The sequence below is a fragment of the Leguminivora glycinivorella genome, chromosome 1 (assembly GCF_023078275.1).
Source record: "Leguminivora glycinivorella isolate SPB_JAAS2020 chromosome 1, LegGlyc_1.1, whole genome shotgun sequence".
NCBI classification, from domain to species: domain Eukaryota; kingdom Metazoa; phylum Arthropoda; class Insecta; order Lepidoptera; family Tortricidae; genus Leguminivora; species Leguminivora glycinivorella.
In genome coordinates this window covers 32273958-32399289 of record NC_062971.1, presented here as the reverse complement: position 1 = coordinate 32399289, position 125332 = coordinate 32273958, and the positions used below count along the sequence as shown (strand labels likewise).

At 37.4% G+C, this 125332-nt stretch overlaps 7 protein-coding genes across 8 annotated transcripts in view; 5 read left to right on the top strand and 2 right to left on the bottom strand.

Annotated features, from left to right (window-relative positions):
- Positions 1-24536: 24536 nt before the first annotated feature.
- LOC125228231 lies at positions 24537-26526 on the top strand. Its single transcript, XM_048132726.1, has 3 exons — positions 24537-24598; positions 24754-25528; positions 25842-26526. Exons 1-3 carry the CDS (start codon positions 24579-24581, stop codon positions 25938-25940), a joined length of 894 nt encoding a protein of 297 aa, XP_047988683.1. The 5' UTR covers positions 24537-24578; the 3' UTR covers positions 25941-26526.
- An 8128-nt stretch (positions 26527-34654) lies between these two features.
- On the top strand, positions 34655-49867 carry LOC125229196 (synaptic vesicle 2-related protein). The gene is made up of 14 exons (XM_048133991.1): positions 34655-35002; positions 35433-35592; positions 36066-36162; positions 37316-37440; positions 38380-38443; positions 39970-40095; positions 41479-41550; positions 43798-43937; positions 44365-44525; positions 45333-45441; positions 47207-47291; positions 47966-48055; positions 49010-49148; positions 49832-49867. Exons 1-13 carry the CDS (start codon positions 34882-34884, stop codon positions 49145-49147), a joined length of 1488 nt encoding a protein of 495 aa, XP_047989948.1. The 5' UTR covers positions 34655-34881; the 3' UTR covers position 49148; positions 49832-49867.
- A 5958-nt stretch (positions 49868-55825) lies between these two features.
- Positions 55826-58536, bottom strand: LOC125228497 (lysine-specific demethylase lid-like). The gene has a single exon (XM_048133071.1). The coding sequence runs from the start codon at positions 58136-58138 to the stop codon at positions 55952-55954; it is 2187 nt and encodes a 728-aa protein (XP_047989028.1). The 5' UTR covers positions 58139-58536; the 3' UTR covers positions 55826-55951.
- Positions 58537-58817: 281 nt separating this feature from the next.
- LOC125228253 (39S ribosomal protein L38, mitochondrial) lies at positions 58818-62808 on the top strand. The gene is made up of 5 exons (XM_048132753.1): positions 58818-59123; positions 59198-59763; positions 60936-61097; positions 62066-62240; positions 62669-62808. The coding sequence occupies exons 1-5, from the start codon at positions 58942-58944 to the stop codon at positions 62766-62768; spliced, it is 1185 nt and encodes a 394-aa protein (XP_047988710.1). The 5' UTR covers positions 58818-58941; the 3' UTR covers positions 62769-62808.
- A 2569-nt stretch (positions 62809-65377) lies between these two features.
- On the bottom strand, positions 65378-74584 carry LOC125230472 (hsc70-interacting protein-like). Of its 2 annotated transcripts, none has more exons than XM_048135618.1 (9): positions 74497-74584; positions 74130-74357; positions 73663-73751; positions 73326-73537; positions 70590-70699; positions 69312-69471; positions 67298-67498; positions 66775-66910; positions 65378-66011 (listed from the first exon to the last, which is right to left on the bottom strand). In XM_048135618.1, the coding sequence occupies exons 2-9, from the start codon at positions 74315-74317 to the stop codon at positions 65950-65952; spliced, it is 1158 nt and encodes a 385-aa protein (XP_047991575.1). In that variant the 5' UTR covers positions 74318-74357; positions 74497-74584; the 3' UTR covers positions 65378-65949. The 2 variants fall into 2 exon arrangements, with proteins under 2 accessions (XP_047991575.1, XP_047991584.1); XM_048135627.1 differs by lacking the exon at positions 74497-74584 and adding an exon at positions 74447-74469.
- Positions 74585-79886: 5302 nt separating this feature from the next.
- Positions 79887-82400, top strand: LOC125233449 (putative uncharacterized protein DDB_G0288537). Its single transcript, XM_048139482.1, has 3 exons — positions 79887-80015; positions 80899-81026; positions 81708-82400. Exons 1-3 carry the CDS (start codon positions 79967-79969, stop codon positions 82203-82205), a joined length of 675 nt encoding a protein of 224 aa, XP_047995439.1. The 5' UTR covers positions 79887-79966; the 3' UTR covers positions 82206-82400.
- Positions 82401-106403: 24003 nt separating this feature from the next.
- LOC125234681 overlaps positions 106404-125332 on the top strand; it is a 140875-nt gene continuing 121946 nt past the window's right edge. The window contains exon 1 of the mRNA XM_048141065.1: positions 106404-106639. The gene's annotated coding sequence lies outside the window, so the exon portion shown is untranslated. The remainder of the gene's footprint in view (positions 106640-125332) is intronic.

Sequence of the window (125332 nt, the reverse complement as noted above, 5' to 3'; positions counted from 1 at the left end):
GAGAACGCAAGTTGTGCTAAGCCTCCAGGTTGCATATCAGCAAAGAATTGATGCCCGTCTACCGGAACCTGAACACATGTTAAAGAGCACTTCGTACTCTCATGGGGCATTGCCGTCTCAAGTGGTTAGATGAGAACTCGTTTTTCCTTTAGTATTTTTTTTTCGCAGACTTGCCTATGCCGAATGAAATTTGTATAATATAATACATATATAATATAATTATCTAGGACGGGCGGGTGATCTAGTGGTGAAGACGTTAGCCGTAAGCTGAAGACCCGGGTTCGATTCCCGGCTCGGCCACCAGTGGGCCTTGTCGCTTTTTCTCTCGTATATGATATCTATTTCAATTTATAGTATGATCATAGTTAATTATTTATTATTAAAACCTCACCGTTCCACATAACCTGAACAAACTATTTTCATACCATTATTTGCAGAAGCTTCTGCTTAATGCAACATTCATTTAAACCATTTCCAGTAACTAAAGTTATTTTACAGTTTGTAACTAAACATCCTCTCACCTTACTTATTTACTTACTTACTTGACTAACCAACAGTATAGTTAACCCCCCTTTAAATATACCCCGTAAATTTGGCCTTGTGATCGTCTAGCGTGAATAAGTAGAACCCTTCGATGTGATCCGCAATAACACAGATCCTTTAATGAGTATCAGCTGTATTTTTGACTAATATTTAAATTTTTACTTATTTATATTTTAAAGAAGAATAAAGGTTATTGTAGCATAATAATATAGTGTTATAGAAGAGTATTTTATCAGATTTAGGCCTAGAAAGTTATATGTGAGAAAGTTAATGACGTAATGAAGAAATTTTTAGAATAAAAGTTAGTGAGTGAAACATACATGAAATAAATATTAAAAAATATTTTGGTAATCATCCGCTACGCCTTATTAGTGGTCCCGGCTTGGGCAAGGGCTTGCGATGCGGTATGGGACCCCTGACCTGATCAAACCACTTTATCAGGATCCTAAGCAAGTAAGCCTGAAGGGCTATCTATCTACAAACTAACCCCCTTTTTGTTTTGTTTCTTGTCCCTAGCTAAACCCCCCGTTCCCCAATACTGCTAATAGACCATAACTTCTCGATCTTTCTAATGTTTTATCGAAACACCGAGCAGTTGCTAACTTTTATAAGAAATAAGTAAGTCAAACTTTTCTAAGCTTTAGACTTTCCATCAGTGGACGGCGCTCGCATGCCACTGGGCCCTATAACAAACAAATCCTTTTATTCCAAAGACAGTTTGTTTCCCTAGCCAATTTGATAGAATTTACCTTGAAAAACTAGTTAGCAACACTAAGTGTCCCGCAGCCACACCGAAAGATCAGAAATTGCTACCACAATTATTAATTTCACTCAAATAAATTAAGTAATAAGAGATTTTATAAATTACCAGTTTTACCACATATTTTAAGATAGTAAACACCACATTTAAAGTCCATTTAACCCATATAAATAGTAGTAGTTAAATTATTTCTCCACAATACACGTTGACCAATTATATTCCAAGACCAATCATAAAAGAACTCTACTTTCATAGAAATAGTGTGTGACTTTACCCTAGTCCTATCGTTTTCCTACTCTAGCATATCTGAAACACAGACCATCACTTACCATAGATCTAATGTTCAGAATATGCACAAGTGTATCCCTACCATAAGCTGTACAGTTCAGCCAGCGAAGCTGAGATAGGCAACCTATAGGCTTGAGTTCTGATCCCCCCCTCTGCTTTTGCCCGCGGGCTAGGGTAGCAGAGAGTAGATCGCCCTATCCGTGTATATATCCAGTATTCTAGGACACACCAGTACCAGCCACATGAGAGACCCAGCTGCGATCAACTTTACTTAGATGTGGATCGATCACAACCGAAATCCCCAGCGACCAACGCCAGCATGAACCAGAGCACCGAGTAAATAAATATAAATATATATAGGACCCCAGCCTCAAATACTGCCGACTTCAGTGAGCAAGGATTACTCCTAATGTCTTTCGTCAATCGTGAAAGTCCTCACTTCCATCTAACAGTTGGACTCTTTGAGACCGGTGAGAAAATACGCTTTTGTAAGTAAATAAAAGCGCCCAAGCCCTCCACTTGGAACAAAAAGACCCCTAAACGCCTTATGTTTAACAGCCGCAAGGTATAAAGCGCTTAGCCGGACAACAGTCTGTCACAAACAATGATCTGGCTTATAACTTTCACTAAATAACCCCATGGAAAATTACTAAATTCAATTTTACTGACCAACTAAATAAACGAATGAAGTTTCCTTTACGTGCTATAATCTAAGCTTAGTTTTGCAAGAATTACTCCCTACAAAACCAAACACAGACTTATCTCCAAGCACCAGCCATACATCGACCCAGTCTTTGTATTGCTTGACGGCACTCATGAAACAAAGCACAGAAAACTTCACTATACACATCAATTTAAATGTAACACTACACTATAAATAGAACACTAAATTAACCCCACAACTGACAGTAAAGCAATTCCACCACAGGTCTAAATTCAACTGTACGACGATATTGTCCCCGCACAATCAAACAAAGACACAATTTCAAAGTTTACAATCACTTAGAATAATTTCCAAGTAAAAACAAACAGAGAAATAATAGCAGAACAACTTCACTCACCAGTATAACACACGAAAGCCAGAGACACTGTTAGTCTTGTGGATATTGTAAGAATGACGCGCGTCGGCTCGCTCCGACCCTTTTATAGTATCTAATAGAGACACAACAGAGACTGGGGACATAATGGAGACTGGAGACATACTGGAGACTTAACAGAGACATAACAGAGACATACTGGAGACTGGAGACATAATGGAGACATAACAGAGACACAATGGAGACATAACAGAGACATAATGGAGACATAGCGGAGACATAATAGAGACACACTGGAGACTGGCGACATACTGGAGACACAATGGAGACACAATGGAGACATAATGGAGACATATTGGAGACACAATGGAGACACAATGGAGACATAACAGAGACATTATGGAGACTGGAGACATAATGGAGACTGGAGACCTAATGGAGACATAATGGAACAGAGACATACTGGAGACATAACAATGGGGACTGGAGACATACTGGAGACACAATGGAGAGACATAATGGAGACATAACAGAGACATATGGAGACTGGGGACTGGAGACATACTGGAGACACAACAGAGACATAATGGAGACATAACAGAGACATACTGGGGACTGGAGACATACCGGAGACACAACAGAGACATAATGGAGACTGGAGACCTACTGGGGACATAATGGAGACTGGTTTGTTTACTAAGCCGTACACCCTATACATTTAACGTCCATGTTCTCTCAGCAAATAATCGTTTACCTATCAGTAGTAACATCTGCATGCTTGCACGTGTTTTAGAGAGAGACAGAGCTATTGATATTGTTACCTATGTAGTCCAATAGTGGAGTGTTTCGTAAATATTTTTACGTAAATATTATTTTGTGAAAGATTGTTTAAATCAATTTAGTAAGTAACTTCGCAATGAAAGATCACATTTGTTCCTAATTGTTACATTGAATGATATATTCAGGAAGTATAATAATCAATATTAGTGATTATTACCTCTCTGACTTGTAATTAGAACCAAGACGCAATATCGGAACGTCATTCGTTTGTCAGATCAGATTGTCAATGTCAACAATCCATCCATGTGAATATAGTTTGTAAATAAGCTTTTTCCAATAAGTTGTGCATCAAATAATAGTGAATTTTATGAGTGATGACGTAACTAAACATGTGATAAAGCTTCGCAGATATTATTTGTTAAAATATTCAATGAAATCCCGAAGGAAATATGCACCAAAAAGTTGGTCAAGGAAAAGTTGATTCGCCGTAAGTTTTATATGTAATAACGAGTCCATTTCCTCGTCATAGATGCTTGTTCTGTTACAATTGTTTGCAGCTGCAACAAGCTGTAGTCAAGTGGCCAGAATCCGGTAAACTATGTTAATACAATTATATTAAGGGGACTATCTACGACCATCGGTAGTGCAGTTAACGGGTGACTCCGTTATCAAGTCTATATCGATACTGTCATGCATCGAACTATTTTGATATCACGACAGCCCAGCAATCAATAATGCGTGTGCAATCAGGTCAGAAGTGGGTCATCGAATCGCGGTGTCTAACTAGAAGCCAATTCAGAAACCGATATCGATGTCGAATGTTTCGCATCCATCTCGCTCGGTTTAGGCGCAACAGGAGTTTCAGTTGCTACAACATTGATATGACCACTTTAAAATTGGTACTTAATATAGGAAAAAAATGTGTGAAAAGGTTGGATCATACAGGTCTTACATATTTCGGTAAAATCTAAGAATCGGTTTTATAGATTTAATAGCGGAAAAGGCTATTAATGCGTTATAATTTTTATTTTAAAAATAACTACCGCGGTAATCGTGTCACTACATAGTATAAAATAAAATGACATGGCTTTCTGATCTGCCTGTGACTGTGTGTCTGTGTGTGACATTACGAGTTTTTTAAACTACGGAATTTTTTAAATAATAATAATAATAAGCGTAGGGATGTGACGACCCCATCGCCCATTGGTTTTACCAGTGCAATCAGTTAACGCAGGGCAGCTTGTGGCGAGCTGTTGGGGAACAGCGACCCCACGTACCCCGAGTGCTCCTGAGGAGTTCTGTTACCCGTAAGGCGGGTGGGTGGGACAGTACTCTCTACCTCTGGCTTGCCTTGGCTGGCCGTCCAGAGTGGAGTCGTTAGGGCTACATGCCCCAGGGGTGGAAGTGAAAATTTGCATAAGACGCGAGTTGGTGCAGTGGCTTCACAGCCACTGGGCAGAAAGCGGTGTACACCTCTCGACACCCTTGAGTTCTCACACCGGTGTTGCCCTTGAGCCTTTTTTTTTTTATACTACGTCGGTGGCAAACAAGTATACGGCCCGCCTGATGTAAAGCGGTCACCGTAACCTATGGACGCCTGCAACTCAAACAGTGTCACATGCGCGTTGCCACCCCATTAGAAACTTGTACATTCCCTTTTGCTGTGTTAAGTACACAGCAAAAAGGAGTGTACAAGTTCCAAGGAGGGTTCGGGTTGCCGACGACTCAAAGGACAATAAACGGAACAAGTTAGTTCCGTAAGTCCTCCCGTCATCAGCACACCGCACCCTCGTTGAGCTCTGGCAGCTTTGATCTTGGATGTCGCTTTTTGTGGGGGCCCATCTTGTGGGGACGAGTCACCGTCTGCCGGAAATAAAATTGGATACCGTTTTATTAGGCAGGCGTCCGGTTTTTTATCCATAGCCCAGTATTTAGTCCATCACTTTCATCAAAATAGACCAGTTCATTTTAGATTACATTAACTCTCAAATAGTCCTTACACCCTGGCGGGTATTGCCTCTGCGTGTGTCCCATGATACGGGCAAGGGCAACATCCGCTCGGTGTAACCCTTATATTTCATTAAAGTGTCGAAAGGGCCTCTACGTGTTGGCTTCGGCCCCGCGCACGCCTCCCAAAGGTCCGGAATACCATTGTTCCGTGATGGGAAAGACATACAAATAATAATAATAAATTAGAGCTTTACTTGACGACCGGTCTGGCTCAGTCGGTAGTGACCCTGCCTGCTAAGCCGCGGTCCTGGGTTCGAATCCCGGTAAGGACATTTATTTGTGTGATGAGCACAGATATTTGTTCCTGAGTCATGGATGTTTTCTATGTATATAAGTATGTATTTATCTATTTAAGTATGTAATTCGTCGCTTAGCACCCATAGTACAAGCTTTGCTTAGTTTGGTGCTAAGTTGATATGTGTAAGGTGTCCCCAATATTTATTTATTTACTTTATTCATAACTGTCACATTGAAATACAATACTTAATGATTAAAAATTTTATTTCCATTTCATTTAATGTCTTCACTTTCATGTCACTCTAAATTAGTATAATGATTTACTTTTCTGAATATGCCTTTTGAGGTTGTGTCAGGTGCCTGAACTGTGTCAGGGCGATAGAATCTAGGTCGCTGACTTCCTAGACTTGCATTCGTTAAGTGAAAAATGAAGCCTTTCCTCCAAAAGATAAATATATTAGATTTAGATACCTATATAGAAAGAAACATCTTAACACTTTAAGTTCTCGCGCTTTGTACACATATTTAAAGTCACACACAGGTCGAACGCGATTAATTAACATTATTTAAAAAAAAATAATGTTAATTAATCGCGTTCGACCTGTGTGTGACTTTAAATAAGAAACATCTTTCTTGACTAATACAATTTTAACCAGGACAGCATGTCAACGGACCATGGTTATAAGACTTATAAGAAATAAATTTTATTGGACATTCTAACCCACATTTCATAAATTACACGATAAGCTCAAGAAGGCTTATATGTACCATCAAAGACATAGAATACACCAAAGACAAACATTTGTGCTCCTCACACACCTTGTGCTCATCACGTTTCTTTGCCTCATATCTCATAAAAAACCGGCCAAGAGCGTGTCGGGCCACGCTCAGTGTAGGGTTCCGTAGTTTTTCGTATTTTTCTCAAAAACTACTGAACCTATCAAGTTCAAAACAATTTTCCTAGAAATTCTTTATAAAGTTCTACTTTTGTGATTTTTTTCATATTTTTTAATCATATGGTTCAAAAGTTAGAGGGGGGGGGACGCACTTTTTTTTTCCTTTAGGAGCGATTATTTCCGAAAATATTAATATTATCAAAAAACGATCTTAGTAAACCCTTATTCATTTTTAAAGACCTATCCAACAATATATCACACGTTGGGGTTGGAATGAAAAAAAATATCAGCCCCCACTTTACATGTAGTGGGGGTACCCTAATAAAACATTTTTTTCCATTTTTTATTTTTGCACTTTGTTGGCGTGATTGATATACATATTTGTGCCAAATTTCAGCTTTCTAGTGCTTACGGTTACTGAGATTATCCGCGGACGGACGGACGGACGGACGGACGGACGGACGGACGGACAGACAGACATGGCGAAACTATAAGGGTTCCTAGTTGACTACGGAACCCTAAAAAGACAAAATCAGAATACACCTATTAGTTAAAATAAAAGATTTATCTATTACTAGCTTTTGCCCGCGGCTTCGCTCGCGTTAAATCGAAAATTGCGGAGTGCTCCATACAAACTTTCTCCTTCCATTTTAGGGAAGTGAGAAATTAGAAAGCAACAAAAATTAGCCTATGTCACTCTCCATCTCTTCAACTATCTCCATTTAAAAAATCAAAAATCACGCCAATTCGTAGCTCCGTTTTGCCGTGAAAGACGGACAAACAAACAGAGACACACTGTCCCATTTATAATATTAAATGTATAGTATGGATTTACATACACCGGCAGCTTTCCCCCAGAATCCTAACGACGTCGCGTGGGCGCTTACAAGAACACAGATTTTTAGGATTTACTTTTCGCGAAAGCACATCAAAGAGCGTTTTATTAGGCGTGCTTCAAAGATTTCAAAAGTAAGGAAAAAACAATTCGTATAATATCAACTGAACATTGTCGTTTAAAGAGCCTTAGTGGATCGCTACAATGCGATTGGTTGACATATAAAATTGGTCGTATAGACTGCACGCTGCTTGCTTGTCTCACATTCTTGCACTGACTATAAGCAAAGAGGATCGAGTATTAAAGAGAGTTACTGTCAAAGTAAAATGTGTAATCACAGTGCATAGACTGCCATCTCTCGACAGAGGCTTAAAACTTTTGAACCTCAGTTTTGACAATTTGGGCCATATTCTTAGCTTGATATGTTTTAAAATGTCAAATATTTATATTAGCGCCATCTAGCCGAGCGTACCCCAAAGGTGTATCGCCATCTAGCTCACCGTACCTTTTTCTGTATGGTTTTGGGATACGTTTTTTTCTTAGACTTTATCGGTCTATACGAAGTTATATAGGTCTTTGCTATAAGTAACACTGCTGCCCTGGCACCATTTTTGGTGTCTGTATGCCACGTTCTAACGAAATAATATATGAGACAATGGCGTCCTTCATTTTCTAAATTATTTTCCAGTTTCAAAGAAATGGGAGCTACATCTTTTGAAAATACATTTTATCAGATTTTATCCTCTATATTGCTAGCTGTGCTAAACAGTAATAGGTAGGGAAGTATAATTGTATTTGTATTTAATAAATACTACTGCAAGCTGTTTATTTACTGCAGAATAAGCAAGTTACAATTTTATCAAAATATTTTCAACAATTTTAGGGCCAGTTGCATCAACCACATTTGACAGACACATCATCGTCACGCAGCAGACATCTATGGAACTTCCCATACAATAAAATTTAACGAACGCTTTAACGGTGACAGAGGGTTTGATGCAACCGGCCCTAAATGTGAAAATATAAAAGTCGTCGAGCAGACTCAGAGCAGTATGTAAATTATGCTTATTAAGTTATTGTGTAGGTACGTAGTAAGTATTAGATACTTTATATCACATATAAATTGTCTTACTTTATATTTCCCTTTCAAGAGTATTCTACTTACGCCCAGACGAAGTCCTGAATAAAATAAAATCGGGAATAAAATCAGCTGCGTACTAATGGGTTCTGTGTAACGCCTACGCGAGAAACGAAATGTTATTCCGATACAATACATGTTACTTACAGACAGACTATTTCCGAGTGAAAAAACCTAACCAAGTTACCTACCTATTATAATATACTAGCTTTTGCCAGCGGCTTCGCTCGCGTTAGAAAGAGACAAAAAGTAGCCTATGTCACTTTTATTCCTTCAACTATCTCCACTTAAGAAATCACGACAATTCGTCGCTCCGTTTTGCCGTGAAGGACGGACACACACTTTCCCATTTATAATATTATATAGTATGGAAGTATGGATTGTTTAGCTTGAATCAAATTAGGTACTTACTAAATTGTAATAACCGATCGTTCATTAATAGATGTTAGCTCAAATAGCAACAAGTGGGCGAAAACCTGATTGAAATACTTATTTTGAGTTATATACATACGAGTATGTACCTACTAATTAAATTGGTATTAAATGTAACTAATGTACACTCTAGCAGACCGCCTGTTGCCTACATAATTAAAGTTATGTGCTTAATTTTTGATTCATCTCGTTATATTGGTGAGAAATAAAGAATATTTGTATTGTATTGTAATATGTACATTCGTCATCAAATATGTGGAAGCGGCTGGGGTGTTCAAAAATACACACTCAACTACTTGATAGCAGAAGAGTTATACCAATGTTAAAATGATAATACATATTATACGTATACGTTTTTATTTATTTAATTTCACCTTGGTACTTTTTAGAGTTCCGTAGTCAACTAGGAACCCTTATAGTTTCGCCATGTCTGTCTGTCCGTCCGTCCGTCCGTCCGTCCGTCCGTCCGTCCGTCCGTCCGTCCGTCCGTCCGTCCGTCCGTCCGTCCGTCCGCGGATAATCTCAGTAACCGTTAGCACTAGAAACCTGAAATTTGGTACCAATATGTAGATGAATCACGCCGACAAAGTGCAAAAATAAAAAATGGAAAAAAATGTTTTATTAGGGTACCCCCCCTACATGTAAAGTGGGAGATGATTTTTTTTTTCATTCCAACCCTAACGTGTGATATATTGTTGGATAGGTATTTAAAAACCGGCCAAGAGCGTGTCGGGCCACGCTCAGTGTAGGGTTCCGTAGTTTTCCGTATTTTTCTCAAAAACTACTGAACCTATCAAGTTCAAAACAATTTTTCTAGAAAGTCTTTATAAAGTTCTACTTTTTTGATTTTTTTCATATTTTTTAAACATATGGTTCTAAAGTTAGAGGGGGGGGGGCGCACTTTTTTTTCCTTTAGGAGCGATTATTTCCGAAAATATCAATATAATCAAAAACCGGCCAAGAGCGTGTCGGGCCACGCTCAGTGTAGGGTTCCGTAGTTTTCCGTATTTTTCTCAAAAACTACTGAACCTATCAAGTTCAAAACAATTTTCCTTGAAAGTCTTTATAAATATCTACTTTTGTGATTTTTTTCATATTTTTTAAACATATGGTTCAAAAGTTAGAGGGGGGGGGACGCACTTTTTTTTCCTTTAGGAGCGATTATTTCCGAAAATATTAATATTATCAAAAAACGATCTGAGTAAACCCTTATTCATTTTTAAATACCTATCCAACAATATATCACACGTTGGTGTTGGAATTAAAAAAAATATCAGCCCCCACTTTACATGTAGGGGGGGTACCCTAATAAAACATTTTTTTCCATTTTTTATTTTTGCACTTTGTTGGCGTGATTGATATACATATTGGTACCAAATTTCAACTTTCTAGTGCTAACGGTTACTGAGATTATCCGCGGACGGACGGACGGACGGACGGACGGACGGACGGACGGACGGACGGACGGACGGACGGACGGACGGACGGACGGACGGACGGACAGACAGACATGGCGAAACTATAAGGGTTCCTAGTTGACTACGGAACCCTAAAAATGAATAAGGGTTTGCTAAGATAGTTTTTTGATAATATTTATATTTTCGGAAATAATCGCTCCTAAAGGAAAAAAAAGTGCGTCCCCCCCCTCTAACTTTTGAACCATATGTTTAAAAAATATGAAAAAAATCACAAAAGTAGAACTTTATAAAGACTTTCTAGGAAAATTGTTTTGAACTTGATAGGTTCAGTAATTTTTGAGAAAAATACGGAAAACTACGGAACCCTACACTGAGCGTGGCCCGACACGCTCTTGGCCGGTTTTTGTTACTCGTAAGTCTCATAACATCCCATCAATAAGATGTTCTGACACGACACCTACGAGGCCCGTTTTTCTCCCGTGCGACCCCTGACGCGATCATATTAATTTGAACTACTGAACTGGTTTCAGCAAATTGGGTGTCATATTTACCTACGCATGGGACAATAATCTGATAGTGAATGATTTAACATTATACCCTAGCTGATATTTCAGAGCGTACCATGATACTTGTGTTGTAGATATTATAAAAGAGATCATAATTTATACTCATATTTTGAGAAAGAGAATCAAATCAAGAGTGAATTATATTACTCTTTCAATCTGTATTTGTGTACCAATAAATGTTTATTATTCTTGTTCTATTACTGCCGAGGTAAGAACTATTTTAGGCCCCGTTTTGTTTGTTGGCTATTTGAGTCAATTTTTATATCCGTAAAAGTACAAATTCATATCAAAACGTAGATATTTAATAACAGTCACGAAAAAGAAGAAGATTCATTTATAATATTTTTTATTAAAATATGATGATACAAAAAATCCGTACTTCTTCTGACCTTATTTTGCTTCTTTTACCCGACTTGGTAATTCAATTTACCAATTCGTACCATTAAGTATTTAAATAGCTTGACAAGAGAGAGTCCCCTGACGTTTCGTGGAGGAAGTCTGCCCAATGTTAAAAATAAAAACATGTTTACGACATTTTACCGTCTTCGGCGTATCCTATCAGCTTATTTTGCCTGGAAAAGACGGTGGGAAGTAGATTACGACAAACCTCTCAAGTAATATAATTATACAGTAACAATATAAGTGGTACATAACAGGATAAATACTATAGGTAGGTAATTAACATTTTAGTTACTATTTTCCTATACATAAGTACCAATGTTCTTCTCTTCTCTGTTCAAGATCAAGTTGCGCAGACATCTTTTAGAAAAGTCTCTTAATCAAGCGTCGTAATAGTTATAGGGCAGGTATATAATATGTATATATGTATAGTATATGTAAGTATATTTATGTAAATTTGTAAGTAGGTATACTCGTATTATGTAGTTTTATTTTTGTAAACGTTTGTATGATGTGATATGTATGTAACCATTTAGGTTTATTAAGTAGATAAGTATTCAATTTCTCGTCTTGTTATATTTCTTGCACCTATTAGCTCTTATTGATCTCTGTTTGGCCCAAAGGTTAGCTGGTAGAGAATGCCTTTTGGTATTAAGTTCGCCTTTTGTACATTTTTTTACTGTGCAATAAAGTTTAAATAAATAAATAAGTAAATGTTCTGTAAATCTGTAGTTCGATATTTCTACATGTGCATTTTCTAAAAACAAATTTAAAATTTTCATACATAACCAATTCTAAAATGATTACAGACTAGAATCCGCGAAGCACTATAGACGGTGCAGGTCGGGACTCGGGGTTCGTACAGACCAAAAAGGAAATGACGGGATTACCTGTACTGGTAAAATGGTAGGAAAACGCCAACGACAGTGTCGAGTGGAAAAAACGAGGGGAGGTCTTTGCCCAGCAGTGGGACGTGAGTGGGACACTAAAAAACCAATCCTATCATATTTCATTTCATTTATTCAGTGACATAATAAACTTACAGTAATATCACCAAGTCGTTTACATGCTAAATTAAATTCATGTACTTTATAATTTCTTATATGACTCAACAAGTAGGGTTGGCAACGCTCATATTGCACCTGAGTGTGCGTAGCCGAATGCGCAAACGCTCATAAAACGCTCACGATAATAACTCTTTCGTAGCTATCTATCTCTATCGCTCTTGCGTATTGACTCGACAGACCCAGACTACCTTTCTGCGGCGTTTCGGTGGCGTTTCGCGTCGCAGAAATGCCATTCGGCTACGGGGCCAGGGGGTTACCATGAAGTACTAAAGCCGTTCAGTTTAGGTTGAGAGAGAGAGACGAATCTATATAACTGGTATAGCTTTGTCACTTTCTCTCGACCTGAACTGAATGGCATTAGTACTTCATGGTAACCCCCCTGGAGTTGCAGGCATCCAAAGGCTACTTTTTCCGTGGCGTTTAAGCCGTCAAGTAAACTCATCTCAAACTTCAAAATTAATGATTAAGGCATTCATTCAGTCATTATCGGTAAAGTGATCGTCAATGAGCGCCTTTATAAAGTTTGCTGCTTTATGCGGACACCTAATTTTAAATCAGCATCAAAACTATTATAGTAGGTAAGTACTACTTGATTGCACGGAATATGGCCACCGCACACACACATGTCATCACTGATTTTGTATGTTGCCTTCCGTGATTTTTCTCTCGGAAGACTAGCGCTGGAAGTCGCCAGCAAAATGCTGAGGTGAGGCCATTTCGTGGCACTTTATTATTTTATGTCAGTGTAAAGTTGTTTATTGTCTCAACACTACTATATTCAACTATTTGTACTAGGTACTATGTGTGTGTTGCGATTATAAGTGGTTAATGCTACACAAATGAGAAATTAAAGCACGTTTTTCATACGATCGTATTATGACATACAATGTAGCAATGTCTTAAATACTTTTTTCTACTCGTCGTCTTTAATCTGTCAATTAGGACACCACAGACCTTGCCACAGACTAAACTATACGTGCTGACTTTTCAGTGTTGGATAGTCTTTGACGCTTAGTCAAATATAATATTTCATTACACTTCACTTTAGTTAACTGAAAAAATTTCAAAAATAGAACTTCATACAAGTTCTATACTAATTTGCGATACCTGGCAAATTTTTCTGCATCTGAAACACATTTTTTTTTCATGTATCGCGTTATCGACTAATCAGAGACGGTTATTACAAACAATTGGTTGCCAGGTAATTCGATGTTGATACAACGGTGAACGACGCTATTAACATTAATTTTAACTTGAATGATGATATTTTTCGTCCATTGATGATGAAGATAACTCATAGAAAAAGTATTGTATACAATAGTGATATAATTAATATACCGTACTATTAGGCCACTCAGCAAGCTTCGTGGCCTAAACATGGTACTCGACTGAAAAGCTTTGTATTATATCACGATTGTATAAAATACTAATTTATTTTACCGCACATTGTAGGTATTTTACGTTTCACAGCTTTTCATTTAATATTCTTAATTTTGCTTAGTAATTAATTTAATCACTTTAATCCATAGAGCTCCTTCGTCGCATCACTAATCAGTAAGGTCAAAACTCTGAAATAATACAAGGTCACCATGATCAACGGATTTAATACTCAATTACTCATACCCTTGTTCATCACAGTGAAATTATTCCAGACAAGGTCACTAACAATTCACTTCATCAGAGTATGCGCGGGCAAAGTCCCTTGTAATGTAATTTATTAATTTCATCCTTGGACGAGACCTTAGGCGAGCCTCATCCTGAACACAGACAAATAAGTACCTACGCATAGAGAGCTCACTTCATCCAGAATTCTTAAGGTTCTTGTGTATCATCATCATCAGGCCTTTGCGTCTATTGCAGACAATTTACGCATTGCTATTTAGACAACGAGTTTGATGACTGTGGAGTCTGTGGAGGCCGATTCGCGAGCGGCACGACCTGCCACATTTCTGACAGAGAAAACTCATGCCACCTGAGGTTCCAGTCTCGGTTTGCTTTCTGCGACACCTAAAACATCAAACCAGGCTTCGTCGTATAGCCTTCTCCCCTCCACAACACGCTTTCGCCATTCATCTCGATCGTCAGCTAAGGTTTCCCAGGCTTGATGATCAATTTTGAATGCTGACATGTCTCGCTTAACACAGTCTTTAAAGCGTAGCATCGGTCTTCTAATGTATTCTTATGACCTGAGTATTCGCTATGTCAAGACTGATACATCACATGGCTTCACAAAATAAAAACAAAGAAACGAATTATTTATATCGCATATGTTGAATTAATAACACATCTAGACGTTTCTGATGAATTTGCAACTAGTTTGACGGTATATATGTCGATGATGAAAAAAATAAGCGTTTTGGAAAATGTATTGAGGGAACATTTTATACTTTTATACTATATATATATATATCTGTGTCCTGGACATCGAAACGATTTAAAACCAGTGTAACTTGGTCAAGCATTCCTGGATACTGTAGCGGGTCAGGAGCTCATAATACATATTGGTGATCACAAATATCTGAAGCAAAGGTGATTGTAGCGAAAAAAATACACAGCTTTGTCCGCAAAATAATATCTTGGATGAAACTTTTCCGCCCGCGGTAATTTTGAATCTTATGCCCTTGAAATAAAAGCGAAACTTGTTGACGCATTTTTGAAGATGTGCGTATACGAAAGTGAAGAGATTTAAGGGATATTTTAACGAACGTTAAAAGCCATTGTTTTTATATAATTTAAGATGGCCCAGAGGTTTTAACTAAGTACCGAATTTATAATGAGGTAAGTAAATACGGAGATAAAGAAACAAGAAAACTTTTATACCTACTCTTTTTATACTAAGATAAACTTAAATATTATGGTACTGTCATCTCAGACACATTAAACTTTTATTTTACTTTATTTCTAAGGGCCAAGGGTTTAAGGGCATCCATACTAATATTATAAATGGGAAAGTGTGTGTGTCTGTTTGTTTGTCCGTCTTTCACGGCAAGACGGAGCGACGAATTGACGTGATTTTTAAGTGGAGATAGTTGAAGTGATGGAGAGTGACATAGGCTACTTTTTGTCTCTTTCTAACGCGAGCGAAGCCGCGAGCAAAAGCTAGTTTATAATAAATAAGAGTAGGTAAGTAATTTTTGAGAAAGATTTAGGTATAGAATATGTTAAGATTTTTTTTTAATTTGCTAACCAAATAGGATGAAAATCACGCTGGATAAGAGCTTTAATCGAAAACGCTACCAAAGCCGTCTGAAAAATAACAATACTAATTGTATGGTGACATTGTCTCTTTATAGGTCTACAAAAATCGGCTCATTTTAATGATTTACTCTCCATGCAAAGCAATAACACAATAATTACCTACAATATCGAGTGTATATTCCTAAAAATTCATGGCCAGTGGCTGGGTGGCAACACATAGAACGTAGTTCACGGTAGAACCGCTGAGTGTACTACACGGTAAAATTTCTTTCACAAAGTGTCTCAAAGACGACACTTTGTAACATAATACGTAAGTAATGGAGAAAGGGTCTTGGGAATGTTGGGCTGACAGTTTAGGAACTATGCTAAATTACTGATGAAGTCACTTCTCGTAGCTATGTGTTTAAGTCTAAACAATAACCTAAGAGTTGTATTTCCCTCGTTTCGTGAAAAAAACTTCAAGCGTTATTTGCAGCTGCAGAACAAAAAAAATATAGGTACCTGCTTAGTTATATATTTGAAGAGAAATATTGAAAAGTCACAGCTAAGACATTACATAACTAACCCGGGCCCGATACTCGGTATCTGAAATCTCAAGCCACAGCGCTCCATGGGGTAGTATTGGGGGGAGGTGCAGGGTGCAATTCGGCAGGCGAACGCATCAGGTTGAGGAAGCAAACATCGGGGCAACGACCGACTGGCGCCGATGGGACGACTTTTGGAAAATACCGGTAACATAGACCGTTTCATGAAAGCTGGCACGAGAATGAAGTTTGGTTGTATGAGTGACACCTGTATCGATATACTGTCGTAACTGTTTATTCATTCACTCATTCGCTCCATTCGTGCCAGCTCTTGTGAATTAACCTGTACGAGTTTAAGACTATGGTGAACTAAACTAACCACAAAATTAAATTTTTGATAAAACCCCCGACTGCGACATAATAGTAGACCGATTTTCGTGAAACATGGCTAAGAACACTCCCGACTAACTCAGCTTTCAGACAAAAAAAAACGAAATCTAAATCGGTTCATCCGTTCGGGAGCTACGATGCCACAAACAAACAGACACACACAGACAGACAAACACGTTAAACTTATAACACCCCGTCGTTTTTGCGTCGGGGGTTAAAAATCGCGTTAAGTACTCATAAATAAAAAAACGGAAACAGATTATATAGCACATACTGAATTTACAACAATCCCAATGTTTCGAACTGTGGTCAATGGGAGACAGGAAAAATTACAAAGTGCAAAAACTATTTACATAAAAAAACAGCGCGTGGGGTCCCTCCGCGCGGAATATTATTACGCGCTGAGTGAGTTGGCATTCAACGCAACGTAACACTGAATGAGTGTTACGCGCTGTCATTTGGAAGTCGCATTTTAAATAGAAGTTTCACTTCAATAATGAAATAATATGGATTTTTAAGGTTGGTGGTGATTAAATTCATTGTTTCAACCAGTTTTTCTTGTAAGTAGTTGTTGTACATTTTAATTTTTCTCAGGCACCCGTTGACCATAACGACGAACGCTGTAAAGGGTACGAAACAGCGGGATGTATTGTAAATATAATCGCGATATACCTAATCCGTTTCTATGATTTAATTTATGATGAAAAAAGTTGATGTAATCGATTTAGTCCTTGTTCAAAATGTGTCCAGTGGACACATAATGGTAGCACTCTATTTAATAACGATAAACATTGAAAATATTAGTTGAAAATACCCTCAATCAAGATTACATGGGACCTTACTCAGTGAAAATAATACTATTTATTATCTTTAGGTGATGTTATCAAAATCAAGAAAATTACTTTGTTAATCTGCGAAAATATATATACGTCATACTTAGTTGCGTATTTTTACTTGCAATTTATGTTACCACCCTCCCACCGCAAAAACGACTGACTATCAATATAGTATTTTATACAACTGGCGTTTAAGTGAGGTCAAAAAAGACTAGTGGCGTGAGTAACAATTTGAGGCGAAGCCGAAAATTGTTAATAAAGACGCCACGAGTATTTTTTAACTCAGTTAAACACCGTTGCATACAATACTTTTTCTACGACCATGCACTTACTTTTTAATAGTTTTCTAGAATAACTTTCGTGAAATTCGCACTATTTCCTGTATTTTGACGCGTCGGCCTCCCCTCTGTTCCTGCCTCACCCTGTTACTCGCACTTCCCCGCGCCGCCGCCGCCGCCAGCCCCAGGCGCCCCGCGCACCCACGCTATATCACTTAAAGGCTTCCTAACAATGCTTTAAGAGCTATATCATATGCGTGGGTGCGCGGGGCGCCGGGCGGGGACGGGCATCTTTTATGTAGGGTTTTAACGATCTATGCAAGACACTGTAAATGACGAATAACAACACGGGAGTAGAAAAATTTGTATAACTCTTGTACATCATACACAGACACTTAATTAGGGGAAGCCTACAGCGTTTTACTTTTTGACTGTAATAAGGAATTATTGAACAAGTAGCTTTTGCCCGTGGCTTCGCTCGCGTTAAATTCGAAAATAGCGGAATGTTCAATACAAACGTACCCCCTATTTTAGGGAAGTGGGGGTTAGAAAGAGACAAAAAGTAGCGTCGTATCCGTCAGGATGGCGTAAATATCTTTTGTTATTGATTTGACCGATATAGCGTGTGATTTAAATTTTATTATTGGTTTAATGAGGTACAGTTAACTGATAAATGTTACAGAACATAGTTCCCACAGGTTGGGGCGATACACGGCTATGCGCGCCAAGCTGACGTCAGAACGGCGTGTCTATGTAACTATCAATTTAATGCTTAATTGCTTGAGGTACAGTTTTTTTCGCCATATATACAGTTTAGGTAAGATACAGCGGGGCAAATCTCGACTGGGGTGCAATTTTAACTAATCCATTTTTTCTATTATTATCTTTTGATGTTGAGTTCTACATGTGTCCACTGAACACGCCTACCATATAGTGGACACTCTATTAAATAATGCAATCATTGTGAAACATTGGAAAAATGGACCAGTTATATTTGCCCCCAGTCGAGATTTGCCCCGCTGTACCTACAGTTATTTGGTGCAAATTTTGTGACTATTCAGACATCTCTCACGCCATCCCGACGGACACGCCTATGTCACTCTCCATCCCTTCAACTATCACCACCATTGCAGTGAAAGACGGACAAGCAAACAGACACACACACTTTCCCATTTATAATATTAAGTATGGATGATATTCAATATAAAATCAAGTTGAATATAAATAGATTGTAATGTGATATTTTCACCAGCGCCATTTCGAATTCATATTATTTAAAGTACGTCAAGCTACGAACTATGATCTTTACCGCTGCCTACGTCGTAGCCAATAAGACGGATTTCCCGATATAGGAAATGCGTCGTAGAACTTCTACGAAGTGTCTACGGTGTGTGCTATATAGTGATTCGCGCTGATTGAAATATACTTATCTTCTATCAAACACGTTATCCATACTAATATTATAAATGGGAAAGTGTGTGTCTGTTTGTCCGTCTTTCACGGCAAAACGGATCGACAAATTGACGTGATATTTTAAGCGGATTTGAAGTGATGGAGAGTGACATAGGCTAATTTTGTCTCTTTCTAACGCGAGCGAAGCCGCGGGCAAGAGCTAGTACTAAATAAATATTTTTTAGAAAATAAAATTCATATACAAGTTTAGTCAAATGTTCAATTAGGTAAGTACAAAAGTAGGTAAGTACCTATTTTATGTAGTTACACTACTACTCTATAAATAGGAACATCATACATTATACATTTTTTTTCGTAGCTGGAGCTGTTACTTTTTAATACGACATCTATTTCTGTTCATATATACATACATACATACAATCACGCCTGTATCCCATGAAGGGGTAGGCAGAGCACATGAAACAACTCAAGTTTAAGTGCCACTCTTGGCAAATAAGGGGTTGAAAGAAAACGAAACTGTGACATTGCAGTGACAGGTTGTCAGCCTCTGGCCTACGCCACAATTTAACCCATATCCCACAGGCGCCTTCTACGACACCCACGGGAAGAGAAGGGGTGGTGAAATTCTTTACCCGTCACCACACGGGTGGGTGGATTCATATATATGTATATATTTAATACTTATATTAATGTGCACGAAAAACACAACTGAATGGATATATATTTCTGTTCAAATATTGCTAGTTAACTTTAGAGCGGTGCTAATAAAAGCACATACTCATACTAAAGTTATTCAAAGAGCGTTTGACTCTCTCCGAGTAGAATTTTATTAATACATAAGTCACACCCTTTTATATTTACCTATTTTTAGACTGTGGTTTAGATACCTTTGTGACGGCCTACAAAGCCTTCGAAACAAATATATCATCTAAATCGATTTTATCAATTAATTTTCAATCGAAAGGAAAATACACGGTTCGTCGGGTAAGATGTACGGGGTTATTATGTAGAAGCACTTGATTAAGACTGCTATAATTTGGTCTTTGTATATGCGTTAGTTATTACAAACCTCGGGTTCAAATAATATTGCCAACCTGCCAAGGCTTTGTTAATCGTTGACTAGAAAAACTGACGGTGGAAATTGTTTGCGACGCCCACTGGTCGCCGCAGGCATAAGCGCAATTAAAATATTACAGACATTTATTTTGTCTTTATACAGTCTTTGTATATAGTATGTATGTATGAGTCAAAGCGCGCTACAGGTTATATGTGGTTTTCCATCACGGGATGCTTCAGGTGCAATGCAATAAGCAAAATGTCTTGAAGAACACCAGGGTGCCTAGAGATTCAAGAGGCCACGTAGTCAACGTGCCAGCCGTTTACTCCCGTATCCAACGAAATGCAACTATCCCAGCACCGATGGCATGTTCTCGCGATAAACGATAAAACACCAGGCCGTCCCTATCGCACTTACAAATAGTGCAAAACGGACGGCCTGATGTATTATCGCTTATCGCGCGACCATGCTTGCCTGCCTGGAGTGTTACTAACATATAAAAGCGAAAGATAGACACAAAGTTTTGTTATTGTAGCGGAAACAATCATCGACCTGTCTAGGCCGATCGAGGCATGTTGGATAAAATAAATGGCATATACTCTGTCTGCAATACAACAAGAAGTATTACTAAATCTGCACAACCAGGAACATGAAACTATATTACAAGATCACTAAATTATTGTAAAGAGTCTCAAAATATTCAGAAACTACATAAGGTCAGTGTGGGGAAGACCGTCTACCCGGAAAGACCGTCTACTGACTATAACTTTTGTGTTTATATATCTACGCCTCTCACACCTCCGGAGGTATACCAGTTTTTCATCCTTAATCCATTGGTCTTCAATACATATCCTTAGGACGAACACTAGTTAACAATAAACTTGATTCGTGTTTCGAACTCGAATATCGAGTTCAACATGGTTCCGCAAAAAATTTTAATAAAATAGAAGCAGTCGGAATATTTGTATATCATGTATGTAACGTAGTCATTTAATAACCGTTCCTTCTGCCTAGTACTATTAATCTACTCAAAACGCGCTCAATTTCTAGTTTTATGTTCTGAAATATGTAACTTAGAAATTGTGCCTACTCAGAAAGTCCGGCATAAAAGAGAAAGGCAAGACCGGCATATTTATGATAAACAAGGAGTTACCAACCTTTTTTAGGCTTTATTGGAAATAAGTCGAGTGTACACAATATCAATATTTAAGTACGTTTTTGGCTTATGATAGTTGTACCGTTTTTGATTTTATTTTCGAAATACAGTTTTGATAATGATTCGTATGGTCTTACTAAAATCATTCGAAAGTATTAAGTAAAAAAATAAATATGTGACATGGTTGTGAAGAATGATAAGAGGTGAACAGAAGTAAGCCTACACTGCATTATTCATCATCATGTAGATTGTGCAACATGCGACGACAAATATTTCAAAAGAGAGTAGGGTTTCAAGTTGGTCATTATTTTTATGATCAGCATTACCCAACAGGGACCGTATGGGTACCTTTTAAAACGGTTTTGACCGACTATTTTACGGCAACCCGACCGTTAATTGACATTGCTGACTGTCACTTTGACACAAAAGTGGTCATGGGTGTGGTCAAATACGTTTTCAGGGGTGCTGATTCCAAAATTAATAACCAATCTGGAATCTGACATTGCTGACTGTCACTTGACACAAAAGTCGTCATGGGTGTCGTCAAATAGGTTTTTGGGGGTGCTGACTTCAAAATTAATGACTAATTGAAAATCTGACATTGCTGAATGTCACTTTGACATAAAAGTTGTCATGGGCGTCATCAATAGATTTTCGGGGGTGCTGATTCGATTAATTTTTTATCAGACTAATTAATCGTTTAAAAAAATTAATCGTCAAAATTAGTCGACGATTAGTTTATTCTCGATAAACGTTAATCGAAGATCTTCGATTACAACTAATTAATCGTCCTTTTCAATCGATTAAAACTAATTAATCGTCTTATTTTAATCGTTAGTCGATTACTTTTTGTCCAACTCTGGTAGTGACTATAGCAAAACCAAGCATTGCTAAGAAATGTTACCTATATCCTATTACTCAGTGTTAATAATCCATATGTTTTTTTTAAATATAAACATATAGTTAAAAATCGAAATAAGATGTCATATATTAAAGAAAAAATGACGAGCACCACCAGTGGTGAAGGCCGGATTCGAACCGGCGTCTTTTAGCAATCCGGGCCAAACGCCATCACCCCTAGGTGATGCTAAAAGACGCCGGTTCGAATCCGGCCTTCACCACTGGTGGTGCTCGTCATTTTTTCTTTAATATATGACATCTTATTTCGATTTTTAATTTATATATAGTAGTGTGACTACATAAAAAACACAAATCAGAATATTTGTTAAAATAATTTGATTTGTTCCCATAGTTGCGTATAGATGGCAGCACCAGTCTCTCTAGCTATATCGCAAACCTGTAAAGGTTTCGTATAGGAGGTGCAAGCACCTACTGCTTGCCCTTAGAGTTGGTCAAAGACGCCTAGTCTTACAAAGATGACATATAGAAGAGAAATTTCGACGGCTTCCGCTGTGGCGAGGTGGCCTAGGGGTGATGGCGTTTGGCCCGGATTGCTAAAAGACGTTCGAATCCGGCCTTCACCACTGGTGGTGCTCGTCATTTTTTCTTTAATATATGACATCTTATTTCGATTTTTAATTTATATATAGTAGTGTGACTACATAAAAAACACAAATCAGAATATTTGTTAAAATAATTTGATTTGTTCCCATAGTTGCGTATAAACATATAGATTTTTCCTTTTTTATTGTGGAACGTACCACTTTATAAATCGCAAATTATAAATGCAGACATCAATCGCAATGAAAAAATCAACAGTGATCGACTCTGGCCAACGTGAGACTCGAACCCACATCCTTGGATTGCCGGTCCAATGCGTTACCAATTGCGCCAGCCGACCATCCGTCCATGACTGCGAATTTAACCATTGCGACTGTGATGCACGACTACGTCACCGTGACGTAGTCATGCATCACCAGCGACATCTACATTTCAAGGTTTACAACCCTAGCCAACCCTGAGGACTTGCATCGGTGTTGATTTTTTCATTGCGATTGATGTCTGCATTTATAATTTGCGATATATCCTATTACCTTTTCTTAATAACAAAGTTTCAAAAACAGATAAGTAGTTGGATTTATATGAGCCTGTAATATTGTGACTAAATTGGATTTGCAGGTGTTCGTTGCAAAAACAGTATTATGCAATATCTGGACCTGAAAAGAAAAGGTTATGAACCCCATCTACGGGACATATGCCGGTAAGTCTGAAAAGTAGTAATTGTGTACACTGTTCAATGATATCCAATAAATATAAGTATTAAATAAGATCGAAATATGGTGGCACAAAACTATGCATACAGAATATCACAGCAAACCATGAGACCATGACCCTCATCAATGAAGTTGTAGGTACCAGTCAGTTTAGGAGTGAGTCACTATACTGGCAGTTACCCAACTAGGATGTTACCCCTGTCTGTACTATATCAAATAATACTAGAAATTACTTTGGTGAACTTTGGCATTTAGTCATTTGAATTTCGTTTGAACGCCCATCTCATTACTCTGAAAGATAAATAAGTAAGTGCTGAACGGACAGGCTATACGCTTTATTACCAATAAGTCTAGAAAGATCTTTTAAAAATACTTTACCGGCTATGTTTAACACTACTACATGTTTAAAAGACATAAGACGTATGCTTTTGTGTTGTTTTTTTATACCTGTAAAATTAGAAACTAAGACTTAAGCATACTATACTTAATAACTCATTTAAATCTAAAAAAGGTATATTTAGTTTTCTCATTTATTTATTTAAAATAAGAATGAGACATCTAATCGCTACCTACACTTCTTTTATATACTGCTACCCCGCAGATCAGACCACCGCCTACCTGAAGCTTATCAATCAGACTCAGTAAGAGTAAAACACACCAAGAGACAATTACTTATCAGATCAGAGGTATGTCTTCATGCGGCGACTCGTACCAGTACGTCTTTCACGCAATTGCGGTACCTTCAGTTGAACAAGTCACATCCCGTCCCACGTCCAACGTAGCGAGCCGCCACATGAACATTAAACAATGGAACCCATAACTACGACATCTAATTTGGCATAGCACTAGCCTATGCCAATATTGTAGTGAATGTGTCTGCTGAGAAAAAAAAACAGTGTCACAATATAGCGAGATGAATAATAATCTGCGGGCGCGATCGATAGCCGAGTGGAGTTGGGGAGACGGGGGCGACACGACCCCGGGGAGGCACGGGCACGTACAGGGAAGGGGCAGGGCGGAGGTTCATTGAGAGTGTGGGCGGCGCGCGTGGGCGCGATGCTTATAAAGCCCCCCGGAGCTCCCGCCTCGCATAGTCGTGCCCTACTCGCGAACCAACTAACAACGAACAGTGATACAAAGTGCACCATGCAGATCCCGAGCATAAGGTGGGTGGATATCCGATTAATTTATAAAACACATCAATTAACCATTTTCCCAAAAAATAACATTAAGTGTAATATTAAAAATCTTCATGATAATTTTTCCAGTTCGTGTTAAGTTATCAATAAGTGCTTACTTGAATATTTTATTTTCTTTATAGATTATGGGCATTCGTGGTTGCTTGTTTTACCGTGCAATGTGGAGCCTATCCGGGATGGCCTATGTACCCTCAACCATCCCACGAATATCAAGACGATGATTACTATTACGCACCGAAAGTACAATATTATTACGACAATCCTACAGTAAATGCGCCCGAAGTATATGGGCAAGTTCCCTATCCGTACTTTTATGACCAATACGGTCACTTCACAAACGAAGCTCCGAAAAGGCAAGAAGAGAGGTTTGCCGCTCTTCCAATCGGACAAGAAACGTGGTTCGAAAGTGATGCCTCTCCACACTGGCGCCCCAACGACGTGGATGATGTGAGCGCGGCCTTCCTGGACAACTTGATCCTCACACAAATGGCCCAAGACGCCCAAAGGCGGCGCGAAAATGCCCGAGCGGCCTTCCCAACAGTCGACTACGAAGAGCGAGATGTCGAAGATGAAGATGTTCGAGAACTCAAGGCTTTGGCGGGCAAACCGCTCTACCATGTTCCGAAAACAGTTCCTAAAATCGAAGAAGAAGAAGACGACTATCCCAACGACGAAGGATTCATCAACTGGGACGGCGGCAACAAGAGAAGCGTTACTACTGCCGCGCCAGTAACGACCACCACGACGGCGAAAGTTGGACAGGCGGAGATAATGGTGCCCCGGCCGGCGAACTCATACAAACACCAGAGTGATGAAAATAAAAGGGCGTCGGCATTCTACGGCAGACTTGCTAAACTGCTGCAGAAAGAAAAGGAGTCAATACACACACAATCTGAGGTGAGTGTGACTGATCATATGTCTTTTTTTTAGTGTTTTAGCTTTAGAATCGGAATGATGTCACTTGTTTTCCAAGTTGGTGAAACGGTAAACCCCCGAGTCTAAAAATAGCCGGCCTGGCCGGGGGTGGCGGGTGACACGGCCCGAGCCCGGAGGCCGGGTCATTCGCGCAACTCTCAGAACGGCAAAGACCTATGCGACGCTAGGCAACACCGTCTTAGGGCCACCTTAAGAAAAATAGGTTTTTAGATGATTATTTGCAGGTTTGGAACTAGTTTAAACAAAGAAGTAAGGCATGTTATTTTGCCCACAGGACTCGGCAAAGTCGCGAAAAATCAACAAGCGTTTCGTGGCGGGAGACTCCGACCTGGTGCTGGAGCTGCGAGGCCTCAAGCACCGCATACCAACTTAAAGAGATTCTCCTGACTATCGCCAACAATTATGAGACTGAGTAATTTGTAGCTTAATAGGTATCTATTGCAACGACCTGGACGGACAGTCCCGGGCCTACGATCAAAACGACAAAAAAAACTTAGAGTTTGGTCATATCCATTACTTAAAGGCATCTTATTGGAATATTATAACTAGTAAACATGTCCTGTTGTCCACTTCTGGCGAAATATCAAAGTCCTATGTATCATCTTCTGAGTAGTCAAATAATTTTTCGATTGTTTACTACGATGGTATATAGCTAACTAAATAACGTGTAATATGGGTGTTAATAATCGTACAAAATGTGACTATAATCTCCATTAAATTGTCGATGATGTAATTATACGCTAAAGGATGTCGACGACACGTTGCTCCTTCGAGTGGCAGCTATTCAATTCGCACAAGAGTGCATTTGTAAATACCTGTACTGATTATATTTAAGACTTATTATTATTTAGATAGAAATACAATATACGTTATGAATGATGTTTGTAGAATATTTGCGCTATTAAATCTGGAGCTATACGTGGGTTCTGGAAAAAAGAGAGACATAGTACATTAATAAATTGAATAGTTACTTCCTGAGCTCTTTTAGAGGGAATTAAAACAATTGCTATGGTATTTTATATAGATCTCTATAAGAAATCTTGTCTTGGTTTGTCATATTGAACAGTTTTTAAATCTGTCATTTCTTGGCCTAATGTTGAAGATAGAATAAGTAGATTCTTTATACTTTTACACGAGTGCTAATTCATTCAACTTACAATGTCTAGACAATACCACTAAATATTTTGCAAAGCAAAAACATTAACACATAGTTCGTATCTATCTGTGTAAGAATGTTCTCTGAAGAGGGGAGGATGAGTGATATCGTTAGCTTTACAGCTTTACATTACTAGGTCTCTAAGACCTTTTATTGAATCAGTAGAGTATAATATTGCGTCCTCGTTTCTATTCGAGCAAATTAGCTTTTTTACTAAAATTACTTCTTTGTCATTCTTGAGAGACTCGAAAACCTTTGGTTTTTCTGTACGCTCCTACTTTCGTACAGTATGTGGACGTAGGTATCTCTGTAAACTAAAACATATCTGTTTATATATTTACTTTCCAGTATTAAAGGATGATCATTTGATTTCAAGGATCGTTAGTCTATGTATCTATGTCTATGTCTAGTCTATGTATATATGTATCTATGTAAATAGTTCAGGAATATTACAAGCATAATCGTCTTAAAGAATTGTTTTTGGTTCCGTTTAATATCTCAAAATAAGTATAAATCTGTACTATCTTAACCCTTTTCATGATGTCCTTTTTTTTAATTTCTAAAAACATTTTTTACATGTAATAAAATGTATTCAAAACTAACGGCATATACTAACGATCCTTTGTGACTCCAAACATAGGTAAGGTCAACCGAGTCAATTGTATCCGCGGGGCGAATGTGTGTTACTCAAAAGACGTGCAACTGGAAGATATCGGTAGTTGTATGCATATCTTGCTTATTCCAAATATATATTAGGATAAACTACAACTTACCAAGAGACTCTAAGTATAGGTACCTGTGTTGTCTTTTAAATGAAGTAAAACGCATTTGACCCGCAATTTGTCCTACAATTATCTCGATTGATAAATTCTAACAAGTAAGTAGCGATCTGTAAAGTATTACAATAAACATGTGCAAAATGTAAATAGTTAGGCATTTACTGAATAAAATCTTAATGTTACTAGCCGTTACAGTATAACTAAATGTTTGACTAGGTTCTTTTGAGGTCTTAATTTATTTATTGTTTCAAGCATGGTATTTTATAAGAACAGTTTTAATCATAGTGCCTAGACAATGTTACAATTTCAATAAACTGTCCAGTGGTAAAATAATATATATATATGCTGTTTGAGAACGTCCTGTTGAATGTAAATAAGGACTAGAAGAAAAAAATGCCTATCAATTTATATTTTATAGAAACATACTTTGGTAACATAGAAAGTTTTATTTTAATTATTACATATAGTAGAAATAACATAAAATGTACCTATGGACGGAAGTTCTAAACTTAGAGAGCTATTTAAAGACGTTGTGTAAAAAACTGGGAATTAAAATCATTACATGAATTATAAACTGAAATTTGGTTTTAAATTAATTGCCCCTTTTTACCTTTCAAAGCCTTAAACCAAGCTTTTTGATACACCAAACACATCGGTGGTAAACAAGCATACGGGTCACCTGATAGGAAGCACTAGGCCTCTCCGCTCCGTGGCCTATCTCACAAGTCACAATAACACACAGCTGAGTGCGCAGTTGCGCACTGCGAATGCGAGGTAAGCGCACGCGTGACACGAACCCTAAAGCTCACCAAAGGAGAGTTTGTATTCGAAATATGAATAAGTATTCGAAATTATATGAATTGCCCTGTCCTTACTTTTTGGAACCTTTGAATATCACAAAACAAATTGGAAATGTTGACCTGTTGCTCTGTTGCCTGCACCTCCACTAATAAATTGAAGACCGAAGGTTGTAGTAGCAGAGCTTATATATTTTTTCATAACACCCACATTTGATAATTTCTAATAGAGGATGCTTTAAAGCTACACCATTTTTACGTATTTCAATTGAGAAATAAACTTTTAAATAAGCTCAACGAGGGTTGCGAAGTGTCAGTATCTCGTTAATATCGCGATTGGTGACATATTTCGGGTCATATGGAGATCCATCAAGGCAATGCACGGAGTCTAGCCACTGTGCACCGCAAGCACTCATACAAAACAGTCGTTTATATTCAGATCATTCATACATCTGTATATCTAAAAATTTGACTTAAATATTTGCCCACTTGCCCAGTAACACAGGTCACTCTGATTTGACTTTACAAGGAAGCCATGAAAATAAACAACAATAACAAAGTCACTCTAATATTAGTACCTACCTACCACTGATTATAAGGAACCTCGCACGTCTGAAGTGGAAAGTTTGAAAATCCCAGCTTAACAACAACTAACAGTAACTATTTATAACAACACTTAAATAGATATTCGGACCGCCATCAACCGTCTTAAGTGCATTTTCACATTATCCGATCCCATATCGGATGTCGGACCGATATCCCATACATTACAGCCATTACAGGCGCTATATTGGATTTTTTTCCATTGAAATCCTTCCGACATCCGATATCGGAACGGATAATGTGAAAACGGACTAAGAGGTGAAGATGGAAATTTTGTCGCGTAGGGCGATGGCGGAAGTGGCTTAGTGGATTAATCTCAGTAATCTTCTGAGCGCTCCCTGTTATACCTACACATATACAATACCTATCAGTATCAATTATATCGCGTTCGATCCGTACGTGTGGAAATGTCAAAACGCTAGAATTAAAAGTGTCATCATCATCATCATCAAATATAAAAATGAACAGCCAGGCGACATCTTTACGAATGTGATGCTCTCCAGCAACCCCACTTTGCGTTTTGGTTTTTTTTTATTATACGAGGATTGAGTACACAATTTGTACTTACTTGAAATAATTTGTACCCCTTTAGTTTAGGAGCAAAAGCCAAATGAAGTTGGTGTTGCTGGAGAGGATCCGCCCAGCAACCCCCTACTCAATTTCCACATTCCCCTTGCGCTATGACATGGGGTTCTTCAAGAAGCAGGTATTTAGGGTTCTTAAAGGTCGGCAACGCATAGGTGACTCCCCTGATGTTGCTTATGTCCATGGGCGGCGATGACTGCTTACCATCAGGCGGCTCGTCTGCTCGTTTGCTGCCTATTTCATAAAAAAAAATATGTAGGCGAACCTCTCGACATTGAATATTTTTCTGATAGTGGTTCTTAGTAAACCCCTTAATTATCCCAACTCACAAAAGTATAGACCGGTACGATAGTACTCGTTCTGTTCCATTTCCTGGTTAGGTACACTTACACGAACAAATATCTGAACACTGAACAAGGCTCTAATATTACATATGATATGCATAAAAACGTGTGAAAATGTTGAACATAATGGCTTTGGGCATGGTACAGTATTGAATGTTAAATAATACATAGAAATTACTACCTTTTGCCCGCGCAGAATCTATTAAATAGGTGCCTGAATTGTCCAGGTGTCGCCGTCGACGGATACGTCTGGGAGGACATCATCATCTATGTGGAATTAGTAATTTGATAGAGCCTGTTAAATAATGAAAGGCAGTTCTACTTTTATTGTATTTTGAAGTCTAAGGTCTAGGCTATAAGATCGTGCGACTTTTAATCCGGAGGTCACGGATTGAAACTCCGGCTCTCACCACTGGGTTTTTCGAAACTTGTGTGCGAAATGTCAATTGATAATAGGTAATTTAATTCGTCGCTTTTCGGTGAAGATAGAATTATACGTGTTATCTTACAATTGTAATAAAAAAATACCAGTTAGGTACTTAACTAAAGAAAACTCAGTATTTTCCTAAGGCCATTTTCTACTCACTCACAAAATGTGTGTTGGTCTTCGTCTTAGCCCATCTTTGTCTGAACTGTAAGTATCTATAAATTATATAATCTACATATAAATTAAAATGTAAATTTGCTCGCCCGTTGAACAAGTGTATTTTCAACCTGTATCCACAAACAAGTAGAAAACACGTTGTTTTCACAAACGAGGCAAATAATACGGATGTGAATACAGGAACGGCTACGTGGCCTACGCAAGCCCGTGTAACCTTTGGCATTTAGTGCCGCCGCAAGTGCCGCACTGGGGATGAAACGCGAACTAGATAAGTAAGTACTTGGTTTTAGCTTGTGAACATATTAATTTTAAAGTGGAACAAAATAAGTCATTTGGACTTTGGCCATGATATATGCTCCAATCAAAGTGAGTCATGAGCGATTATCAAGGTCGTGCAAAATAATCAAAATCAAAAAAAATTTGGTACTTTGCTAATCTGGTAACAATCACCTATGGGCAAGGCAGCCGGGATAGCTGTTAGTTTACTTCCATTCACATTTACACTCCACATAATATTTTGTTCTAACAAAGTAAAAATGTAAAATATAAATTCGCGATGTCCTCAAGTGACACTGACATTCAAATCATAGAGTACCTACCTAACGATTATAGCCAGTTAAAAAGTATGTCACTAGAAAAAGACGTAACATTAAAATGTTCTATAGGACGACACAAACGATACACATTCGCGACTGCAATTTTTAAATTTGCTGCTTTTATTTCTGGTGACTGAGATGATTTGACAGACTTTACCTTTTTTTTTCTTAGCCCATTTCAGTGTCCCGCTGCTGGGATAAGGCCTCTGCCCTGGCTCTCCATGATCTCCGTTTCCTCCGGCCTGTTCGTCAGGAAGGCGTCAAGATCGTTTCGCCATCTTTGCCTGGGTGGCTCACGCTTCTTTGTTGGTATCCACTCGGTGGCCTTTTGGTGCCTATGTTAGCCCACCTATCCGGGTGCATGCGATAGACGTGAACGGCCCAGTCCCATTTAAGCCTGGCGGTTTTTTTGCACATCAGCAATGCGAGTTTTGAAGCGCAGCGAAGTGTTACGGAAATACGGATTCGGTCGACTTTACCTAATGATTTTAATTATTGGTAGTGGCGACTAAAACATAAGAAAATAAGTTCAAGGTACTTAAGTGATTTACTGAAATAATGACGTAAATTAAAAAGAGTATTAATTACGAGAGTATTAAAAGTGGCAACATCGTAGTGTCGTCTCGTTTGCTCACACTTATTAATTTGAAAGAGACAGCACTACGATGTAGCCGCTTTCTATTTTCTATTTTTTTTGTCAAAGTTTTTTGCCAGATTGTGGGTGAAGGCCATTATATTTTGGTAGCACAAATACATAGATATTCATATTTCCTTAGTCTATGGCCTGACCTACGTGTTTTTTTTTTCAAAACGTCAAACGTCAAGTCGTCAACGTCAAATCTGTCGTAACTCGTTTGAATTTACATTAACATATTACACAATAAAAATTACACGTCAAAAAAAAAAACTAAACCTAACTTAACCTAGATATCAAGTAACACATAAAGTACACAAAGCAAAACACCAATCTATTCTTAACTAATCTATTCTTAACTTACTTAACTAACTATCAGTCAAAACCCCCCCCCCCCCGCGTCATCCCCGGTGCAAAGGTGCCCAACACGCTCGCAGCATTGCCACGCTGAATCGCGATGGACAACCTCTGCACCAGGAATGACCCGGAGCGGGGATCTAGGCCCCTATCCCTCAAACGGTTCCCAACCTCTTTAAAAAACTCAATTGCCTCTGCACACCAACAGCCTGTCGTTTCCACCGCCAGAGGCACAAACAAGTAACCCTCCAACCCCGCATACTTCTCTCGCTTCCTCAGAGCCGCCACCTCAGCATCAGCCCCAGCTGTCCTTACGGTACGGCCAATATGCGACGCAGCAAAAGTGCTTACGCACGTAGCGTCCCACAGCAGGCACTTTCCTTTCTGCCACGGAACGAGCGTCAAACCGTCAGGCCTCTTACCATCTGACCGGCTAAGGCCCGGAGGCTCGAGCATGCATGGGACATTTGCTGAGACAAGCGCCCTCCGGACCAGATCGTTTAGAGCGTGATGACGTGGAAATCTCCCTGCACATCGACCACAACTCAAAGCGTGGAGGCCGTCGCTCTCCACCATTGAACCGCAGATGCATAAGTGAGGAATACACACATCGCAGCCTAGGCGAAAAGCCACCGCCACCCGCATCGAGTCGTTATCGAGGAGGGTGCCCAAATGCGGAGATGGAAGTGCATGCAACCACGCCCCCGATTCTGGACCCCGCCAGAAGCCGCGCTCTATTAGCCCCCACTGCATTCTCAACCAGACCATCGGAAATCCTCTTTACCCCGACATCGTCCCATAACCGCTGTACGTCCAGCTTCTCTGGTTGAGGCGCGCCCGGATTGAGAGCCGACCATGCCGCCAAAGCGTCAGCGGCGTAAGGTATGGATATCCTGTTACCATAGGAAGGTAAAATTCGAGTAACAAGATCCATGACCCCATCCGCCGACGCCAAGAATGCCGGAAGACTCACATCCCGCGCGCGCCGCACCCCTAACCCGCCACTGCGTATGGGCAAAGATGCCAGATCCCACTGTTCGGGATTGAGCGCAACGTTAAGCAAAGCCTCAACAGACTCTTTTAAAGCACAGTCGAAAGAATCCATTTGCAAAGGGCAAAGCCATGTTGGTACCGTCCGCAAAAAGTACATAAGCTTAGGACAAGCAAAACAGACCCGCAACAGCCCAAGGGCAACATGCGCCGACAATTTCCCGAGTCTCTCCTTAGCCATTAAGAGAAGCTGTCTTCTGTCCTCGAAGGCCTCTGGGATAGCTGCTGCAAAAATAGGCGAGCCCAAAAGGTTAAAATTTCGATCAGACAACTCCTTAAGACCGGGAAGTACCTCACAAAAGGTCGGAAAGGAAGTACGGGCACTGGCGCCACAAGGGTAGAACTCGCACTTACTTGAGTTAACCTCAAGCCCCAATTCTCGAAGGCGAGGAAGAAGAGCGATCAGGTCTCGTTCCACATCCTCTGGTTTACCTCCGATGGTGCCATCATCGAGATACCAGATATTCAAGGGGGACTGAATTTCAGAAATCGCCTTATGTATCCCGAGACTAAAAACCAGAGGACCAAGAGGATCCCCCTGCTGTGCGCCGACCTGGGACGAAATCAAGGAGTTGCCCTAAAAGAGAAAAATTTTGAATTTTGTAAGTTAAGTAAATAATACAATTATTGAAATTTCGGGCAAACCAATAAGAAAGTGTGAAATTAGTGGTGTTAGATATTTGAAAATATCAACTTGTGGCTTGTTTTTACCTAGCTTTGCACTGGATATATGCAGGTCGGTAACTATTAGTAGGTATTTTATTCTATTTTCGTTTCGAGTTGCTAACAATTACTCATTTAATCAATTTAAAGTAGTACTAATCATGTACAGTCTATGATTTAAGCGAAAACATTCTGTAAATAAGTTTTGCGTAAACAAACAAATAACCTAAAATACGAGTACCAATAGAGTGTGACCAACTTATCGATAATCTCTTTATTTCAGATGACGATTATGGGTAATTTTAACAGATAACGAAGAATCGTCATATTTATCCATCTCCTGTATGAAGATAATGTTGGGCAAAGGTTTTCAAGGCTTTTTGCAGTAAATATTAACTTTCCCTGGTAAACATGCAAGGAACACGAAGATTAAATGAAGCAACAAATAGGTACTGGCTTATAACAAAACTCTTAATTAGGAGGCAGTGCCAAATATGAACGTCAGGCACAGTAAATCATAGGAATTTTCTGGGTGAAGGTTGTCTTTCGACACATTTCCAAACTTTTTACTGCTGTCCTTAGAAGCTGGCTGGAGTAAAATGCAAGCTAAAAAAGAAGTGTTTTTTATTTTTTATTTAACCATATTTGTATATGGCATCTTTCCAGTTTTTGACCTAAAACGGCCAGCGTCATTTGAATGGGTAAGAATTAAGAAATAAACGATATACATGATTTCATTCATATTAAGTGAAGTAACTATATTTCGCAATGTTAAATTAATATAAAACTATATCATTAAATAATATAGTTTTATTTAGCTGATTTCCTGATTCCATTTCGGAACACATTTGGCATCAAGGAACTGTCATTTTGACGTTGACGTCAAACTGTCATCGCCACAAACTTTCGCATCCAGCGAAGTTGGTGAATAAACTCGAAAGTTTATTTCAATTTTAACTATCAGTAATATTTCAAAATGTAATAAATTGAGAGTTAATTCCGAAAATGATACATTTCGAGTAATAATATTACGTATACTGTACGATTTGTAGCTGCGTAGCTGTAGAATAAAACAACCGCTCTTTCTCCCGTTATTCCAAAGTGTCCACGTAGATTTTAACTGTTTGTGTTTATTGAATGTGAAAGATGCGTCGTGCTAAAGGGTATCAGGATTTGGATGACAATGCGGTGGGGCCGCGGCCCGGCCCGCTGCCAATGCCTGCGCCCCAGGAAATCGAAATGGCATCGGTGACGGTTGTCCCCGACGGTATGCGGTATTTTGTTATTATTTATTGTTTTACAACGTCAGACGCTGTCTGGAATGTGTGCAACGATTGTGCCGCTGTACAGGAAAATGAAATTCATAAAATGTGTTGTACAAAGTAGGTAATATACCCATAAAAATTCATGAACAACATAATGAAGTAAATTTACTAGCTTCGGCTAATTGGACGACATATAAGTATGTATGTAATTGTGCTAGCCACAGCTTGCAATGAAAGAAATGACGATTCTACTAGGGTTTAGTTTTTTCTGTAAATAAAACATGCTTTCTCTCTGAAAATATATTTACTCATCACTCCCTCCATCACATTGGCCATATGCAGGGTTGTCAGAGGCAGTTATTCTGAAAAAAAAATCACAAAATATGTAAACAAAGTTTAAAGTTAGAAATAAAAGCATGTCTTTATTTCCAGATACATTTACTGTGACACAGGCTGTGAACGCTCTGGGCTTCGGCTGGTTCCAAGTCAAGCTGTCTCTGTGCACTGGTTTATGCTGGATGGCGGACTCAATGGAGATGACCATCCTGAGCATACTCTCGCCCGCCCTGCACTGCGAATGGAATATTAGCAAGTATGTGTCTTATCATTGGCCTTCAAGCCTATAACAGACTATTCAAGCAGTGTCAGGTGGGACGACTATGTTTTTCGTGACTGTGTAAGCCAATACGGGAGCGGCCAACATGACCATAACTTTTGCAGGTGTAGTTGGCCCGTGGAGAACAAGTATCATGCTGATAATGCTTGGCATGCTTACTTGCTAGTGCCCTAAACCAAGTGTTGTCATGGATTTATGTGAATGGATGTATGTGTCTACATCGTAAATAAAGAAAGTATCGACAAAAAATTTTTTCATGTTTTACAATTTTTGCATTCTTAAATAGACTGGTCATATTTGCCTTGCATGTTCAGTAAATATATATGAAGCTCAAGTTGCTAGTGAAAAGCATGAAAAAATTCAATCAGTCGCAGTTGCTCCTCTGTAGCTTATAGTTTTTAAGTAAACATTATCAAAGCCCATTCATGATGATTTGTTTGTTTTATCAGATACCAACAAGCCTTGACAACCACAGTGGTGTTCCTAGGCATGATGCTGAGTTCTACATTCTGGGGAAACATCAGCGACCGCTACGGACGAAAGACGGTAAGCATTATTCCTTGAAATGTGTGATAGGAAGGAGGGGTATCAGACATGTCGGGCGATTTGTCATCAAGACGCCAATCGCAAGTTCTTGAGCCCACATTATTTATAATTTATTCAGAGCCGGCATAGGTCAACTTACGTTGGCCACTTACGCGTCAGTAGAGGGACAGTCATACTTCTGTCCCTTTTCATCTGGCGCGACTGCCCGCCGTCCTTGAAACGGCCAATCACAGCGCGCTTAACACATTCCCCGCCCGCTCCTCGCACCCCAAACACTGGTGACTCGTATCGCGAACAAAATATACAAGATTGCTACTCTATAGGAGGTTCTCTGTGGCCCACATACATTTGCTGTTGTGCAATACACATCGTTTCCATATCTGTGTACATGCGACAACTGTATGCTTAATGAGCTAACAACTGCCCACTGTAGGTCAGTTGTATGACCTACAGTGAACTCTTTTAAAAACAGACTCGACAAATATTTATTGAATGGACCAAACACAAGTGCATCAGGAGTATTAGGACTAGGGTTGCAAAAAAAGTTATTTTCTGGCTTGGAAAAAAAACATGAAAAAATAAAACAGTTTTTTTTTCTGGAGTATGTTTATTTTCTAAAGGTCGAAATTTCAAAATTTACAGAACAGTTAATACTTTTATACGGTTTTTTTTAGACTTTAAGTTAACTATTAAACAAATTTAATTTAATAACTTTAATTTCTGGTCTTATACAACTAACACTTAGTAGTTATCGCTATTTACTGTTGGAAACACCACCGCCTCTCGACGATCCATGTTGCATTGGGGATTCCCCAATTTATTGTTATTGAAACGTTACAAATCACGAAAAACCGTTGTATTATTTGTTCATCTGAAAAAAAAACATGGTGCTTGGTTTTTTTCATGTTTTTTTTTTCATGATTCTGAAGAAAAAAACATTTGTTTTTTTCTATTTGCAACCCTAATCAGGACATTGACATGCACGTATCAGCTTTAAGCTGCCTGTGCATTAACAAATAATAAATAAATAACTGTCCACTCTCTAATGTTAAATCCTTTATCAAGTCAACCTAGTCAGTCTATATGAGTGCTATTTTTGCATGTGAGAATTGAATCATATTCAATGTGTTTGAGAAGACTTTTTTGTCAACAGGCTCTCAGTATGTGCGGGGTTCTGCTGTTCTACTACGGACTGTTGAGTTCTATAGCCCCAAACTTCCTCTGGCTACTTTTCCTTAGAGGTCTTGTTGGCTTCGCCATTGGCTGTGTCCCACAATCGTAAGTATTATCAAGGATGATTTATAAAGCATTGAAAATGTTCATACTATCTATTGTACCTCCATTTGTTAGCGCCATCAAAGAGAATAGAGTATTATAGAGAATTACTGTCGAAGTAAAATGTGTAATCACAGTGCATAGACTGCCATCTCTTGACACAGGCTTAAAACTTTTGAACTTCAGTTTTGACAATTTGGCCCATATTCTTAGCTTGATATGTGTTAAAATGTCAAATATTAGCGCCATCAAGCTGAGCGTACCCCAAAGGTGTAATGCCATCTAGGCCACCATACCTTTTTCTGTATGGTACTGAGGTACGTTTTTTTCTTGGACTTTATCTGTCTATACGTAGTTATATGTCTTTGGCGCCATCTATTAAATACTATTATAACTACACTGATGAGGCCTACAATTTTTTTTTTTTTTAATGTGTATGACGTGATATCGTGATATTAAAATAAAGAAATATGTTATTCGATCTTATAATAAATTAAAAACACTCAAAAATATTTGGGGAAAATATGATTTTTGTCACTTTAGGCTGCGAAACAGCGCCATCTACAAGTTTAGAAAACACTTACTTTCCGGACACATACAGAAAATGTACTCTGACGATACTTATTACTTATTCCCTCTAAATATTACGAAGATTATACAAGTATCTATCAAGACCTGGCACGTATCCCTTAAAAGTTTGTAAGAGATCATCCATAAATTACGTCACACGTTAAGGGGGTGGGAGGGGGTCGACAAAGTGTGACATTGTGAGACAAGGGTGTGGGAGGGATCCCAAATTTCGTGACGTTTGCATTTCAAAACGTGTGGCGTAATTTATGGATGATCCCTAACCATGTTGTATAACATAATGCATCCGGTATGATTTGATACCATTAAAATTTTGAAAATTTGATTGCTTAACAATTGTTTTTTGTCTTTCAGTGTAACATTGTATGCAGAGTTTCTGCCTACGAAACAGAGGGCTAAATGCGTCGTCCTACTTGATGTAAGTTTCTACCCTTTTTAGGGTTCCGTAGTCAATTAGGAACCTTATAGTTTCGCCGTGTCTGTCCGTCTGTCCGCGGATAATGCCAGTAACCGTTAGCACTAGAAAGCTGAAATTCGGTACTAATATGTATATCAATCACACCGACATGTTAAAATAAAAGATGGAAAAAACTGTTTTTTTTTTTAGGGTGATAGTGCTTTTCTTTTTCATTTCAACCCTAACGTGTAATATATAGTTAGATAAGTATTTAAAAATAAATGGGGGTTTTCTAAAATATTTTTTTTGAAAATGTTCATATTCTCGGAAATAATCTCTCCTCAAGTTAAAAAAAAATGTGTGTGTGTTTTGAGAAAAATACGGTAAACTACGGAACCCTACAGCTACACTGAGCGTGGCCCGAAACGCTTTTGGCCGGTTTTTTTATACATATATGTATGTATAAAACTATAAACTCACACCTTATCCAATACCACTCTGAGCAATTAAGAGATCAAAATTGTCTCTTTTCATCATAAATAATAATCGGAAACCTTATCGGAAACATCGTGCCACAAAATCTAAGAGTGCACTTAGATGCGCTGTATAAGTACATATCCTACATCGCGCTTATAGTGCTCCCACACAGGCTGTTATAAATCTTATGGGCATTTTCAAAATATGGAACTCAAAATTAGTGACACTTGTTAATAAAAATTAAGTCGATGTCAGTTTTGTGACGACAAATTAAGCATGAGATTTCAATAAAAATATTGCTTTTGTGTTAAATTATTACATAAACTATAAGCAATAATCTACATTTAGAACATGATATGGTTTTTTGACAAATGTTGTTCTTAATTGTCGTCACAAACTGATATCGAGTTAATTTTTGTTAACAACTGTCACTAATTTTAAGAAAATATAGTCCCAATTACTGAAAATCATCAACAAAATCTTGGTAACAAAATAGGAATGAATAAAAACAAATTTAACCCCGGGAATATAACATTTCCAGTGTTGGAGCACTATTATATAATCCTGAAATGTCAGTTGCTCCAAATGCTCTAAAACAAATTTTTGTTTCCGAATCTTTTCTATTTTCGAGTCCCCTTTACCATCAGGCTTACGTGTTACGAACACCTGCCTGTGGAGAATCTATAATTCTCTTGGAATAGTACATTACATCAGAGGCCGGGAAAATGAGGATTTCCGGCCAAGTTATATACGGCCGAGCGAGCGTGCGAGCGAGGCCGGATAGGGATACGAGGCCGGGAATCCGTTTTCACGCCGAGGCATGTATAGTGCTTTTCTCAAACATACAATGAAATAAAATATGTTGTCGAAATTAAAAAAAAAAGTTACTTTGCAGGCCTAGGCCTAAAAAATAATATGAAATCCCTTTACAGTCCTCTCGAGTTGTTGCGCCCAAAAAGCGATACTTCCCAGCCCATTTTAAGGAACGTAAAGACAATATTTCATTGCATGTTTGAGAAAAAATAATTATTGTAAATTTTTCTCATTAACTTATTTACTTTATTTTGTAGTGTTTCTGGGCGCTGGGAGCGTGCTTGGAGGTGGCCCTAGCACTGGTTGTGATGCCGACGCTGGGCTTTCATTGGTTACTGGCCCTCTCTACTATCCCACTACTGATATTCGCCCTCATATGCCCGGTAAGTCGATGTACCATGTTTTGAGAAGATTTAATGAATATTAAAACGGGTAAATTTATAATTCGTATATCCTGTACCACAATCATTTCAGACTAGATTTTTATTTTAAGTTTTTGAAAAGAGTAAACTAGCCTAAGGCGAATTTAATTTTTTTCAGAAATGACCTAAAATTAAGTGACAATTTCTTTGAAAATCTACATCACATCGAAGTAAGTTTTGTACTAAATGAATCTGCAACGTTTACTTAAATTGCTGTTATGCCTTAGTGATTATAAATTGCTATTATTGATTTTTGCCAATTTTTTGAAAACGAGCCTTCACCGGTACAATTATTACTAGTTTTGGATATTTTCTCATATTTTGTTAGACCAAGTAGAAAAATTCCTATAATGTGATATATATTTATAAACTACTCGCAAAGCCCTTTAATTTGATACCACACACGGTATGATCGAGCGCTCGGTTGCGATTTCACTATTTTTAACACGAAAGCCCTCTTAACAGATTCCACACGAGTTCAAGAAAAAGTTTAACAATTCTTTTGAAATGAAATGAAATGAAATATTTATTTTCCAAGTAGGCATATTACAATGCGCTTATGAACGTCAAATAAAACTACGCCGGCTCTAACCCTACGCCTCAGCCTCGAGAAGATTTCAGTCCCCCCTCAGTTGGAGGAGGGTATCCACTATGGGACCGGCAAGAAACTCGGCGGGCCACTTCTTTTCAAAACATTACATCTTATAATTAACATGCATTGCATTAAAAAAACAAGATACAATTTAATAAGCAAAAGTATTCATAAAAAAAAATATTAACACAAGAAATTATACAAAGAACAAAGCTATTATGATTATTAATAAGAGATGTTAGAGATGTATAGAGTCTCTAAGTGTCAAAGTACATCTAAAAAAATTATACATGAAGAAAAAAAAAACGAATATTTCTAATTATACTACATACATACATACAATCACGCCTGTGTCCCATGAAGAGGTAGGCAGAGCACATGAAACTACTCAGGTTTCAGTGCCACTCTTGGCAAATAAGGGGTTGAAAGAAAACGAAACTGTGACATTGCAGTGACAGGTTGCCAGCCTCTCGCCTATGCCACAATTTAACCCATATCCCACAGTCGCCTTCTACGACACCCACAGGAAGAAAGGGGGTGGTGAAATTCTTAACCCGTCACCACACGGGCAAATTATAAGCTGATATGATGATGATTTCAGCGACTCAACTGGACTTTATAGAGCTACGTAGTGTCTATTGAATTTTTAAACTTGTGGTCGTCGTTGGTGTCCTTGACAAGACTTAGCTTACGATGACGATCAGTCGTCTATGGCGGTCAAAAGGTTAATGTAGATATTTGTTTGGTTTTAGTGGCTGCCAGAATCTGCGAGGTTTCATGTCGCCAGCGGTCAACCTGATAGAGCACTCTCCACTCTGGAGCAGGTAAGAAGAATGCGTAGTGGCCAACACACATGATGATACAACTAGGGAACAAATCAAATTATTTTATTGAATATTTTTTGATTTGTTCTTTTTTCAAGTAGTCTCAATTAGATATTGAAATAGATATCTTACACGAAAGAAAAAACGGCAAGGCCCACTGGTGGCCGAGCCGGGAATCGGGTCTTCAGCTTACGCGGCTAACGTCTTTACCACTAGACCACACGCCCGCCACCAGTGGGCCTTGCCGTTTTTTCTTTCGTGTATGATATCTATTTCAATATATAACACATGATGATGTTATACAACGTGTTTCCGGTATCACTCAAAACTTCAGACACCCCAACTGATTTTTATTTTTTTAAACTCATCTAGAGTATTCATTCATCTTTTAATCTGATGGTTACTTTTTTTTTAAATTGAATTTTGAATTTTCTGTACAGCTCTACTTGACTTTTAGCTCTACACTCAATAAAATAATTGCTAGCTACCATCATAAACCATTAAACTATTTATTTGTGTACGTTACTGCAACGACATAAGGTTTACCAATAGACAGCTAAGATGTCACTGTAAACTTCAAATTGGACAGGTAATCGCAGTAAGCAAATTTAAACCCAATATTCAAAATTACAAGGTTGTAATTAGGTACGAGTTCAATTTGTTATGACTTATGATAAACATTAAGATTAAACTGACAAACAACGTCAAACTCGTAGCGGAAAAAATAATCGTCCAAGTAACCAGCCAGTATTAATACCCCTAAATACTGAAAAAGGTAAACAACCTCTAGCAATGCGATATACACAATGTTGTATTACGAATACAATAGAATAGGCACATAAAAAATAACTAATAATACTAATTTAAATAAAAATATTACCCTCATCAAGATATACCTCAATCGATTCTACTCTCGATTCTGAACAAACGGTTTTCAGGTTTTTAGTGTTAAGTGAAACACGGTGTATATGTATATGTATGAATGTTCATTTTACGCAATATAACCCGATTCCATAGACCCCCCAAACCTATTGGCGCGGAATCGGCTTTCGCCGATCACAAAAATCGCTCCTTAGTATGAACATGGATTTGGAACAGCGATTTGGAAATATATATTTAGGTTTATGTATATTTATTCTGTAACTTCTTATGTAGGTAACTATGTAAAGTTTTAGTAATTTCACCGCCCACAATATCTCTGCTTTGCCTAAAGGTTGACTGGTAGAGAATGCTGTCTGGCATTAAGTCCGCCGTTTGTACTATAAGTTTGTCTTTCTTTGTGTACAATAAAGATTAAATAAATAAATAAATAAACATGCGCATTCGGCTTTCCGACGCGTCAGCGTCTTTATACTAACTAGCGATTTTTGGTCGACTAGAACGATTCCGCGTCGATAGGTTTGGAGGAGACCCCTATTTCAGGAATCAAGAAAAAATATTTACTTAGGGCCGGTTGCATCAAACCGTCTGTCACCGTTAAAGCGTTCGTTAAATTTTATTGTATGGGAAGTTCCATAGACATTTGCTGCGTGACGATGATGTGTCTGTTAAATGTCGTTGATGCAACTGGCCCTTATTCTACTATGTTATGGGTACTAGCGTAAGACAAAAATAGTATGTTTTTTTCTATGATTACAAAATGAGTCAGTTTTGGAGAAAACGATTGGCAAGATGCGTCAGAAAGTGGCGCTGATTGTGGTAAATACACTTAAAGCTCGGCCACACATGCGCGTTTTGATAGCGTAGGCGGAGCGGTAGCAGAGCGTCAGCGGAGCGTAACGATAGCGGTGCGCCGGACGAACGCTGGCGTTGCGCCCAGCGGACGCCGGCGGGAACTAACGGGCGCGGATTGCGAGCGGAACGCCAGCGTTCCGCCGGCGCACCGCTATCATTGCGCTCCGCTAACGCTACGCTATCAAAACGCTTTATGTGTGGCGGAGGCTTTAATCTTATCGAATATCAAACATTACTGCTAGTGGCAGTCATTGGAACTAATTTGACTTGCATAAGATTTAACTTATAAAAGCCCACAAAGATGAGATGATTCGAGTGTTGCACCAGCTGTCTATGTGCACAAGATTGAAACTGTGCGTTTAGGTATCTGACTTGAGGGTTAGCTGGAAGAGATCCCTTAAAGGGATAAGCTCGCCTTTGTACATAACCATTATAATTATTCACTGTACTTGTAATTTGTTGTTTAAAAAGTGTTTACTACTACTACTACTTGATTTTTATTTATTATTCTAGATAGCGGCAGACAACGGACGACCGATGTTGTTGGGGCGCCTGGTGTGCGACGATTCCGTGGGCATCGGACAACGTGGGCGGCTCAAACATCTGCTCATACCGCATTTAAGGACAACTAGCTTACTTCTCTGGTTCATTTGGTACGAGTAACTATTGTTTGATTTCACTTTTGTTGACGTAGAGAAACGTCTGCAATCGATGCCACTGAACTTGGGCTTAAGGTGAGCAAGCTCAGTTGGCAGAGTACTGGAGTATCGATCTAGATCCCCTGAGTTTGTCTCACTCACGCACCACATCGATAGCAAACAAGCATACAGCCCACCTAATGGGAAACACAAACAATCGTAGCCTATGAACGCGTCAAACGGTGTATTGTTATATTGAACGTTACTGCAACCTGACCTGTACGAACTCTTTAAACACTTTGAAATTAACTTCAATGTTATTCTTAGAAATACATTCCCTCTGTCGGCTCTGTCTTAAACTCAACCTCAACCCGTAACTTAACCCTCATTCAATAAAATAAAACATACTAATCGTAATCATAAAATTTGTTTTCATTTTCAGGATGTCATGCGCTTTCTGTTACTACGGCCTCGTTCTAATGACGACGGAGCTCTTCGAAACGGAACCTGGCGGCTCTTTAGAACCCTGCGCTGCCGACTGCAAGCCTCTACAGACCACTGACTACATGGATCTGCTGTGGACCACACTTGCTGAGTTCCCAGGTACTCATTCCACTTTAGAGTGATGTTAGTGACGACTCAGCTCTTTGCAACGGAGCCCGGAAACTCTTTAGAGACCTGCGCTGTCGACTGCAAGCCTCTACAGACCAATGACTACATGGATCTGCTGTGGACTTGCCGAGTTCCCAGGTACGCTAATGCATGTGACGACTTAGCTCTTTGAAATGGAACCAGGCGGTTCTTTAGAGGACGTGGATCTGCTGTGGACTACACTTGCTGAGTTCCCAGGTACTTAGTGGTGTTAGTGACGACTTAGCTCTTTGAAACAGATCCCTGGCAGTTCTTTAGAGACAGTTGTTTCTAAGTTTACACTTTCCAAGTATTATCATCAAATTCTCGCAAAACTTAGCCACTGGATATATCCCTAACTTGATAGGTATACTACAAGCCACACTTTTACTAGTAGTCACCAGCGTGCATAGCCGAATGGCGCAAACGCTCACGAAACGAAACGCTCGCAGATATCTATCTCTCTTGCTTATTGGCGCGACATAGCCAGACTACCTTTTCGTTTTCGTTTCGCGTCGTAGAAATTATATTCGGCTAAGGCACCAGGGCCGAATTGGAGGAGCGACCGCTCAAGGCGCCAAATGGAAGGGGGCGCCAAAACGCAAAATGTAATAAAACAATTTTTGGATGAAAATATTTTAAACAATGGTGCCAAAATCATATCTCGCTCTAGCTTTACCCTGACCTGATTGTTCAGGTAATAATCCCGTACTACGGGGAACGGGGTTTTGCAACTATGAAGCGCAAAGTTATAATTTTTTTCTTACTAAATGTTTACAGGTATCTTCGCCACCATATTCATAATCGAGAAGTTTGGCCGGAAGAAGACCATGGCCTCCCAATTCATCATATTCTCCGTCTGCGTCTGCATGCTGATGTATAATGAGAAGTAAGTTAGTTGACTAGACATCCATACATAAGTATAGTGATAACACTATCACTACATCACTACATAGTATAAAACAAAGTCGCTTTCTCTGTCCCTATGTCCCTATGTATGCTTAAATCTTTAAAACTACGCAACGGATTTTGATGCGGTTTTTAATAGATAGAGTGATTCTAGAGGAAGGTTTACATGTAGGTATAGTACCCGTGCGAAGCCGGGGCGGGTCGCTAGTAATATTATAAAAGGGAAAGTGTGTGTGTCTGTTTGTTTTTCCGTCTTTCACGGCAAAACGGAGCGGCGAATTGACGTGATTTTTTAAGTGGAGATAGTTGAAGGGACGAAGAGTGACATAGGCTATTATTTGTCTCTTTCTAACTCCCACTTCCCTAAAACGGGGGGGGGGGTGGAAGTTTGTATGGAGCATTCCGCAATTTTCGAATTTAACGCGAGCGAAGCCGCGGGCAAACGCTAGTATTTAAATATACGGAAATATATTGAGATCATAATGAACAACTTTTATTATGGGACCAATGCTGAAATCGCGGAAAAAAAAAAATTGGAAATTCCATAGAAATGAGCGGCACCATAACAGTCGAAATGTATGAAACAGCCAAAAATTTTTTTGCGATTTCAGTATTGGTCCCATAATAAAAGTTGTTCATTATGACCTCAAAAGTCACTATTCAAAGTTTGAACGGTCCTTTTTATTTCACCGTGTATTTCAGTCAGTAGGTATCTGAGTTGAGCACATACTCACATTAAATAAATAAAATAAATAAATAAAATAAATAAAATAAATAAAAAAATAAAATAAATAAATAAAATAAATAAATAAAATAAATAAATAAAATAAATAAATAAAATAAATAAATAAATAAAATAAATAAATAAAATAAATAAATAAATAAATAAAATAAATAAATAAATAAAATAAATAAATAAATAAAATAAATAAAAAAATAAAATAAATAAATAAAATATTACTCACGTTAATACATCGCGTTCGGCGACATATTTCGAGTCATTTGGAGACCCGTCATTAGAGTTGTTCCTGCTCGTTCACTGAAAAGATCGCTCCCAACTAGTACGATCTCCGGAGTGTACTAGTTCGTTCTTTTAGGACATTTAGTACAGTAGAACACGCTTGTACTAGCCGAGAGCTGATCGGCCGTGTTCGCGCGCTCACGGTCTCGCGAGTCAGTCGGTTCTAGTTCGATTGCGGCCGGACCACACGGATCGCTTTGCTATCATTGTCACTTCTCGGCTCTTCGCTCATTTCGCTCCTATTCTGTTGCGCGTGTGTGAGTGTAGTGTACTAAATGTATAGTGCAAGTTCGGTCTAGTACTCGTACAGTGCAGGGAATCGTGTCTTTTGTACTATTAGTACATGTACTACACAAGCCTATCCGTCATCGGGCATGAGCGCTCGCGGCGGGTAGTTCGTTAAAAGGTAACTAATTGATCGAAGCGTTAGCGTAGGTCTACGGTTGAACTAGATTTGTAGGTCGCAATTCTCAGCCGATTGTCTTTAAACATGTGACCAGAGATAATGATAAAATATTTATTTATTTGTGGATCCAGTTTATGCATTTTTAAGATGTTCGCGCTACTTAATAAAATGAGAAGTAGATGCGTATTCATCTAAGGTTTCCTCTGTTTGTGAATAAATACTTTGAGAGCTTTCTTGCCTCAAATGTTAACTTTTGTTTAAATCCTAAATATCCTAATGTGTTTGTTTTAAATAAATGTTTTTTTTTTTCTATTCCAGCCGCGTATTCCTGACTTGTATTCTGTTTTTGGCGCGTGGCATCATCGCTGGGCTGTTTCAGGCCGCGTACGTTTACACCCCAGAGGTAAGCTATAATTTAAAAGAAAAACTATCTCTAGCTGTTCGTAAGAGGATGTTAACTTATATATTGCTACCTCGCTCGCACAGTGACTTGGACATCCGCCACATGGGTGCGCCAACAAAGATATCATATCCTTGCGGAAAGCGAGTTGATATTATTGGTGACATTTTAAATTGGGACATCATAGTATTCATTTTTATTTAATTTGATTTTATTTCTTTTTAATTTATATGTAGTAAGTGATGTTTTAATTTATGTTATGATTTGATGATGTGTGTTATTTAAGTATGTTAGGAATTTTTGAAAAATTTGTTTTTAGTTTTTTAATGTAAATATTGTAATTGTAATGTATGGATCATGTTATCCGAAATAAACAATTTATTATTTATTTATCACGGGCGCCAAATTTACACTATGTGCACGAGCCCTAAGGGTTAAGTACAGGGGGATTACCTCTTTTCTCTCTCTATTTAAAGTTTCAGTAATATGTAAAAAGTAAATCTTAGATGCTACCTACATAATAGGTATGTCCGTGACAAAGTTTCAATCTAGGTGTACTTATTGCTAATTCAATATTTTTTGTTCGAGACAAGAAAAAGGAATAAGTTGTTAACTTGATGTTCTGCGAAAGCTTAAAATCCACACGAAACAAAGTTTCAGTGCGTAATATTTTGCAGGTGTACCCCACGGCGCTGCGTTCGACGGCCGTGGGCGCTTGCAGCGGCGTGGCACGACTTGGCGCTATGATCACGCCCTACGTGGCACAGGTAAGCTAATAAGCTCCACCACCATAATCCCCGGGAAATAGCGGCAGCATGCCCTACAGTCACGCCGTACGACTGTTGGGCATGCTCCCGGTATTTCTTGGGAAATCCCGGTAATTTCATGGTGGCGAAAGAACCCGGATTAAAAATTAGGAACCGGTGCTCCCGGTTCTTTTCAAAATATCCGATTTTTTTTTATTGCATCTGCTTTTGTATTTGTGCCATGGCATTTTTAGTATTTGTAAATAATTGGTAAAGTTGAATCTGACAAGATAAACATGATATTTATTGCAAGTAGTGCAATTTGCAACATTGCTTGCAAACCATGGTATTATTGTAATGCCTTATATAACGTGAAAACCACTGTAAGGTTAGGGCAAGAATTTGTTAATTATTTCCAATCCCAATGTGCTGATTCTCTCAAAACACACAGACAGACGGATAGAGTCGCGCCATAACCCTTTTTTCACTTTTTGGTATGGAACCCTAAAAATAATAAGAACCGGGACTCCCGGTTCCAGTCTCACTTAGAACCGGGAAATGAAATTTTTGGAACCGCCTCCAGTTCTGCATGCCCTAGGCGTGGGTGAATCACTCCCTACGTTGTACAGCACGGGAAGCATGGTCGCGCGATAGACGATAAGATATCAGGCCGTCCCTATCGCACTTACAAATAGTGCGATAGGGACGGCCTGCTATTTTATCGTCTATCGCGCGACCATGCTTCCCGTGCAGGTAATGGAATAACTAAACTGTCGTACAAATTAGGCCACGACAAAATTTTCACTTGATTTTTGAACCCTTATTTTTTTTCTTAGTGGTTCGTAGTGTAGACTCCGGGAAAGTAATGTGATATTTGACTATTACCGCTTTCTCTTGATACCTACATCGTCCGAACGCCTACATAAGCTAAGACTATTTTAGAGACTAATCATAAATAATTTAACGCTTTTTCAGGTGCTCTTAAAGAACTCTATAGCTATAGCGACAGGTGTATACGCAGCGGCTGCCATACTGGCCGCAGCAGCCTGCCTACTTCTACCCATCGAGACCAAAGGCCGGGAAATGCGTGAATCCGTCACCGCTACTACTTAAGGTAAGTTTACAATTTTATATTCTCACTCTAAACAACTAGCTCACTTCATGAGAAGAAGCTTTGATTGCTTAGTTTACATAACAGTTGCCTTGATGCAACAGTCCAGGTATCAGCACAAAATATATAAAAGTACAGAAGGCTATGTCAACGGACTACTTGCGATATTGAGTCTTATTACGCAGCGAGAAGGTTGTCAAACTTTATGGGCCGCCGGAATGTATGAAAGAAACGCGGAGTGACCCACCCCTTGGGCCCATTTCTCAAAACTGAAAGTTACAAGCGGAAGTCTCTTTCCAACTTGTCATATTTGACATTGACAACCACTTGTAAATTGTAACTAGCTTCGAGAAATGGGCCCCTGGTATCAATAAAGAAAAAGAACTCGCGATATTCACGGCCGATGCCACTAGCCGAGACGCTCTAGTTTGTCACCGCCGCCGATTAACGTCACACTACATACAAGTCTGGCATTACAAAAGAACTCGTTAGCGAATAAGAACCGAAATATTCTTCGAAATAATTTACTTTTAGGTATATACGTATAATTTATAATAAGATAATGTTAAAACTGTCTCACCCTTTAATTTAGGATTCTACGGAGTATCAAAAATGCAAGTTACACTAAACGGCAACTTGGTCCTTGTGAAACAACTGATGTCTCATGTTTTTCTTGTTTTCCTCAGGTACTTACGGCTACTAGACTTATCAATCAACTGGAGGAAAAATTACTATTTATTACCAATCGTAAGTTAGTTTTAAGATGCACGAGCAAAATTGTACCTGTATTATAATATTCCTATAGACAATAATACTTGGTAACTACAGTCATATAAATGCCGGGATTGAGATTTCTAGCCTAGCCAACATGACAATTGTTTTACTCTTGCATATTCGGACATTTCGAACTATAGACACATAACCTTTAGTGTCGTTTATCTGTTAATAGTCCTCGTGGCTAAGGGTCTCCCCAAACATATCTGAATCGGCTTTCACCGACCAAAAATCGCTCGTTAGTATGACAATGCGTACGCATGCGTTCAGCGACGCCGACGCGTAAGTCCGTTTTCACATTATCCGATCCGATATCGGAAGGATTTCAATAGAAAAATCTAAGATGGCGCCTGTAATGTATGGGATATCGGTCCGATAATGTGAAAACGCACTAAAGCCCACTTGCACCAACCACTTAACTCAGGGTTAGTGAGCTATCAACTGTCAAAATCCATATAAAATGGTGGGTTAACCCTCCATTTTCGTGGGTGCAAGTGGCCCTAAGGGTCACCCTGATATGAAATGGTGGGTTAACCCACCATTTTATATGGATTTTGACAGTTGACAGCCCACTAACCCCGAGTGAAGTGGTTGGTGCAAAAGTGGGGCTAAGCGTTTTTAGTTTAGAACTAACAAGCGATGTTTCGGCTACAGCGGATTCCGCTTCGATAGGTTTTGGGGAAATCCTATGGCGTCTCTTTCTAGACGGCGAATGTATCTCAGTTGACTTTTTGCTGTGTTATTTTACGCATTTTATATAATGAATCTCACACAATATAATATAGGTATTATTAGATTGTTAAGGCGATAATTTTTGCACAGCTTAGTAATATTTATTGACTCTAATTTTTGCATTTCTAATAGGTAATTAGAAATAATAATTCGTTTTTTTACACTTAAATAAGTGAATTAAAATAAGAAAAGCAATATGTAATTAGTTGTTAATGTTAAGCATTGACTCAAATAATAATTTTATTTACACAAGTATTTTAATAATAGTTGTGAATACTGTGCATTTTTTAACTTATTGATTCTAATTCTAAGACATGCAATTTGTGGGGTCATAGTTTAAAAAAATAGTAAGTACTCAAATTAATAAGCAATAGTTAAATAAGTAAAAAAGAACACTAAAAAAGAAATGCTAAACTCTGTAACAATGGAGTTCGATGGTCAAAATATTGGAAAGATGACGCCATCATAGCTGTTCTGTCCCTCTAGCACAACTTGCCTTGTCGCGCGCGAGACCATACGTGAAGTCGCGCTTGATGTATATGGACTCGCGCGCGACAAGGCAAGTTGTGCTAAAGGGTCTGTTATTTGTTAGAAATTTTGGTCACTTTTAAATCAATATATATATCTGAAAATGGGACGGCACTACGATGTTGCCTCTTTTTGACTACTACTTCTGCTTTTCCATCGAGCAAATTTAAAAACTCAGCACTTATATATTATTTTTAGCTATGACTATGCAAAGGGACCACTTTTTTATAGCACACTAGCTAGTCTATAATAAGCACTGAAATATCTAAAGACTGTTTTTGTAACCGCTTTTTAATGTTTATACTTGTTAGCTTTTGCTATTGACGTTTTACACTTGTATATCTAGTTTTAAGTATTAACGAAACGTTTTAACGTCGGATATAAATAAATTGCTATTGTTATCACAAATACTGTCTTTGTGTAAATATTAAGGAGACAATAAGTACCTATTTACGAGCTGTTTCTTGTATTTTAGTGTCAAGATTGGATAAATATCTGTACTGTCTCGACTATCAAAGGTGAATGAACGCGTAGGCGTCTCCATACTAACGAGCGATTTTTGGTCGGCTAGAGCCGAAACCCTAAGTCAGGGGTCTATATTTCTTCTTTGAAAATAATTTATTTAAAATGCAACATGGCGTTTAGGGTCAAAAAAGTTAAATGGTCCATTACCCTGCCTTGAATGGACTTTACGTGCTATGAGATAACGCCAGAAGTTGTAATAATAATCAATTAACAATAGGGTGGGTTGCACCATACCTTCTCTCACCGAATTTAGCATCAGATTTTTGCTGCGTAACGTTGATGCTGTGTCTGTTAACTGTGTTTAATGCAACTGGCTCTAAATCAGACATTTTAAAACAATTGCACACCTTGAATAGTGATGAATACTCGTAACTGCAGACTACACAGACTAAACTCTCAGTATTATATATTTATCTTAAGCCTGGTTGTGATATTTGTGAAATAAGTACTTAAAAGGTGCTATTCCCTTATTCATATGACTGTATTGTATAAATATTAAAACAAGTAGGTAAGTTAGAATTCTGTTGATATAATAACTTAAATATATTTAATATTAATTATTATATACAGGATTGTACAATAATTTTCATGTACTTATTTCTATCACTGAAAGCGAATCATGTTTATTTATTGTATCTTGATTATATTTTATGCCTCAATTCATTTTTGTTAAATTAAATGCACCAAGACTATTCTTTATTTTTATTTGTGCTAAGTAGGTAAATAACTTATTCAAATAATATAGGGACGGCCAGATGTTTTATCATTTATCGCGCGACCATCCTTGCCTGCCCAGGCCTGTCCAGACTGCAGATCACCTACAGATGTCGACTGCTAAAAAGTTACCCACTTTTTACTTATGCATCTCTTTTACTCCCATTAAGACGTAGTCACAGTGTAAGAAAGATGTCCTCGTTTTGCGAGCTTCCGTGTTCGCGATAGGCCCTTTGATACCTATGCATTGCAATAAAGGCCAGAACACACCAACTGCGTATGGACAAACGTGCCCGAATTTTAAAAACATAGCTGTGCATGCAAACGGTTTTCAACATCTTATTATTTAAGTAACTAATGGCAACCGAAGATTAAAAGAAAGCTTGATGGAATGCTAACAATATATGGGTACATAGGAAAAAATGAAACAACTGTATATAGACTTATAAGATTTTAATTACTCATTTAACATATTTATTATCTCTAATACTCACTCAATAAACTTAATTTTTAAAGTCGACTAGCCTTATATAAGGCTAGAAACTTTTATCTGTCTCATTCATAAAATAAACAAAAATCTTCAATCACAGTACAAATCACACAACTGGAATAATTTGAATTATTCAGAAATAGACTGTTCAGTCTATTCTTTTCAATCAATCAAAAAAAACATTCATACTGACAATGGCAAAAGGAATTTAACAGAAATGAGTCTGTTATCAAATTTGGCTTAAGCTTAACAAGGTGAATGTAAGGGGTTGTTACAATATCAAGCACTAATACACAAAATTATGCTGTCTCAAAAGTTTGGTATGAAAGACAAATGACCCATGCCACCAGTCCTTATATCGAACCTTAATGAATTGATATAAGGTGCACTGACATGGTGTAGTGGCTAAATCTAAGGTTTTGGGTGCGGAATGTTCTACAATATGCAAAACTGGAATAACAGAAACTATTTTGATATTTCTAAACACATTCGAAGCTTACTTCCTATTTTTAATTGATAGTATTTTACAATTAATAAAGTCATCAATACACTACATCACTCCGCACAGAAAACCCCAGAGTATGATTGCGCTCCTCAAAGATACAGTTTTTCAATGTAAAAGGTACCACATTGAGGTTTACCATAAGGACGAAATTTGCTCGAATCCTTATACTAATAATAACTGGTCAGAGCGTCTTTATGCCTAAACGACAATGTGATACATTTTACTTGAGAACAACGCATGTTACTTAATAAATTTAAGTCAAATTTTAAATGGATAGATTGAATTCGTACTTAACAATTAGGCGACTTAGGTAGGTACATAGAAACGCAAGTGGAGAGAACATTCATTTACAATAAATAGAAAAGAATACTGGCTATCTCTTAACTGAACTAAGCAGGCGAATATACAAATACAATTACGTATACGTTTAGTTGCCTAAATCGTAATGTTAACATTAAAATTACTCCTACATTCTAAGAGCTCAGAATTAAAAAACTATGCCATAAATTACTTTTGTGATGCACGACATTAATACCATTCCAGTACACATATACTTTCAATAGGTATCGAATTATTGTATGTCTAATATGTAATAAATAATTCACCCTAATAGTAGGGTAAGACGCGCACATTGATCGGTGTGGACCTTTCCAACTTATGCACCGGGTCTCTGCAGAAGTGACTCATTAGAGTGCTGACAATAGGTAGGTTTACCCTACCATTGGATGTGGGCACTGGGTCAGCACTTAGTCAAAATAATAAATAAATTACCATCGTGTTACCATGAAGAAATCAGCCTTGTTTCTCAAAGTTTTACTGGCTTAGGGCTGGTTGCACCAATCAGTCTGTAAAGTTAGCAGTTTATAATATACATTATGAGACATGAGCAATAGGTACACAAATCTAGGCGCAAAAATGGGCCTTATATGGCGACCAATGAACGTAGCCGCTACTGGTACGGTAAAGCAGAACTGCTAAAGTTTTGATATTGTATAGAAAGGTATTAGCTCTAATCTCTCAATAGGATGGGATGACAATAATAACAGCTGCTGGGAACAATCCGGTTTGACGGTCGTGCGTGGTGCAGCCAGCCTTAAGTTTTCAAGTACCTATTCAATATAACAGACACGTAAAATACTCCCTCTCACTTCAACATATGGAAACATTGCTTGCCCTTTACTAGAAATTGGTAGTAATTTTGATGAATTGATAGAAAGCAGTTAACTTCTAATGATGAGATCAATAGCAATTTACAAATAATAGAAAAGATTACTCTTCCTCTTACAGTGGCATATGAATTACAACATCAACATTCCCATACCCTCATTTTCTGAATAATTTCGGTGGGCTTAAGTTATTATACATATAATCTTATATACCAAAATACCTATTTTTTCCTAAAGTAACATTTTTCGACAGAGTGGTTGAAAATAGAAAGAACTTTACTGAACTTGTCTTTAAAATACAACTTCAAAATGTTCAGGGTTATGATTTAAGTAAATAGCGAATTATTTAATTTTAACATTCATTACATAATAATCCGCCTGAATGTAACTCAAAAAACGTCTCCTCAGTACATTTTGTATAGGAAGGACGTAAGACGCGCCCCGAGACACGCGACGCTTAAGTGGGAACGCTGCCTTACATAGTTTGTACAAAAGTATTTTCAATGGTCACTAGGTAGTTACTAAATTTACAGTCTTCTGAATAAAATTAAAATATCTTGTGTTGTTTACACAATTTTTTATTACAGTATTTGCAATTAGAATCGGCACAAGTTGTAGGAGCACAGTATAATCCTGACAAACTGAGTCACATCATTAATAGACCCCAATTAGTTTGAGATTCTCTGTCACTTTCATAAACATAAAATTGAACTGGCAAATTTTGAACCCCATCAAGAGTACACACTTGTAAAACAATAAAATATATTTCTAGCTAGTGTAGGTACAAATAAGTAGTAAAAGTACACTACACTTATGCATTAAACAACATCAAAATTTATGGACTCATCGTTCCGCTATTAATTAATCAAGTTTTTTAGATTAATCTTGTTTACAAAATTACTATTAGTAATTAAATATTAAAATTTTCTACCCAAATTAATTTTGATAAAATCGCAAATTTAGGTACTTAAGCTGCCTATTAACATACAACCCCAATTGAATTCAGTGTGAAACAAAAAATCAATCATCTACATCTAGTGTGCTGTTCCAACCTAATGTTCATTCAAGAATTTTTACTTAAAAATTACTTTTGTACTAAACCACTTTGTTACATGCTCAATCATCATCTAATTCTATTACAATTGGTTCAACATTATCAGTTGCTTTAGTATACTCTTCTTTTAGCTGTGATAATAATGAGCACTTTGGTATTTTAAGTTCATCAGCCTCATCTACCAAGTTCTTTAACTTTTGAAGTCGTCCAATGTCAGGTGCAGTTGGAAGCAAAATGTTTTTTGTTTCAGTCATCCATTTGTCAAAACTATTGACTCTAAAGTCAATAGTTTGCAACATTATATGAAGCTCATCCATGTCATATCGGTAATTTAATGTTTTCTTTCTCTAATGGACACTTGCATGCCTTTTCTGCATGGGACAGGCATGCCATGAATTTACAATCTGCACAATACACCGAGGACAAGAAACATGTTGTTTTACAAACTTCACATAATCGCTCATCATCACCTAAAAGTTCAAATGCAGTTCTGCAGACATTCTTCAGACCTTTGGTTGCCATCAACGCTCGTAAATGTCCTTCATCACGGGCAGCTTGGACAAGCTCCTTTTGTGTCTCTAAGGCAGTTTCTAAGTCCAAGCGATCACCTTCAAGTGCCATTTTGCAAATCAACTCATCATGTGAAAAGACACAGAATCTTTTCAGGTTCTTATAATGTGTTATACACTCCCTTCCAATTTTAAGCCAGTCTGGTGGAGCAAAGTTAACAGCTTCTGCAAAGTTGTAACCTTGATTGAAACCTGCATGGTAGGCTCTGGGAAAAGTGACAACAAACTCTCCTGCTTGCTGATCAGTCCTGTAGATGGGCACCCCTGCAGCCATTAGAATGTTTGGGTTCATTATTGTAACTAGTTGATGGAGTAGATCTGGCTGAGATTGGAAGAGATCAGGAGCTGCTGCCTTCATAGCTTTCTCTAAAAGCTCTGCTCCACTTCCTGGCACTCCATACCAGGTTTTAGCTTCTCCCCAATGCAGATAGTTGATAGAGTAGCTCCAGTGGTCTTCATTATGCCAGCAGAAAGCAGAAAAACACATGCCAACATACATCCATGGGACTGTCATGCCAGATATGTCAGCATTGATGAATCTCAACACAGAGCCATTTAACACTGGAAGATTGTTCAAATTCCATCCAGAATCCACATACTCTTGGTCTCCTGGATAAAGATTTAAGGAAGACTTTGTTGGAAATCCAGAGCCATGATCCATGGAATGCAAATCTGCACCATATTCCACTGTTACATCTTCTTCCACTGATGAAATAATCCGCCAAAACTCTTTCTCAGCCACAGTGGTTGGCACAAGATGTCCTGACATTCCAAAATAATCTGATTTAAATTTGTCTGCCATTTCTCCAAACTGCTGCAGAGTATATTCTCTTTCAGCTTGAGCAAATCCAAAGGCTTCAGCAGGTTTGTGGACTTCTTCTGCTATGCAACAGGGACAACGCCAATCTCCTTCTGGTACTGAGTTAAGAGGGGGTTTCAAACAGAAGGTGTGATAAGTATCTGAACAACCATTACAAATCAAAAGCAGATCATCTCTATGGTCTTTTTGGCAAATAGCACAAGTGTAAATAGCTAGAGGGTCCATCTCATATCTAGGTCTTTTTCTTGACTTGGTTATATCAAATTCCTCATCATTCAATCCAGGCATTTTAGGACCTGGACCATAGCAAGCCAGTCTTCTGAGTTCTCTATTACACTTTATTTCTTCACTCTCTGGTTTAGTCTCAATTTTAGTTACTGAAGTGTCCACATCTGATTTTATATCTGACCCTGTCTTCATCTTTTTAATACTGGTATGAGGTTTCTCATCCTCTTCTCCATCTTTAATTTTTTTTATTGATTCCAGAGATATTTCTCGAAATGTGTGAGATTTGTTTGCATCATTTTCTTCTTTTATTTCGGTTTTTTTAACAGTCTTTAATATATCAGCTTTGCTCTTTTCAAAAATATCGTAGGGCAAGAGAATTTTCTCATAATTATTTCTGAGAAAATTCATTGTGTTTGCGTTTTGACTGTATCCCATAGAATGCGCTATCTTACGCCACTTTTTCGGAGTATTGCAATTTTCAAAGCCTCCCTCTTCATCAACCCAGAATTTAAGGCAATACAAATCCAAGGTTTTGTTTTCTATCATTGGTATTTTGAGTGGAGAGCCTTGAAGATCCCAGAATTTCAAAATTTTTTCAAGAAACAAAAGTTTCAATCGCGTAATGGCTTCCAACTCGTTAACTTTCTGAATCCGTGGGACGAATTTCAATTTGTCTACATCCAATGAAAATGGTGGTTGCCATCGTGCTGGGGGCTTTATTTTGCATATTCCGGTCTTTTCCGCCACGGGCCGAATTTTGGCGATATAGCCCAGTGGATCCATAAACTCTTCAGCTGTGGGTTCAAACACGGGTGCCTCAGGCGGCGCCGTGAAAGTAAACTCGGCTGTTTTCTGCATGGCATTCTTTTGTATAATTTTGCTATCCATCTTATATATTTTCCTTGTTTGCTAGAATTTGATAGTTTATTTCGCTATTTGTCGCGTCGCAGTACACTCCACATTTCACCAAACAAAGTCTACGTGACTTCTCGCCATGTGTAAATGGCTCCTAAAATCTTTATTATCTTGCGATAATAAAAACAAATGTCCACAAATTTTTAGATACCATTAGGATGATCACACGCAAACGATTCACAACACAAAACTTGATAACGAACACGTAACCAATGCACTTTAAATTGCATTTAATTATTTCCGAGATATTGATTGCTGTCGGACAAATTTTAGTACACAAACTCTTGTGTCCGTATTCCGTAACTAACGTAACGTAACGCAATGGAAATGGAGATTCTTTATTCAATACTTTTTGCTTGCTATTGCTATACTCTTCTCTGAGTACAGCCACACCACACCCGGCTTCAAATTTGTTCATGAAGCTAGCTATCACTGTTTATTGTTATCCTTCATCTCTAACGATTAGAAGTTTGATGACTTTTACCAGAAATGAAATGTATGATTGCTTAATTATTAATATACAATACGTAAAAATATGCATAATAGCGCAGTAAACACTACGATTTAATTTTATTTAGAGTTAGGAATAGAAAAAAATGATAGCTTCTAAAACAGTTCTTATGTCATTCAACACAAACGTCACGTTGACAGTTTTGACATAAAAATATCTTTGAATACATTTGGATTTTGGTTTAGAGTTTCGGTATATTTTACGCAAGAAATGTGTGTAGTATTATAAAATACTTACATTAGAAAGTGATTACATATTAAGCACAATGCTGAACTCACTTCGACGGGCTTGCATGCCCAATGTACAACTGCAACAAGTTAGGTTAGGACACAGGGTCCGAGGTAAAGCTCCTATATTCTGCCGAACTTTAAAGGAAAGATTAGATGAATTAAATTATAAGGATGAGCTTTACACCACTCGAATTGATATCGGATTTCCTCGGCCAAAGTAAGTAGTTTGTTTTTGAAATATATAGTATTAATGTATTATAGGTTAGGTTATATATATATTTTTTATTACAGGAATTCTGCGTCAGAATTGAGAGATGCACGCATAGAACGCATGAAAAAAGTAAAAGCTGACAAAAATTTAGAGCAACTGGCTCGCAATCACCAACTAAAAGTAGATTTGAGTGAAGTAAGGAAAGATTGGCTGAACACATCAGGTCCAAATCATAAGAAACAAGTGGCTGATCATTATGGTATATTCGAACATCTGTATGGCGAAGGATACTTTGTGCCATACAAAAATCTCGAAGTACTGTATGAGTTGAAAGATTGTTCTCTGCCAGTGTATTGTGGGAATGTTATAAAGCCTGCAGAAGCTCTAAACCCTCCAACTGTTGCCTATGAGTCAGACGGGAATACTATGTGGACATTAGTTATGTCGAGCCTTGATGGTCACTTGAATGAGAATGATAAGGAATATGTGCACTGGTTGGTTGCTAATATTCCTGGCAATTTCATTGAGAAGGGTGACAGCATAGTAGAGTACTTGCAACCATTTCCCTTGAAGGGCACAGGATTCCACAGATATGCATTTGTGCTGTATAAGCAGAATGGAAGGATAACTTATGACATCCCTCAAGGTGAGAGTTAAGTATCATTTGAATTATAATGAGTTCTCTAAAATTCACGATTTTAATTTAAAGACTGTATCGTTAAATATGGAGACAACTTTGAGTAGCCGTATTTATTTGCTATTATATTTTTTTCTTATAACAAGACATGGGCTTAATAAGGCACATAATAAGGTATGTATTTTGTCCTAGAAACTCGACGTAAAGCATGTGGTTTAGACAGCATTGACTTAATCCTCCCGAGTACCAATTACGATTTCGGACAAATGCTACTAGAAAATTCACAAAGTGCGTACAAGACGACACAATTGCGAAAAAAAATTGTACAGTGCGAACCTCAACGACACATGATCCACAAAGCAGGATATCTAGACATAGTCTAGCCACTGTTATTTTTAAAAAATAAAGTTCATTATCTGTGTATGGCGGCCATTTAGAGAATATGGCATGGCGCTTACGCTAACTCCGACTTTGATGTCGAATTTAACTATCATACACTGTTTATATCGATCTGGTTTAGGCACTGTTCAAACACCATGAATGTCTATTAGACATTGGCCTATGCCTAATTTTTTTAATTTATTTTTCTCATCCTGCTTGTATCAAAAATTTACGGCAATCCGGAACGTTACTCAAAAATGCGTTTTTTTTAATTATATAAATTCACCGCATTTATTCTGCAAGTACCCAATTGAACAACCATGAAGAGGACTCTTAAAAAATATATTTTGGCAGCATATTAACCTTTGTTTGTCGAAATCGAACAAAGATTCTTTGAGATATTCTCAAATTAAGCCAGATTAGGGGTTGTCCGAACCTTATTTGCTAGACCTTAATGAAAGTACCATAAAGTCCCTAAAATAAAAAAAATATCAGACCTTCTTATATCAAATAGTACTTACCAATACCTTCAGATCATACTCTCAGACCATAATAATACAAAATTATGCACATGTCAACATTTAGACGAGGTTTGTTTTGTCCCTATAATTAACGATACAGTCCTTAATGGATGTCAACTACCTTCCTTTTGGCTGAAAAACAGTTGCATTTTATTTTTATTTATTTATGTTTCAGTGTAGAAACGAAATTTCATGTTTGTTTAAAATAACAATAAATATTTAAAGATGTATCTGACAATTTTACAGATTTATTTTAGTCATGATTTTGAACACTTTCAGTGACATCTACATCTCCACTGGCCACACGCACATTTGAGACCCGTGAATGGTACCAAAAGCACCAGGACCAGATCACCCCGGCAGGGCTTGCCTTCTACCAGACTGATTGGGACTACACCGTCAAAGAATTTTTCCACAATGTACTTGATAAGAAGGAACCAGGTAAATTTTTACTATACCTAATAGCTCCGTCCATACAGAGTGTGGCATTGTCCTTGAGCAGCAATCACCTTGTGCAACCTGCCTCGGTCAAGGCACATCTATATTAGACGCTTTCCACACTAGCACATTGCCTCGCGAAGTGCCTCACTCTGTGTAGACCTGGCTAATGGTTGTATTTATTAAGGTCCGACCGAGATCTCGGTCTCGGTCTCGGTCTCGGCATTCTCGGCCGAAAATCGGGCCGAGATCTCGGTCTCGGTTCTCGGCCGAAATGGGCCGAGATTCTCGGCAAAACCGAGACTGTGATTTTGAATTTATTGCGCACTCGCGTCCGGTTTTTAGCTACCCGTTGATTACATCGCCCGTTTGGTATCCCGATTTTAGTGATTTTGGTAGGTTCTTTATCGATATTTCTCTATAGGCTATGGCGCCTGCCGTATACTTGTTTGTCACTGACGTAGTTTATTTTGCTACGGTAGAAAAGTAAGGGGTGCGGTAGGTTTGGGTAGTTACGGAACTAAACACTAAACACGGCCCGACATGCTATTGGTTTCCTGATTAATAGGCGAATTTCCATTATGAAAACATTTTTTGGAAAAATTGCATGTTTTTCACTGTTTTATAAATTCTCGGTCTCGGTCTCGGCCGAGAATCAAATTGAATCTCGGTCTCGGTCTCGTTCTCGGCCGAGACAAAAATATCGTTCTCGGTCGGACCTTAGTATTTATTATTTGAATCAAATAGTATACTTTCTTTCCGTGAAGTAAGTATTTCTGACATAGGCATAGATATTATAAATAGTATAATCCTCATATTGTAAAGCTAAAAAACAGATTATATGTATAGTTAATAAGTTATTTTTGGCAATGCATAAGCATTCAGCCAATGTTAAAGTGTAGACCTTTTTGTGTTTAGTAAATATTGATAAAGATTATACACATATTATTTAACTTTATTTATGTTTACAGTTTATGAATACGATTTCCCGGCACCCTACATCAAGCCCCAGACATGGTACCCGAAGAAGGAGCCGTTCAACATCTACATGGACAAGTACCGTGACCCAAAGAAGATCAACAAGGAGTACTTGCTGCGTAAACTTAAGGACGAAGATCCCTTCCAGAAGCCGGCTCCTCCACTCAGGTGAATTAACACTTCCAATGCCAAGTGCTCCATTTGTACACTACTGTGTTCTACATTTTCTGTTGCCCTCATTCACAAAGTTTGTTTATAATTATTTAAACTTAATAATTAGAAGTTATAAAACCAAAGTTTGACAGTGATGCAGGGTTGAAATGAGTTGTCCCTTTCTTGACACTATCCTTTGGGCTATTTAAGGTAGCCAAAAATGAAGCATCTGTAGCGCACGCAAAAGAACGTAAAGTTCTGCTAGCTTTAATAATTTTTCGTAGCAATGCTATCCAAACGGGCTCGAGTTCGCTCAAGCGAACATCAGTTTCTCCTCTGTGACCTAGTCCAAGCGCTCTTGCCAAGGGCAGGCCTGTGCTCAGTAGTGGAATATGTATTATATGTATAATTAAGTATTATAATCAAATTTAATTGAATTCCAGGTACCCCAATGCTCACCCAATGCCGAAGGACATGCCCTCATGGCTCAAGTTACATGAGAAGAAGATTCGGCTGAAGTGGGGTAGAGTTAATGATGTCTAATGTTAAGTAAATATATTAAATAAATCGTATTGTTAGTATCTCTAATTGTTTTACTCTTAATCATACAAACCAATAAAGGCATTCCTAACCCCTAGAACGCTGATGTCAAAAATTTGCTAATGGACGTCTGCCATACCACTTTTTCACATGACACATTCGGAAAGAGAACTTTTCTTCTATGTTATGATAGCAAAGTGGCAATTTTTTGTTCGATTACTTTGTTGTCAGTATTAAATATACAGGATGGAAAGATTAGTCAGGCGAGAGTCAGGCCCTGGAGGGAAACTACTTTAAATCCTATGCTGGCTCGTTTTACTTAAAGACATTCTTTTTTTTTTAAAGAAACAAAACTGCATTAAAATTTTCTAAAATTTGCTATGAATATGGTTTAAATTGATAGTAAAATAACGTAGATTTAAGAATCACTTTCATTTTTAAGACCAAATGTTATAGAAATGTTACGAGAAATTTTATCCTGAATTATCAATGCTATTGATTAGCTTAATAAAATAGAGTAATGTTTTTTTATTTTATTTATTTAGAGTCCTGGCAGAGGCAAGCTAGTATTATAAAATAATTGAATGTAGTTTTGTTTATTTTAAAAAATAAAGGTCTTTAAGTAAAATGAGCCAGCTTAAAGATTTAAGGTAGTTTCCATCCTGGGCCCGACTTATCTTTCCATACTAGGGCACGACGATGTCAAAATTTTTAGTTAATTTTGAAATCTGTCAAAGTCAGATTAAAGTTCAATAGTTATTTGTTGTACAAGGGGGCAAAGTTGTATTTTAATCGAGTGGTTCGAGAATAGAATCCTGAACTTGAGAGTTTTTTAACACACGAGAAGTAAAATACATTTGCACCCGAGTGTAACACAAAACTCACTATAGCGAGGAAACTACAACGCAAAAATGCGTCTTATCACTGCTTCCAGTAGTTCCACAGGTGGTAAATCATCTTTATTACTAGATTCACCTACTTTTATCAATTTTAAAGCAGTTAATTTGACTTTATTCAAGGTCAAAGTACTTTACCCACTAGTGGATAAAATGCGTTTTTACCCACTGGTATTAATAGTTATTTGTTATACAAGGGGGCAAAGTTGTATTTTAACGCCGAGTGTGGAATTGAAAAAACGAGCAAGTGAAAGGATTCTATAGTTGAACCACGAGCGAAGCGAGTGGTTCGAGAATAGAATCCTGAACTTGCGAGTTTTTTAACACACGAGAAGTAAAATACATTTGCACCCGAGTGTAACACAAAACTTTTCCCCTCAATATAGCGAGGAAACTACAACGCAAAAAATGCGTTTATCACTGCTTCCAGTAGTTCCACAGGTGGTAAATCATCTTTATTACTAGATTCACCTACTCATATCAATTTTAAAGCAGTTAATTTGACTTTATTCAAGGTCAAATTACTTTACCCACTAGTGGATAAAATGCGTTTTTACCCGCTGGTATTAAAGGACAAAACACGTGTTTCCGAGCTAGTGAGGGGAAAAAAACAAAACACGTGTTTTCGAGCTAGTGACGGGAAAAATAAGTTCCTTTTGCCCAATTAAAGGTCGCAACGTAAAGGGTTTGCACTTTTTAACCGACTTCAAAAAAAGGAGCAATTTGACTGAATGTTTTTTTTTTTGTATGATAACATAATCTCAGGATTTTATTTTACAATCTCTCCCTCCTCCCACCACGCGCGACGATCTGTGGTCCTTGGTCCTTGAAGTTCATATCAAAGGGTTGAACTTGAATTTATTAAAGGGATATGGGTGTGTTAAAAGAAAAACACTATACTTTCATTCAAGTATTTAATATAAAAATAACTAGCACAATAAAACAAAATTGCCTTTAAATCTAACCAAGTAATTGTAATGATTAGAAAACTTAGGTACTTTGGAATTTCAACAGACTTTTTAAAGTGAAACTAGATTAAAAAGTTGCTAATTATATTATTATAAAACTCAAAACATGAAGTTGGTGTGAACTAAAGACTACGTAAAGGGCTTTACATAATATTATTAAATGCATACAAATACATATATTTTACGTGGAATTATTTAAGCACCACTAACCTGAGTTACCACTCCCTTAAATATAAGTTGTTTCATAATTAGTGTATCGATTATTGCTCAAGATTTGGCAGAAATCATAAAAGTTGAAGTTAATGGCAAATACATCATTCTATAACATTTATGACACTTGCACCAACAAAAATGGAGGGTTCACCTAAAGGTTAACCCACCATTTTATATGGAATTTGACAGTTGACAGTCCACTAACCCTGAGTTAAGTGGTTGGTGCAAGTGGGCCTTAATTATCAGCTTTTATTCAGTCAACACTTTCGCAACCAAGAACCCGCCTGGTAGCTGGTGAACTTTGCTCAGATGCCGGACAAGCCAACAAGAAATGGATGTCGCCAGACAAGCGGGCGGTTATAGGTAATGGTTATAGGTAATGGTTAAATAGAACATTTTTTTGTCTGGTAGTGAAAAACACTGTTAACAAAATAACTACACATATTACATTACATTGTTAACTACTTGTTACATTAGTAACAAAAAGTAATGTTACCGAAACAATAAGTATCAAAATAGAGTCATGCCATAAAAATAGTTTAGAGATCAAAGTTTATTTTCTCAAGCGTTAAAAATATTGCATTTGTAACAATTTGCTTATTAGGTTGGCGTATACGTGGATTGGAAATGTCAATATCGTATTATACATTAATCATTTGTGTGTGTGTCATACGGTTACTTTAAATAATCGAGTCCCGGAGCGTTTCAAATGCTGTATTTTTATAAATAAAAAAGTAATAAAAAGAATAGAGTATTAGAACGACATGACATTCAACCGTTTGTCTACGTCGTAACATCTATGTTCCGTTACGAGTCACGACTGACCGTAAAGTACACACAGGACAATGGATGTGTGATTTCGCTACACACAGAGAACACATTAACGTACCAAAGATTGCCGCGGAACGGACTCAATCGACGATAAACGTATCGAGAACAAGATGCCGCATCGACGGGATTCGCAGACATATTTAAAGTCATCTTTTTCGACTGACAAGGTCGACGCGCAGGAAACCACGTGGCAATATAAAAGTACAGGTCTTGAAAAGCTCCTGGGTCGGGTAGAACGGCAGGGTGATGTGTGTGTGCGTGCGCGTGCGTGCGCGCCTAGTCCAGCCCCACGTCGTCGTCCGCCGCGCCCGCGCCCGCGCCCGGTGCGCCACCGAAACCTAAACAACACAATATTTAGACTTATATTGACCGGGATATAGACCGTGATTACCTTAAAACCAAAAACCAAAAAGGTAATCACGGTCTGTATCCCGGTCAATATAAGTCTAATGAAAATAACCGTGAATCATTCAAAACTCTTAACACAATATTTATTCAATAAGCGTTACCACTAATAACTAAACAAACAGGCGCTAGGCTTAGAATAAATTTAAAAGTGGAAAATGTCTGCCTTGGGTGAGACTTGAACTCACCCAAGATTTCCCAATCCCAAGATTCTCCTTTGATCCAGAGGCTTTCAAATGAGAATAATTTAATTTGTTCTAAGATTTGCACGGCAGCGCCATCTCTCTTCGCTAGCTCGTAATCACATGTGTTGATTCAGTTAGGAGGTCGAACTAGTTTCGGTTCTACCTCAGAGATGGCGGGGGGCGCCAAGCCTTCGGTAATTGTGTCATATACTTGGAAATTTCGACCCTTGCTTTCGTGATCCGATGGCCGAGTGGTTTTACAGGCATCCGTCCGGTTAACGGAGTACGCTGGTTCGATTCCAGCTCGGAACACTTGGAGGCCTTGGTCACTTTTTCTTTGTATATGACATTTATTTAATGTTTCTAATGTGACCATATTATTATCTTGTCCCCGAAATACACTAGCACCCGTCATTATCTAACTGCATTAATTAATTAAGGCAATTATAGTCTGTCTCACGCGCGAGATGCTGTCGCATATGTATAAAATGAAAGGCCCATAATGACGTACCTCCAGCGGCAGCGCTCGAGAAGAATTTGCTCTGCAGCTTCTCAATGGCAGCGGCCACCTTAGGGTTGTTCTGGTACTTCACAAAGTTGGCCGGATTGGCCGACACGTCTTGGAACGCATTGGCTACGTCTGGGTCCTGAAAATTGGTTAAAACGGTGCACGATGTTTAAATACATAATTAAATAAACACCAGCCAGCGGAGAACCTACGACAAAAATTAAATATGAGACAGTCTTATGTTTAATTTAAGACAGTCAGGAAACAAGAGATGTCAATTTTGGATACCTACCCATTTTAGAATGTGACCTAAACACCTGTTCAGGTCAAATTCTAAAATGGGATCGTGAAATTTTCTATTAGTTTTCGCAAGCGTTCGGAAAGGTAGTAAAAAACGCTGTTCTCGCTGCCGTCTGCATTAAATATTAATTTGTATTGTCGATAGGGCGGTCTAAAAATTCGTTACTATACAGTGTTTTATTCAGTACTCAACATACAGAATTAATAGAAAGCACAAATTTGTAACCTGGATAAGCGCCATGATCTCGGGATCGCTGATCAGACTGGCGATGTCCGGCATGCCGCCGGCTTGTCCGCGAGGCACGGCGCCCGGGAAGCCCCCCGGGAAGGCCCCGGCGCCGGGGAAGCCCGGCGCGTCCTGCTGCGCCTGCGCGGCCCGCGCGCGCGCCTCCTGCGCCTTGCGGGCGCGCCGGACCTTGTCCGCGTGCTGGAAGCAAAGAGAATCACACATTGGATCGAGCTTTGGTAGATTCGTGTTCTTATAACTCTCTCTAACGTGAGTGAGCGTAATCTGCGTACTCGAGCAATGTACACATGCTCATAAGAATCACCATGGTTTTGGATTTTATTATTTTGTGTATTTTAATACTAACACCTTCGAGGGCACTAAACACTTTCTTTCACCGAAAAGCGACTGGCTAATATCAAATGACATTTCGCATATGGGTGATTCTAAGTTAAGAGGTAATACGTTGTATGGAGAGACGGCGCGAACTTTTTTGTTGTTTTTTACCTATTTGTTTATTTGTCTTAGTTAAAACTGCCAATTTGAAGTGTTTACAAAGAGGACCAGTCAATTTATTTGTTTTATCGTGTTTTATCAGCGACCAGGGGAAATACTCAGTCCAGGGGAGATACTGTTGCACAGGGGAGGATACTTTGTGACCAGGGAAGAGACAGTTGTATGAAAAATTTAGTTTTATTTTTTAAGAAATAACTCTATTTATTGTTTTTATTATAATTATTGATTATTTATACTCAGACTTTACATTTCATAACATTTTTACAGCAAGAAAAGTGATAATTCCTTAATGAGTTGACTTATTTTTCACTTCTCCATATTATCCATTAAAACAAAAATAATTTTAATGTACAATCAATAGGCAACAAGTAAACAAAAGCCTATCCTTTTAATATCAGTATTAAACCTTTTTATTAAACAGCTTCACGAAAATTTCATATGAAGTTGAATGTGAATGTGCCCTCTTTTTTTCTTAATAGTTGCGTTTTTCTGGAAAGAAAACCTTCTATCGTAAAGCTAGAATAAAAATAGGTACAACGCTAAACAAAGGTTAAGAGAAAACGGAAATAAAAATAATCAAAACTAGTACAAAAGTATCTCCCCTGGCTTTTTTGATATGCCAGGGGAGATACATTTACGATGAAAATCAAAAATAGCTGTAAAAGTGTTTCTCGTACGCAATTCATAAATAAACGTAACAATATATTCAACATTTACAGTGGATATTGTTACATATATTAGTATTTAAACAAATGATTGTGAAATAAAAGTGACCAGAGGAAAGACTGCATTCACTCAACATTTCTGTACCCAGCGAGTGCCGTGGCCGAAATAATCAACAAAACGGATGCATAGTTGCCTTACGCGCCTCTTGACGGTAACTTCACATAACACCCTGTGTATTAGACGACAGAACCTCCACAGATTAACAAATTAAACCGACTTTTGAACGAAAACTAAAAAGCCAGGGGACGAGACACGAAACACGTAGGACAAAGTTTGGAGTTCATAATTGTTGTTAAATACAGTAATATAAGAAATTCCACTCATAAAATACTGTTCCTTAGTTATTTATGTTTGTAAAATTAAGGCTATTAAAATAATAAGTGAATTTTAACAAAGTCATAATTACTTGTTGACAAATAAATTCGGTTGGGGGACAGGCCAGGGGAGAGACATTTTTCCTACATTAGAGCTGATTGTGACTAATTTACATGAATTTCTGTAATAATTTTGAGTGCCCAGGTAGAAAACATTTAGTTTTATAAAATAAATATGTTATTATGAAGTATTATCCTGAAAAAATATATTTTTTTGTCAGTGCCGTCGAAAGTACCTCTTAACTTAGAATCACCCATATAAGTTCCGAAAAACTCATTAGTACGAGCCAGGGTTCGAACCCGCGACCTCTGGATTGAAAGTCGCACGCTCTTACCGCTAGGCCACCAGCGCTTATTACTCTCAGTCATATACTATTGTCTAATAATCAAATAAATACCTCCTTCTCTTCTTTCTTGCGTTGCACCGTGAGCTTATGCTGCCTCAGTTTCTCGGCGTTAGGCTTGACTTCCTGCAGCCACTCGTTAGTTTGGTCGTCGTAGTCGATCTTCAGCGACTCGCACAGATCGTGAGATGCCTCCTCAAACTTGCCCAGCAACCTTTAAGCGTTATAAATAGAATGAGTTATAATTAGCACTTTTTGTTTATTAGAAAGCACTATCCTGCCAATAAGGATGCTTTATCCTGCCAAAGAGTTGGTTTCATTACTGTACACCTTAATTTCATCTTACCCAGTTACTAAATGCCTATATTTCAAAACGACTCAGTGTCAAATTACCCGAATCCCAGAATGCCTATTTTTTTTTTCTCAAAACACCTAATTATTAATATGGCGGAATTGTAATATGTCCATGTATTATAATGACTAAATCAATAATATATATTTTATTCACATTACCGTTAGTTCAAAACTCCCCATTTTCAAAACAACCAAAATACCTAAAATTTATAAAGTTTTGACGCTCAGACTTAACCTCCGTATACGGCTATCATGGATACTAGCGTTTTTTAGGTATTAGTCATTTTGAGACCATGACATTTTGTTTTTTCAGTATTCTCGATTTACGCTATTTTAGAATTTAGCCCTACATATCATTCGGTATTTGAATTTTTAGGCATTTCGGAAAATGGTGATTTTACGAATAAGTCATTATGATTTTTTGTCATTTTAACTTTTAAAATGACAAAAAATCTTAATTCAAAAAATTTTAATTTTTAACATTTTGTTTTTAAGTACTTACAACATCATAGCTATTTAAAAATTTGGCGAATTAGAGAATTAGGCAATATGCAATTTACCACCATAAGTTAATTGTAAACAAGTGACTGTAGCTCAATATCAACCTTCCAGCATTACAACAAGGTTCAAGGAACAAATGGGAACATACCCACACAACTCCGGGGGCGAAAGGCGAGCGGCGCTGGCAGTGCACGGAGTCTAGCCTCCGAAAGCACGAGTGCCTGATGACGGGTCTACTAATTGACTCGAAAAATTTCGCAACAGTCGCGATATAGTTAATAACTTGAATACATCCGTTTATAAATTGAAATAGATATTATACACGAAAAAAAAAACGACAAGGCCCACTGGCGGCCGAGCCGGGAATCGATCCCGGGTCTTCAGCTTACGCGGCTAACGTCTTTACCACTAGACCACCCGTTTATTTAAATATTTACAAATATGTATACCCGTTTAAAATTTGACAGGAATACTAACCTATATGCTCTGCCGCGGAATTTGTACGCGGCAGCACTGTCGCAGTTCAGTTCCAGAGCCTGTGTGCAGTCTTTGATACACGCGTTCGGTTTGTTCAGTTTGAGATACACCTGTGGCCAAATACATTGATTATTAGTATTAGTAGCTATACACACACTTTGTGTTAAGTGGTAAATAAAAAAAATATACACCGTGTTTTTTTTGTTTTCCGTTAAATTCGACATGTTATTAGGTTCGTTATCAGGACCAGACTGTATATCACTTTTAGTTAAACTCACATAAAATATTTTTTCATCGTTTTCATACATAATAAATGAATTAATTAGTGTGAGAGACCCTTAAGAATAATATTCAAGTTAGTGTTAAGTGACTGACGGCACATGTCAAAACAAATAACATTGGGAATTTGGAGTTATTAAAAAAACCGGCCAAGAGCGTGTCGGGCCACGCTCAGTGTAGGGTTCCGTAGTTTTCTCTATTTTTCTCAAAAACTACTGAACCTATCAAGTTCAAAACAATTTTCCTAGAAAGTCTTTATAAAGTTCTACTTTTGTGATTTTTTTCATATTTTTTAAACATATGGTTCAAAAGTTAGAGGGCGGGGGACGCACTTTTTTTTCCTTTAGGAGCGATTATTTCCGAAAATATTAACATTATCAAAAAATGATCTTAGTAAACCCTTATTCATTTTTAAATACCTATCCAACAATATATCACACGTTGGGGTTGGAATGAAAAAAAAATCAGCCCCCACTTTACATGTAGGGGGGGTACCCTAATAAAACATTTTTTTCCATTTTTTATTTTTGCACTTTGTTGGCGTGATTGATATACATATTGCTGCTAAATTTCAGATTTCTAGTGCTAACGGTTACTGAGATTATCCGCGGACGGACGGACGGACGGACAGACAGACATGGCGAAACTATAAGGGTTCCTAGTTGACTACGGAACCCTAAAAACTCTCGACGAATTCACCTTAAACATTAAAAACTAAATCAGAATCGATTGATTCGTTCGGGAGCTATGATGCCAGACAGACATGTCAAGCGTCAAACCTATTATTATTATAACTTATAACGTCGTTTTTGCGTTGGTGGTTAAAAACAAGAAACTTCCTTCAAAACTATAATAAAACACAACTTTCTATGAAAATCGGTCAAGTGCGAGTCGGATTTGGACATTTCCATACAAAAAGGTCATGAGCGCCTGACGACATGTCATGGCAACGTACACTAGATTTGTACTTTTCAAGATTTTGCGTATATTTTGGAAACTATAAGAGATAGAGCAAATAGACTTCAGATTTTGGTTGTCGGTGGCACAATTTTTTTGTTTTCGTATATATACACCATTTTTTGGACCTATGTGGGCAATATTATGGTCAGTGCAGTTCTAAACAGTCTTAAGCGCCTCTTTTTTAGTAGGAACTTAAGTCATTTTGGCAAATGATTAAAATTTTTAACAATTTCTGAACAGAAATGAATTTCTTTCTACCTGTCCATGGCGCTCACAAAATTTCAAAACATTTAGTAAGTACTTGCAGCGGCAGTGAGTGAAAATCTCAATTTGAGTTTTTTTTCTCTTAAGTCCGACTTACGCTTGACTGTAGATTTCTAATAGGTTTTCCTGTAATCTACAGGTAGAGGGCTATCTCGTGTATTTTTTGAAAATTTTACGCTAAGTAGTTTCGGAGATAAGGGGGGGGGAATGGTAATTTTTCTTAAATAACTTCTAAATTACCAAAATAAAAACTATAAAAAAAATATATTTGAAATGCTTATAAAATGCTCTTTCATTTGATATGTAGCACAATATAGTTCTAATAACTTTGATTTTTAATTTTCAATTTTACCCCCCAAAAGTGCCCCTTATGATTAAATTTCGTTTAATTTCATTTAATTATATTGCATGTCCGTCTTTGGGCCACAGGTTTACATACGTGTGCCAAATTTCAAGTAAATCGGTCTAGTAGTTTCGGAGAAATCGGCTGTGACAGAGGGACAGACAGACACGCGAGTGATCCTATAAGGGTTCCGTTTTTCCTCTTTGAGGTACGGAACCCTAAAAATAAAGGAATTTTTATTTTTTTAATAACTCGATATCCGTAAGAGTTAAGACGCTAGACGATAGATTCTTAGAGAAATTAATTGTTCTAAAGAACATCCCTTAAAATTAACCGAATTCAATAAAAACAAGGTGTATACATACAAAATGGCTGGGCTGATATGAAAGGGTTGATATCTACTAGAACTTCAACCTGTTTTCTACTGAAATCTAGGCACGCTATTTCTCACTGAAAATGTAACATGGTTTGCTAAGTGATAACCTCTTGATAACCAAAGTAAATAAAAGTTGAGAAATGTGTAATGGAGATACACCAACTCAGATATTAATTTAATACCTACATATTTTCAACAGAAAAAAAGTTTTTTTTTGAAACAGTCCGTACAAGCTTCACTCCTGCCCTATGAACCTTTTACACCAGTGGTGGACAAACATTTTTCATTGCATGTAAAAAATTTAAAGGAATTATAATAGGTCCAGATTTACTCCAAAAATGCATTTTTACTACAATGCTGGCCAAATCACACATTATTTTTAATGGACTAGTGGAGGGCCGGTTAAAACCATTTTGTGGGCTAGATTTGGCAGTACTTTACCCACCACTATTCTAAATCATTTTGTAAGAACAGTATTGTCTGTTCTTGACCAGAGCAATTTTAGTATTCCTACCTGTCCTCTCTTAGCAAAAAGCAAGGCACTCTGTGGGTTCAGCTGTATAGCCTCAGTGTACAACTTGATCGCTTCGTCAAAGTTCTGCTCAGAGAATGCCCTCATAGCTGCCGACCTCTTCTCGTCCGATTGGTCCCGTTCCTCATCTGTGGTCTCCTTGGACTGGTCGCCCATGACTTGAGAGTCATCTAGGACATCTGGTTCTATGACACCTAAGAAATAAAAAAGATAAGTCAAAAAAGTGGTACAAGATTTATGTTCCATCTGTACTTTTCTTAACACAGACAACTCGCTTATAACAACATTTGGCCTTATTTAGTAGAATTTGATATCTTACCTTCCATGTCCAGCTCAACATCCGACTCAGGTTCTGACTCCTCATCGGAAGAAGGTATCTTTTCGGCATTATTATTTGATGGTGGAACACTGTAAGTTCAATTTGTAGATTAAATGAAAGTGTGTTTAGTAAAACGTCCCACTTTGTCGGTTACCATTAAAGCAAGATATACTTGCATCTCTATATGAATAAACTGACATAGCGGCTTTATAGCAATTGACAAAGTGGGATGTTTTCCCGTGCACATTCACGAATAATAGTTTTTAGTTAGTTACATTTTTTGCTTGATAATTATTATAAAAAATATTATATAAAGTACAATTACATGAATATTTGCTACAATTTTTTATGTACCAATACATTTCATTTTAGCGAAAAGATGAGTAGGTACATGCTACTAGATCAACGAAATAAAAACGATCTTACTTATGATTGAACAGACCACAAGATAATATTTTAAATCTTACTTGTCTCCAGATGCTGTAAAGGGTTTTGCACCAAAAGTCGCCGCTGGTATAGTGCCGCCAAGCGATGTAATGTAATCTTTGAAGAACGTTATTTTAGGGTGATTCAAGATCTGAGGTTGGCTTTTACAAATTTCTATGAACATCTTCAGCTGACTCAGCTGCTCCTCGTTGAATGGACAACAACTCATCTTCAATCCTGTGAGTTACCGGCGAAACCAAGAAAGTATTCTGCAATGTAATGGTTTTACTTATACATATTGCTGGTTGTGCAGAGACATTATCGTAAATTTACTTCTAATTGGCCAAAGGTAACTTACGTTTGAGACGCAAAATAAAGAACTGGTTAGCTGTATTATAATGTACTTACCTAAATCGTCGCAAGAAGTTCTTGTTTGTGGATTGCAGAAAATTCCAGTGACCGGCGCAGACAAGACAAACGAAACCTGCCACAGATAATGTACTCTGCTGTCAATTACGTGCTAACAGACGGGCGTCCTGACGGTACCCTACGTCCAGTCAGTTTATTTCTTTCTCACTTTAACTGCTTCCAATCATTCTAAAATCAATCAAATTACAGTAGTCCGATACATATCTATTTTTAACCCCCGACGCAAAAACGACGGGGTGTTATAAGTTTGACGTGTCTGTCTGTCTGTCTGTCTGTCTGTCTGTCTGTCTGTCTGTCTGTCTGTCTGTCTGTTTGTCTGTGTGTGTGTCTGTCTGTGGCATCGTAGCTCTCGAACGGATGAACCGATTTTGATTTAGTTTTTTTGTTTGAAAGCTGATTTAGTCGGGAGTGTTCTTAGCCATGTTTGATGGTAATCGGTCCACTATGTCGGAGGTTATTCAAAATTTTAATTAGTTTTTTTTTTAATAAAAAAAAATTACAATGGTATGTGGCTGATTCTTAGCGGCCCGAAATGTATTACAAAAACACCTAAATACTATTTTTTTCAGCCTTCTAGCTCAAAAAATTAAGATTTTACACCCGGGTTAGATTTTTTTGAAAAAAAAAAATTATCCAAATCGGTCCAAAAAAATGTCTATATATACGAAAATATAAAATTCGTGTGGCACTATTGTGCCACCGAAAGCCCAAATCTGAAGTCCATTTTGGTCTATCTCTTATCGTTTCCGAGATATAACGTCTTGAAAGTACGAAATGTACTAAACTTCTACTATTTGTTTGTGAAATCGTTGCTATCACATTGCATCAGGCGCTCATGACTAAATTGTATGGAAGAGTCGAAATCCGACTCGCACTTGACCAATTATCGTAGAAAGTTGTGTTTCGACTTAAAACGATGAGGTGTTATAAGTTTGACGTGTCTATCTGTCTCTGTGTGTGTGTGTGTGTGTGTGTGTGTGTGTGTGTGTGTGTGTGTGTGTGTGTGTGTGTGTGTGTGTGTGTGTGTGTGTATGTGTGTGTCTGTCTGTGGCATCGCATCGTGTCGTAGCTCCTGAACGGATCTACCGATTTTGATTTATTTTTTTGTTTATAAAAGGTGAATTAGTCGAGTGTTTTTAGGGTTCCGTAGTCAACTAGGAACCCTTATAGTTTCGCCATGTCTGTCTGTCCGTCCGTCCGTCCGTCCGTCCGTCCGTCCGTCCGCGGATAATCTCAGTAACCGTTAGCACTAGAAAGCTGAAATTTGGTACCAATATGTATATTAATCACGCCAACAAAGTGCAAAAATAAAAAGTGGAAAAAAATGTTTCGTTAGGGCACCCCCCCTACATGTAAAGTGGGGGCTGATATTTTTTTTCATTCCAACCCCAACGTGTGATATATCGTTGGATAGGTATTAAGAAATGAATAAGGGTTTACTAATATCGTTTTTTGATAATATTAACAGTTTCGGAAATAATCGCTCCTAAAGGAAAAAAAAGTGCGTCCCCCCCCTCTAACTTTTGAACCATATGTTTAAAAAATATGAAAAAAATCACAAAAGTAGAACTTTATAAATACTTTCTAGGAAAATTGTTTTGAACTCGATAGGTTCAGTAGTTTTTGAGAAAAATACGGAAAACTACGGAACCCTACACTGAGCGTGGCCCGACACGCTCTTGGCCGGTTTTTATTTATATTAGCTGTAGGTGAGGGCCTTTCTTCCCGTGGGAGAAGACGACTGTGGGATGTGGGTTAAATTGTGGCGTAGGCGAGAGGCTGGCAACCTGTCACTGCAATGTCACAGTTTCGTTTTCTTTCAACCCCTTATTTGCCAACAGTGGCACTGAAACCTGAGTAGTTTCATGTGCTCTGCCTACCCCTTCATGGGACACAGGCGTGATTGTATGTATATGTAGCTGTAGGTGATGGCCGCTGGTCCAAGATGGTCGCCGCCACAAAAAAAAATATTTATTTATTATGGATTACAGAGGCAAGCCTGATCGCGCGATAAATGATAAAACCAGCAGGGTTAGCACATGATTGCCGCGAGAGTATGTCACCGCGAGATAGACTACCGGTTCTTATGTCATTAATACAATTACGACAAAGACGTGTCATCTCATCTATCTCGCGGCGACATACTCTCGCAGCAATCATGTGCTAGGCCTAAAGGGGCGGCTCATTCTGCGATTCTATCGCCGCGCTACATGTATATGGCGGCGGCCGCGAGTTTCGCGGCCCGTTCACTGGTGACGACCTTCACGCGGCGCAATAGAATTCTATGTCGGCTGCTCGCGTGCGGTCTGTTTGTTAATGTAGGTAAGAATTTAGAATGGCGGCATTTTATGAACATCAAAGGAGTGAGCCTTCAGTATTTGTACTATTATATTCTGTGATATTCGTACTATTAGTAAGTGCGAAAAGGATGGCCTGGCGCGACCATGCTATCGGTGCTGATTTCTAACCGCCGCCTCAAATCTCAAAGGAAGGGGTTCTCAATACGTCTGTATTTTATTTTTTATGTTTGTTCCTCGATATCTCCGTCGCTACTGGACCGATTTTGAATTTTTTTTTTTGATAGTATATGAATACAGACTGGTCCCATTTTTCTCAGAACCCAGTTCTGATGATGGGATCCTGGAGAAATCGAGAGAACTCCTCAAATCTGAAAGGCATACATATGGTGATTTTTGTGTTTTTAAAGGAATGGCATGCATTTACTTACGGAACAGTGACATTTGGTGCAGTGGAACTGCTGATGATGGTCAGAACGGAACTCCTCAAATCTGAACGGCACGCTTATAGTGACTTTGGTATTTTTATAAGATCAGCATGCCCTTACGTCCAGAACAGTGACATTTGGTGCACTGGAACTTCTGATGATGGTCAGAACGGAACTCCTCAAATTTGAACGGCACGCTTATAGTGACTTTGGTATTTTTATAAGAACAGCATGCACTTACGTCCAGAACAGTGACATTTGGTGCAGTGGAACTCCTGATGTTGGTCAGAACGGAACTCCTCAGATCTGAACGGCACGCTTGTAGTGACTTTAGTATTTTTATAAAAACAGCATGCACTTACCTCTAGAACATCTTGAACGTAAAAAATGTAGGTAAGTAGGTACTTAACATACAATTCGGTACTTGAATTCCAAAACACAAGAAATATGACAAAAGAAAGAGCCCCCTACAAAAAGAAAGAAATAAAAACCTTAAATTATAAATTTAAAAAACCCCCGACACAAAAAAAAGGTGAATTAAATTAAAAATTAAATAAAAAAAGGGTGAAAAAAACTAAAAGTGCGAGCTTTCAAAAAGTAATAAAATAACTAAATAAGTAGCTCTAGGAATACCTACCTTCCTTCTTACGAAATACCTACCTTCTTCTTCTTAGGAATATCTACCTACCTTCTACCTTCTTACGAAATACGTAAGATGAAAACCTAACTACGAAATTCTTGAACGTAAAAATTTTGGTACTTAAACATAAAATTACTTGAATTCTTAAACACAAGAAATATGACAAAATAAATTATTAATTATTATTCTCTTTATTGATTTCCATTATTAATTAATGGTAAAAAGTGTTGTCGCGTCGGGGGACCGCTCTTTGCCTGTCTAACTTGAAACTTAAAAACTAAATATTTACACAGCTAAACTAACATAATAAATGTTTAACAAAAAATTCACTAGGTACATACATTAAACTAACTACCTGAACATGAACAATGTAACTATACAACCAAAATGTCAAAGGAAGTATTAGAATTACAAGTAACGTATATGTTTACAACCAAACAAACTAGATAAGTGCTGAGCAAAAATTTCAACACCCAATCTTAAAATAAGACTCTAAAGACTGCATCGGAAACACAACCGTCAACGACGTCTGCCCTTACGCTAATATTGAGAGCGGTCCCCCGACGCGACAACACTTTACCATTAATTAATAATGGAAATCAATAAAGAGAATAATAATTAATAATTTATTTTGTCATATTTCTTGTGTTTAAGAATTCAAGTAATTTTATGTTTAAGTACCAAAATTTTTACGTTCAAGAATTTCGTAGTTAGGTTTTCATCTCGTATTTCGTAAGAAGGTAGAAGGTAGGTAGATATTCCTAAGAAGAAGAAGGTAGGTATTTCGTAAGAAGGAAGGTAGGTATTCCTAGAGCTACTTATTTAGTTATTTTATTACTTTTTGAAAGCTCGCACTTTTAGTTTTTTTCACCCTTTTTTTATTTAATTTTTAATTTAATTCACCTTTTTTTTGTGTCGGGGGTTTTTGGACAGATCAAATACCGCAATGTAATAAAACTCGCATGCGAGTTCTCGTACCATCTAAATCGGCCCTTATAGTGCTAACTTGCTGCTAACACAATGACATGACCTTACCGCACAAATGACATCCACATACTATCCTATAAGTGGGAGTGAGCAAGAGTTATTCTTTGCTCGCAAATTTGAAAAATGTAGACACGAATGTGTCGTCTCGGTTTGTTAAGTCGCTTCGGCATGTGAGTGAAACAGTGTTTTATGCGCATATAGTGATGTCCTAGTTGTCCCACTCGCACATCGAAGCAAGATCCGGATCATAATTAGTACCTACTTAATCCGGATATCCGGATGCAGATCTGACCTGAAATAGGTATCTGAATTACACAATCAGTACAATCTGGGTAAATCCCAGTCGCTATTATCTTTTTACTTCGTAACTTGGACAAAATGGTCGTTAACGGCTAATGGCGACATATTGCCCACTATCCCAGTAATTGCTCGGGTCCATCTTAGTGGCACCTGCGTTTTAATAGGTTAACTTTGTAGTTTCGCCTTAGGTAAGTACTTAAGGAAAGTACTTTATCTATTCTGTGCTTAAGATTAGTTAGTACTCTCATTCAGTCTTTTCTAAAAATTTGCCGCTTATATTAGTTATTGTATTTTATTTCTACAAAAAACGTATAAATAGGTACATGTGTGGAATGAGCTCTCTGCAGAGATTTTTTCGAAGGTCTACAGAATGGGGTTCTTCAAAAAAGGAGTGTAACCCTAACCATAATATATCCGCAACGATTCGCATATATCTTGTGTATGAGAAATAAATGAGGATAAAAGATGTGGTTACACCCTAACATAGGGGATATAACATAGGGTCGTATGCTTTATTTGCCACGTGAAAAAGGAAAACCCTTAAAAAACCGAACGATAGACGTAACTTACTAGAAAATTATCGTTTTATTGACTGACTCATTACGAAAACCAGATTAGACCGTGTTTTTGGCGTATCCATTAGTAAAATAGTTTGTGGAGTAAACTTCATATATTATGACGTATTTATATTAATGATGTACCTAGTGGGTAGACTTGTCCGTTGATAGACAGTTTAGTTATATCGGTCGTTGGTGAAACAACTAAGTAGTGTAAATAAAATTAATTATAAATTAATAATGGTAATAATGTTCAAACGGGACTTTGTGCTTCTATGTTTTGTTTTGGGTAAGTAGTAACATAACGTATTACTTACATAATAACGAGCAACTTGATCAGTTGTGGGACTGGTGGGCATACTTTTTACATTGGGAGCCAAAATTTGAAGCAATTTTAAAGGAGGGCCAGATTTAGGCGGCGGGACTAATACCTACTGATGTGATACAATTACAATCCTTTCGCGGGTCGCACCGCACGTTACATGGCCCGCGGGCCGTACTTTACCCACCACTGAACTTGATGCTAGGTAGTGAAATATTTCATTAAAAAACTATTTGTGAGTGTGCACGGGAAAACGTCCCACTTTGTCGATTGCTATAAAGCCGCTTTGTCAGTTTATTTATATAAAAATACAAGTAAATCTCGCCTTAATGGTAACCGACAAAGTGGGACGTTTTACTAAACACACTCACATTTTACTACCAATTTAAAAATACGGCTAAGGCACAGGGGACAATTTCGACTGACGGATAATTTCAAATAATCGTTTTTTTTTTACATTTTATACCACTAACTTGAGTGCCATATGTGTTCACTGAACAAGCGGGCCATATGTGACCAGCGGACACTTTTTTTAATAATGAAAAAATCGATTAGTCGAAATTCTCCGTCTGTCGAAATTGTCTCCCTCTAAGTACCTTATACATACACGTTAAACTTTCGTGAGACATGTTCAAATAATTAATGAATCGACGGTTGTACTCACGTCCACGGAGTTTAGCCGTCGCGTGAACTCCTATATGTGCCTGATGAGGGGCCTCCGAATTGGCCCGAAACATGTCGCAGCAATAGCGATTATCAATATAATAACGTGAGTACAACCGTAGATTCATTAATTACCTTATACGTTTTTTTCTTTCAAATGTATCAATTTATTTTTTTATTTCCACAGCCTCGGTGTTCGGCCATCCAAAGGATATAACAACCACATCAACAACGAAGCCGGAGCTAAAGAACAGATTCTTCGGTTTGGAAAATATTCTGGGACCAATATTCCACGGGCCAGGATATTTCAATCAGGTAGGCGCAAAATCACCCGAAACTGACCTATACCTATTGAATAATTTAGAGCTTTTTATATAGGTTTGAACAACATTATTATTATTATTTTCCCCTCACTAGCTCGGAAACACGCGTTTTGTCCTTTAATACCAGCGGGTAAAAACGCATTTTATCCACTAGTGGATAAAGTAATTTGACCTTGAATATAGCCAAATGTTCTGCTTTAAAATTGATAAAAGTGGATTAATCTATACGACATTCTAAAATTAATTAATTACATAAGAGGCGCTATCTTTGACATCCTTCCTACATGCGATATCGGATTGGATAATGTGAAAACGTTCTAAATAACTTCATGCATCAATTTTCCAGTGATCGAACATTAGCCTAACTATGTTTGTGTTATCTCCCCGAAACCATGGCGTGTGCCCCTGCATTCGCCATGCACCAGAGCATGGCGAATTTATCAATGATTTCATTCATACTTTCTCCATGCACTTTTGCAGGTGATAGTACTTAATGCCTTGATAAAAAAGGAAAATTTACTTTTTAACTATAGTCCAACCTATTTATTCACCGTTACGCTACCCTTAGATATGAAACACATGCAGGTCACAGTTAACCCAATTTTGTACCTCATATATCTCACTAATATAAGTCCCAACCTATCTTAACTAAGATGTTTATCTTATTTTTCAGCAAAATCATCAACCACAATTCAACAACTGGCAACAAATGCAGACACCAAATCAAGCACAATTCTATCCTCAGGGCGGTTTCGGACCAAACAATGTTGGCCCTGGCCAAAACCAGTATTCACCAGTTCAGTATCCTAATCAACAGACTAACCAACAGTTTGACCAATACCCTTCCCAGCAGTTTAATCAATACCCGTCCCAACCAAACCAACAAGGAAACTTTAACGGTAACAATTTTGGACAAAACCAAAATATGAACACTGGCAGTGGCACTTTAGACGATATTCCAATTCAGAATGGCAACATCCCTGGAAATTGGAATCCTGGAAACCAGTTCCAAAATCAAAATCAGCAGCAGTTCCAAAATCAAAATGGAAACCAGTTTCAAAATCAGAACCCCCAAGACAGCTACAATCCAGTAGCCATATTGGGAAAACCCGTTGCTATGACTACAACTTCTGTCCCAGATAGCATTGTATTCCAGGATGGGTGGGTATAATTACAGTTATTTGAGGTAAAGTAAATACTTTGCCCACACAGACATTACATAAGCTCAGTTTCTAAGCGAAATTGTTTTGAAATCTTTTCTCTGACTATAAATTTTCATGTTCAATATTTAAGTATGTTTAAATGACTAGTAGGCATTTTGTTGTTAAAAGGTATACATTAAAACGATAGTTTAAACGTAAGTAAACCATTGTTTTAATTATTCAGTAAATACATACCTACTCTCACTTATGATTAAAAATAGACGTAGCAAGTAATTATTTATCAAAAAGTGCTGTCACGGAGGCCATGGTACTGGTAGGTATATAACATTTATAACAGCATTAACAGCCCAGTGTCGGAACCCCATAATATGAACTCACGAAGACATCCCCAAATTAATAGAAATATCTGGGCGACCGAGCTTCGCTCGGTTCTATTTTAATATATCACGTCTTTAGATAAAAAAAACTCTTATAAATACAAAAACAAAAAAAAAGACAAAAAACAAAAATTTAATTTCTGGCCGGGATTCGAAACCCTGACACCTACGATCTATCTGCGTACATTAGACCGACCTCGTACGACTGAGCTAAGCGGAATCGATGCGCGCGCGGCGAAATTAACGACCATATTTTACGTTTACTACCGCGAAAGAAAAACTCATGAAAACTCGAAAATTCGCGTTTTCCGGGATCTAAGGCTACGCTAGATCGATTTTTCACCCCCGAAAACCCCCACATAACAAATTTCGGCGAAATCGTTAGAGCGGTTTCCGAGATCGTCGGTATATATAAATAAATAAATAAATATACAAGAATTGCTCGTTTAAAAGTATAAGATAAGATAAAACACATTCGAATTGGCTTCAGAGGAGTGCGGTTGCTATATTGAGCCGGCTAGATCAATAAGTTGTATGCCAATATGCAGGTCATAAACGGCTTTATCTTTATTACGTATTTACACTGAGAGCTTTTAGTGTGGGTGCTATCGACTAGATCCAGTGTCAATACGCCCTACGCCCTTAAGTTTAACAGTTCACTGGGGCACGTACCTACAATACATTTCGCACATTAGATACCGTAGACAAAAATATATCTGTTACTACTTGTTCGTCTGGCTCCCTAGTCCCTGATTAACTAGATATCGGTTAGATCTGATTAAGCCAAATCTGAACAAAGCAAACTTAATAAGTGAGACTCAAAAAAATGAAAATATAACCTGCGTATCGTGCGCCAGTGTTCCATTCCACTTTTATGCTAACGAAGGCGATAGAAACTATATAGATGCTACAAAGCGGCAGCTTAATCGAACTTTCAGCACCATAAAACATGATAAAACGCCTCTGTTCACAGTTGCGATACTCCCACGCAGAGACAATGTGTGCAGGATTGCCAATCGAGTACAGAATACAAGCCCGTGTGCGGATCGAACAACGTTACGTACTTTAACCCGGGCCGGTTCATTTGCGCTCGGAACTGCGGTGTTAGTGAGTATCTGCGTTCCTTTATTTTCTTTGTGCTGAAACAAGCAGTGTTGGAACGGATGTTATTATTTATTCTAACTTGAATTGCCGTGTAAAGTTAAAATTTAATATTTTCGGAGGCATTATTGTCGTGGTCTATGAGAAAGACTTCAAGACACTATTTGTCCGATATCAAGGGATATTGCTGTCCTTGACACGTCAACATTACTGGCAGTAGATACATATTACGAGTTAATTTATAGTCTAGGCCAATCCCAACTTATAGTGATATAATACCTATACTTAGGACATATGATGGATGGCTTCCCTCTATTTGGCATAACTTTAATTGTCCGAAACGATTTTCGCATAACAGTGGTAAATTCCGACTAAACCATGTTATGCATAATTTATGCATAAAAACGATTCGGCGAATAACCGTTATGCATGAAATATATTCGGACAAACAAAAATATGCCTAGACAAATTATGCGTAACTATACTATGCCCTAACAGATTATGCGAAAGGTGAATTATTTCAATATAGATTATGCCAAAAAGAATTCATGATTGTAAAATTATGCCAATAACAAGGGGAACCATGAAGGATGTCATTCGGATATCGTGCATAATTTCGCTCGTACTTTCTCGTAGCTGTATTGGCGCGAGCGGGACCGAACGCGATGACTAACTAGAAAAACGACATCGAAAAACTATGTTTTTTCGGATATCGATGTGCGTTTGAATTTGAATTGGCTTGTGTCGTTTCGAAACTTTTCAGTACAGATGGTGTTTTTTTACGCACTAGTGCGAGAAGTGGTTCATTATATGCCAGGTCGAAACTTCGGAGGCTCATCTGTACTGAAAAACGTCGTACGATACACGTGCGAAAAGGAAATTCGTAACTCGTGTCGATTTAAAACACTCCCTTCGGTCGTGTTTTAATTTATCGCCACTCGTTTCGAACTTCCTTTTTTACGCACTTATATCGTAATGTACTATTAAGTCACGTCCGTAGTCCGTTTCAGTTCAGAAAAGAAATCGTTTGATTCTCAAAGACGAGCTCACTCAAAACGACCTATAAAAAGTTTACAACAGAATAATCCTCTTACGAATTTGGTGGTTAGTAAAGGTATGTAGGTAGGTACGCAAGCAGAGTCAGATATAGTGCTAGTAGGAAAATTAAATGGAGATAGTGGTTATTTTGTGTGCTACGGTTTAATTAACTGGGAATCCTACATTAATCAACATTCCAAATTAAAATTTACAAGCTATTGAACTCCACGAATGAGCTTTAAAACACAAGTTTAATTTTGCAAAACGTGATGGATACAAATTAATTCACGTCTACCAACTTCACGAAACAAACAATATTAATTGTTGAAATTATTTTCAGATGTTTTCATACAACGGGACGGTAGATGTATAAAAAGATGATGCCAACATGAGCATATGAATAAAATAAGTATTTATAAAAGTTATAAAATTTTTACTTAACTCTTTTATGTTCCTGGGAAATTAGTGCAGGTAAGGTCTGTGAGGACTTAAGTAGGTTAAGCCGGCTTTGATACGGGGAATTAATTTATTCATAAAAAGAATGCGTTTTGTTACGCTTCGTAGAGGAAACACTAAGCTAAAGTCTCTATTGTACTACATAACATACCTACATAAGTAAAGTGCTAATGGAAGGATGGTTAGAGAACGTTTTCCGTACGGCCAACCGGGGTGGCTTTAGGAAAATTTGGGGTTACTTTGATGGTATTCGAACGGCCTTAAAATGACCATTATTCATTATTCACTGAAACTGTTCGTGTAACTAGTTAGATCAATAAATATTCCTCTCAATCTACTATAGAAAATCACGAATTAACTTACAGTAGTTTAAAACTTAATTTTCAAAGTCGCCCCTGCGTTTTAAACCCACCTCATTTTACGGTATCAATCGCTTAGGCTATTACTTTACTTATCACCACACTTTTTTGTATCTTTGCAATTTATTCAGCTTTTATCAACAGGTTTTTTTTTAATCTGTAACTTCTGATTCCAGTCCCCGCGAATGATACGGGCGGCTGAATTCAATTAATCAGTTTTTTTTTCCGTGTGCATATTATATAAAAATCTTTGTGTAATAATGAAATCTGTGAAAAAAATGTAATGATGAAAATGATGAATAAATGAATGATAATGAGTTATGTACCGTTAATTTTTTTCAGTTTGTTAACTATATAAGTGATAAATTTACAGAATGATCCTAGACTCGAGTTTTTTGTAATGATTTATATCAACAGGTACTAAGACTTTATTACAATTAACAGATATTTGATGGCAATGGTTATTCTAGACTAGAGGATAAACCAAGCAGTGTCTGTCAAACTTTCGCAATCAGTTCTCTAAGGGCTGTATAAAAGGTCAAGTGTGGAACACAAGTTTGCTAAGTTTGTAGCCTTTTTCAGTATTTCTTGCAAAAGTTTTCGCAGGTAGGCGTTTCTCAGTTGGGCGGAAAAACCGAAATAACTCTCAAGTAGATATCCAAAACTGGTGTTCTAGAATATATAATAGAACACGAAACCTATTTGGAATTAAGTACCTGTATTAAAAAATGTGTTACAGAGCCTATCATAAGTACCAACTCTATAAAAACATAATATACCTTTACATACATGGATGGCAATTTAGATGATAATTGAGTGTTCATTTTTAATCTATACAAACAAAAAAAAAATTGCCGCTACCCATGCACAACAGGATAAAAACTAAAGAATCTAGACCACATCATTAACAGACTATAAGTACATAACCCTTTGCATTCTCATTTTCATCCGTTGAATTAAGCTGGTAATTTGCTTTGTTGCCGTCCGAGCGAGCCACAGCAAATAATTACAAACTCTTTTCTGCGGAATCACAGGAAATATCAATTAAAAATGAAGTCAGGACAGGAAGGCTCTCGGAGCATAATCGTCTATGGGTTTAGATTTATCTTAACGCCCGCACGGCCGAAACGTCGGAAAAAGGTAAAATAATGATCTTAAGTGGCTTAGGAGCCTTTTAGGGTATTAGACTTTGTTTAAATACTTAAATAATATAGACTATAATTAACCTTTGCGATATACATATATACGGTCAGCCAAATCTAGGCAATAAGGCCACGAAATTCAAAATTTCTATTGGACTTAAACCTAGTCCCCTACATTTTCAATCAATTTTTAATTAATCGTCGCTCATCGACGATTCCGCTAACGTTCTGACTCCGCTAAGGTTTAGGAAGACATTTTATGAAAACCACTGGCCGCTGAACCTTATGTTTTTCAAATTTGCCGCGTTCTTTTAGTGCCAAGATTTGGTTGACCGTCTGTATTCCTTAATGGATTTGACCTTTCTACCCAAGTGCTTCTGCAATCCGTAAATACAATGCCCCAGCTTCAATTATAGAAATCTTGTATCGATCCGTGCTAGATATGTAAGATATAGCGCTTAAGAGAAAACGGGACGGCCGCTTCTCCATACTAACATTGTTCCCTTTTTCCTCTTTGGATATGGACATTTTGGAAAATATTTTAATGGGTTTTGCTGTATTTTAACAATTAATATGCTAGGTGCATATTAGACGTTTTTCCATTTTTTATTTAATTTTATAAACCGTTTTCGTTAAAATGTTCAAATGTCCCTCTACCTCTTAAAATAATTAGAAAAAAATCTTAGCTATTAATTCTAGTATTAAAAGTAAAATTCTAGTAGTAAAAGTAAAATATAGTACCTATTAAAAGCTACGGTGATTGTGGTCAATAGGTATTAACTTAATTATATCAAAATATTTTCATCAATGGATGGGAGGCAAATCATGACTACGTTTGTAAGAAAACATTTTGGAGGCCCATTCAATTTCGTCTTAAATATTAGCTTCATCGAAGTGCAAGTATCGTAAACCAAAAACTTCAGTGTTAAGAAAGCCGTTCTGTGCCCCGAAGATACTGATACGCTTTAAGAATACGTAACTAAATGAAGATATCATAACGTTTATCGGTTTAAGCGTTCTACATTAAAGATGGCTTACATTACACTGTGCCGAGCAGCCGAACACTTATTTTATTAGGTAGGTACATCAGCTCCTAAAGACGTTATTTATTCTTAAATATTGGCGAGAAAATTGCATATTATCGACATTTTATCTCTTGGACTACTGTAGCCATAGAATACTTGTAGACTTAGGTATATTACCAGAGTACGTAACCGAATGGCACAAACGCTCACGAAACGAAACGCTCGTAGATATCTATCTCTATCGATCTTGCGTATAGGCGCGACAGAGCCAGACTACCTTTCGCGGCGTTTCGTTTTCATTTCGCGTCGCAGAAATGCCATTCGGCTACGGCACCAGGAAAGAAGACGTATATACGGGCGGGCTGGATGAGATTAGCTGAAGATCGGGAACAGTGGCGTGCATTTGCAGAGGCCTATGTCCAGCAGTGAACGAAGATAGGCTGATAATGATGATGATACGTATATAACCTACATAGAAACAAAATAAATCTCTATTCCTACAAATTGTATATTGTTGTAAATGTTGTACACAATAAAGTGATTACTAATAAAACTACTAATAAAAACGCAAGCTTAGCGAGGAGGTGTAGGTTATACCTATTTTTTCCATACATCATTTGATAGAAATTCGACAGTTTCGTGCTCGCTACGGTGTGACATGAAATCCTATAAGGAGTATGTGAAATTGAGTCGGAGACAATGAAGCAACTTTGTCACGAGTAGGTGCTCTGGGTTTAACAGAGACTTACGGTAATAAGGAGTGTCTACTCTACGACACGATTAGGTAGGTATTTGGATTAATTTTTAACCGCCGCCTCAAATCTCTCAAGGAAGGAAGGTTCTCAATTCGTCTGTATGTTTTTTTTTTAATGTTTGTTCCTCGATATCTCCATCGTTACTGGACCGATTTTGAAAATTGTTTTTTTGATTTAATGTATATGCATACAGATTGGTTCCATTTTTCTCAGAACCCAGTTCTGATGATGGGATCCTGGAGAAATCGAGGGAACTCCTCAAATCTGAAAGGCACACATATGGTGATTTTTGTGTTTTTTAAGGAACAGCATGCATTTACGCACGGAACAGTGACATTTGGTGCAGTGGAACTGCTGATGATGGTCAGAACGGAACTCCTCAAATCTGAACGGCACGCTTATAGTGACTTTGGTATTTTTATAAGAATAGCATGCACTTACGTCCAAAACAGTGACATTTGGTGCAGAGGAACAACATTCGCAAGTAGCTTTCACCAGAATCCCAAAGGCGGCGGTTTTTTTTTCTTAAAAATTATATGAATAACATTACCTACATGCCTGTACCTATTCCCGTAAGAGGCAGGTCGTAGGTAGACCACATACCATACCATACCATACCATAGATGATACTGCCCAAGCTTCAGCGCCACTCTTTATAAGGTACTAAGGTACTTTTGCCCGCAGCTTCGCTCGCGTTAAAGTCGAAAATTGCGGAATGCTCAATACCATACAAACTTGCACCCCCCCATTTTAGGGAAGTGGGGGTCTAGAACGAGACAAAAAATAACCTATGTCACTCTCCATTATTTCAACTATCTCCATTTAATCACAGAGTGACAGATGTTTTATCCACGTGGATAAGTGATAAAATTGGCAACATGATACGCCGGCTGGGGTCCGCTTTGACAACTAATCCCAAGATTTGGCGCGGAGAATCCTTCACCGAAAAATGACTGGCAAATATCCAATGACATTTCGCACATAGGTATGTTCCGAAAAACTCATTGGTACGAGCCGGGGTTCGAACCCGCGACCTCCGGATCGAAAGTCGCACGCTCTTACCACTAGGCTTCTAGCGCTTGCAGAATAAATATTACATTACAAATTACATATATACCCAAGTAACGAAATTGTGAATAATTACCAGTCTAATAATTTCCATGTCTCTTCTGGTTTGAACTAATTTCCCACAAGCTCTCGAGACAGTATATTGTACACTTATAGTTTATTAAAATAGTTCTTGAGATACTTGCAACATTTATTTTCATAACGGTGGCGTGTTTTTTCATCATGCATCGTTATTTCAATTTTTAGATCCACAGTGAAATACTTGAATAGAAAGGGAAGAAAATAAATTAGCATTAACAGTTTTTTAAGGTTTCTAATACCCATAATTGAAGATTAGAGTCCTTATCCAAGCTTATCTCCGACAGTTATCGTGTGTTTCGTTTCCCAAGGCGTGTCACAAGTTTTGAATGATTTGACTGACACCTAAGACTATTATACGTTCTTACTACAAAGTTTTACTATATAACACCAAATCATACTCGGGCAAGATCGACAGTGCATTGAAAATAACCTCAGAACTGAACATTTCCATTTATGTTTTAATAAGAGTCCTAGGGACGAAAGTGCTATTTCTATTCCCCTGCTGGTGCATTAGCAAGACAAAGCCTTTGTCGACACGTGTGAGGGTATTATTTCTGTATTCGTAACATTTTGATATCCCTGTCGCTCTTGAGTATTGAGAAAGAGAAAGGGAGAGGTTGCGAGTTACAAAGAGTGGATAAAAGGAAAAGTGTGGGTAGGTATAGGTATGAATTTTACAATGTAGGTATGTTATAATTTTCTAGAGTGATATATAGAGAGGACACAAATCGTTTCGTCGTCACCTTGGTTAGGCACCGTCTAATTTTCAAAAAACGATAGGTACTCATAAAATAAACTAAGTTTTTAGTGGGAAATATAGCGATCGGAGTCGTTGCGACAATTCTGACGTTCGTTCTGAGATGTCGACGCTTGCACTCCCGACACATATTCTTCGTCGACATTCCTAGTGATGTGAAAATACAGCCATGAACATTGAGGTATAATGTACTAGAGAGGACACGGCGAACAAAAAGTTTGCGCCACGAACATAAGTCCAGTGGACTTATGTTGCCTCAGTCAGTCTCTGCGCGTGGTGGGAGGAGGTTGTCTCTGACGGTACACAAATAAAATGAAAAAATGCCTTCCTGTGCTATAAAATACTGTTGAAGCCATACGAGAAAATCTAATAAAAGTGACGGTGTCACATTTCATCGGTTAGTAGACAAGCTATTTTGATCTAACTTAATTTAAGTAATTATTATAATGAAGGGACGGGCTCCTTAAACGCGATGCTATGGCCGCCATTTTGACAGCTGGAATCATAGATGAATCGCGCAGACATGACATGTAGGTAATAAGGTATAATACATACATACATACATACATACAATCACGCCTGTTTCCCAGAGGGGTAGGCAGAGATTACGGATTTCCATTTACTACGATCCTGACAAACCACTTTCGCTTCACACACTTTCATAACATTTCTCATACACGCTCGTCGGTTTCGAGTACTTCTGACCTGGCCTCTTTGCAATATTTCCCCGATTTGATCAAGAAAAGTTCGCCTAGGTCTTCCACTACCAACTGACCCTTCCAGTCCTTTTTCATAAGGTATAATAATTGTGATCATATTCTGTTTTCAATATATAATATAAAAATATTTATTTCAATTTATAGTTTTGAATATTACACGGTTCTAATACGAATTTTAGTCGATAATATTATACAATAAGCATGATTTTGAATTATTTCTGAATTATAATTCTCATTATTGACGAAAAATAGTGACACCAAAACTGAAATAGTATTTAATGCAACCGGTGTTTAAGGGAGGTAAAACAAGGTGAATGGCGCGATTATTATTCTGAGCGACAGAAACTTATAAAACTAATTTTATTCAAAGGAAATTAAAATTTATGAAAAAAACAATTACTTATTTTTATTTCACTGAGTAGAAATTAAATATAACACAATGTTAATAGTGCTAAAAGTAAACTACTTAGTATTTCACACACAAAGTATAAAACAAAGGTCTACACTAAAAGTGTCGCGTCTAGGTGGTCAAGTCTTACTCTATGACACGGTTCGCTTCACGCGCATGCGCCTCGCGCTGCCGCCGCTGCCGGTCGGCGCACAGAATATGTTCGAGTTGTCATTTCTAGTACGTAGTACATAGTAGTTCAATGGTCATGAAGCATGAATATTGCCAGATTTATATATTTTTAGATTAAGTAGATTTATATATTTTTTTATTTGGCTGTACGAGTATGGATAACAGTAGCTCAGCTGGTAAAAACAGAATGTATTTATTTAGGTTTTTAAGATATAGGAGGCAAAAGAGCACGGAGCGCCTGGTGCCACGTGATAAGTGGATTACTGCTACCCATGGTCACCCGCAAAACCAGAAGTCTTAAGTGCATTGCTGGATACTTAATATTATGGGAGTACTGTCTTTTCTTGAAAAGCGCTGGTAGCCTAGCGGCAAGTACGTGCGACTTTCGTTCCGGAGGTCGCGGGTTCGAACCCCGGCTCGCACCAATGAGTTTTTCGGAATTTATGTGCGAAATGTCATTTGATATTTGCCAGTCGCTTTTCGGTGAAGGAAAACATCGTGAGGAAACCGGACTAATTCCAACAAGGTCAAGTTTACCCTTTGGATTGGAAGGTCAGATGGCAGTCGCTTTCGTAAAAACTAGTGCCTACGCCAAATCTTGGGATTAGTTGTCAAAGCGGACCCCTGCCGGCCTACCATGCTTCCAATTTTATCACTTATCCACGTGGATAAGACATCTGTGACTCTCACACTGACATACTTGCTAAAGCGTGACAGACGTCTTATCCACGTGGATAAGTGATAAAATTAGAAGCATGATCGCCGGCAGACTCCCATGAGCCGTAGCAAATGCCGGTATAACGCAAGGAGGATGATGACTGTCTTTTCTTGAAGGTTTGAAGGTCCGGACAAACCGCATGTATTTATTTCACGGTGCATAGGCAGGAAATTTCGGTAAAAACGCACATTTGATATGATGTGCATAAGAGAGGAGTGTCTTTTCAAAAGGACTTATTTCTATAAGTCAACAGAGGTTATTTTTATCTATGTCTTCCTAGAGAAATAAACCTTGTTGACTTATAAAAATAAGTCCTTTTGAAAAGACACTCCTCAAGTAACATTACCAGCAGTGTGGCAATATTTCCAACCTTTTTCCCAGATAAGTACCTAATTATTGCCAACGACGTCGCATCACTAGACACTCCACCATTTTGCTCTTTAGCACTTCACCTTTTCCATAATAAAAGAAGGGTGAGTGCCTGACTATATTGAACGTGTATTGGAGGAGTCGTATTCAAACTCATTCATTTGTTTGTTTTGGTGTGAGGTACCTAGTTAAAGGCTTAAACGACAGATGGAGAGATTTGTAAGGATTTTTGACTTTCAACTGTTTTTTTATCAACTTTTTAAAGACAGAACTGCAGCCTTACCACGATCTTTTTAAAAACGATTCAAACGCAGAGCAGTTCAGTTTAGGTGCCTAAACTGAGCGTCTCAATTTGCTACCATGACCTCCAATGTTCAGAGTCGAAACTGAACCGCGTACTAGTGAATGAAAGACCGATATTGTCTCTGGTTCGCAACTGAATCGTGTTGACAAGAAAAGGATGACGCTATAGGAATCGTATAAATCTATCTCGTTTTCCCCTTGTGACGTTTGATCGTTCGAAAACCAGGAACGATTACTAATTTTTAATTTTATTTTATTCTTAAAACTGGAAAAAGAAACATTTAAAATATTTAAATGTAAAATTCACAATAATTACAATGATTTTGTGTAAAATATCGTGTCTTTTTGAACAAAACTATAAATAAATGATAAAAATATATATAATGACATTAATGACAGTTCGTTAAAGCTTATGTTTAGAACATCGCGCCCTTGACTAGTACGAGGGGCGTTCAATAAGTAATGATAATGAGTATTAAAACATAAGAATGTAAGTATCCCTATATTTTTATAATTAAAAGTAACTCGTTTGTGATTTATTTACATATTTAATATTTTCAATTATTATTTTTTTGCCCCCTTTAAAAATTAAAATCTTAACGATAGTCTACATACCATTTCAGTAAGCACTTCACTTCATTATACTTCAGAGTAGCGATTATATTACAATTTTATTTAAAGGTCGGGTATAAAATATTAATGATCCTTATATTGCCTTCAATATTAGGTATGTCACTTGTAGCTTTAAATACACTAACTTGAGCAGCACCCTCGGCAATTTTGAGGGTTCGGCCCTGTCGACTGTCATTTTGAAGGCCAAAAACATTATTATTTGTTTGTTTAAAATGTTCTTATTGTAACTAATAATTTTTTTTAATATTAAAATGATTGTATGTTCTTCTTTAATACTAACGTAATTTTGTTTCCAATCTATATTCTCAATTTTCATGATAATCTGTAAAAATCGTGAACATGACCCAAAACAGCACCTATATTTTTTTTTGGATACCATACCGTTTGAAAATGTATCTATACCAACTTTTTTTATTGCTGTTACTAACAAAGGATAAACCCAGCGTTAATTTAAAGTATGATTATTTTTGATATTCATGTCAGAAATGAACTCACGACATGTCAAATATTCATGAAAACATGCTCTTATTTTACTGAAAATTTTCATCCCCCACCTTGTGTCAATTATTTACATATCATAGAAAAACAAATGAAAGTAGTGAAAATTTGAATTATGCAATTTCACTTTAATGAGTACTGCTACATGGACAAGTTAAGAAAAATTAAATCAAGATACAGGTACATATCCATTCTCATTACTTTTTTAACATCCCTCGTAGGTAATTAATAATAAAGTTTTTATTTATGTATTTGAAGTGCTGTGCTCGGCTATAGAACTCGCAGTGTTTGGATGATATTTTAACAAATACGTAAGTCATTAGTATTTATAGGTAGCTCACTCGTGTCTAAATTTAATGTATATCGCTACGAGTAAGTTATGCTAGACCTAGTTGATTCCTTAGCCATCCTAGTTCTAGGCATAGTTTGTCGCAAGTGTTAACATGACTCCTTGCATATCGACTAAAAGGATCAGACTTTTTCTCGCTCTTTTTGATTTGCGTTTTTGCGAAAGTTGCGACATCATAGGGCACTCTAAAAATGTAAAAACGTGTAGTTAGTTGGAATAGTTTGTCCGTAAATAATACTAAACAAAATCATAAAACTTTATATTTTATTATCGAATCGGTAAGGATCGAAAAACCAAAATAATAAATTAATCAGGTGATGAAACTAGCTTTAGTTTTATTTTCCATCTCCTACTCCTTATAAAAAACACAAAACTACAATATTTAGTGTCGCTAGTGTTACATTACAACAAAGCGATTCAGAATAATGCGGTATGTGAGTAACTTTTTATGAATCGCTAAATTTGACATTCCTGCGATTCAGTTTAGGCTCAAGTGGCATGTCATGGTACGAAATACACTTGAAATGAGTGAATGAAACGGCTGGGACGCTTATCGCTCGCTGATAACAGTGATAACACAGAAACGCATAAGGTGGGAACCTATTTAGCCCACGGTGTATTTTTTCCGTGTACCTTATACGAGATTTTGTCGAATATTACCTAGTATGCTTAGTATGGCTTTTAAAATCAAGTAGCCTTACAATAAAGACATTACATGATTATAATATACTAGCTTTTGCCCGCGACTTCGGTCGCGTTAAAAAGAGACAAAAAGTAGCCTATGTCACTATCCATCCCTTCAACTATCTCCACCTAAAAAATCAGGTCGATTTGTAGCTCCGTTTTGCCGTGAAAGACGGACAAACAAACAGACACACACACTTTCCCAAGTATGGATATGGATGTAATTAAAATCCTACTAAATACGCCTGAAAGTACTTATAGCTAGCTCATAAATAAAGCATATGCTGGCAAAGCCGAAGGTAACACAGATTAATTGTAAACGAACGGTTGTGTGACCATTAACAGCTCATCAAATAGTTATTAAGATTGTCATTAAGGTCTAACTAATGGGGGTCTTAATTAAAACATTCTGTTGCGCAATTTAAATAAAGAATAATGAAATATTACGCTTTATTCAACCATTGAAAGGGTTATAATCAGATGTTGTATGTGTGTTAGACTATGGGTATTTGGATATTGTGAACGTTGAGAGGTATTTTCCACGGTAACTAGAAACCCACTAAGCAGATTTTGTCATATTTAGTATGTTTTGATTGATTCGGTTATCACTCGACTTCGTGAATAACTTCAGAAACGCCTAGTAAGTTGGTTATTCTCTAAAAAAAAATCCACAATCTCCTAAGCTCTTTTCATTCCTACATTTTTATTTGTGAATGTATGTGTCGCGGCAAATATACCAGACACATTTTTTGAGAATATCCGCAGTAACAAATCAGTCAAGTTCTTCCCATTCCCTTCACATAAATGCATTATTATAATCAATACGTAAACATACCTATATAATAAGGAATCATACATTCGATTTAACCCTTTCTTGTTTACCTCTCATCTCATGGGGATGCCGAAATCTAAGGGAACATTAGGTGAGTCCATACACGCAACATAATCCAATCAAATTGTTTTCATAACTAGTGTGTTGTTAGTCAAGATCCTACCTGTCGGCCTAGCCGGAGTGACAATCGTTGACAAACAAATCAATGGCGAACAAATCGAGTCTCTCTCACTACCGTAGAAGGTGGAGAGGAGGGTAAGGCCTGGCCCCGTAGCCGAATGGCATTTCTCCGACGCCAAACGAAAGCGATACGCCGCTGGCTCTGTCGCGCCAATACGCAAGCGCGATAGAGATAGATATCTACTAGCGCTTCGTTTCGTGAGCGTTTCGTGAGCGATTGTGCCATTCGGCTAGCCACCCAGATTTAGACGGCATGCGAACTCGCATGCGATTTTAGTTACATTGCGGGCTGTTCAGGTTATATACCATTTTGCACAGCCATCAAATACCGCATTATAATAAAACTCATATGCGAGTTCTCGTACCGTCTAAATGGGCTCTAAGGCTGGTTTTAGTGTCACGCGAACCGACCGCGAGTAGCGATCTGCACCTGACTAATATGTACCTAGTAAGTTCAGGGAGCGTTTTAGAGTGTGCGTTTTCACATTATCCGATCCGATATCGGATGTACGAAGGATTTCAATAGAAAAATCCAAGATGGCGTCTGTAATGTATGGGATATTGGTCCGACATCCGATATCGGATCGGGTAATGTGAAAACGCACTAAAGCGGAAGAGTCCGCGCGGACGAAAACATCAACTTCAAAAAAATTGTCGTGCGGATCGATCCTCGCGGACGATCCTTGCGAGACTAAAACCGTCCTAAGCGATTGCAACATTGGCTAGGGTACCTTGGATTAGGAGCAGAGATTGCTTCTCACGACACTCAGATTAGAATAAACTATTCAACCAACTAGTAACTCACACAAACTCCTCTATCGACATAATCATGAAAAGTAAACTCTAAACGGGGCTCATAGGTGTGGTATTGCAAGCGTCGAATAAATAGTTTCAGCAATTTAATAAAGTCAGATGTATTTCAGATGAGACAAATCCCTGCTCTGCGTCGTATGATATTTTGTTATACGTAAGTATAAGGGGTTTGTTCAAAGGATGTAGATTTCAAATTTAATTTGTAAAGTTTCTGGAACTATGGAAAGAGACACGAGTAGGTAGATAATATAATTCTGGGATTCGAGTCTGCATGGATTCCGTTCAAGAAGACGATTAAATTGTTTTGTTTTAAGAAAATATAGGCTCAAGGCGTATACTGTATTTTTCGAAGTGACCAACATTTTGAAAACATATATATTTTTATAATATGACAGCTTTAATAATTAACCAAGTAATTTTTAGAATACCTTTGAAAATATGACTCTTTTAAAAATAAGATAAGATCTTCTTTTTTAAGCATAATATCCTATCTATGATAGTAATTGTTATTTGTTTTACAAGGGGGCAAAGTAGTTGTTTAACCGCACGTGCCAATATTGATACCTGAGCAAGCGAAAGATTCCAATATTGAACCGCGAGCGTAGCGAGTGATTCAAAAAGTGGAATCTTGAGCGTTGCGAGGGTATCAAGGCACGAAGGTTAAACAAACGTTGCCACCGAGTGAAACACAAAATTTTTCACCACACCAACACGAACAAAATACTGACTATAAAACATCAAAATAAATCAAATCCATCAATTTATTCAATATTTATGATTCATAATCATCATTTATAAGCAGCCAGATTAAGACATCGAGTTAAAATTTGTATGAAATTACTTTGCCCCCTTGTGGATAAAATGCAATTTTGCTATCTGTTTTCGAATAGCAAAGAAAGCCTTTACCAGTTGGTGTGGTGAAAAGGTACTTTCATTTCATGTGATCATGTCTCATATATATTCATGACGACCTGTATGTATGTATAGTACCTAAATCTAGTGATCGTACCTATTTTTGTACAATAAAGATTTATTGTCTTAATGCCACATTCAATCCTAAATTAAACGATTTTTATTTTATATACCTAGATAAAGAAACTAATATGGCTTAGAATCCATGCACAATAAAGTAAACCTAAAACCTTTATTGTCAAATAAAAAGGCAATTAGGTCCAACTATCTACAATTTCTATATAACTAAATATCTGATTCAACCAATCTTCTTTATAGACTGGAATCGTCTTAAATTTGCAATCTGAATCCCTTTTTCGCTCCAGTATACTTAATTGGTTTTCAGCAATAAAAGGCAGGTAATAAGTCGTTCGCTGGCTCATCGTGACTTATCCAGCTGTTCGGTCACCAAATGTAAATTAAAAAGACGAAATCTTGTTCAAAATTATCATCTCTTACGCTCTTTCTACTCTAAAGCTTCAGCTTAGTTTTGACACTCAAAAGGACGAATGCGTCTATACGACCCAAGGCACTTACGTCCTTTAGGGATAAATGCGTAACCATTGTTACTCGTGCAGTCCTCATAACGGCCAGATCCCGGTTTATTGCAATTTTGTGCTGTTGTGTTATGTGCCATGGCATTTGCCTGGATCTCTTGTTCGTTTTTAATATTAACTGGTGTAAATATTGCGAACTTTATAGCAGAGAGCGCTGTGAAAATGCCAATCTGGACTACCGAATGAAAATATCGGAAAACAATATTGCTGCATTTTCTTCTAGCGTTTAATAGAGTAATATTTTGTCCTCACTATTCCCTCGGTGTTTACTTTAGATTTTCTTAGAACGTGTTTATAATGAGCAGTTCACTATGTAAATACATATAGATTATAATAATGGGTTAATCTGGATAATACCCGTTTTCAGGATTTACACGAATTATAGGAAGGTCACAGGTCACAGATAAGCAATAAAAGCGTATTCTCTTTAGTAAACACCAATCATATGTAGGTATAATTATGCATATTAAATTAATGGCGTTTGATCAAAAAAAAATAGGCTTTTTGCATCTATGACAAATGATTTAAGCAGCATCCTTACGCCACTTGAGTTCGTGGCTGTATAGCCCAATTCGAGAGAGGATCCCTCGTCCACAGGTCCACATATCTATGCTCCCCCAGTTAGAGGTTAAAAGAGGAGAACTATAAGCATTGTCCTGCTTGGATTGACCGTCATGGACAACACGACCTTCGGCCAGTCGCTGCCGCTGGTTGCATGGAATATCAAAGGTAACCATATCACGCTTCACGCAATCTTTAAAGCGCAGCATTGGCCGTCCGTTCTCTTTGCATCTGCAACCTCTCCCAAAAGGATTTGACGTGGTAAACGAGTGGTAAATATACATAAATTCAAGCCTTTATTCCAAAAAGAGGTAGGCAGACTACGTGTAACAAAACAACTCAAGTTTCAGTGCCACTCTTGAGCAAAATGAGGGGCTTGCCATTGCTACTGAATAATATAGATATGGAACCTAATGTATTTGGAGCCTCGTCTGCCTACAAACCAACTCTGGTTTGGCAGAAGTTGAAATTTAATTTTAAGTTTGTTTTAGTTTTGAATAAACATTTATTTCATTAAAAAAAACGAATCGTTATAGTGACAGCCCATCGCCCTCACCACAATTTTTTTAATGCAATAGGAGGCACCCGAGCAGACAGGTCGCTTGATGGTAAGTGATCACTACTTCCCATGGACACCCAAAACATCAGAAGGGTTGGAGGGCCTTTTAAGATGGGTGTAATTTAATCCATCGGGCCGATTTTTGAGTCTCACGCGTTCGAATTCAGAAAATTGTCACTGAAAATAATAAGCAAGTCACCGTTTTCAACCGGTATTTTAGTGACAAAATCCCGTATGCGAGATTCAAAAATCGCCCTCCATGTCCCACAGTCGCCTTCTACGATACCCACCGGAAATAAAATAGAAATTCTAGACTAGACCCCACATGGCTATCTGAATAAATTGGTACCATAAAGCTATTCTGTTTATTAATATTTTCTACCTGCTGGCAATAAGCTTTAATGAAGTATCAGCCAGTGCCCGTAGTTTCAAAGTGTTTTGTATTCATAAACGTCTCATTTTCTCGATAGTCTTGGCCATGGCTGGCGCTTAAGAATTTATCAGTGTAGTTAAAGCGTCGAATATTCTGTAGTATTATATTTATTATACTAGAGGCTACAATATGCATAGTGTATGTAGGTAAACGAATGAGGGGCACACTGACAATTTATAGGCATGTCACTCTTATTCATATGTGAGAGAGAGAAAAAACATATCATCTTCTCGCTCTCACGTACGAAATTTTTTTATCTGTGCAATGGTGGCGCCATCTGTCATAACCTTTGAGTGTACCTCCTCATTAAACGTAGATTTTATTTTTCAACCGACGACACGTTGAAATATTAAAAACTTTTAAAAATGATGAAGTCTAAATTTATATTTTTCTTCATTCAAATTAGATATTGTCGTCATTGTACACTAGGTACCATCAAATCAGTGGAATTGCCTACGCACGTGACAAATTCGCATTAATAAAGGTCTTTAAATCAATTTTAAAGTCTGCTTGAAGATCAAAATAAAAGTTATTTTTAAAAGTCACAAAACAAATGTTGATCATGTTTAGTATGCTTGTATTCAACCTTAAACATATGCTTATCCATTGGTCTACGCCTGACATGCGCGGCTACTGGCCTGTGAGGTAAAACGTCTAATAACGTCAAACGTAAAATAAAAAGAAACTTAAGTGTCACTGAAAATAATTATTGTAATGTATTGTAATGGCAGTATAAATATTGTAAAAAATATCATATTTAGTAAAACCGCGTTCAATTAGTGTTAACAAAATTGGTCCGATCAGAACAAAGTGATGGTTTTCTCCGTGGCTTAGGTACGTGTGTAAATTGTGATATGCTCTATAGATACACACTTGGTGGGCCAAGTGATAGCACAAATTGGTTTCAATGGTTTCACACAGTGTAACGAAACCGTTCAAAAATCACCCTGATTTTTGATCCTGTATTCGTTAGACTAAGTTAATTATTTTTGTTATTAAAAATCAATTTTCAATTTTATAAATTTAATAATAATAATTCATTTTATTCTAATTCATTATCATGCAACTTTTGACATTTCAATTTGTATATTCTTTCATTAAAATATTCAATATTGTATTCAAGTTGACATTACGCATTGCAAATCATCAGTTTTAATTTATTCAATTTTTATTTAATGTTCATTTATAATTCTATTATTCATTAATACTACTTGCATATTTTTTAACTAAAATATTCATTGGAGTGTATAAAATCATACTTGAAATCACTATTTACAATTGGCAATATTCACATTCAAATCTGACAGCTTTTAGAGCTTTTTAAAAACTTACGGTTATTCCGCCTCCAACGACATTCACAGTGTCACTTTTCTTTGTCCTCACAATTTGCATTTATTCACATTTTTTACAATTTGTAATCCATATCCATGTAACTTGATTTTACATGGTCCTTACGAAGCCTCTGGATTGTGAGAAGACAAGATTGTGGCTCTGAGTCAGGCTCCACCTATACAACGGGTCTTCATCGCCGAAGCCGTGGGTCGACAAGATTGGCGTAGGGCGTATCCAGCTGCGTGCCAGTTCCGGAGCTGCCACTCATCGCGTCCCATAAGTCAGGAGCGACGAGTGAATTCACACTCAGCATTCACCGGACACACGGAGCATCCCACTACAGTGGGAATTCACCGTAACCAGGACAGTTACGGAATCCAGCCCATCCAGCACCAATCAGACCAGTCCAGGAGTCCAGTGGAGAACAGCGGGAGTCAACAATCAACATCCACATTCATATCCAGTCGCAGCATCCAGCACAGGAGGAGAGAGAAAACGAAAAGTGAGATCGTTCCATTTCCTTTTTATTCAATCCACATTCCTCTGTTTTCTTCCTTTTTTTTTGTGTAGCTGCACAATTCATTAGGTATTATTCATTAGTATTCAATCATACCTACTCAAATACCTAATTCATTGCTTTCCCATTAAGTGCAGAAAGTTAATTCATTGCCATCATTTGGATTACCCGTAGACATTGCCAGTAGACATTCGATAGGATTATTCATAGCGGTATTCATTTTCTTAGGTATAACCTCTTGACCCAGTTCACAGTAATACATAAGATTTTAATATAATATCACTTTCACATAATTCCTATACAATACAATAACAATAATTCAATAATTTTATAACTTTATTACGCTAATTTCAATTAAAAACTTCAAAAACAATAGACAAACACGTTCTTAAAACAATCTTGATAACTAACTGCAGTGCAAATAAGTCGTAAACAAGGTTACGTAATACAAGTGCATACCTTTGATTCGCATAGCAAATAGTTTTAGCGCCTGGAGATTTTTTAAGAGCAAAGTTTTTATTTAAGGTCATAATTTGTACCAATATTTATAGGCTCATTTTTTAGCATTTTATTATGCCACAATGTCATCGGAACATGATTTTCATAAACTTAATTACAAGGTTGGACTTATTAAAGGTAAACTTACTGTTTTTCACAATTTTGTGTCGCAACTAGCTGCTGAACCGCAAGTAAACGAGTTACAGCTTGCAGAGCTGCAGCTGCGATTTGACAAAATAGGGCCTTTGTACAATGATTTCGAGAATTTGCTGCTAGACATAGGCATATTGTCAGAATGCACAAGCGGAGAGTATATAGAGGATGAGCGGGCACTCTTCGAAGACATTTACTTCGCTAGCATGTCGAATGCACGAGTGCTAATTCATAAGTATTCAAAACTTAATTCAACAGTGAAAGTGTCCACTCAGGCTATCAAAAATATGTTAGATAGCACGATAAACACACAAGTATCCATATCCGCACATAAAACTCCCTCAAATACAAATATTCAGTTTATGGTTAGGGAATTAGATTCAAATGTTCCGAGAGACAGTTGTACGATACAATGTCAGTGTCCGAAAGCTGCTCATGATCAGCAAGCCACAACATCCATCACGTTGAATGAGCCGCCGACAGATGGCTATATAATTCACAGATGCAATCCCGATCGTGTGGCGGGAGCACCGATCAACTCCATGTACGGTCACGTCATTGATAATTCAGAGTTGCTCAGTTTCAATCATCATCATTATTGTCATGTGCACATCTTGATATTCAAGTATTACCGTCTCACTTTCTTGCATGCAGGGCCTTTGTTGAACATGAAAACGGTACAGCTCTTGTTATGTAACTTAACAAGGGAGCGTGAAGCGCTAGAGGATATTCCTATTCATTTACACATTTTTCACACATTTTATGCACATACATAAATTTAATTTCAGTCCCTAAAGTCCTTTCCTCCCTTTCCACTTCCTGATGGGCGATCCACACATTTCGTTTCATATGCACAGATTGCAGCCTTCAAGACATCACCAGTTCGTGGCACTCATCTGCAGGACAACTTGGAAGGCATCCATGGCAGCGACGGTATCTCACGGCCTGCACCATCATCTTCCCTCCCCCTCGGCATACAGTTGAAGTCATAGACTTCAAGGCGGGAGCATGTTACGAAACCGTTCAAAAATCACCCTGATTTTTGATCCTGTATTCGTTAGACTAAGTTAATTATTTTTGTTATTAAAAATCAATTTTCAATTTTATAAATTTAATAATAATCATTCATTTTAATTCTAATTCATTATCATGCAACTTTTGACATTTCAATTTGTATATTCTTTCATTAAAATATTCAATATTGTATTCAAGTTGACATTACGCATTGCAAATCATCAGTTTTAATTTATTCAATTTTTATTTAATGTTCATTTATAATTCTATTATTCATTAATACTACTTGCATATTTTTTAACTAAAATATTCATTGGAGTGTATAAAATCATACTTGAAATCACTATTTACAATTGGCAATATTCACATTCAAATCTGACAGCTTTTAGAGCTTTTTAAAAAACTTACGGTTATTCCGCCTCCAACGACATTCACTGTACCACTTTTCTTTGTCTTTTCACAATTTGGATTAAAACCAGCACCAAACTACAGTCCGCTTATTATTTCACCATCAATACGAAGACCTGAGACCAGCGAAGATTTGTAACCATAGTGCGCGTTTTAATCCTTTGCTACCGTTTTCAATTATTGCTTGTGGGTCAGGGCTGGCAAAAGTTTACTAACCGCAAAATCTTCTCTGTTTTTTTATTAGGCAAGCAGCTGTATTTGTAATCAATTTATGTACGTTTTCTAATCATTGTATCTATCGCCGGACTATACTATATTGAGTACTAGGTATATTCTTGTAAATATGATTAAATGTAGGATCTCTCCAATCGACATTGTACGGTCACGGACTTTAATTGTTGATCCACTTCTAGCTTATTTTATACTGATCACCATAGTTAAGCTATGACGTTCCAGTATAAAATGAGCTAGAAGTGGATCAACAATTAAAGTCTGTGACCGTACAAGGTTGATGCCATAGATCAAGTTGTAATTAATTCAGAACATAATGGAAATATACCTATAACCAAGGATAATTTATATAGGATTTTTTCGATTTTTTAGCGCCACTTATTAAATACTGTCATTAACTACATGGATGATGCCTAAATTTTCTTTTAAATGTATATTGACATGACATTAACATAAAGAAATATGTCATTTGTTCTTCTAAAAAATAAAAACACGGAAAAATATTTGGGGAAAATATGATTTTGGTCACTTCCAGGCTGCGAAACAGCGCCATCTAGTTTTTAGCCTCAAAAGCCCATACATTTCAGGGGTACGCTTTTTTATATGAGCTTTGTCGGTCCCTTATCCCAACTATATAACGTACAAATGTAACTTGACTATAACGTACAAATGTGACGTACGTACGTCCTGTACTTGTACTTACGTATCTTACAGGCATCCTATTCCTAAGTAATCTAAGTAGGTATGAGATGAGTATATCCCTAGCTGTTATTCGTAGCTGCAAACCTATTTGAAATTTGTATCGCATAGCGTCCCTACCCTCAACACAGAACACGCGGTGTCCCGTTTCCCAACTTCAGTCGTCAGTTTATGTCAACTGTCCGCGCCCGCAACTTTCCAAATCCGATTATGAATAGTCCCGTCCCGTCCAGTTGCTAATTTCAGACGCGAACTTGTGCGGATTGCGTTTCTAACAGTGCTGCCATTTGTTTTGATGCGACGTTGTATAAGTAAGTACTCGTAGGTACAAATTATAAACTATACTCTGTCAAACAAGTCTGTCAGTAAATAAGAACAAAGAAAACTATAGGTATCCTTTTCTCTAACACCCTAAAGAAAAGGATGCATATAGTTTTCTTTGTGCTTATTTACTGACAGACTTGTTTGACAGAGTATACCTCTTGTATAAATTATGCTCGAATTTATATTTGAGGATCGGTGCAGAAGTTTTGAAAAAAAAAAGGTACCTAACTTAATATTTATACAACAGTAGCGTTAACTACATATCTCCTCATTTTATACATAAGTAAACTCCAATACGATTACCCTTTATATGATGAAGTCATCTTTGTTTAACGCCCTACTGAGTTTAGACGTGCAAGTTATTGCTGCAAGTTTTCAAACAGAAATGTATGCAAGAAAAAATGCAGATAGTTGCTACTCACTCTTATCTATAGTTGCGTCTCAAAACTTGTAGCAATAACTTGCTGGTTTAAACTCAGCTTTGAGCTGTACCGTACTTACCTATTTCAATTGGGAATCAAATCAACGTGGGCTATGTCGGCATGGCAACAATTTGATACACCTATCTCGTTATATTCTATCACACAAGTAGACTCAGTAATGATTCGCAAAAGTTTGACGAGTAGGTAGATGTAATTGTACTTTCATAGATAAGTAGGTCTGATAGGTATTACATTATTTTACTGTTGCTTGTTTGATAGTTTCATAATTTAATCTAATTTTTATTTTTCGAGGCCGAAACTTAAAACTACCTAAATAAAGATTACTGGTTTCTAAAAATCCTAAAGAGAGTAGGTACAAGTGGACTTGTACGTCAAACATCTTATAAGCTCTTGTAAAGCTTCAGTGACTTCGCAAATGTTCATCACAAACTTTCGCAAAGTGTTTGTGTTGCCTTAACAAAGAATCTGTTCGAAATCCCCTAGGTTATCACGTGAAAGTGTTAAACAAACTCCCAAACTCGGCATCCGTCGCCATACTCGAGTACGAGGCGGCCTATTCCTAAAAATTTACCACTTCATGGAGTGGATTTCATGAATCGTAGCCACTCGGGGGTGTTCGGAGGCCTTCGGCGACGCTCGGGCGCTTAGGCGGGCGGCCTTTCAGTCTACGGAAAGGGAGGGTACTGACTCCACGCAAAAATTCTCTGATGTGGAACATCGTTCACATTTACTGTCGTAATAAACATTTTACAATTGAGTGGACACGTCCTATACACCACGGAAAGTACGTATAACATTATTTGCGAATATTCTGATGATAGTGAGTGGTGTTGTATAGTTGTAGTGGAATTGGTTGGTGAACGTTTGAAACTAAATTACGGCGGGAAATATGACTCGCTCGGCTCGGAGCTTGGATCCAATTATGGTGAGAACTTAGTAATTATAGTTTTTTACTTTTTGTGAAAGCAGTAATTAAACTAATTACACATGCTGCCTTATATTTGCCATGTTATAATACTTAAAAACTTATTTGTAGATATTTTAAATAATTTAAGCGTTGGTGTAAGATAGGTATTTATAATAAAATTAAGGGGAAGTTGGTGAATACAATGGACAACACACTAAACTTGAATCCACAATACAACTTTAAATAAAATGTACATAATTTAACTTTTAAATAAACTAATATAATAATTAGGGTATTATTACTGTTCTAGTTTTAATTTGATATTGTATGCAAACCGTACAAAAAATATAACCGTAAAAATTATAGTGTTTTTGTCAAAACACGGATTAGAAAAACCATATTATGTAAAATGTTAAATTATGACACTTTCCAAAATGTAATGATTAATGTAATGATTAATAATATACCTAGTAGGTATATTATAATAAATACCTAGTAGGTATATTATTAAGACGATAAGGATTGAAATCAGTTCGGAAATTATAATAATATACCTAGTAGGTATATTATTAAGACGATAAGGATTGAAATCAGTTCGGAAAAGAAGGTATCATAATAATAATATTTATTAATTTCGTAAAATGAACGAAAATTAGCTTACTATATTTTTAAAGAAATTCGATTAGACAATTATGGCAATGTTTAATATATCCTTCTTCAGTTGAAATAAACGCTTTTTTTTTCAAATGAAATTGATGCAAACTTTGATGATTCCATTAATTATCCCCATTTACACCGATGCTGAAAAGTTTAGTTGCGGGTCGCATCAACGGTCCATGTCGCTCCGCGGGGACTCTCATAACGTGAAGGTCGTTTTCGTTCCGCGCTTATTTTTAGGGTTCTGTAGTCAACTAGGAACCCTTATAGTTACCCCCTACACGTAAAGTGGGGAAAGTTTTTTTTAATTTAAACCCTAACGTGTGATATAATTTTGGATAGGTATTTAAAAATGAATAGGGGTTTACGAAAATCATTTTTTGATATTGATAATATTTTCGGAAATAATCGCTCCAAAAGTAGAAAAAAATGTGTCACCCTCTAACTTTTCAAACATAACTTTAAAAAATATGAAAATAACAGCAAAAGTAAAACTTTATACAGATTTTCCAGGAAAATTATTTTGATCTTGATAGGTTGTACAGTTTTTGGAAAAAATACGGGAAACTAACAGAACTCTACACTGCGCGTGGACCGGCACGCTCTTTGCCGGTTTTTTGATTTTTTTAAATGAAAAGGAACCTTTTCGACAAACGTTTACGAGAGAGCATTTTTATAAAATATGCGGGTACCGCTGGTTCCTACAATGGAGACGTATGTTGGTACCGTCATCTTTCAAAGCGTTGTTTTTGTTGGGAAATAAAACGCGGGTGCTTTAATGCCTGTTTTTAGGGTGTCGTTGTTGGGGGCGCTGTTTAGGGGCTATACGTCAGTCCGATGTGTGATGGCGGGTATGATGGTAGTAATGGCAAATTACGAAATATATTCACGGGGGTTTTTGTTACCTGTATTTGGATTACGAGTTTGGGCGGCATTTTCGCTTCGCTAATTTCGTTTCACTTAACGTTACAAGAAAGGAATATGATGGCCAGGCACGTCACATGCGATAAAATAAGTACTCACACAATGTATTTAAGAACTATTGTTGTCAATAGCGTATAGTGAGTCCGAAAAACTGGTACTTTGTGTAAGCCAGACTTACACAAAATCTAATTTGCTCAGCTGCTCAAATAAGAAATAATCTACATCAGGATTATAATTCATAGGCTTCACACGGGACTTTTGTCATACGTCGTATTTTTATAATACGTCGGTGGCAAACAAGTACACGATCTGCATGTGAAGAATAAGCTTAAGCCTATTCTTCACATGCAGTTTCGCTAAAACTGCCTCTTTATCCATCAGTCCGTTTTGCTCCTTTGCTCAATGACGATTTGATTCTGCATGGGTATAATGATTATACCTATTAGGGAACATCTTACACAGATCAAACTAGCGGCAAAGCAAATGATGTACAGTTAGAGATGGGTAACTACCCAGGTAAATACCCGACGGTGGGTATTTACCGGGTAAATACCCGATATTTACCTACCCGCGGGTAAATACGCGGGTATTTTAATTTTTCTACCAAATTTGACGTTTTTAAATGGTGTTTGGGCTAAAATTGATTAATTTAAGTCAGTATTTGTGATTGTCAAATATTAGGGAACATCTTACACAGATAAAACTAGCGGCAAACTAAGCAAATGATGTACAGTCAACCAATTCTGTAGGCCACTATAGAACCCTGTCTCATTTATCGGCGACGAAAGAAAAAACTTAAAAAAGAAAGATCACATTATATCCACGAACATCTTGACGTTTTGTATTTATCGCTAAGCTTTGGGAGCGATTTCATTCTTTAGTTCTCAGTTTACCATGTATTTGCAAGGATCGATTTGCTCTTCTTCCCAAATACGAATTGCTAAGGAATGGCTGGCGTCTTTTGCTTACAAATACGTTCTAGCTCTATGCAAGTAAAAGTGAGGATTGTCATGAAACCAAGAATGTTTTCTCGTATTCTAAGGCTTAAGAAGGGTTCTTGTTATCGAAATATTTTTCACTCTATACCTACCTAAAAACGTTAATCAAATAATAGTTATTTATGTCACTGGTGCATATGGAGAGCCGTTGTCTAATTATGTACAGCTGCATACCTACGTAACTTTATCTACGTACATCCATATAATAAGTTTTCTACAATATGGTACATATAAATAAATAAATAATAAATAAATATTCGACCGCGGAGGACACAATGGAAATACACCGGATCAACTTCGAAAGCTCTCCCCAAACTAAGCAAAGCGTAGTATGTTTGCTTCAACTATACTATGGGTGCTAAGCGACGATATACACACTTAAATAGATAAATACATACTTAAATACATAGAAAACATCCATGACTCAGGAATAAATATCTGTGTTCATCACACAAATAAATGCCCTTACCGGGATTCGAACCCAGGACCGCGGCTTAGCAGGCAAGGTAACTACCGACTGAGCCAGACCGGTCGTCATTATACAGCCTAAATTCAGGTAAGACGTACAGATATGGTGCGAAAATATTTTCGTTCGTATTTTTCCTGAAACGTTCGTATTTATCATGGTAGTAAAAACAGCTACAGTACGTCTTGTAATAGCATGACACGTTCGTACGTTTCCATAGGAATAGGAAGGAAAATATTTATTCTCATTTTTGTCAAAGTGGTCCACCCGACATTTTTTTTTGGATTTGGAATTTTTTACGTGGTTTCCTCTAAGAATCGTGAGCTCTTTCAATCCTAATAGGAGAGAAAAAAAAAATTGTCCCAAGGTTTTTCCCATCCCATTATCATTTTTTCATACATTCTGTATGGCGGTAACGGAATGGAAGGTTTGAAAAATGTATGGAAATCTTGGGACATTTTTTGCTCCTATCAGGATCGAAAACCTCGCGATTCTGAGTATGAATTGCGTAAAAAATACCTATGTTACAAAAAGTGGGATGGACAACTTAAAAAAAAAATTATCCCACTAGATAGATCTTGTATGAAATACTTTGTAATTAACTGTCTGGTGTCTTTTAAAACGTTCCATATTTGAAACGAAACAAATGACTGATCGATGAATTCCATCATCTCAAATATGTTTTTTCTTTGTAACAGAATTTTTTTCAAAATTTAAATTATAAGATCAACATAAAATCACAAGTACATAAATTATCATCATCCTTCTTGCGTTATCCCGGCATTTTCCACGGCTCATGGGAACCTGGGGTCCGCTTTGACAACTAATCCAAGATTTTGCATAGGCACTAGTTTTACTAAAGCGACTGCCATCTGACCTTCCAACCCGAAGGGTAACTAGACCTTATTGGAATTAGTTCGGTTTCCTCACGATGTTTTCCTTCACCGAAAAGCGACTGGCAAATATTAAATGACATTTCGCACATAAGTGAAAACCTCATTGGCGCCAGCCGGGGTTCGAACCCGCGATACAAGTACATAAATTATATCTATAAAATTTAAACTCAAGTGAAACCTATCCTATAAAATATTTATTTATTAACATTTGTTAATAGTACAAGAAATCTACTTAGGTACTTACCTTAAAGACAAAGCCCTATCTTCAAAGATAATATACCCTTTGAGAGATTTTAAGATAAATAGGGCATATACCTATAAGAAAGTCTATCAATAATATACTTACGACTTTATCGTAAAATACGAGTGATTTCTCGCCCATACAAGGTGTTGCTTCGGTAGATCCTCACGTCGAAAATAAATTGAATCTAAATTCGGAAATTCAATTTATTTTGGTAAATCTCGTTTTATTGCTGACGGTCTGGGTCATAATCAGAATGAAGAACAAACGACGTCCCTTTTGTTACAGAAAGTTCACACCAAAGTTAAATTTAAAGCTTTGAAAAGTAGAAACAATACAAGGCGAGTTTTCAGACCGCACGAATTTATATCGGTACCTATTTTTAGTTTAACCCATTAACGGCTAGCGGTGCCATACGGCATCGCTTTTCCTGTGCTTAGTATTTCGCTCTCTAAGGTTACAATTATTGGAAAACTAAACAGATTTGATGAATTAAATACCTAAGGGTACCAGTTATCACTATAACCACATATATTGTAGCAATTTGGATTATACTGAAATCTGCCGAAGCTTCTTGAAGCCGGCGTAGCTTTATTTGACGTTCATATGCGCATTGTAATATGCCTACTTGAAAAATAAATATTTCATTTTCATTTTTTTCATTTTCATTTTTATATCTAATATGTACTAATTTCGAGTACCCAAAAATATAGTATCTAAAAATGGGCAAATTCTTCATGTTCGGTCTGAGGAAAATGCCGTACGGCATCAGTAGCCGCGTATATTGTCTTTTCAAATGATATATGTTACGTGTACTATATTTTAATTCCTCTTATGTTATAGCGTTTTGATCATAGTTTTAGTTTCCCTTACCGGGATTCGAACCCAGGACCGCGGCTCAGCAGGCAGGGTCACTACCGACAGTACCGACTGAGCCAGACCGGTCGTTATAAGGCAAGGGCATTTATTTGTGTGATGAGCACAGATATTTGTTCCTGAGTCATGGATGTTTTCTATGTATATAAGTATTTTGTATATTACTAGCTTTTGCCCGCGGCTTCGCACGCGTTAGAAAGAGACAAAAAGTAACCTATGTCACTCTCCATACCTTCAACTATCTCCACTTAAAAAATCACGTCAATTCGTCGCTCCGTTTTGCCGTGAAAGACGGACAAACAAACACACACACACTTTCCCATTTATTATATTAGTATGGATATCGTTGCCTGAGTACCCACAACACAAGCCTTCTTGAGCTTACCGTAGGCCTCAGTCAATCTGTGTAAGAATGTCCTATATATTTAACACTTTCGAAACCGGGCTCTACGCGGCGCTACGACATTTTCGCTACATACGGGTTTCATGTAATCGGCTACGCTTCTACGAGCGGTGTGCCCGACAGTCGGGTTCTTGGTAGCGAAAGTTTTAATATTTATTTAATATCATATTGCAACATCATACCTATGTGCTATAAAATGTGTTCTTACTTTCCTTACTGTGTCCTAATACTAGCGTGAAAGCGATTCTATAACTGTCACGCGTATATTGCACCTGCGCAAAGCTCAGTTATAAAATGCATGGTCACGCAGGGTCGCGATCCTATCTACAAAGGTGCGATAAAACGTTGAATGTGTTGGACCCATGTGGAAAGGCTTTATGTTTAGGTACCATTCCATATTGTATTTTGCAGCTAGTTATATTACAAAGCGTATTAAATGGAAACCGCGAAATCGCGAAGCGAGTGCACGACTCGTGGCTGCCCTCATTTTGTCAGCTTTTTCGTATTAAATGGTATGGTGTCAAATTAGTTTCAAGGGCCGTCGCTAGCATTAATATTGGGCATGCCCATAAGATGACGTGTATTTATGACAATCGGGGTCACTCTGCTACGCACGATGCCAAATAGGTATTGGTATCACCCGACATGACTTTTCAGTTTATGTTTGAATAAAATGTATAGTAACCTAACAATGAAAATTATAGTATCTACGATAATGACGTCGGCGTATGAATGGCGCCAGCCAAGACATCTCTGGATTGTTATTTTGTTATTTACCTAAGTGTTAATAGGTATAAATATTTACTATAAAATTAACTTACAATATTTAATGCTATCAAAGAGGATCGAGTATTATAGAGAGTTACTGTCAAAGTAAAATGTGTAATCATAGTGCATAGAGGCCATCTCTCGACACAAGCTAAAAACTTTTGAACTTTAGTTTTGACAATTTGGCCCATACTGTTAGCTTGATATGTGTTAAAATGTCAAATATTAATATTAGCGCCATCTAGCCGAGCGTTCCGCAAAGGTTTAACGCCATCTAGGCCACCGTACCTTTTTCTCTAGGGCTTTGAGGTACGTTTTTTTCTTAGACTTTATCCGTCTATACGGAGTTACATATGTCTTTGGATGCTCTTAAAGAATTAAGGAATTTATGAGAAGCTTCCTCGTTTAAAAACGACTGTATTAGCGTTTAAAAACTTTAAGCAATTCTGAATACCACTTCTGGAATATTCTACTTCCGATTTGTACCCTGTTTAAAGTTCCTAACTGCGATTATTACGGGAACAAATTGAATGCAAAACTACACTTCATGCAGTCGCTTTTTGCATTATTGCAGCCGACTATAAATTATTTTAACTTCGTGAAAGCTGAAAACTTTGAGGTGTCAGAGCATAAAACAAATTTCTAGAAATTTAAAGACTTAAATATTTTTTTTCGATAAAAGGAATTTAAAAATTATAAAAAAGAAAACTGAATAAAACAATATTATGCAATTAAGGCGTTATTTTTTATCATTCAGAAACGTCTTCGATAGGCTTGTGTAGGACATGTACTACTAGTACAAAAGACACGATTCCCTGCACTGTACTAGACCGAACTACTCCCAAATGATTCTGCTCTCTAGTAAGTCTAGTACATTAATTAGTACACTCACACACGCGCAATAGAATGGGAGCGAAAGGAGCGAAGAGCAGAGGAGTGACAATGACAGCAAAGCGATCCGTGTGATTCGACCGCAACCGAACTAGAACCGACTGACTCGGACCGAGAGCGCGCGAAAACGGCCGATCAGGGTGGCTAGCCGAATGGCACAATCGCTCACGAAACGCTCACGAAACGAAGCGCTAGTAGATATCTATCTCTATCGCGCTTGCGTATTGGCGCGACAGAGCCAGCGGCGTATCGCTTTCGTTTGGCGTCGGAGAAATGCCATTCGGCTACGGGGCCTGCTCTCGGCTAGTAAGTACGAGCGAGCGTTACTGTACTGTACGCCATATGCACAATTTGTCTCTCGCCCTCTCGGTGTACTACTGTCCTAAATGTACTAAAAGAACGAACTTTTACACTTCGGAGATCGTACTAGTTGGGAGCGATCTTTTCAGTGAACGAGCAGGCACAACTCTAAGTAGTCTTCGAGCGGTAACAGGGTGAAATAAAAAGGACCATTCAAACTTTGCATAGTGACTTTTGAGGTCATAATGAAACTTTTCTTATCGGACCAATGCCGAAATCGCGAAAAAAATTTTGGCAGTTCCATAGAAATGACCGGCATCACAGTCGGGAATGTCTGGAACCGCCAATTTATTTATTTATTTTGGCTTTGGTTCCATAATAAAAGTTTTCATTATGACCTCAAAAGTCACTATGCAAAGTTTGAATAGTAATTTTTATTTAATCGTGTATAATTTTTAAATTAAAGGCTCTAATCTCTAATGCATCAGCAATGCAGAAGGTGGCAGGTTCGACTCCTGCCGGAGGTGTGAATACTGTGAATTTTTCCATTTTTACTATAATTTAAAAATATGTAGATAAAATACTCTCTCGAGTAATGAGAGTTTTGAGTAAATTTGAAAGTACATATAATCGAATATTTTTAATAAAAACGTTTAAGTGGGCACGTTAAATTGCAGAGATAAATGAGCCCTATTAATAAAGATCAAGTTTGTTTTACTTCACGAACAAAAGGCTGTCAGCCTTGAGCTTTGGCCGGCTTCTGGAGTTTAGTCCTACGAGTAGGTATGAGTAATTAACGCTTTGTTAATGTTGGCTGTTTTTAACATTGATTAAGTTGAAACACGTGTACTGTAAAGGTAATTTCTGAGAAAATTAGGTGTATTTGATAGTAATGTGACGTTGATACTCGAACTGAGCCTCTGACATGAGTAAGTAACTGTTTGGAGGCGCTGGCCACATTCTCCATATACTTAATGACAATGATAATGTTAACGTTAAAACAATTGTCATGTTAAAACGTCAAAAATTTAAAAAAAAATTATGGCCTAAAACTATAACTTTCCGTATATCATATACACTTTTTTACGATAGGTACCTTTCTAGGATTGTGTTAATCAGGATTTAGAAGTTTCTCCGATTTTTTATGCTCTTTACCGCCAAAGCAAGCAAAGAAGCTGCTTCATTGCCAGCGTAGTTTGTGGACGCCTGCAACTCCCTGCTGTTACATGGTTACCCACTTTCCACCCTATTAGTTGAGCTCAGAAATGTTTGGGCATTGGGTTCTATATTTACGCTTTTCGTAAATACTAATTTTTATTTTTTGTTGACGTCCACGTAAGGAAAATAATACGACGCAGCTTGATATGAGAGGTCTTCCATTGATTAGACTAGTAGGGGTAGGGGGATGTAATGTTCGACAAAGATAATCAATAATTACTGGAAGCTGTCACCCCCGAGCTAGGTTAAAACTACTATGTACATATATAAATATACGTATGTATAGTCAACTTCAACAGAATAATCTCATTGACCTATATCATGACCAGGTAGGTACAGATTTCCCACCAGTAACTTTGCATATAGGTAATACAATCACCCACGGCCGCCACAGATTAAATAATTAGAGTGAAAACCGGACAGCATTTATTTCTGCCGCTTACTGTCCGCGATTTGATTAAAACACGATGAATATTCACGCATCACTCGACAATAAACTCTTCTCACTTAAGCAAATTTATTACATAACGAATAACTAAATCCCGTCACTCGATTGCGGCGGTTTACGCTCCTGAATATGTTTTTTTTTGTAGTTTAACTGTGGAAAATGGCGGTAAAACATTATCGGATAAAACGCGAAAGTTTTTTTATGGTTTAATTACCTGTGAACAGATATAAGTATTCTGCAAATAAAGACTGTTTTCTGTCCCCCAGTCGAAAAGCGTGAAATATCAGGCCGCTGCGCTAAACGAAGTTACCGCTTTCTGGCTCTGTCGAACAGACAAAAACACACACATTGGCCAGTAAATGAGAAAGCCTCAGATCACATGTTTGTTGTGTTGTGTGTGTCATTAAAATTATTTCTAGAATAATGGCCAGTTGCATCAAACCGTCTATCACCGTTAAAGCGTTCGTAAAATTTTATAGTATGGGAAGTTCCATAGACGTCTGCTGCGTGACGATAAATGTGTCTGTCAATCGTAATAATTCATTATTCTTGTACTAGGTAAGTATATAAATTCTTATCGGCCAAGCTACAGTCTTTGGCCCATCGGCGGAAAGTCGCTAGTCTGTCGGTGTTTTACAGGTTGCACTTCGGGGAGTGTGCTCAAGAGCTACACGAACTTATTCCACCGTCCCCATTCTACCATCGGACTCTTAGACGCACGGCCGGTCTCCATCCTTACTTGGTGGATATTCCACGAATCCGCACGAAGCGCTTTGCTTCTTCTTTTCTTATGCGCACTGCCAAGGAGTGGAATTCCTTGCCGGCGGCTATATTCCGAGCTCATATAACCCGGCAACCTTCAAATCAAGAGTGAACAGGCATCTTCTGGGCGAGCTCACTCCACCGTAGGCCACGTCTTTGCCTTTGGCTAGTCTGTGGTCAAGAGTAAGCCTATTTATAATAAAAAAAAAAAAAAATAATAAATAAATGAATTATTACACATTTAAATATACGTTTATGATTATGACGCAAGAGGGATTCAAGTTAATCCTATACAGCCAATGAAAACCTTCTGTATAGTCCTACAACTTAAGGGGTCGATAAGAAAAATAAAATCTCAATTTTGATTGAATATATTTTTATACACGTTAAAGTTTCGTGAGACATATTGAACATTTTCATGTAGGTACCTACTCACGTTATTTTATCGCGGTTGGCACATGTTTCAAGTCTTATGGATATACCTACCAACAGACATGAGTGCACTCACGGAGCCTTAAACCAAATATTTCTAATTATACACACAAAACAAAGCACACTTGATAGAAAATACGTAGGTATATTATTATGTATATTACGATCACGATATACTTTTATATGGCGGACTTAATCGGGTTTATATTACGATTAGAATTGCATTTTTTGACGACCGATCTGCGGGCCGATTTTTGAGTCTCACGCGTTTGAATTCAGAAAATTGTCACTGAAAATAGTAAGTCACTGTTTTCAACCTGTATTTTAGTGACAAAATCCCGTATGCGAGATTCAAACATCGCCCTCCTGGCCTGGTGCGCATCCCGAATTTATGTATATATATATATATATATATATATATACATATGTATACATATAAAGTGTAAACATATATATATTGTACATAAGACAAGTTAGGACATAGAAATACAGTATAGTTATGGTGTACAAAGGCGAACTTATCCCTATAAGGGATCTCTTCCAGTCAACCTTTGAGCGAATTTATTTGTGTGATTGATAAATATATTGGTTCCTATGTCGTGGATGTTTTCTGTGTGGATATATAAGTATGTCATATCGTCGCCTAGCACCCATAATACAAGCTTTGCTTAGTTTTGGGCTAGATTGATCTGTGTAAGTTGTCCCTCGATATTTATTTGTTTCAAGGTCTAATAGATTCGAGCGATATCAATATCAAAATCGCAATGGATTTTAAAATCTGAATAACAGTAACGGGAGCCTTCGGTAAAACAAACGAGCATTAATACCTTTAATACCTAATTTGAATATAATGGCCGAAATACCGGCACTATTATTTCTCTAAGGGCTATTTTCTTACCCATTGTTTTGATGAGCTCCGGAATTGCTACGAGCACTCCTTTAGTGTCTATCAAACGGTGAAATGTTTTGATGTTACTATTAAGTTTACGATGGTATTTATAATTCACTAGTGTACATAACTAGGTATAGTTTTTTGTTTTACAAGGGGCGATATTGTTGTTTAACCGCACGTGCCAATTAAATTAAATTATTTTTATTTCGACCAACTTTGATCATACCATAAAACATTAATTTAACAAAAAAACAACTATATCACAATAAACAACAATAAATCAATGTTGATATCCGAGGAAGTCAAAGATTCCAATATTGAACTCCGATCATAGGAAGTTGTTTAGAATGTGGATCTTGAGCGTTGCGAAGGTTTCAAGGCATATGGATTTCATGACTCTTACATTCTCCTTAGTGTCGGGTACTTTTGACTTGGAGTTTTTGGAATATTTTCACGATTTGGCCGAGAAAAGTTCACCCACGTCTTCCACTTCTAACATTCTTTCCAATTTTAACATCATGTTTTTATAAAAACTAATATCAAATTAATAGAATTTAGAAAACTGTAAAATATTAAGAAACACCCTATTTTTGTGTTGTTTTTATATTTTACTTTTGAAAAGGCTCTAGCCCAAGAGGAATAACGAATAAAGAAAATTTCGTTACGTTATCAGAAAATATTTTTTATTTCCTGGGAGAATGTTGAGCATCGATGTACATTGTACAAATGTACACGTACCAAAAATAATAATTAATGAAGCCAGTTGTGTACCGTCAGTATCAACAGTAGCGGACGAAATATCGTATCTGTAGGTCTAAAATTACGGCTGTGCATGTACGAGATATTTCCTTTGACAAGACTGGTATAATATTTACTGTATTTAGGTCCGATGGAGGGGTTTAGAAAGTAGAAGCACCAACATTTTTGATGTGTGCAGTTTTTGTTTCCAAAAACCTTTAAAAGTGGAAGTAAGGTATAAGTTTGTATTGGGAAACAATAATATCTGAACTTAGATGAAAATTCAGGTCTACATCTTTTAATTAGTTGAAATTGGTACTAAACTTGACTAAGAACTAAACGATTATCAACCGTAGACGTTGCCAGCGACGTGGAAATTATTTTGATTCGTTACCTACTGTTGAGACTGATTGTACCTATTAGTATATCTTTCTTACCGATGGAGATCTAGCTATATATTATCTTTTACTCCTTTGATATTAAGATTTAAGTATTTTCTCTTAGGTACCTAGAAAATTTAATTCTTTGCTCTCGCACCAGCGGTCTGTTTTAATTTATATACTCGTATCAATATTGGAACTAGAGACGGATCGATTATTTCAGTGTCAAAAATTACGTTTTTGTATCCACAAAAGTAACTTTTTAACATGAGAATCGGTAGAATCTTAGAATAAGGGACACACTGCAACAACGTATGCGAGTTTTATTACAGTGCCGCGGTATTTGATTGGTGTCCCGAATCGTAACATGTAACTTCATCAGTCGTTCATCGTCATCATCATCGTTGTTGTGTAATATATGGCATAATTTCTAATAATATGTCTTTTAAATCTTTTTTCTACTCCCGAACTGTAATTTTTCATTTACAGGGTCGTGCATAGATCTTTAAAACCCTACATAAAAGTCTATTCCCCAAAGCGAGCGTCCGCCGGCTTCCGCGCATGCGCGCAGTAACGAAACAATTGAAAACGCATTGTTTGGCTCTGTAACCATGGCAACGCATTATTAAAACGATACTGCGCGCATGCGCGGGTTGGCTTTGGGCAGCTGGGCTGACAGCGCAAACCTTTGCGTCAAAATATAGGAATCAGTGTGAATTTTACGAAAGTTATTCTAGATAACTATTAATAACTAAGAGCATGGTCGTAGAAAAAGTATTGTACTATGCAACGGTATTTAACTGAGTCAAAAAATACTCGTGGCTTCTTTATTAATAATTTTCGGCCTCGCCTCAAATTGTTAGCCGCGCCACTAGTCTTTTTTGACCTCCTTTAAACGCCTGTTGCATAAAATACTAATTATGGGCAGGGGCACACAGTGTAAACTTTCTATTTTATTTTTAAAATAACGGAATACTAATACAAAAAAGCATATTAAATTTAAACGCTCTATAATTCCGTATCCGTTATGCTGGTTAAAAAGCCAGTGAACGTACGCTGCAGGTACGGACAGTTCGTTAGCCACTAAAGGGATTAGCCCCACGCCGCCGGACTGGCTCCGGCACTATGCGTGCAGCTGTAGTTGGCAGCTTTATTTAGCACTGCACTCTGCCTACTACTTCAGCTTATAATTTCACAAAATGATAGTAACTTAAGTATAGCTATTTAGCTACTATTCGTATTTATTTAATTTTGGACAAAACTTGAAGTTCGAAACGAAAATCTTCAGCGTTGGCATGCACGTTTTTCTTGTTTCTTGAGGGACGTATGATACACGATGGCAAACCTTTTCTTAGCATTGGATTGCATTCGGTTCAGCATAAACTTTGTAGTTTGCCCAGCGATTACTCAAATAGTTCATCTAAACGTCTGTAAATTTTGCACCAGTTTGACAGTACTGGCTTTCCTCGAACTCACAATTTGAAATGAGGATGTTTTGCCTGAATCAATTCTTTGTTTCTAAGTTCAACAAGGGTTCAATAAAAGTATGTTTTGCTTGTTGATATAATGTTGTTTACTTTTTTAATGAAATATCGTCAAAAGATAGGTCGTACTCATCATTCACTTGCTATTTTCCCATTATTTGGGGTCGGCGCAGTAGATCTTCTTTTTCCACTCTTCATCAGTCGTAATTTCCGTACTAAATAATACCTTTCCTTCTTATATCATTCTTCACACAGTATACCATCTTTCCTTAGGCCTCCCTTCGCTCTTGTATCCATCTAAAAGATGCATAGGTCGTACTAAATAAAACCAATATTTCAAACGTTTGAAATTCTGATTTCACTTTTCCGAAAAAGCTTACTCTTCAATATTCGTGGACGTTTTTGAGTGACGTTTTGGCACAGAATTACCATAGATGTAAGCCGGGATATCCAGTATGCATGTGGCCTTTGCCTGGCGTGTGGCGTCATTTGGTACAGAGATGTAAAGTTTTTGGAAGTTGTAGATTATTGTAGAGAGATATTCGGAGTAAGCATTACAACCAAAAGCAAACTTTGATTTTAAGCCAATTTATTAGTTTAAAACAATTGCGAGGGATTTATGATCAAAGCTAGCTATGTTAAATACTTAAGTTGGCTTCATGGTATTTTTAGGGTTCCGTAGTCAACTAGGAACCCTTATAGTTTCGCCATGTCTGTCTGTCTGTCCGTCCGTCCGTCCGTCCGTCCGTCCGTCCGTCCGTCCGTCCGTCCGTCCGTCCGTCCGTCCGTCCGTCCGTCCGTCCGTCCGTCCGTCCGTCCGTCCGTCCGCGGATAATCTCAGTAACCGTTAGCACTAGAAAGCTGAAATTTGATACCAATATGTATATGAATCACGCCGACAAAGTGCAAAAATAAAAAACCGGCCAAGTGCGAGTCGGACTCGCCCACCGAGGGTCCCGTACAAACTTTCTTTCAAACTACCTAGTCAAAATAATCTCATGTTTTCATATAACTCTAATGACTTGACTAGAAGACAAAAGTTTAGGTACTAATGAGCATTATTGTGTATAGCGCCATCTCTTCGTGAATTCGCTAACTAATTTGCGCGACCTGTATACTATGTTGGTTTTTCAGGGATAATTCTTTATAATGTTAACCGATTTAAACAGTTTTTACTTTATTGGAAAGAAGACGGTTTACATAACATCTCGTATTAATTTGAAGTACGATATACATTCGCAAGGGTGGGTAACTTGAAAGTAAAAATATGAAAAGTTTTTTGTGAATAAAAAAAAAGTTTCCAAGATACAAACACGATTATATTTTTCCTGTAATATTTAGCATAAAACCAATGTTTCCTAAAATTTTCATAATTTTTAGTTGGTAAACTTCGGAGATAAGGGGGGGGAACGGTATTTTTTTTTACATTTTCCTTCAAAATTCTTTTTTTTTCCACAACAAAAAAATTATAAAAAATAGTTTATTTACGTTCAATTTGCGCTCTTTCTAACGATATCCCACTTGATCTAGTAACTTGAAATTTACAGTTTGCCCCCATTCATTTTGGCCATTTTCTACAATTAAAATTCATAAATTAAAAAAAATTATACTTTCTATTTGTAGAGGTTTACAATGTTCATAACTATTCCAAATTTCAAGTTGATAGCATTAGTACTTCTCGAGATATTTAGGAATGTGACAGACGGACAGACAGACGGACAGAGTCGCACCATAAGGGTTCCTGTTTGTACCTTTTTGGTACGGAACCCTAAAAATGGAAAAAAATGTTTTATTCGGGTACCCCACCTACATGTAAAGTGGGAGCTGAATTTTTTTTTCATTCCAACCCTAACGTGTGATATATTGTTGGATAGGTATTTAAAAATGAATAAGGGTTTGCTAAGATCGTTTTTTGATAATATTTATATTTTCGGAAATAATCGTCCCTAAAGGAAAAAAAAGTGGGTCCCCCCCCCCTCTAACTTTTGAACCATATGTTTAAAAAATATGAAAAAAATCACAAAAGTAGAACTTTATAAAGACTTTCTAGGAAAATTGTTTTGAACTTGATAGGTTCAGTTTTTATGAAAACTACGGAAAACTTCAGCCTTAAACAGGTATTGCACATTGGCACAGAATGCTAAGAAAACTAAGCTTTTAATGACAGTTTACATTGTCTTAAATTAATTTACTGATACAATCAGCCAAACATTAGTCATTGATATTTTATAGTGTGCCATGTCGGCCAGACACTGACCCGATAGGACAAATCTGGCTCGCATTGCTAGGTAGCAATATAATAAATGTTAGCACATTTGGACGTCCCTTTGAGTGCGCTGCCTTTGATACGATGATTAGTTGATAATCGAAAGCGATAGCGTCATGCATTAGAAAGGAAAACACGAATCGACCATGAACCGCTGTAAAACTTTTGTTTTACAAGTGTCCTTTCTGTAAGTGTTAATTTATTCTGTGGCCGTGTCTAGTTCTTCATGTCTATGGTTATCACGGATCAGTGACAGGTGGAGTTTTAATCGCAACTTCCGATGCCGGGTAGACAAGGCCTTTACATCAACACGCTGATATATTCAGTCTGACACCACCGTATATCTGAAGAAATCTAAATAGGAATCCGAAGTTAAAAATCCAAATCGGTCGCCATCTTTTTATTTCATTTTTTTCATACATAATGCAATTTTAAAACTAGGCAAACGAACAAACAGGTCACCTGATGGTAAACGATCACCGCTGCCCATGGACACCCGAAACACCAGAATACTTATTTTCTCTCTTATCATGACGAAAACTGATATCTGACGATTCTTCTAAAGGTGTAACCTAAACAATATTAATTATATAACAACATACTGAAATATTCATTCCAATCGCACCGGTCACTGTTTTTAGTAGTATCGGTACTGTATACCTTAGGTAGGTACTTTGAATTTGTAGTGACAATAGTAACAGATGGACATGTTGAGTGACTTGTTGACTTCCGGTTGGGACGCCATCATAGCGGTTTCGTGTCGTGAATAATTTATTTTTCTTTTACTCATTAATGTTGTTTAAAGTGTAATATTGATAGCGTATTATGCAGTAAACTAATGGTGTAGTGAGAAGCTGATGAAGAATTGTTCTCGAAACGCGTTTAGCCTCTTTTTTGTCGTAAACGGCCGGTAGTCACGTGCTCTTGTAAAATCTAGCTATCAATTTACAAGTGCTAAGTCATATATTGTACAATACATCGTACTTACCGTACAAAAATTACTAATATTAGCTCACATCACCTTGACACTGGCGAAATAGTCCCAATGGACTGAAGCCATTTAATTTTAAAAACTGAACTGAACTGAACTGAGTGACTTGTTTAGTTTCTACACTCTCCCCATCCGGTACCGGCGACGGGTTAAGAATTGCACCACCCCTTTTCCTCCCGTGGGTGTCGTACAAGTGGAGTGGTGTTTGCAATGGGCCAGTAACCTGTCACTGTAATATCACAATGTCGTTTTCTTTCAACCCCAAAGTGACCCCGAAACTTGAACTATTTCATGTGTTCTGCCCACCACAATTGGGAATACAGGCGTGAGTTTATGTATGTATGTTGTTTAGTTTTTATGTCTATTATCATCACGGATCAGTGACATAACTATGACATTGGTTTCAAACTCAGTGTTTCAATATGAATTCCACAAATAATTTTTAGAAAAAAAAAAACAATTTATGACATGTCTTAGATACTTACTTGTCATCAATATTGAGATAAAATACATATTGAGTTAAGTTGCATTTAGTCTAATTCTGGCATTTTGCAAGCGAGGCGCACAGGTTAATGAGAACAAGACGATTTCAATTTAGTAACATTTTCATATCAAAATGTAAGTTAAATTCCTCCCGAATTGAATTGAAATGAATGGAATACTAATTTTGTGATCGTTTATCTACTAGTCTACTGAATAGGTAATCAGGTATTCGGTGTACGGAACCCTTACAAGCTATCTTTAGTGTTAAGGTTTTCCATTTCTGGCTCAAAATTATCCGCTACGAATGGCGCAATTTACATAACAATATAAAATGTAATTTTAGAGATAAACCCAAGAATTAAAGGGGTCATAACATTTTTCGGTATAAAATACCGATTTACCTAGTTAAAGGTTTACATTGCGTAACTTTATATTATTAAAAATAAAAAAAAAAAACAAATTATTTACACGAACAAATTTAAACATAGAAAGAGACTAAGATAAAGCATGAAACTTAATATTAGCTTCTTTAATAAATCTAATATAATAAGGCCCTTTTGGCATTGTACACAGGATGATGGCGACATTTCCTCGCTATTTCGTTATGCTGATACGTTTCCATTACGTCATCCCCGTTACGACATCGTCAAGCAGACACTTTGCGATTTCTGTATATATAATAATATACCAGTAAGAGCTGCTGCTGCGACCTCATGTAAGGTGTACTTGGGTAATTCCGAACGTCAAAAACCGTCGGTAAATTCCGAAAAGGGACCCTTATTACTATGGAATCACGGGTGATTATCATTTGAATTTCGGAATTATCTGATTAACGGCATTACCCGAATACACCTTACCTATACCTAAAGCCTGAAATATACCTAGTTTTAAATTTAAATTTTCAGATGGTTTTTTTTTTTATTATAGGACATTCTTACACAGATTGACTGAGGCCCACGGTAAGCTCAAGAAGGCTTGTGCTGTGGGTACTCAGACAACGATATATATAATATATAAATACTTATATACATAGAAAACATCCATGACTCAGGAACAAATATCTGTGCTCATCACACTAATAAATGCCCTTACCGGGATTCGAACCCGGGACCGCGGCGCAGCAGGCAGGGTCACTACCGACTGCGCCAGACCGGTCGTCGATTTGATATCAGTGATTTTATATGTATACATCCATAC

What these genes read in the sequence shown, in the direction of transcription:
- LOC125233449 (XM_048139482.1), top strand. Translation starts at nt 79,967, where the DNA reads ATGGTAATAATGTTCAAACGGGACTTTGTGCTTCTATGTTTTGTTTTG. An exon ending in GCTTCTATGTTTTGTTTTGG is followed by an intron (nt 80,016 to 80,898) that starts GTAAGTAGTAAC and finishes TTATTTCCACAG; the next exon opens with CCTCGGTGTTCGGCCATCCA. An exon ending in GGCCAGGATATTTCAATCAG is followed by an intron (nt 81,027 to 81,707) that starts GTAGGCGCAAAA and finishes CTTATTTTTCAG; the next exon opens with CAAAATCATCAACCACAATT.
- LOC125230472 (XM_048135618.1), bottom strand. Translation starts at nt 74,317, where the DNA reads ATGAGTTGTTGTCCATTCAACGAGGAGCAGCTGAGTCAGCTGAAGATG. An exon ending in TTTACAGCATCTGGAGACAA is followed by an intron (nt 73,752 to 74,129) that starts GTAAGATTTAAA and finishes TTGAACTTACAG; the next exon opens with TGTTCCACCATCAAATAATA. An exon ending in TGTTGAGCTGGACATGGAAG is followed by an intron (nt 73,538 to 73,662) that starts GTAAGATATCAA and finishes TTTATTTCTTAG; the next exon opens with GTGTCATAGAACCAGATGTC.
- LOC125228231 (XM_048132726.1), top strand. Translation starts at nt 24,579, where the DNA reads ATGCAGATCCCGAGCATAAG. An exon ending in ATGCAGATCCCGAGCATAAG is followed by an intron (nt 24,599 to 24,753) that starts GTGGGTGGATAT and finishes TTTTCTTTATAG; the next exon opens with ATTATGGGCATTCGTGGTTG. An exon ending in CAATACACACACAATCTGAG is followed by an intron (nt 25,529 to 25,841) that starts GTGAGTGTGACT and finishes TTTTGCCCACAG; the next exon opens with GACTCGGCAAAGTCGCGAAA.
- LOC125229196 (XM_048133991.1), top strand. Translation starts at nt 34,882, where the DNA reads ATGCGTCGTGCTAAAGGGTATCAGGATTTGGATGACAATGCGGTGGGG. An exon ending in TGCGAATGGAATATTAGCAA is followed by an intron (nt 35,593 to 36,065) that starts GTATGTGTCTTA and finishes TTGTTTTATCAG; the next exon opens with ATACCAACAAGCCTTGACAA. An exon ending in ATTGGCTGTGTCCCACAATC is followed by an intron (nt 37,441 to 38,379) that starts GTAAGTATTATC and finishes TTTGTCTTTCAG; the next exon opens with TGTAACATTGTATGCAGAGT.
- LOC125228497 (XM_048133071.1), bottom strand. Translation starts at nt 58,138, where the DNA reads ATGGATAGCAAAATTATACAAAAGAATGCCATGCAGAAAACAGCCGAG.
- LOC125228253 (XM_048132753.1), top strand. Translation starts at nt 58,942, where the DNA reads ATGCTGAACTCACTTCGACGGGCTTGCATGCCCAATGTACAACTGCAA. An exon ending in ACTTGATAAGAAGGAACCAG is followed by an intron (nt 61,098 to 62,065) that starts GTAAATTTTTAC and finishes TTATGTTTACAG; the next exon opens with TTTATGAATACGATTTCCCG. An exon ending in AAGCCGGCTCCTCCACTCAG is followed by an intron (nt 62,241 to 62,668) that starts GTGAATTAACAC and finishes ATTGAATTCCAG; the next exon opens with GTACCCCAATGCTCACCCAA.